Source organism: Oreochromis niloticus, linkage group LG15, assembly GCF_001858045.2.
Source record: "Oreochromis niloticus isolate F11D_XX linkage group LG15, O_niloticus_UMD_NMBU, whole genome shotgun sequence".
NCBI lineage: Eukaryota > Metazoa > Chordata > Actinopteri > Cichliformes > Cichlidae > Oreochromis > Oreochromis niloticus.
The window spans coordinates 8894515-9038693 of NC_031980.2; the positions used below are offsets into that span (position 1 = coordinate 8894515).

At 40.0% G+C, this 144179-nt stretch overlaps 4 protein-coding genes and 1 long non-coding RNA gene across 13 annotated transcripts; 3 read left to right on the forward strand and 2 right to left on the reverse strand.

Annotated features, from left to right (window-relative positions):
* Positions 1 to 3531: 3531 nt before the first annotated feature.
* Positions 3532 to 6666, reverse strand: LOC109194738 (uncharacterized). The gene is made up of 2 exons (XR_002056496.1): positions 6631 to 6666; positions 3532 to 3714 (listed from the first exon to the last, which is right to left on the reverse strand). It is a non-coding gene; the product is annotated as an uncharacterized LOC109194738 (long non-coding RNA).
* Positions 5186 to 15910, forward strand: si:ch211-142k18.1 (uncharacterized). Of its 2 annotated transcripts, none has more exons than XM_005460291.4 (3): positions 5186 to 5905; positions 13046 to 13593; positions 14752 to 15910. In XM_005460291.4, exons 2-3 carry the CDS (start codon positions 13052 to 13054, stop codon positions 14888 to 14890), a joined length of 681 nt encoding a protein of 226 aa, XP_005460348.1. In that variant the 5' UTR covers positions 5186 to 5905; positions 13046 to 13051; the 3' UTR covers positions 14891 to 15910. The 2 variants fall into 2 exon arrangements, with proteins under 2 accessions (XP_005460348.1, XP_005460347.1); XM_005460290.4 differs by lacking the exon at positions 5186 to 5905 and adding an exon at positions 8500 to 8783.
* Positions 15911 to 16112: 202 nt separating this feature from the next.
* On the forward strand, positions 16113 to 30420 carry chrna2b (cholinergic receptor, nicotinic, alpha 2b (neuronal)). Of its 2 annotated transcripts, XM_005460289.4 has the most exons (7): positions 16113 to 16587; positions 16727 to 16862; positions 22642 to 22793; positions 23994 to 24038; positions 24249 to 24358; positions 25527 to 26694; positions 28572 to 30420. In XM_005460289.4, the coding sequence occupies exons 2-7, from the start codon at positions 16796 to 16798 to the stop codon at positions 28695 to 28697; spliced, it is 1668 nt and encodes a 555-aa protein (XP_005460346.1). In that variant the 5' UTR covers positions 16113 to 16587; positions 16727 to 16795; the 3' UTR covers positions 28698 to 30420. The 2 variants fall into 2 exon arrangements, with proteins under 2 accessions (XP_005460346.1, XP_025754930.1); XM_025899145.1 differs by having other exon boundaries at positions 16113 to 16862; positions 25527 to 26554.
* A 1729-nt stretch (positions 30421 to 32149) lies between these two features.
* On the reverse strand, positions 32150 to 55242 carry ptk2bb (protein tyrosine kinase 2 beta, b). Of its 4 annotated transcripts, none has more exons than XM_019346239.2 (31): positions 55058 to 55242; positions 47152 to 47387; positions 46764 to 46942; positions 46562 to 46649; positions 46103 to 46182; positions 45809 to 45871; positions 45096 to 45150; positions 44810 to 44950; positions 44584 to 44658; positions 44384 to 44485; positions 43094 to 43211; positions 42895 to 42934; positions 42769 to 42800; positions 42610 to 42651; positions 42427 to 42524; positions 42226 to 42307; positions 42019 to 42119; positions 41753 to 41868; positions 41031 to 41131; positions 40602 to 40691; positions 38764 to 38968; positions 37201 to 37306; positions 37051 to 37110; positions 36834 to 36956; positions 36523 to 36675; positions 36247 to 36282; positions 34334 to 34352; positions 34174 to 34205; positions 33836 to 33970; positions 33632 to 33712; positions 32150 to 33119 (listed from the first exon to the last, which is right to left on the reverse strand). In XM_019346239.2, exons 2-31 carry the CDS (start codon positions 47347 to 47349, stop codon positions 32904 to 32906), a joined length of 2967 nt encoding a protein of 988 aa, XP_019201784.1. In that variant the 5' UTR covers positions 47350 to 47387; positions 55058 to 55242; the 3' UTR covers positions 32150 to 32903. The 4 variants fall into 4 exon arrangements, with proteins under 4 accessions (XP_019201784.1, XP_003455661.2, XP_005460344.1 ...); XM_003455613.5 differs by having other exon boundaries at positions 34174 to 34208; positions 55058 to 55239; XM_005460287.4 differs by lacking the exon at positions 55058 to 55242 and adding an exon at positions 51025 to 51216 and having other exon boundaries at positions 34174 to 34208.
* Positions 55243 to 83626: 28384 nt separating this feature from the next.
* Positions 83627 to 95372, forward strand: LOC100690873 (uncharacterized). Of its 4 annotated transcripts, none has more exons than XM_003455612.4 (4): positions 83627 to 83774; positions 86681 to 86920; positions 88263 to 88468; positions 91205 to 95372. In XM_003455612.4, exons 2-4 carry the CDS (start codon positions 86704 to 86706, stop codon positions 91319 to 91321), a joined length of 540 nt encoding a protein of 179 aa, XP_003455660.1. In that variant the 5' UTR covers positions 83627 to 83774; positions 86681 to 86703; the 3' UTR covers positions 91322 to 95372. The 4 variants fall into 4 exon arrangements, with proteins under 4 accessions (XP_003455660.1, XP_005460339.1, XP_005460340.1 ...); XM_005460282.4 differs by lacking the exon at positions 83627 to 83774 and adding an exon at positions 83808 to 84184; XM_005460283.4 differs by lacking the exon at positions 83627 to 83774 and adding an exon at positions 83810 to 84136.
* The last annotated feature ends 48807 nt before the right edge of the window (positions 95373 to 144179 follow it).

Consider the following 144179-nt stretch of genomic DNA (forward strand, 5'->3'; position numbering starts at 1 on the left):
TCTGGTTGTTCACTGGTTGTTCACGGCCCTCAAAGCGGCCCACATGCACAAAAGAAGACGTCACACACAACGTGCTCTGTTTACTGAAGTAAATATGGTGGCTACAGAGCTAGTAGGTGTTGTTGCAGCAGTCTATCAATTTCTCCCCATATGCTAATCAAGTCCAGATCCTCAGTTTCTGTCCATTGACTCGCTCCGTCTCCAGTTTCTGCCGCCATGCTTTCTCGTTTGTCTTCTCCGGCGCTGATAATTGGCGTCTGTCTTGTGTCAGTGACGTAAAAGATGGATTTAATGCGACATGACCATTCAAACAGCAGTCGCTTTCTAAAACATCAGAGATGGATCGGATTCAGTACCACATACAAAAGTGACCTAGGTCGGATTTGAAAATATCAGATTTGTGCTGTTGAAACTGTCATACCATGATCAGATATGGGTCGAATAGGGTCAAAAAAGTCTGATTTGATGCGCTTTTGCCTGCAGTGTGAATGTAGCCTAAGTAAAATCAAACACATGCTGTTACTAAGCTAGTCCCTTTAGGGGTCACTACAGTGGATCATCTGCCTCTGTCTCACCTATCCCCAGCATCTTCCCCTGTCACACCAACCCTTCATTCTTCACTTTGTCCACTACACTGTGGTCTTCCTCTTGTCCTCATGTCATACTCATCATTTGTCCAATATAACCACTCATTCTCCTGCACATGTCCCAGTCATCCAATCCTTTCCTCACTAACTTTATCTTCAAACCCTTCAACCTGAGTTGTCCCTCTGATATACTCATTTTTTAATCATGTACCTCCTGGTCACCCTCAGTTAGCATCTTCTTAACTGGGCTTGGGACAGGCAGTAGGAGTACACTGCCATATGACACCCCGGTATGGGTTTGGCAATTATCATATAATATATTGTTTTTAGGTCATATTGCATGGTGCACATTTTTTTATTGCATTGCATTATACTGTTAGAGTGCTGCAATATTTGTAATTTTCGTTGGTTCATGCACGCATCTTGCTTCCGGCAGTAGTGGCAGAAAGAAAATGAATATGCAACAAATGTGCAGGTGCAGAGCTGTGGGCCTGCATAGTCTTAGCAAGAAATTATTCACAATGTAGATATAATGTGTTTTGTTTCAAAGGTCATTTATTTTTCTCTAAAAGCAGATTGTAAGTTGGGCAGGAAGTCTCTTTCCTTGTAAAAGTTATTTTTTCAAATCTAATGAGCTAATCTCAAATTCATGGATATATTTTTTAAATGGGTCAGACTTTTAAATAATGCTGGACTAAACAAAAATGTGAGAAAAAAAGACTCAGTGAACACCTTCCCTTCTGTTGATCCTGAGGTAGATCAGCAAGCTTAAGGACTTAAGGATTCAGTGACATAAAAAACAAGTTGCTTTAAAATTTGTTAGCAGTAACATCTGACACCCCGTTTATTTAACACCTCCCAGTCTCGTGGAGGTGATCAAAGTGTCTTCTGGTTTCTCTCCAGCAGTGTACACCCCTCTGCTGGAACAACACGTCTCGCCTAAGCCACACAAATCAATAAAACGAACCACAGGAATATTGCGAGAGCAAGGAGTCAACAGTGCATTATCTCCCTTGAATTTAATTATCGTGAGCTACACTGTGGAAGATGCCCAAGCTCTTAAAGATACTGCAGTTAAACAGTCAACAGCATGTTAGAAAAAAGTTGTGCAAAGTTGTCCAGAATGAATGTTTCACATGTTTGTTTGTGCAAATGTGAACTTTACCTAATAGTAATAATAAAAATGGTAATAACAGTAATGTAAAACAGATTCAATACAAAAACAATATTTGTATAAATGTATGTATTTGTTATACCTTACTTTAATATACTATTTTTAGTGTCATTTAATTTCCATGTAATTTTGTTTCACAGGCTTTCCTGTAAATGGCAGCATAGCTGTAAGAGGATGGCATCAGCCAGTGATTTCCATTATGCAGTCATCCATTGTGTCCTCTCAGTCTCCAGGAAGCATACAAACTGGCTAATTATGTTTGTCTTATTACATTTTGGCTTTCCTTCTAACCATTTGTCATATATTTATCTGGGGACATTTAATTACATTAACTATAAGCTAAGAGAAAATGGGATGTTAAGCACACTGCCTCTGACATGTGCAGACACTTCCATTTCCATTGGTCCAAATCACTGTCAGCCTGATTGATCAGGATTCACAATATCCTTAGGCTGCCTCATTTCCTGCTGGTTGACTTTTATAATGAGGTCTGGATGAAGGCCTGGGTTTTCTTTTTCAAGGGTGGCATCTGTTGTGAAACACATAACGTAGCAAAGACAGCTTGTGCATAGTCAAATGTCTTTTCAGTGCACGCCACTGCACCTTACACCCTCTTAGTATCCACTTAAACACGGCTGAGGGTGTAGATTTCCATTTTTGTAAAATGAGGTGCAGCTTTAAGAAGCTATGATGGCACTTTGGATATCCTCAACCTGTGACCCTGTGGCATTAGGGACTTTGTCAGTCACAGCTGAAATGTTTCTGTAATGCAATGTCTGTGTCCTGGATATCCTTTGAAAACTATAAGTGTGTATAGTGTAATCAGAGAACAGGTCAAATATAATGCATAATATATGAATTGCAACAAACACGATCTGGCATTTCCTTAATTAAAATTCTCATTTTCCAACCTTATTCCCAAATATGGGCAATAAACCTACTGACTGATGGTTTTATCCAACAGTCAAGCTACTCAGTGATGGTGAAACTCAGGGATGTCACCATTTCCAACACGTGTTACTCTGCATAAACTGAGAGCCTGTGTGAACTGCAAAAAGCTCATTTTAGGTTGTTGTTTTAAAATATCCAGGTGTTGCCTGTGTCAGATTAATTGAAGGACAGCGAGCGGAACTCGGTGAAAATAATCTCATTTAAAAAAGAAACGTGTCGCACTCTAATAGGGATCTTTGTTCAATGCCTGCAAGGAGGCAGGCTTCTGAATGCCTTCATAAAGTCTACGAGCTGTAGTAGATAAAGGCCAACAACATGTACATGTACATTCAGTAAATGGATAAATCCAGTTCCCCCTTTCTCCTTCAGTTTGGAGTTAATAAGAAACAGTATATATATATATATATATTGCCTTTTATGGAGGCACACAGATATTGCATGACACGCCAGTATGTGCAAGCATATGTCAACATCACTCACTAATGAGCCTTCATTGCTGTTATTTAAGGTAAGTGTTGTGTCAGGGACCTCAAAAACTGCAACTGTTACAGAAAACAGCATTCATAAAACGAAAAAGCGAACATTATCACAAATCCCCGCCTGGTACTTCCAAAGCTTCCAATCTGCGCTGTAAAAGGAAACATGGACAAAGTGGCAGAGCATGCTGGGTCTGAGCACTAAGAAAAGCTTGAACTGCATCTGGGTCCCAGAGTGGATTAGCAGAGTTTATCAGCACCAGCACACAGTGGCACTCATTGGTTGCAAACTGCTGTGGATAAGTGGCTGCAGAGAGCGCCGAGTCCTTGGCCTTGGTCAACAACAGCCCTCGGGGCACACGGGGTGCTGGTCAATTAGGAAATGCTGAAACAGTTTCTTGGTCGATGTATTCACGGTCAGAGTCTAATCTACTATGTGTTTTGCAAACACTCCAGTGGATTCACGTTGTACTTTCACTTGAAATTAAATTCTTATTAGATGAGCTTAAGATGAGCGTGGGTTAAACTGGAGGGAGAAAAGCAAAAGGAGAATGAAGAGTGATTTAAAAAAGACCTATTTGTTTTTGTTAATGGGAATAATATTACAGCCCATGTTATCGAGTATCTGCTTACAGAGAAAAAGGAAGAATATTAAAAGACAGTGTTTAAAATTGTACTTTCTCCCCTAAAAATCCCAGTTATAGATGACTGGATTTTCTGCCTGCTATACAAATTTAAAAAAGCTATCTCTAAAACATTTTCCCGTGTAATGGAAGCTGCTTCACCTCACTGCCACACCATGTAACATTCATTGGAGGTGTCAAGGATTTAGACATAGTTTACATTTAAGAAGAAGAACACCTTCCATATGTTTCCTGCCTGACCTTTGTGGAAAATACAGATCATCCCTGACATGCTGCATGCATGTTTAAACATGGCTAAAGGCTTTTACGTTTAACAAAGACCATCTGCATTTGTGCAGTATCAGGGCTAACACGTGTGCTGTTGTTTTTCCAAACCTCTTCAAGGTTCTTTAAAGTGTTGTAAGGACTAGGTGGATAAAATAGTAAAAACAAGAATTTTTATGAAAGATTGTAGATTACACATTTTGGTGATGAGTGTACAGCTATATGAAGTCGTGATTTTTGAATACTTCTGCAGCATTACATATGATTTTGGTTTGTTTAAAATGCTTGGGTTGATTCAGCCAAATAAGTATTTGGACATGGGTTCAGAATAAACAGCTGGGATCTCTGAAAAGCACAGTACTGTGTGACACTACAGATGTAATTTAAGCACCTAAAGCCAAATGTTTAATTTCTTCTTTTGCCCAAATACTGATTCACCAAAAATGCTGAGGAAGAGATGTGAAGAAGGTTAGGGTTTTGTTTTGAAAAACCTTGAAATACAAGTTTTTAGATATCAGGAGATAATTAAAATAATAAATTAAAATTTCAAATGAACAACAAGACCTGAAATATTACACTGTGGAATATTTTAGCCGAGAAAATGTTCAGGATGGTTGTGAATCTTCCCATGAATGGACATGCCAGCAAATGCATCCCAAGGTCAGACTCTGCAGAGAAACTGCAAAAAACCCAGGAGCTACATCTCAGACTCTCCAGGCTTCAGTTAGCATGATAAATGTTATTGTTTATGACAGTGCAGTTAGAAAAGATGGAAGAAATATGGCTTTTTCAAAAAGGTTGCCAGGTGAAACCCTCTTCTTTCTAAAACAAACAAACAAACAAAAAAAAACCCCAAAACCCAAATAAACATGACAACATATATGCACAGCCCCATGCTTGGTGACAATTAAACACAGCATATCAGCACAATCACATCATACTAACTGTCAAGCAGGGAGGTGGAGGGGTGATGATAGCAATTTATGTGTGTTTATGCTATTAAAAAGGTCAAACATAATTACGTCCTTTCATCAAAACTGTGTTGAAACTGTGACATGACACAAACCAGGAGTAAATATCTGATTATCTATGACTAAAAATGTGTTTATCTTCTCCTGGAGGTGAGTTAAGATGTTAAGATCAGGGAGCTGTCAATGTAGTTACATCATGTTTGGAATTTAGATGTAGATAAAAATCAAAGATCTCTTTCTTGCCCTTTTAAATTCAGCCCTCGAGTCAAAATTTGTGCTGCAGCAGTTATCATGAATCACAGAAACCATAACTGATTGGGATTATTGGTCGCCATCAGCGGCTGTCACAGATTTAGTCGTACTTCCAAGATTGATATTTCTGTCAGCGAATCCACCTGCGCTTATTCACTTTTTAATCATTCCAGAAAGATTTTTCTTTTCTTTTTTTCTTTTCTTGCCTACTAACCTGCATTTAAGACACAAGAAGTTCAGTAAAAGTAGGGCGAGAGCACATAATCATTGATACCTGGTGTGAAAATGCACTCTGTCAGCATTGCCAGCATCAACAACCTGACACAAATGGTTTGATCATTAACTGTATCATTTTCAACTTGTGTTACTTTAAGAAGTAAAAATCTTTTATGACTCTTTTTGTGAGAGTGACCAGAAACTATGTCAGGTTTTCCAGCTGTACTGTGCAGCTATGAAACTCCTCAAACAAGGTCCGCAGATGATGGAAAGTTCATCAGCAGCAGGAACACAGGATCAGCAGCCCCGAGGGAGCAAGAGTAAGATGAGCTGACTGAACTAACACCAGCAGTCCAGAAGCTGTTGAAAGGTACGGGGGAGGTGGGGAGGCTGGAGGTTCAGTGTTTTGATGCTTATCCTTTGACACGTGAAAGAAGTCAAGTACTATGACCAGAATCCAATTGTTTATGTATTTGGCTTCGATATCTGTTGATTGGCCTATTCATTCACTATATAATAGATTTTTTACAGTAGTTTTTACCAGACATAAATTCCCTTAAACTACAAAAAGTGACTAACTATTAAAAATTTCCCAGGAACCAACATCGTCACACGAAAGAGCATCAAGGCAGTACTGGATGCCAAGGGATCGTCTTTTAAAGAGTAATAAAGTCTGCATTTGGAGGTTCAGGAGTTGTCTGTTGATTGTAACACAAATTTGTAGAGCGGGGGACTCTGTTTGTGACCTTACTTTAGCAGCTTTCTGTTTTCCACTTGTTCACTCACTCACTAGATCTGGGCATTAAAAACTACTTGGTTAAGGAACTTAACCAAGTAGTAGCGATGCGTTTGATACATCCACTGACAATATTAACCCTGCAATTTATCCTTAGCCAGTGTATTTTATAGCGACCCTTTACAAGCATCCGTGAGTGACAAGCCGGGAGTGAGTATCCATTTCATTATTGCAGTAACCTTATAACTGTCATGATCCTGGGTCTATGACCCAGCGTTTTGAGTTTATTGTTATTATTTTCCAGTTTCTGCTGTTTTGTATTTGTTCTTAGGGTTTGAGTTGTGTTCTATCATCCCTACCTGTGTCTCTCCTCTGTGTTCTGTTCGTGTCCCCAGTTGGTTGTGTAAAGCAGTCTGTGTGTTTCCTGTTTTACTTTGTAGGTTTGTGTCTCGTTATGTCCATTAGTTCCAGCTGTTTCCCCTCCTGTGTGCTATTTCCTGATTACCTGATGTGTGTATTTATACTGCGTCTCTGCTTGTGCTCCTCGTCGCGTCGTCTGTGTTTCTCTGTGAATCTCTGTGTACTCCGCATTATCCCGTGTTTCTCCATGTCTCTCTGTGCTCCTCGCTCCGTGTCCTCCTTTTTGTATTAATTTTCCCAGTTTAGGTTTATGTTCGGTTCTGCTCCACACCTTGGTTTTGTGCACTGTAAATAAAACCCACTTGCACCTTCGCCACTGTCTGCTATTGGATCCTCCTTTCTCACCTTCATACGACTGCGGCCCCAGTCATGACAATAACAAACCCAGCAGACGACTGTAACTTTACAATCACAAGAAGACTTTTATTTATGCAACTCTCTCAACCTACATACTAATTAGCTGTATGCATCCCTTGGTTTAAATAATTTCCCTTATTTAAACCAGGGGACAGTCTCACCAAATGTCCATGAGTGTCTAAAAATGAACGTCCATCTTCGCTCCAGCTCATTTAAAGACACATTTCAGTGTCCAGTGTAAGCGTTAGTATTGTCTGTGATGTAGCAAGAGCACAAAAAAGGGAAAAAGCTGACTTTATGAAACATCACTTTATTCAAAATTTTCAAACAGGGCCTTGAAAGACGATGACTCTGTTTATAATTTTATGACATATCAGATTCACATTTAGCTGATTTAGGTGCTCGGCAGCTGTACCAACCCTTTGCACCTCTCTGTTATCACTTTTTTAATTGCATTATAGATAGCTGGAGACTTTAGATTGTGTTACAGCTGTTGCAACTGATGTTAAACACCCATGATTAACACTACCTCTCACTTTTAACAACACAAAAACTAAATATGCAAATCCTAATAGTCCTGTTTATTGAATACCCTTTCATGAGGTCATAAAAACTGATTTCTTTAGTAGCTTGTCACTTTTACCTTTGGTACAAAGAAGTTTTTACATTTAATTTAAATAACAGTGACAATACAACTACGGTTTTATTCAATTAAAGGTTTCATTACCTTTGTTTGGATACATTTAATTTTGCTTCTTCGGGGACAGATCATTCCCATCTAAAACATCCAAACCACCATGTGCTTCAGTCTTGTACCCACACTGTTCTAATTAAAATAATCATAGACTTTCTTTGAACTAATGAGCTGCATAACCATAAAATATTCATGTCTGTCTGGAATCCATTTGTTTGTCGTTTATAAAGCAGAAAGCTTGCAATATGAGTTAAATATTTGCCTTTTGAATGCATATGTTTCATTTAAAAGCCAGTATATTTCTTTCACAATTAATTAAAATACATGTTTTTTTGCTCCGTTATTTGATGCTAGGGACTCCTTGAGGCACTGCTTCTATGCTGAAGATATAATTTTAAAGTAATGATTTATTATATTTTGATTTTAATTGTTTTCCCCTAAAAATACAATAAACTTGTCTCTGTGTTTTCAACCCTCTATCCTTCGATGCTGCTTCTTTTGCATTGTAAACTACAATAACGTCACAGCAGTGCAAGACCTGGCTTTATTACATATTAAAAGTATAGTGTGTACTTTGTACTTTAATAAATAAGAAATGTGCATCTAGCATGGTCGTAAAAAACATTTCCCCCACACCGAGGAACCCTCATGCAGAGCCCCCAGATGTGAAGTAGATCACACTCCTTTCACTTCCTCTCCTTCTGCCAGCCCCTCTTTCCACTGCGAAGAAAGAAATCATTCAGTTTTGGCCTTTTTTGAAAACATACCCCGCAGCCCCCCTACCACTCTTCCCTTCCCCTACCAACCCCTCCCAACAGCAGGCAGGGGCACACAGACGACCACACTCTCCAGCCAAACCCTAATTGTGTGTGCGTGTGTCTGCATTTTTTTCCACTGACATGAAGAAGGGGAGCAGAGCGAGTATTTACGCGCTCCACTTGGAAATTGTAGTCCTGGAGCTTTTGAGTTGATTTGCGTGACTGAAAGAGTGGAAGTGGCAGAATCTAGCGTTTCTCTATCCGAAAAAATTCCCGGACGCAGGTAAGTTTGGTGATTGGATTTATGAGAGTCTGAGTTTAGTGTACAGTATTAATGGGAAAGTGGCTGCTTTCTCACTGTGTACTCCCCCTGGTAGAAGTAGATAAATTTGAATTTCACAGCCTTTTGTTCATTTTTATGGCACTTGTATAAAGTTTTGTGTGAAAGAGCTGCTGTTGGTGTGGACGGCTGCTTTTGAGTTGAACAGAAATTTAAAGGGATGGTGTTTTTTGTTTGTTTTTTTTCACTGTCAGAAAAAAGCATATGCATATAAAAAGGTCACATTATAGTGTTCATATATTGCGTAGTTGTGTGCATGCAAAAATGTCTCCACTTTTTATCACTATGCTAACAAGGACGTTTCTAACTTCCAGGCTTTAACACTACGGTCTCTGCTCTGCTACCTCACTGTTACGACTCCTTGTCCCACTAACACTGTAGCAAGTCTGTGTGTTGTGACATTTGTGAAGCCCACCTGTTCAGGCTTTAAGAAGAGGGGTGGGGGGGCAACAAGACACCACAAACACTCAGGTTCACTTAACCCACAGACATGGGAAAGAGCATGGCCACATTTAGAGATTTGATTGGAAATGCATTTCTGCAAGTGACATCATTTTCACTTTGATTCCAGTAATTAAGATTTCAATAATCTGTCCTTTTTTCCTTCTATTTCATGTAGATTTGCTACATTTTATTCCATTAAAAGACAGTTTAAAGATGCTGACATGCACTTCAGAAAAGAGTGATGACCAGTTGATTATGAGGGTAACTGAAAGAGTTTACTGAATTAAAATTATTCTTAAATCAGCAGAACAGCATAACAAAAACTCTGCTTAATGCATAGAACAAACGGCTAAAGTGTCCTAATGCTGGTGTGTGAGCTTATGGCTGCTTTCCCTCTGCAGACAAGCTTCTTCTATTTTAAGCCAAAAGAAAAGTCAGCCTATAAAAACAGATCCTTCCTCTGAAGCCAAAAAAAGGTCACTATGGGCCACGGAGAGTCAAACACAAACCCTGTTTCAAAACCATAAGACGCCAGCGTGGAAACTGTTCAGACATTTTCCAAAGACAAAGGCAACTGCTGCCGCCACTCTGTGATGTAGACAGGAGCACATGTGCCTCTGGTCAGCGGCGTTTTTAATAGAATGAAATAATGCCACTAAACGTCCTTTGAGTCGCACCCGCGACTGCTGCGGCGGGAGCTGAACACAGAGACAATAACATTTTTCAAGATTAATTGCGTTTCCATTTGGCTGTATTATGTCATTAGGCTGAAAGTTGTCACTCCTGGCCATAAGGTTTGGATTTATTAACATCCAAACGAGTGCAGTGGAAGTTCACGGTGATAAAAAGTTTTGGATATGCTGCATCTCCACACTTGCAGGGCATTAAATGTCTGCTCTCCGCTTATCACAGGTTTCACATTGAACTCACCTACTAGTTTCTCTGACTTGTTAATCTAATCTGCTGGAGTGAGTCAGCTTACTAAGAAGTTAAACACAAATTGTAGACTTATATAGGGCTTTTTCTAATATACAACCAATTAGTTTGAGGACAACACTGGAGGATATCTACATTATCGCACAGCTGTCTGCAAGGACTCAAATAGTCAAAATAATAAACCCCATTCATACAGTATGAGATTTTTATTGATCAAAATTCTGTTACAATGTGCATGTCAGTCAAAAGAAAGCATTCTTCTTACTCTAACATAATGACGTCAGGCTCCTGGACTGTGTCTGTGCCTCAAGGTTTCTGTTGGCTACTTGTCTTACAGCAGCCACAGCAAGCAGTGTGTGAGGTCACCATTTAAACTAATCACAAACAGAAGGAGACAACAGTTGGTCGTTTGATGGGCTTTTGCCCTGCAACAGCTCATCTTTTAAAAAAAAGAAAAAAAAAGGAGACAGTGTTTACAGTGTGCAGCTGGCAGGAGTGGACATTTGTATTTCTCAACAAGACAGAGTAATAGGTGAAAGTCAAGCAACTCTGATTTCTAGTTCAGCTGTTGGGAGCTAAAATACTTTCAAGGCTGCTGTGAAAGTAAACCAAATGTGCTCTGACAGCAGAAAAAGGTCTGCAATGCTTCAACCTCAGACCAGACTCAGTTTGAAAAAACAACCATATATATATTTCCAGATGGAGAAGACAGAAGCTTAAAATGGAAATCGTCGACATGATAAAGTGACAATGCAGCTGTTTCATTGAGAACTGCAACACATGGGAAGGAAGAGCCTCTCATGTGTTGAGCTTGGGATAACAATCCCTCACTGTTGTGTTTACAAGGTGAATAGATGTCATGAAAGATCCCAAGACAACCGCTGGTTACCAGAAACCACACACACCCTGCTGCAAGGGTACTATTGTCAGCTCTTACAACCCTAGCGTGGCACAACTCATGGATCTGCTGAGCCATGGCTCAACCACAGAATGTAAAGCATGCTGTAGTAAATAACCACAACCCAAGCCACATAAAATGTTCCCCTATTTATACTTTTTACAGCATTTACAGAGCATGGAAAGGGTTTGTTTGGTTTAACCAATCACATTTGAATTGAACGTTTTCCCTTTAAAGGCACAGGCAAAGCTGAAATAATCAAAAAACATTTGAGGGACTAAAAGTATTTATTATTTATTTATTCGTTACAAAAAGTAAACAAACAATAAAAAAATTGTTGTGCAATCTGAGCATTAAAATTAAAAACTTGAACATCTGAGAGGATGCATCTAGTTTCAGACTGAGTGTGACAGAAAGAATCACAACAAATGTCGGCCACACATAACAACACGATGAACGAGGCCACACACGCCTTTGCCCAAAAAAATGGATGTACAGTTAAAGGAGCATCCAAAGAAGCTGAGTCTTCCAGAAGGAAAGATGAGGATGGCTTTTCCCATTCTGTGAAAAATCGTGTGGGCAAATAGATGATCAGTATCAGAAATGGTGGGATCATCTACAGCTAATCTCTGTGTGTAAGAGACGAGGCTGTAAACCAATAGCTGGAGACACTGCTGGAGTAGAAATCACTGCACAAGCTTGGGAACACTTCCCCAAACCATCGTCATCACTGCATCCACATATTCAAGTCAAAACTATGCCATGCAAAGCACACTCATACATGGCCAAGATCCACAAACTATATGCTTGTTTAAGGACTGAGGTAACGTGGAAAACTGTTCAAACTGTTTCTGGGGTCTGAAAGCAAAATTCTGTTTGGAAATCATCCTCTGGGCTACAGATAAAAGGGATTATCCAGCTTGATCAGCATCAGTAATCGGGGGACATGAGTGCACATGGCAAGACCCAGCAAACATTTCGATGTTGAATAACCACCTGGCTTTTCTCGCTGTAACTCTAAGTTAGAAAAACAGTTCCAACTTGTTAAACTCGTTATCTGCTGGAGATAATTTTTCAGCATCACCTGGATGTCCTTTTTTGGCCCTCTCGCAAAGGAAGACATCATTTTACATGATCTTTTTTATCCACTAACAAAATGAAACAAAACATTCTCACTTCAGACGAGGGTGAGAACGCAGCGAACCTGAGCTGTTGACCTGTAGCTTAACCGAGTTAGCTGTTAGCTGCCGACGTGTCAAGGTACAGAGTGTACAACATTGTGGGGCAGAGGCGTTGCATCTGAGACAGCCCAGGCACGTTTAACAGCAACAACAAATGAGACCAAATTTACATTTAGAAAAAATACCAAACAGCGCTGTTTATTTATTTATTTTAAAAAGAAAGAAAAAAAAAACAGCCTCCAGTTATACTAGTCCACGTATGCAGTGTGGCTGCCTGTTCACAACGGTTGATTGACCAAATTAGTGCGGTCTTTCACACAATGAAAACATCTGGCACACTGTGAAATTAAAAATACAACAGAGCAGGCGCTGCACGTTTAAAATGAAGTCTTCAGCTTCCAGATTCCTGCAGAGTGTTGCTTAAGAACTCATTTTTGCTTATCACAGCTGCATATTTAGAAATGTTTCTGCCAAACATGAGACCATAAAAATATCTTAAATGTAAATAAGATGTAAATAAGCTCAGCTTCAGCACTGAATACATGGTGTTTGTGCCATTTATACAAATTACATGCATGCATTGTGTTTTATGAATTCTAATTTACAACATGAAGAGTATCCCAGCTTTTTTACTAATTAAGTATGTAAGTGAAGTAACCCAGCCCACCTTCATATTTATCTCACTCAGTTTTATTATCTTCACCAGTTGGCCAAGTTCGCAGTCACTCACTTCTACCTCTTTTCAGGTTACCATGCGATATTGTTGGACAAACGTCATCTTGGCTTTGGTATCCATGGCAACCCTAGCACAGTGCCAAAGTGGAGATGGGGACTGGGGTTCAGGCTTTGACATCTACTCTGTGATAATGGCCACCAATAACACATTGCAGGCTGTTGGTGATGAGCCTGCGAAGGTAAAAAACAGCCACGACTGGACCACAATGGCAGCATCCTCACCATCACCTACACCTGAGCTCCACCACGAGCCCCAGTCGGACAGGTGCTCGGTCCACTTCAGCACCAACACTGCTTCAGCTCGAAGACTGAAGGCCCAGAGAGAGGAGCTGGCCTACCTGCAGGCCATACAGCATGGGAACAAGGCAGTGATGGAGAACTTAGTGCAATTTGTAGGGGATGAGCTGGGAGATCAGCGCTATGAAGATGTGATCAAGGAAAATGTCATTGGCATTCAAGAGGACCAGAAGAGCTGCCACGAGGTGGTAGAAAAAGCAGAAGAGGATCTAAAAAAGCAGCTGGAGGGAGACGTGCCGGACTCCTTCTCTGGGATCCACAAGTGAGTGCAGTAAATCAAATGTGTTTGTGCCAAACGTCATAAAGTTAACAGCTGAAATGTAAAGACGACAGCTAAAAAGAAAAAGAAAAAAACTGCTGTTTGTTTCTGTAGCGAAGATTAATTAACTGTCGTAGCACATATATTGAAGATACTGTGGGGAAAGGCGACGTAAAAAAGAGAAGATATAGGTTGAATTAAATCTATCACCAGCCCACATAGCAGACAGGTCTGGGCCAGATCTGGTGTCAGGCCGGCACTGCTGAAGTTGACTTCTGGCATGGTAAGTGGTATGTCATCCAGATATGGGCCAGGCCTGGTGTAGATGGCACTGTCTGTGTGATAGCATGCCATATCTGGCCCGATCATGGTTTGGTTTGTGTGGTCCGGGCTCACAGAAAACAGGTCTGGCCCGGATCCGGCATCAAGCTGGCACTTCTGACTGACTGATGTCATGGCAGAGTGTATGTCAACCAGATGTGGGCCAGGTCTGGCAATGATGGCACTGTTTGGGATTTGGACTTTTTAATTGGAAAACACAAGCTTTGGAAAAATCTGATAACCATTATTCAACTATTCCAGAATCATAAATTAAAACACTACCAAAAAAAAAAATAGATTAAACTAGATTAATCATTAATAATAAAATAATAATTGGTTACCAAACTGAGACTTATTTTAGCTATCTGAAGCTGACACACTGTGTAAAAACCAATTTCTGATATAAAAGGCAAAGAGACTAAAAGGTGGTTAAAAAAAGGGAACTTTAATCTTGTTTTTTTGGAAGTACCTAAACACCTCGCAATTAGAAGAAATAAATCTCTGGATAATCAGCAGGTGACACAGGGAAAAATGTGCTGAAATGAAAAAGATTGAGGACTAAATACACACCAGGGAACTATGGTAACAAGGCAAAGATGAACTCAATGAGACAATAACAAGGGCAGGAGAAGAACAAAGATAGGCAACAAAAAGTATCACAAAGAGACCCCGTGGCATATAAGTGGTAGTTTCTTGAACACGTGATCCCCCCCATTATATTATCGTGTCCTCACATTTTCTTTTTATTACCCTCTGCTGTTGTTTCTTCTTGTGTCCGGTGCTTTCTCCTTGTCATCACTCACTCGGCCGGCCACCTGGACTGTTGGTCCTGCGGAGCAGAATCAGAGAGGAGTCCTTGGCCTTTGAAGACATGCTTCGTGCTGCCGCGGACATCGCCAGCAGGCTGGAGAGCTCAGCACAGGCCCTGCACACTTCATTCACCAAGCAAATGAAAGACATTGTGAAAATCCATCGCTGAGAAAGCATTGAAAAGTGTTTTGAAAAGTGTTTACGCATCATCCTTGAACTTGTGAATGATGGTTGGCATTCCGTGAGGTCTCAAATTCAGGAAATATACCCTCTCGCCATTTTATAATTGTATTTTTATGTACATGTGCTGAGCATTGCTGGGATGCAACAGTATGTTAAGGTTAGACTTCACATCAACTGAAGCAGTCAACGAAGATGGATTGTTGACACCTCCCTTTCACAGAATATCCCCAGGACGGATGACATATGATTTTCCATCCACGCATTATTCATGGAATTTTTGTGAGGTCAAATATGGGAACAGCATGCAGTGCAGCTTTGAGCTAAGCTCGGTGTTTATGGATCAAAATAGATGGGCCTTCAGAGAACAAAACATAATGACTCTGTTACTCTTCTCCAGGGGAAGCTATGGGTTGGCCATCTGGTTCCAGGGTAAGGATGGAGTCTGGGATATACTTATAATGACTATGTGGTAATAGAGATTTTATTTCTGCAACAATAAGTGAAGGACAGGACTGGAACAACCAATAAAGGGTTTGTTTTCTTAAGAGAAATATCCATGGGGATAAGTTTCTATATGAATATTAAGACAGATCCTATGATTAGAGAAAAAAAAAGGATAAACTGTCTATGCAAGATATGTTTGCAGTTTCCCGGCTTAAGAAACCTATTTAAACAAGGTTTCTCTTTAATCCCGGTAGGACTTCCTGAAGGGGGCTGCCTTTTCATTTTTTAAAATAAAATATGTAGCATTATATTTTGGAAAATAGATTTATGTTCAATCTTGTAAACGGCAAAAATATATATAAATAAAGCACCTTGTTGTTTGATGTTTTTTACACTTACATTGTTTTTAAACAAAAATATTCATTATGGTGTTTTCACAGCTCCTGTGCTCATCAGTAGTTTGGGGTACAAACTTCACTCACCCGGTCTGCCCTCTAGCTGTTTTCCAAATATATATCGCACCATGTTGTGCCGTGTTCAGCTTCACGTCACTCGTCAGAGTCGTCACTCATTCTTTGGATGTTTCAAAGAATAAATACTGTATTAAAGTCGAGGCTCATAACTTTTTAATGCATTTTTAACTTGGTTTCTTGAATAGCTGCTCAGCATTTAAACACACTGGTTCTGTGTATGTGTGTCTCTTAAACACACACACACGGAGGGAGCGAGAGGGAGAGAGAGAGAGAGAGAGACAGAGCGAGTCGCTTTAGGTGCCAGATAAAGAGGCAAATGCTCAGAAGTGCCCTGCATCTCCTCCTGTTGTTTCGGCAACCTTACATATTACGCTTATTACACTGTCCAGCTGCCAGTCATGGAAAACAACTACTTTGAATTTTAAAACAGAAGGCACTCACAGGGCTCATCGCATTGGACGCAAAATTCTTGGCACCCTGCGTAACAGGCGCATTTGTTTGGATACTCTCTGCACAGAAAAAAATCGGACTACTTTCCGTGAATTGATTTCCTGAAAACAGATTTATAGAGCTACTTTTATGAGCTGGTATGAGCAATTACAGCAAAGCTGGGACACACAGTGTTATAGTGCCGCTCCCTGATTCAGCACCCAGTGATGGATAGCGCTCATTGCTCGGAAACTAATGGCACAGTACTCGCTCTCCTCCGGTCCAAACAGCGCTGACAGTGAGCAGAGACGGAGACTTATGGATGCTGAGATCTAAAGTAAGTCAGTCAGAGCGCTGTCACTGTCATTCCCCGCCCACAGACTTGAAAGCGGTTATCGTGACAGTAGCTGTGATGTGGTCCTAACGTGCTTCTCAGCTGCGAAGATGACAGATGTTGCTCACACTTTTCCACATAGCGTTTCGACAGTGGATGGAAGCTGCTCCGTGCTTTCTTGTGAAGTTTTCTTTGCTGTCAAGAGGACGAAATGGGATCCAACCACCTGTTCTCCGCCGGGACGGCTTTTATTTGGGCGCTACTCTTGAGTCCGGCCGGTAAGTACTTTTACAACTGTGTTTTCTAGTGGGCTATTGTTTATGACAGCAATAATAGCAGGTGTGTTTGAACCATGGGGGTTCTGAGAGATGAGCAACTGAGCAAGTGCAAAGAAGTAAGTCACAGACTGGAAAAATATATTCTAACCTTACTGTTAAGTTATGCTCGGCACTTTTCAAAATTAAAGGTGAGCGGATCGATCCAAACAGGGATAGTATTGATGTCACTGCTAGTATCGGTATTGGATCGATTCTAGCGCGATACGTTCGATAGTTTGTTTCCTTCCTTTAAGTTTAGTGTGTAGCCCACTGAATTGTGTTAAATAAATTATATATCTGTTTTTAATGGAAAAATATACCTCAAACATGCATTATAAAAAAGGAGAAAAAAGGCAGTTCTTAAATACATACCTTTATATGTTAAAAATATTGGTATCAATATCTGCAATATTAGCCCTGTATTTGCTTGGTATCAGAAATTTGCAGTCTCACACATGACTACTTAAAAAGCTCACGATCCTATTTTCACATTTAGTTGGATGTCTGTTTCATGCATTGGGAACTACCTCTTCATTTAGCACGTTCACCTCCAGAGAAGCAGCCATTTAGCTCATGAGAAAAGAAGTTGTTGTTAGGAAGATAAATAGAAGAAATGTAAGAGATAAATGAAGGCGTTTGCTTCTTTCTGTACAAAAGCAGGACAGCGGACAACATAACAGTGTGACAAATGAGCCACACAAATTGGTGCAACAGCTGATAGTCATGCTGCTGCATTTTCAGAGGAAGTTAATCTTGTTTCAAAAGCTACAAAGGGACCAGAGGAAGAAACATCTTTAAAGGAATAAACTGAGAGAAGACTCGATCAGTCGATGCCAGATCATGTCTCAATTTTTTGCTTTTGTTATGAAATGATTTAAGCTACAATTTCTTACGGTCTAGTGCATACTTTTGTGGAAACAGTGTTTGATTCATTCAAGCTTGACACTGAAGCCCAGTTAGCTACTCTGGAAGTCCAGTTTTACATGGATGTCAAAATTTATCAGTTGCAATCACAACTTATGTGCACACAAAAAGCATTCCCATACAGAGATTGAAGACAAAATGAGTTCTTGTTGAAAAGGGTTTCAAAGCACCAAATTTACTCTGTCTCTGTATGCTTCAGTTATCAAATGTGTAGGTAGACTACATAACCATATGCTTATTGGTATGACACAGATAGATTTCAGCTTTCTGACTTAAACCCTGCAGTTTTTCACACACACACACAAAGAAAAGATCTGTGGCATTCTTTTAGTGAACTTTTTACTGTAATTATTTGACAGCCCAATTTCATGAAAAGCACCTCTGGCCAGAGAAGCTGCTGACTCGATGATCCAAACTGGTCAGTGTTTTAAACACCTTGCCAAGTGACTTGGCTAAGGTCCAAATATACTGGGCCAAGTGTGCCGGATGTTGAAGGTGTCACCTCATTTCAACTCTCCCCTGGCATGAGGTTTGATATGTGGCACCCAAGAGGCTTTTTTCCAGCGCCACATCTGGTCTTTCCCAGATGCACGGACAGATGAATGCGCGCTGCCCCGACTGTCAAGACAGCAGATAGGAATTCTCTAGTGCCTGCTTGTTTGCCAGATTGAAATTAGTTCATGATAACAAGACATGAGCCCAGGTGTACCTTAGGCAAATTGAAAGTGACTTCACATATTGATTACCATGTCTAATGTATATTTACTGCATCAACAAGATAAGAAGGACCTTGCCAAATTTTCCATCCTTTGCAGCCTTTTGTTGGTAAAGCCAAACCAAACCAAGCCATTCAGTTAGCACAGGCAATAAATCACTGAAGCAGATTTGCATGTATTGCTTGGATTAGCTCTGTGCAACATGTAAGTCCATCAAGTGGTCATCGTCTAGTGGCCTGTCCTACAGTTACAGGTTGTAAATACATGGTAATGCTGTCAACAGGGCCACAACTCACCCATGGACAGATAGTGATGTGTCCTTGGCTAAGCAACCATGGCTGCTGCCAGATGAAGGTGGTCCAAGGTTTCATTTGAAGGTCCCTTGATGGAAGCACACTTGAATGGATCCTATTATAACCTCTGCTAAGAAGCAGAGCTCCAGAAACATTGGTGTAATAGTGACATGTAAATGTAATCACATGTTAATGGAGTTTTTTTTTTTTTAATTTTGATGCAATTAATTTTTTTTCTGCTTTGAGTAATTGAACAAGTAGGCAATATATCAGTAAACAAAAATGCCACATGATTAAATATGTTGACATTATTGAACGCGTATTTTCTTTGTAGCTGAAATCTAAACGAGAACAAAAACCATCTAAAAGTTATAATCTGCCATTTTGCAAAGACTTTATAGTGGGTGGTTTAGCATGAACAAAACAATATATTTTTAAGCCGTTAGTTAGCATTACAATTGGAGTGCAGGTACATCTATATGTTATGTAAAGCTAATCTCTTCATGGATGTAGACTTCACTTTACAGATATGTGTGTTAGGGCTGGGCCATATCATACCGTTCACGGTAATACCGGTATAATGTTAGGCAATGATAAGAAAATTAAATATTGCGATAGAATATGGGTAAAACGCGCATGTGCAGTGTCTTTGTTTTCATAGCACATGGCAGAAAAAGCATGGCAGCCACAGAGAATGAGAAGGGGGAAAGTGGATCATTGAATGACAGATGAACCAGAATTGGTTTGTAAAAATGCTGCAACTCCAGTGGTGTGGAACTGGTTTGGCTTTCATACGTCAGATACACACCAAAGCACAATTTTTGGTAGAGCATGCAAGTGGGCCGTCGTTATTAATACCGTGTTTTTCGGAAAATAAATCGCTCTTAAAATACTTTGATTTTCTAAAAAATCGACAGTGCCCCTTATAAACCAGTGCGCCTTATGTATCAATTCTGGTTGTGACTTCTAACCGATTTTATGTGGTACACGGCGCTCGAAAATCTGTCAAAAAATGTTTAAGTACGACCTCGTAAGCTACGAAGCCGCACCGCTTGATGGAATGAGCATTACGGCTACCGTAGTCAGGAGCCTTGCGGAGTGATACGTACTGTGCTTCAACATAATATTACCGTATTGTGTGTGTATAACCTCTTTTTAAGTTTTGTGGATATTATACATGGTTATGCTCAGGATCTGTGAATGGTACTCATGGCCATTGATCAGTGGTCTTTGATCAGTGGGTTTTGGTCAGTGGTTGTTGATCAATGGTCATGAGAATTTGCATAATTAAGATTAAGGAACTGACCTCCCAGCCCATTGTTCCTTCAGTGGGCTGGTTTCAGTCATTATGCAAATGCACTGTTTATAAGATTGGGGAAACCTGCTGAGACTGAAGAAGTCACATGGATGAGCGACAAAACGTTTCTCCCACAAAACGCTACGTCCAGATGAACAGAATCAACTTTTGGAGATTTACTTTCCTGGATGATTGAGAATGCATCAAGACGTTTTGGTTAAACTGTCAGCAAGGAATTTGCATTAAAAAAACAGCTGCTTGTTTAAGTGAAAATACTTTGTTTTAAAAAAAAAAAAAATTTGCACTAATAAAGTTGCGGAGTTGTAAAGTATTTTGTCTCCCATCAATTATATTGTCAATTATATTGTCAGTTATATCGTTATCGCAAATTTTCAAATATATATCGTGATAAATATTTTTGGCCATATTGCCCTGCCCTAATGTGTGTTCATTTATAAGAAGTATATCGATGTAACATGTGATATTCTTAGACTGTCAAATTTATCAGGAACCCTTCACACAAACAATAAAGTGACAGTTTAAGAGGTGCATTGTGCCAGTACCTAGGCAGATAGATGTACAGTAATAGCAAATATAAAACACATTCAAGGTACTCAATACAAGTTAGATGCAAGTTATCGGAAAACCAGTCCTATTGACCAATATTAGCTATTTGCAGATTTATTGGTATTGACATTTACACAGGCTGATAAGTTTAAATTTAAGAAGTAGAGGTGAGAATAGCAACTTCGAACCATATTATGAGTGTTGATGTTGAATACTTTGTCCACCGGAGGGCGTGCTACAACTTCCCTGTTAGCAACAGACGTTTGGCATGCCATAAACACAACAACCAACTGATCCGAGCGCAGTCACATGAATCATAAATGACTAAATAAACAACCACACATAATAAATATAAGGGAAATTTAACTGCACGGTGGCGCGGTGCATTAGCACTGTTGCCTTAAAGCAAGAAGGTCCTGAGTTCAAATCAACCGACTGGCCCTGATTCAAGTGGTTGTGTCTTTGTGGGTTCTCTCCAGTTTTGTCCCACAGTCCAAAGACATGCAATTAGTGTTGCCAGGATGATTGACGATTCTAAATTGCCCATGGGTGTGAATGTAAGTGAGACTGGTTGTCTGTCTCTCTGTGTTAGCCTTGCAAAAACTGGCGACCTGTCCAGGGTGTACCGTGCCTCTCGCACTATGACAGCTGGGAAAGGCTCCAGCCCCTGCTACCCTGATAAGGATAAGTGGAAGAGATTGGACAGAAATCTGTTTGTGTTTCTAAAAGAAAGAAAATTGTGTTTTTCAAAAATAACCAAGTAGTGGTGTCGATATCAGTCTTAAATGCAATAATATAATCATGAATATATGTATATCTATCTATCTATCTATCTATCTATCTATGTATCTATCTATGTATATATATATGCCTAAGCTCCCAGCATCAGTATGTGAAAACAAATAAAAAATTAGACAAACACACACAACCGTTAGCCTCCACTCCAAATCAGGAGCATCAGTTAATTGTTTCATGCATCAGACGTAACACAGAGTGACAGACAGCTCAACAATAAACACCCTTCACTGGTGAGAAATTAGCTCACCTCCACTTAACAGTAGCGAGTAATGATGTGTGTAATTGACTCTGACTACACTGATGAAGGTGGAAGCAGTAATCCCCAAGGGACGGGATTCCTGTCTATTTCCATGCTTTTCATTCTGCAGAAACACAATACGGTGACTCAGTCCCAGCTTGTACACAAATCTGTCTAGAGTGCATATTCAGAATCAATTTAATCAAGCCACCTCTCACTGCGAGGCCTTACATACATAATAATAAGACTTTAGAGACTGTATAGCTGAAGTGGTGTTACCGTCGAGGGGAGGAGAGACGCTTCCTTTGTCTCCACCTTCTCAGCTTGAGAGATTCTAGCAGGCAGCCCTCAAGGGGAGCCGAGATCAAGAGATCAAAAGATTTGCTAAGATGTGAAAAGTCGATAAGACTTTACAAAGAAAAGTCTTAGATGTTTAGAGTAGGCTTCTGTGATGAAGCACGACATGTTCGCAGTTCTCTCTTGCTCCCAAAAGCAACCCAGATGCCAGCCAGATTTACTAGTATTTGTTAAGTGAAGATTAGGAGAGAACCAGATGACAGAACATGGATGTCATCCCAACATATACCATTCAGCTTCCTCTTCTTTCATCCCGTTTCAGTCTTAGAATGCCATACCATTAAATATTAACCAATAATATTAATGCATTAAAAAAGTGCAAATGTATTTAGTGTCAAGATACAGGCGAGGTTTTTATCACAAACACCTTTAGTTTTAACAGCCCCATGTTAGGTTATTTAAATGTTAACAAACTCTATGATGCAGATCCAAGAGAGATGAATAAATATATTAACCGACAAGAGAATAGAAATATTACAAATTCCTAAATTACCCACTTATTGCATTTGTCTTCTATAAATGGCTAACTACAACAGTAATGTATCCACAGCCCTCTGTGATGAGAAGACCCACTCACATGCTGAAGATGACCTTTTCAAGACCCTGTTCGCTGGGTACAACAAGTGGTCGAGACCTGTGCCAAACATCTCCGACGTCGTCATTGTCAAGTTTGGACTCTCCATAGCCCAGCTTATTGATGTGGTGAGTGTTTGCCTTGCGTTTGCCACAAAGAGCTGGTGATGTGGCAACCGATGCCTCTAGTGCAGGGCTAGGCAACTCCAGGCCTCGAGTGCCAGTGTCCTGCAGGTTTTAGATCTCACCCTGGGTAAACACATCTGAATCAAATGATTAGTTCATTACCAGGCTTCTGGAGAACTTCAAGACATGTTGAGGAGTTAGCCATTTAAATCAGCTGTGTTGGATCAAGGACACATCTAAAACCTGCAGGACACCGGCGCTCGAGGCCTGGAGTTGCCTAACCCTGCTTTAGTGTTATTCAGAAAAAATAAATGAATGTTCCATTCGATTCAATTCAATTTTATTTATACAGCACCAAATCACAACAACAGTTGCCTCAAGGCGCTTTATATTGTAAGGTAGACCCTACAATAATAAATACAGAGAAAAACCCAACAATCATATGACCCCCTATGAGCAATCACTTTGGCGACAGTGGGAAGGAAAAACTCCCTTTTAACAGGAAGAAACCTCCAGCAGAACCAGGCTCAGGGAGGGGCGGCCAAAGACATGCTGTGGAAGCGAGAGTTAGGGATTAATAACAAGTATGATTCAGTGCAGAGAGGTCTCTTAACACAGTGACTGAGAAAGGTGATTGAAGAAGTAACACTCAGTGCATCATGGGAATCCCCCAGCAGCCTACGCCTATTGCAGCATAACTAAGGGAGGATTCAGGGTCACCTGATTAAGCCCCAACTATATGCTTTAGCAAAAAGGAAAGTTTGAAGCCTTATCTTAAAAGTAGAGATAGTGTCTGTCTCTCGAATCCAAACTGGAAGCTGGTTCCACAGAAGAGGGGCCTGAAAACTGAAGGCTCTGCCTCCCATTCTACTTTTAAATACTCTAGAAACCCATATGATCGGTGATGATAGGGTTATGATATTTCTGTGCATTGACTAAATACAGTGATGCCTGTACAGTATATACTCAAACTTGGGTTTCAAGGTTAGTATAGGCCTGTTCATGGGTACTCTACATCCCGCAGCTATGAAGGAAGCTGTGTATATGATTTCCATAAAGTCATTAAAGTTGCAGAAAGTTATATTTCAGTTTTCCTTTGACAAAACACCAAGAAACACAGACATATTTCTGTGGTCTGAACCCCCGGTTGACAATTTGAACAATATTTCCATCATTCTCGCTCTCTATCTGTCTGTCTTTCAGGATGAAAAGAACCAAATGATGACAACCAACGTGTGGCTTAAACAGGTTAGGAAATCTAGTGTCAGTGTTGATTTATTATTAAGGTTTTATTTTATTTTTTTTTATATTCAGGAGGGGGATATGCTGACATGAAATGTTAGGAATGCAAAAAAAGCATTCGCATTGTTGAAGTTTTGACGAAGTGAATGACTCATATGATGAATACAAATGGGGCCACGGCCCTCCAGACTGATTCGTGTTGTTTGTGTCTCGCAGGAGTGGAATGACTACAAGCTTCGCTGGAGACCGTCTGACTATGACAACGTGACATCCATAAGAGTGCCGTCAGAGCTCATATGGGTACCAGATATCGTCCTCTATAACAAGTGAGTCTGAGATAAAATGTAAGGGTTACTGCATTTCTTTTCTTGGCTATCTAATGAACTCTTTATTAAAATAAATATAAAATACACTCAGACCTACAGTAAAGCTCAGTTGTGCAAATGAGCGTATGAGAGTAAAATAACTATGATTGTTCAAGAAATGAATATCTAATATTCAGTTAAACAGCTTTACTCTGATATTTGTTGCATTTTGTTTAACAAACTCACTAATCTTTTATCCTGATTAATATACAATTGATTATTAGTCTGTTCAGTTCTGAACTACATAACCAATCACAGTTATTTCTCTCTACCGTACAGAGACGCTGCTGAACACTTTAAGGTTTGCCAAAATGCTTCAGAGGATTGTAATGGCAGATTTAGGGCTGTCTAACAGCTATGCTCTTATTGTAGTATGACAAAGGAGTCCAAACTCACGCCTGTTGCCTTAATGGTATGTGTAAGAAGATGGCACCATCTAGTGGTCTTTGAAAACAATGGTTTGCTCCTCTTTCTCATGTTTCTTCCAGTCCTGATTGGGTGGCTGGTTTTATTTGTACCTTCTGAGATATATGCGGTACAGTTTACACGCTGATGTAAACACAGCTCTTTATTATCTGTTTCATTTAGCAAAATGAAAAAGATACTGCATTTTATATTTTGCATGTCTGTTAGTAAAAGTCGGTGGAGTGCATATCATTTCATCGAAATGAAGGCAGCCTTTACATGTCTATCGCTTCAGTGGGAAACTGATTGCAAAAACTACTTTTGAGAAACCTCTCCCATCACCTAAATTCACCTCCTGGAGATTAAACCGAGCACGCTGATGATAGGTTTCTGCTCCAGCGCGCTTGTGTAATCACAGTCTGTATGTGAAATTAAAAGAGGTGAGACTGATTAAATGATAAGGACGTATGATTACGTCTTCTGCTGAAGCTAGTGTTGCCATTAAAGTGGTGAATGGACGGGAGATTACAGTCAGTTTTTCACTACATAGTTTCCAAAATGAAAAAAAAAAAAAAGGAAAACGAAATAAAATCTCAGGAAAGAAGAAGGGGAATAGAACTGATCATATTGAAGGTTATGATTTCTTATCTGATGTAGCCTTTGCTCTCAGATGAGGTCTATTGTGTGTTTCCATGACTTATATGACAAACTTCTCCTTCTGCAGTGCTGATGGCGAATTTGCTGTGACCCACATGACAAAAGCTCACCTATTCTACACGGGCAAAATTCGCTGGGTGCCTCCTGCCATTTACAAGAGCTCTTGCAGCATTGATGTCACCTTCTTCCCCTTCGATCAACAAAACTGTAAAATGAAATTTGGCTCCTGGACTTATGACAAGGCCAAAATTGACTTGGAGCAGATTGAAAATACTGTGGATCTCAGCAACTACTGGGAGAGCGGCGAATGGGCCATCATCAATGCCGTGGGAACGTATAATACAAAGAAATATGACTGCTGCCATGAGATTTACCCAGACATCACCTACTTCTTCATCATCCGACGTCTTCCCTTATTTTACACAATCAACCTCATCATCCCCTGTCTGCTGATCTCATGCCTCACGGTTTTGGTTTTCTATCTACCGTCAGACTGCGGTGAGAAGATCACCCTGTGTATCTCCGTGTTGTTATCCCTCACTGTCTTCCTGCTACTCATCACAGAGATCATACCGTCCACATCCCTTGTTATCCCTCTCATCGGCGAGTACCTCCTCTTCACCATGATTTTTGTCACCCTGTCCATCGTTATCACTGTCTTTGTCCTCAACGTCCACCACCGCTCTCCCAGCACTCACAAGATGCCCCACTGGGTCCACTCTGTGTTCCTGGACTTGATTCCACGTTGGTTGTTCATGAGGCGGCCCGCACCGGATGGCCGCCGTCGCAGGCTGCTGCTCCTTCAACAGGAAGCGGCGGCAGAGCGGCGGCAGCTCCGAATAGCTGGGTATAAATCGGGCAACTACATCAGCACCTCAGCTAACTGGCTAAGAGATGGGACCACACTGGAAGACCCCGAGAGAAGCTGTTATGAGGACTTGGAGCTGGGAACACTGACATCCTATTTCTCCTTCCGTCCTCCTTCGCCCAGGCCTCCAGGGTCAACTCCTCCGCCACAACAAAAAACCCCACAGAACAGCCAGAGCCGACAAGAGGTGGTGGCAGGGGGGAACAGGCACTTAACTGGAACCAGAGGTAATTCCACTCCTCGGCCGGCTAAAGTTGACAATAAAGTGTCACAGTCAGCTTTCCTGCTTTCACCAAGTGTCATGCGTGCATTAGAAGGGGTGCACTACATTGCAGACCACCTGAGGGCTGAGGATGCTGACTTCAGTGTGAGTATCAATATCTAATATAAAAGCAGAATGGCATTTTGTTCATTTGTATTACTGATGGTATTCCAATTTACATTTATCTCAGTTATGATACAAAATCATACTCTGGGCATGTTGATTAGATAATACCTGTGCAAAGTGCAATCAAAACGTCCTACTACTCTATATAAATTAAAAATCATACATGAGTTAAATTTGGCTGCCATACACTTCAAGATTGTCTTCAAGCCACAGACGACTCTCAGTGTTCCTCCTATGTTTGAAATGCACCCTGGAAGTTTTGTTCTGACCGCCTGCTGTTCAGTGAGTGCTGAATATTGTCCATGCATTTATGCATTTATATAAATACATAACTGTACATAGTTCTTTCAAACGCAATTTCTTTTAATACTAAGGCCTGCAATACCTTCACAGCCCACAGGGGGACCCATCCTACACTTTGGGAGTCACTGCAGTAGAGCCTGTAGTGCTGAAGATAAAACTGAATGACTCACAAACAAGCAGCTACTGAAGGTGGCTGCAGTACAGGCCTAACAGAGAATCTCCAGATGAGAATCATCCAAGAATGAAAATAATCTTTATATTTTTAATTATGAGTTTGTCCATTTATTTTTGAGCCATTCCAAATGGGGGATTGTGAATAAAAATGTATATAATTCCTAAAAAAAAAGTTAGGGCAATATTTTTGTAAAACCCCATGAGTTGAAGTGTGCACCTAAATCTCATCTTGATTGTTTGATTTAAAATCCACGGAGATGGTTTGCAAAAGCAAAGCTGCATTTGTGTCGTCTGACCTAACTGTATACTGATACCCAGAACATGTAAAAAAAAAATAAATCTTAAGCTCTCAGTTTACCATGACACCTGACAAAAAGAACCAAAATAAGCAGTATATACTGAAGTTTGATAACTCAGTCTTTTAGTGTCTCAGTCCGTAGTCTCTCAGTAAGACTTTGTCCTGCCAAAACAACTTGAACATCTTCCCTTTGGTTGTTAAAAAATATTATTCAGATTTTTATCAATATTGCGCCTCTTACTGGATTTGAAAAACCAGACAGGAAGGCAGAAAGCCTGCAGAGTATTCATGGACAAAATAGCAAGCATAAGAAATTTAGCATAGGCTTCTCTTTGTTATCCTTAGAACTTATCCCAGCTAGTATAGTGCAAGAGGATATGTTACCATCTGACACAGGGATAAGATATTCGCACTTCTGGGCAAATTTGAATAACAGAGTGAACATAATCCCACTAACTGCATATCTTTGGACTGTGGGAGGAAACTATACCCGGAGAGAACCCACACAAACAGAGCTAGAACATGCAAACTCCACACAGAAGGCCCTCAGCCTCAAACTCGGGATCTTCTTGCTGTGAGGCACCATTCTGCCCTAGAAAAGTAACTTTTAAATTAAAAAAAATACAATTTTCTTTTGTGTCATATATAGGAAGTTACTGAAGAGGTATAAAGACTGGCTTTGGCAGCTGAGTGACTGAAGAGAGCTTTTCTGCAGACAGATATTAAACTTCAAGGGCAGATACATGGAGCAGTAATGCATGGAGCTAAATCCCATTATATGCATAACATCACACTGAAATTACTGTTGGGAGCAGCTAAGAAAGAACTGTTTAAAAGTTTGATTGGTTACAGACAGGTTGTAGCAAATCGCATTGACAGAAGAAAATAGAAGAAACCGGTCAGCAAAAGTGAGCAGAAATGCGCATGAATATATGACATAGCTTGTGTGATGAGTATTTTTTCTTATGAAACATATTTTTCATAGCAAACAATACCACCCATGATGTGAATTATTATTTAAATTCATAATCTTTTTTCTGTTCTTGTTCTCCCCCCTTCTCTGTTACTTCTTTCTGCACAGGTGAAAGAGGACTGGAAGTATGTCGCCATGGTGATTGACCGTATCTTCCTGTGGATGTTCATTATTGTCTGCCTGCTTGGGACAATTGGCCTCTTCTTGCCCCCGTGGCTAGCCGGCATGATTTAAGGCTTCTGGGAAAGGGTTGAATTCACAGTCACCTCCTCTTGAAAGATACTTTAAAGTGTAGCTGAACTCTTCTTTAATCTGACTCAACTTTGTGTAACTCGGTGCAACCCAGGTGTCCTCAAAAGGCCGTTGTGCTCTTTACACTTCACCAAATATAACTTATGAATAGTGGAGACAACTCGGCTATTTTCATATTCTTATTCCCAGTTGGGTAAAAATCAACTACAATCTACATTTTTAAGGGAAGATCAGACTCAGCTACCTACTGTTAGCTATAAAGTCTTGGCTCAAGTTTCATCTCAGACGCACTTTGTCAGCCTCAGGTTTACTCCTTAAGCATCATCTGTAACATTTCTCAGGTTGTTTTTGACCTGAATGCAAACATTTGCATGTTAACATTCACTAAAGTTAACATGGCTGTTGAAAACTGTGCTAATGTTGGTATTTTAATGTGCAAATGTTAATCCCTTTTTAGCATGTTAGCATAACATGCTAGTTAAATATGTAGTGCCAACGGCTGTGTTAGTAGGGTGTCACAGTGATCACATCTTTTCTTTCCTATAGTTTCAGGGATTGCAGCTTAAAACTCAACAACTTAATAACATTGCATTCACTGATAGCAGAGGGATCAGTGGAAGCTGTTTGTCATCTTGCTGTCTTAGCAGAAGTCAAACTCTGAATCAGACTCAGTTTATCATCCCAATGTTAGCTTGTTGTAAAAGGCTCAAGGATGGAGATTAAAACATTAAGAAAACAAGCTTGTTTTAAATTCGTCTCATTTTCATGCTCTTTACTTCATAGTTTTCTGTCTGTCTTTTTGATATGTCCAGAAAATGATGAAAGCGGCTATATGTGCCGGCGGGGCCATGCGCGTGTCATCACATGTCATCTGCCTTAAAGGCGTGAATAAAGGTTTCTTCAGCCAGGACACGCGAAGGCTTGATATTCCATACTTATGTGTGGTACCGAGTGAATCGACTGAAAGGGAACTAACTATAGAGTCTATTCTACATTTGAGTCGTATTTTAATAATATTTGTCATGAATCTGTTCTCTTGGATTCTAAGCAAAGTTTTCTTTGACCACATATTCTGGATGGTGGTGAATAATCCTTCAAGAAATGGGCATTCAAATGTGATATACTCCTCAGTGCATCCCTAGTCTGATTTTAGTAGGGGTAACTGGACTGGCTGCTCCAAAGGGGATCTTGGATAAATGACTAAATATAATAATTTTCCATTTAATTTGCCACCGTTGGTCAGTGGTATTGCTCAAAACTGCTTCATGAAGTTTTGAATTCATTTGGTACTTTTAAAGGTTTCCAGTCATGAGCTAAAATATGAAGAGCTTAGTCTGTGTTGCAAGATTTATTAGGATTCATCCGCTGGAGCCATCAAATGCATGGAAATTCATCACAATCTGTTCAAGTTGCCATGATACTGGTAAACCAGTGAACGTTTAAAAAATAGGGAGAATTAAATATGTAAACAATACCATCTGGGTTACTTTTTATCAGATTAAAAGTTGTTGATGACACTGTTCTCTTTGTGTATGGTGGGATGAACACCCATTATTGTAGACTATATTGGATGATTTGGGGTGATTTGGTTTGGACAGAAAAATGCATCAACACAGGTTTTTCATTCTGGCGATGCTGCAACAATTCCAAGTATTTTTGATTGAGCATACTATACAATAAAAACCCATGAAACAAATTTGAAAATTTGTCTGCACATTTTTAAAAAATATATATTTTTCTTGTACAGTATTTTTTGTATTCTTTTATACAAGAACTGACTCTGAAACTACACTTAATGATCATCAGTAAAGACTTATATCTGTAAATGTTCCTATCGCCTTGTGCTTTCAGATGACCTCATTATGTAGATAATTATACAGTGGCATTTAGAGGTTTATATACAGTCATCGTGGGCATGAATTTCAAGGTAATGCTGGCTTCTAATGATTTATTTAAATTGTTCTTCTTCCAGGAGGGCGGGGTTATACAGCATACATCTTTCATGACTTTAAAAACAAGAATTGGTTGCAGATCTTTCAATTTATTTCATGTTTTCTCTAATCCACATAGTCAAAAATATACATACAGGTTTAAATATATATGCACTTCCACTAATATTTGGTGAAATGTCCTCAACCAGACACTTTTGATAGCCGTCAACAAGTTTCTGGCATAATTGTGACTGAATACTTGAACACTCTTCTTTGCAGAACTGACAGAAGTCATTTGAATTGGTTGGGTTCCTTGCATAGACGTGGCTTCTAAGCATAATCCACAAATTTTCAATTTATGAGGTTGAGGCCTTGGGAAAGCTATTCCAGAAGCTCAGTGTTAGCTTGCATTACCTATTCCACAACCACTGTCTTGTTGAAACACTCAACTGTGTCCAAGTTTAACCGTCTAGTGGATTAATTAATTTTGAGGTAGTCCCTCTTCATTAGTCTATCCATTTTGTGCAACTCACCAGTACCACTGGCAACAAAACAGCTGCAGAGCATGATACTACCACCACCATGCTTGACAGTTGATACAGTGTTGTTAGGTTTGAAAAGCCTCACCTTGATGCCTCCAAAAATACCTCTTGGTTTTGTGGCCAAATATTTTAATCTTTGTCTTGAAATATTTTTTGAAAAACTTCTCTCTAGGAGACATTTGATTTGTCCATATGGGCAGCTGCAAATTTCAGTCAAACTTGAAGCTGTTGATTCTTTCTTGGTCAGCAACCTCTCAGTCTGTGGCGATGTAAAACTGGACAGTGACGCCTCTCGAATGCTGGTAGGTGCTTTGAACTTTCACCTTCCTCCTTAAAACCTGGCCCTCCTCCACTTCATCCCCAGACAGCTATGCGTCTGAGACCCTGTCTACAATTCTGGGTAAAATTCTTTTCGTCTCACTTACAAATGGGAGTTGGTAAGTCCTGCTGTCCACTACAAAGGACTAGGAATAAAAGTTTTGTTTTGAAAGTGTTAAAATTATGAAATCCAACTAAATCAAAGAATTATATGTGTGTATATATCGTATCATTTAATCTCCCTTAAATAAATCTGGAGCTGCAATGCTCATCATTTTGAAAAGAAAGTCCATGCGCTCTGTTAACCCAACCCCGACATAAGTGCCATCAATAGAAATCCCAATATGTCCTCTTGGCACTACAGTATGACTCAGATACATTGCATAAATTGTGGTAGATGCAGAGGTCTTAGACTCATGTCCCTAACAGAGGACAACAATGAATTGCTGGGTCTTTGCGAGGATAATACTGTGCGCTTTAGTTCATTGTTTTAGTGCGAGTCATGCCACTTAATTGGCCAACTAACCTTTTTATATGGTCATTTTTATCTCATCCAGCCAGACGACCAGTGAGCTCATGCCATGGCAAGGCAAACATCCACCCCTCCCTTTACAGTTCACTAGAATCACTCAACCTTCTAGAGTATGGCTCAGAATTTGCTGTAATTTGATCACCTAATGACTCTTCAGCCAAACTGTGCTTAAGCTCCACATTTGTCATTTTGCAGGCAGTTTTCAGAGTTCACAAAATTCGCGACTTATCCTGCAATCTTGGTTGGATTTAAGTGAAACCAGATTAATCTGTCGTGGATATGATTGTTTGGGATCTTCCTTCACTGCTTGGTGGATTTTAATTCCCAAGACTTTGTGCGATACAGCCAACCAAAGACGACAACAAAACGCCATTGATGCTATATTTACAATCCACTACTGACAAAAGTAAACTGTTCGCATGTGTTTTCTTTTTTGCATGAAACATTTCCCATGCAACACATTTTATATTTACAAATACAATTTTCAAAGCAAATATCTGAGACAACACTTCACCAATCACACACAGGTACAGTTATCATTTAAAATTGAGCATAACTGACATCCTAAACATGATGCAAGGGGACCACAAAAGGAAAAATGACATATTTCTGTATTATTGCATTACCTAAGAACACACATGCATCCATATGTAGCATCACATTTAAACTAAACTCTCATTAACGTGACAGGGGCTATCCAAAGACCCAGTGATGCTGCAGGATTCATTTCACTGATTGATCGATGTGATCCAACTAAAAATGCATGCTTTACAATGCACAAATGTTAGTTTTGACTTTCACATGTTAAAAAACAAGGAGTCCCTATTTAGTTTGATGTGAAACTGAAAAAAAAATCTAATGTCCTTTAGGGGGCAGCAGGCTTTGCTAAATTGGCCCTGACTCTTGCTTGATCCACAGCGTCCAACATGTTCTTGCTGTCCATAGCCAGAGTGTGTGCGGCAGCCAGCATCTGTTTCTTACACTCCTCCTTCAGAGAGGTTATGGCATTCTGCTGAGCCAGCCGCATTTTGCTGATCAGCTCCCCCATGTCGTGGTTCAGCAGCTTCTGGGTGCCTTCGATCTGCGGTATTACAGAAGACCAATGGATCAGTCGTTTAGATTGGCACTTTGATGACTGAGTTTTACGTTTTGCCAGCTCTCGGGCTGAGGAAGAGCTGGCGTTGCGTATATTGGCTCACTAACACTGCTTTTATGATGCAGAAATATGGATTCTGGGTGTCCCCCACCGAAAATGTAAACTTTAAAGGCAAGTGTATCATATTTGATGAGTTTTTGAGACTTCTCCATCAGTGTGATTTTTTTTAACTAAAAGGTTTTTAGAAATAAACTGAAGAAAATGTGATGTAGCAAATGTTATACAAATTAAAATGAAAATATTTAATATTCTTTATTATGTCAGGAGGATCACCAAACACTATTTTTAAAAAGAAAATGCAACGTTCTGGCAATTATTTCATGGTTCATGATTTAAAGGGATAAAATAGTTGTATAGTTTTTGCTTTGCTTGTGTTTAAAGGGATAAAAATGCACAGAAAGGAAATTAAATAATAGAATAATGCTGTCATACTGTACCTCAGTCCTCACAGACTCATGTAAGGTGGGCAGTATCTCATCCACACTTCTAATTAAATCTCTTAATGTCATCCCAACAGACTGTGGGCAGAAATCAATACAGAAATGACTCAGGAGCTTTGTCTTTGCGTTTCAAAATTTGGCATTAAAGCAGCAACAAACTGTATCACTGAAGTGGAAAGCAGATCATTTGTCTCAGTGTACCTTGATATGGGTAATGTATTGTTCTGGCTGCAGCCCAGCGATGTCATTCTTGAGCTCGACGACTACTTTGACCAAGTCCATGACGCAGTGATATACTTTGTCATCTGTGCGGTCCAGCTCAGCTGTGGGCGCAGGCTGAAAAAGGAGTAAATAGGTTTTAAGAACTGAAATATTAAACAACATCACAAGACACTTACTCAGATAAAACAGTAGCATCGATGCCCTTTCAAAAAAAGGAGAAATTATGAATAATTTTTCATTCAAAAATCAAAGCTATTAAATTAAATTATCTTTTTCTGTGGCCTAAGAATAATTTTAAGAAAACTAAATCTACTTACCTTTGCTGTGAGTCGTGGCGGCTTCTCAGGCACTGCTGTATGGCAGAAAGATGAAAAATATGACAGATGAGGAGAAAGAGCGAGATCAAATACAAAAGGAGTGACGGAACATCTTTAGATCATTTTAGATGTGAATCTGTGAATTGCTTTGAGTGCTTACCAGTCTCGATGTCAGTCGGCTAAAAGAACAAAAGAAGGATCTCATGAGGACAAGATGAGGAATCTTTACAATTCTTTCTAATCAACAGCTCACATTATGTATTGACAACAACGCACAAACGTAATCATAATAATCGATGCTGCTGATAGTTATATGAGACCGATCAGCTGGTCAGTTTAAGCAAAAAAAAAAAAAAAAAAAAACGCTTAAAAAACCCAGTATTAGGTCTATGCCCCTGCTGCCCTAAATTAACAGTATTGGTAATTACCAAAATCATTTTTTGTGTTTCTGTATTGATTATTACACCAGTGTGAACAAGGTGTCTAATCAAACTGATATTTTAATGCTAAAATTAAATGACTGTTGTTATCCATTAATCTTTAAATGTACTGTTTCATAAAAAGCAGGGAGGTGCTCGTTTCTAAAAGAACATTATTATTTTTTGATTAAAATGTCAGTTATTCATGAACAGGAAAATTCATTTTAGTGGTTGAATGTTATGTCTGATTCATTTCTCACTCCTCTGGGAAGTCCAGTATGCTGCCTCAAACTTCCACATAAAATGTCACTTTCAGTTTTAAACAAGTTTTTGACAGATTTCTAAAATATTTGCATTTTTTTCTTTATAACAGGTCATCTAATTAATTTGTTAAACACTGCACATCATCTAGACTTGATAAATTAGCCTTTTAATACTTTTTTAAACTTTAAATGCTTAATTAAGGTGAGAATACTCTTAAATAACACACTTCCTGTCATAAATGTATATTTCAAATTAAGAAAAAGGGGATAAGCTTTGCAGGATATATCATGTGGATGCCTCATCAAAGAAACTGACAGTCAAATGACACAAACATACATTATTTCTAGGGTTATAATAACACTTTATATATAAATATTCTATTAATATTAAATATATAATAATTAAAAATGTAATAACGTATTTCATGTGTTTATTTTATGCAGCTCTGGACATTTATAGTAATTTTGGTGATACAAACACGTAGTAAAGCTTTAGTTTTGCCATCAGTACGGTGGCCCTGAGAGGCCAAACGGACTGCGACTTAAGAAAACACCAGCAATAAGAAAACTCTGAAAAAGCACACAAAACACAACGGAAATAGGAAAAAAGAAAACAGGAATAGAAAAAACGAAAACAGAAATAGGCGAAAACAGATTTCCAAAAGCACAAGGGAAGTGTTTCTGGGGAGACAATAACCCGACGGACCAGTTGCAGAAACCAAAATATGCTAAGAATTGTGCTGGGAGACACTTAAAAGAAGTGGAGGATCTATCGCAAAAAAAGATGAGCGGTAAGTGTGTTAGCCTAACTATTAGCCTAAAAATCCATAATCAGTATTATATGAATCATGAGATTAAAACACACTTACCTAGCATATTTTGGTTTCTGCAACTGGTCCGTCAGGTTATTGTCTCCCCAGCAATACTTCCCTTGTGTTTTTGGAAATCTGTTTTTTTTTGTTTTTCCTATTTCCGTTTTTCCTATTTCCATTGTCTTTTGTGTGCTTTTGTGTTGCTGGTGTTTTCTTATGTTGCAGTCCGTTTGGCCTCTCAGGGCCACCATACATCAGACATGGCAATTATAATAAATTTGTCATGATAGATAGACTTCAGGTGCATAAGTTTCTATTTAATAAAATATCTAATAAAAGAGTTCAACTAAGTTGACTAATAGTGGTCTGTACTGATCCCTGCAGGAAATGTGGCCTATGACGAAGCTCATTTTTCAGTGATCACAAACAGTCACAACTGGACTGACAACAATGTAAAAAAAACCCCAAACATTTACTTTGTTTGTATATTAGCTATCTGAAAACATGTATGTCTCCATTGTAACTAATTCACTAAACTGCCTGTAATTAAAATTACACTCTGTACAGGAGCACACCTACCTCTGGATTGGCAGTATCTTCTAGTCCCATGGGGTCCTGCAAAGAAACAGGCAGGTTCATTTTATACAACAGAGATATAGACCCTCTCTTTGGAACTGTTATCAGGGGCACATTCAATTTAAGACCAGTGGGGCGTTTTGGGTGAACAAGTAGGCTGATATTATTCAATGGTGCCTCGTTCCATGTAGCCTTCACAGCTACACTACACTCGGAACCAGAGGGGGACAGAGACACAGAGAGGGGTTTGACAAAAGTAAAGGATGCTCTGTTCCCCACCAGCAGTCTCTCCTCCTGTTTCAGCCACTTTTTATCCTCCATCATCTGCTCTTTCTGCTTGCGGAGCGTTTCATGTATCTGGTGTTTCTCCCTCTGCCACAGGAGCTGGGAGTCTTCCCCGGTGTTCCGTTCCACTCTGAAAAACTCGTTCTCCTACAAGTACAGCGATGGGGAAGTGTAATTACAATGTAACTAAAACAAAGAATCGCATGAGTATCCTCTCTCCTTCCAGTTCTTGATTACTCGATATATACAATGCTTTAGTAGGTTGTGCAGATAAACCTTTAAAGGAAGTGCTTAGTGTCTCTTACCCCCATGCTGCGGCGCCGGGGCGACTTGACTGGTAGTGCAAGAGTGTTGCTGGAGTCAACAGGAGACTGATAGTCACATGGGCTGGCTAGGTCAGGTGAGCTGGCACAAAGAGCCTCATTGAGCTGAAAAGATACAAACAGACACACACACACACTTATATATAGAAAAAAATTAAAGCTACCTCAAAGGATGTGTCTAGAGGTTGCTTAAAAGTACCTGAATGTGCAGACCAATACTGAGTGTGTTCCCAAACCGGGCTGGTTTCATTCTTGAAGGCTTCAGGAAATGTAAAACATTATAAAAATGTAATTCGTTACATCCAAACTTTAAGACTGAGCAGTAGGTAAACTTAAAAGTAATTTATACCTTAGGCGGGGGGTCAATGTTGAACTTGGTCTCCAAAAATTTGGTGGAACGCACTCTGTCTCTCTCTCTCTCTGCTTCCTGTTCTTTCTCCATCTTGTGGACATCACTGTTAAATTTGAGACACATTTTACATCATGCCTTTGTAATACATTCACAAAAACCTAACATGTAATTTCAGTTAGTCAGTAACCAATGTAGTAACTTTGTGTCAAGCCAGCTCTGAAAAGCCAGTGGATTAACACAGCTAGGTCCATAATTTGCTGGACAAAGGCACTTTTTTTTTTTTTTAATTTTCCTTCCATGCACCACCCCAGTTATTGTTTTAAATCTAACAATCAAGGTGGCATTTAAGTGCAGACTTTTATCTTTAACGCAAAGAGTGTTACATACATTTTTCATGGCCTTTTTGAGACTTACAGCCATTTTTATACAGTGTCCTCTTTTTTCAGAGATTAAAAAATAATTGGACAAACTAACAATTTTAAAGGATTTTTTTAAGGGTTGTGTAAAAATCCTTTGCAGTCAGTGCCTGAAGTTTAGAGCCCATGGACATCAAAAAATGCAGTTTTTTCTACTTTGAGATGCTATGTATTCACTTGTATCTCCAGTAACTGAAAATATGGTCTTGTTTGGTTAAAATCAGGTGACTGACTTGGCCACTGAAAAATATATCCAATCTTTCTGTCTTGAGAAATTCTTGGGTTGCTTTTGCAGTATGCTTTGCATCATAATCCATTAACGAGGTGCCTACTGATTAGTTTTGCAGCATTTGGCCGAATCTGAGGCCTGTACACTTCACAATTCATGCTGCTTCTTCTATCGCCAGTCAGATCATCAATAAACATATGATCTAATCATGGAAACAGATGTGTGTAACCAGTGGTTTGCACCTTGTCTGTATTTCCATTGAGGTCTACGTCTCTTGATTGTGACAGTGATACACCCATGTCCCTAAGAGTGTTCTTGACTTGGTCAGATGATGTAATGTTGTTTTTCTTACCCATGGAAATAATTATGTCTGATTTCAAATCCAACAACTTTGGATTTTAACAGTTTTACTGTTGTTGAAAATCCAGAAGTATGATGGCGTCTTTGTCTAACAAATTATGAACCTAACTACTCAGTAAAGGGTTGATGGTTTTCCTTATTTTCCATCACATGTATATAGACAGGATACTTCCAGAGTGGTTGATTCTCATATTAATCATGATATAATTATCATATAATCCCTATGAGCCAATAGCTCAAGATTCAGACTACTACAAACTCGCAGCCAATCAGAAGCCAATCATTGTTTCAGTCAATGGCTAAAGTGACGGGCTACAAGAAGATAAATTTTTTAAAAAAAACTTCTCTAGTAGAGTCAAGAATAAAAATATGAAACTAGAAACGAGTAAAATAAACCTTTTTTAACATAGCACTATGAGGCCAATATCTGCTTATGCAGATAATCACAAACTCCAATTGAAAAAGATTGGGCCCACTAACCAAGCCTTAATTAAAGGATCTCAATCCATTTGTATTCTTTATAATCACTTCTTTTAATAACCCATAAAGAATTACCTGATCTTCATAACCAACTCGGTGAAACTGGGTCTCTCACTGGGGTCGTAGGACCAGCAGCGGGTCATGAGTGAGTAGAGGGCAGGAGGGCAGTTATCTGGTTTGGGCAGTCTGATGCCTTGCTCCAGCTGGTTGATCACATCTCTGTTCTCAAGCCAGTAAAACGGTTGCTGTCCACCAATCATTATCTCCCACATACACACAGCTAGAAAACAACACAGAAACAAAAAACAAGCTTGAAAATGGTCACCCTCCAGTTCATTATTCATTTTCAGATTGTGTAATAGACTACAAATAAAAAATATCAGGTAATAAGGATGAAATCAATGCATTAAGAATAGCAAACAAAGACACACAAATGGCACCTGAAGCAGTCATTGTGGTGCTTGGTAATGGAGCAAGTAATAATTATATCCATTCATTATTCCTGTTTTTGATTATTTTCATTAATTGCAGCTTTATTTTGCTTTATTTTACAATAAGCTGTGTAAAATAGAATTTTTCATTCTTGTACTTAAAAACAATCCATGACTCTCTGACAGGAAGCAGCTGTTGGGTCAGAATCTACTTAATATAGTGCTATAATAAAGTGCTATATAAATAGCACTTCTATGGTATGGTAATATATCTCATATTTTTAATGCATATCCTATAGCTTTATTTTAGCTATATCAGCCTTCAGTCCACTTTATGACAACAGTTGTATCAGTCACTGTTGCAAAAAGAAATACAGGAACTAAATAAAATGCATTTTGTGAGAAAATATTACAGATCTGGGTCAATAATAGTGTTTAGTTCATGTTTAAAAATTTATAATGAAGACCATAAGTATGGTTGCATTCAGTGCATGAAAATATACAGTGCAGAACAAACTCATTTTACATTGTTGGCCACATACAGTCCAGTTTGATCTTAAGTGGGCCGGATGAGAGAAACTCCCTTTTCTGTCAGTGTAAAGATATTTAACTACATATTTAATCTCTAATATATTTTATCATGAAAAAGAAGTGCAATTTCAACAGTACATATCAGTTTTTAGTCATTATATGAAATAAATGTGTAAATTACAGATAACTGCACAGACAGGCCTGTAACTGAAACTAACTTTTTTATTAATTAACAGGATATATCTTTATTTATTTATTTATTTTACTGTGAGCAAGCTGTAAAAATCATAAATTTTATAGCATGTAATGAAAAAGCAGGAACTCTATTACTTATTTGCATTGGTTTAGTGTGAATGGTCTTTATCAGTAGGAAGGAAAAGTCTAAAATGTATCCCTTGCTTCACATTTTCCAAAGCCGTCCGGTGGGCCAGATTGGAGTCTTTGTCAGGTTAATTCTGGGCCCCGGGCCTTATGTTTGTTCATGTTTTAGAAAAGCTGATTTGCATTAGGGGAGGATATCAAATAGTCAGGCATCATAAAGGTAATTCCTCACTCTCTTAGGCCTCAAAGGTCAGAGGATGCCAGTATTTCAGTACTTTTGTAAAAGAACTAGGAGTAAATACACATGAAAGGCTGTTAGGTTGGGACTCTGAGCCTTCTGTGGCTTAAAATCCCCCATGTAAACCATCAGTGTGCAGCTATAAAAAACAAAACAAAGAAAAGAAGGATAACAGAGTCCACTGTTATGTATGTGTGCACGCTATCTGTAATGTAGAGCCATATCAGCTTAAATAATCCCTGCCTCGTCATAATATCTTGTAGCCCTTGTTTTCGGTTGATTATTAACCAGTAACCTGACCTTTTTCTATGTGCAATTGCTTCTTAGTCTCCTGTGCACCAAACCCTCGAAATGTCACCGTGCTGTTGTAGGTAAATGCGTAACAAGCTCACCGAACATCCACACATCACTAGCTGAGGTAAAACGCCTGAAATTAATGGATTCTGGGGCCATCCACTTGATTGGTAATCGGGTCACAGATGCTGCAAAGAAATTAGCACACTGTATTATAGTCAAGATAGCCAAAGTCATGGTTTTTAAAGATTTTTCCAAATAAGTTAATTAATTTGTGTATTTTTTTTTCATATTATTTCATTTTTGTATTGACAAGGAGACATAACAGACTGTGGTTTAACTATAGATCCTTTAATCTAAAATTCTGATCAAAATTATTACATGACTTCAAACAGTAACGTGAACAAGATCAAAATGTAGGAAAAACATAACAGAAGCGTTTGCAGTTAAAGTACTTTATAAATCTAGCTGATATTTTATGTTTATTGCATGAAACTTTTGTGTTAGTTCATGAGTGTCTCTTTTACCTTTGTAGTATTCTTCATCCTCTATGTACCTTGATAGACCAAAGTCTCCAAGCTTCACACAGTCCGGACTGGCAACTAATACATTCCGAACTGCTATGTCTCTGTGAGTGGACAGGATTGGAAGAAAGGAAAAAAGGCGGCATTTTATTTTTTAGCTGGTGGAGACCAATTGCAACTAGTTGCAAACCAACTGTGGTGTGTGCGTGGCGCCCACTTTCAATCAAAAGGCGACTGAGCAGGATGCCTTGTGGGAGAAAGCCCAACAATTCAAATCCAACTTTTTGAATCAACTTCAGATATTATGTCTGCTTCGTTTGTCATGAATTAACAAAGAAGCATGCCTCATCTGGCCATCAAACTGCTTGTCACTACTTGAACCTCTGGAAATGGAGGGCTGTGTGTAAAATGGCTGTAATTCTTAAGCTGAAAGTGTGGATTACATTTTAGGAGAAGACCCTCGGGTAGACCCAGAAGCCACGGGAGGGATTATATATCTCGGCTGGCCTGGGAACTCCTCGGGATTCCCCAGGAGGAACTGGAAAGTGATACTGGGGACAAGGATATCTGAAATACCCTCCTAAGCTGGTATGACTTTTATGTCAGACAGTGATCATTTAGGCTGAAAGGGGGCAGAGCTTATAACACTGTAACCTTTCTGTTGAATAAAAGCATTAATTTTTTAATTAAGAAGAGATTTAAAAAAAAGGATTAAAAAAATGTACCTGTGTACCATGTTAACCCCTCCGAGGTAGACGAGAGCTTTGCAGATCTGCAGGCTGAACAGCACTAGGGTTGTATTTGTCAGCTTTTCTTTGTTTTGAACCAGGTAGTTTCCCAACTGCAAGAAAATCAATAATGGGTTTAATCAGTCAGGAATTCACATGTGCAACATCTGCTGTGGCATCCAGAAGCTACACTAGTTTAAAAAGAAAAAAGAACATATATTAAATGCATATTTTCTATAAACAATCAGGAAACGCGGACTAACCTCCCCATACTTATATAGCTCCATAACAATCCACACGGGATTCTCCTCTATGATTCCAATCAGTCTGACGATGTGGGGATGGTCGAGGTTCTTCATGATTACTGACAAACACATACATCACAACTTATCAGGACAACTCTGTCAGTTACTGTTGACACAGTTGTGGTGAACATAGCAGCTGTTTTAGAACTCTTTTTCTCTGTGTACCTGCTTCACTCATGAATTTTTCCATCACGTCAGGTGAACAGTCTTTGCAGGTTTTCACTGCCACATTAACTCTTTCACCATTCTGTCCAATTAAACACATGTTATCGCACATTCACTTTGCGTGCTGCCATTTATTTCTAATGCAATCGTGTATTTTCTAGATGCTCTGTAAGACACTGTGCTTAAACCCTTTAGACTTACAGCTTTTTTGTATACTCCGTCGTAGACTTCCCCAAAAAAACCCTCGCCCAGGATTCGTCCGAGAACAATGTCATTTCGGTCGATGCCATATTTCACAACTGCAGAGCAACAGTAACATTTGTGAACATCAAAAGGTGAGTTTTCACAGGTATGATCCTGTAACAGAATTGAATAAAGACTAACCTGATTTTGGCCTTTCATCAATCTCACAGTAGATATCTGAACCTAAAAATGCAAAAGATCTCATTTTTATTGTCTTCATAATAACATCACTATTAAAAGGAATTTGGCTTTTAACTATTAAAAAGTGTACAGTATACGTTGTTAAAATTCTGAGCTCACCCATACTGTGTCTGAGCGAGCTTGTCTCTCTGCTGCTCCAAGGAAAAGTCAAAATGGGGGAAAGCCTAAGTCAGAAATGTTCAAGTTGGAGCACTGACTGCATGAGTCAATAAAACAGCCACTTACCCAGTAGGAATTTCAGGTAGGGAGGTTCTTGCATTGGCATCTAGGATAGAAAGTAGTTATGAGAATCCAGATTGACTTTTAAGAATCTATTTCAAACAGCTTTTAAGACAATGGTCAATCCTTAAACACAATATGTTGCCCTTTATTGCAAGTTTTAACTCCAATGATGTCAAGAAAACAATAGATGAATCTTACACACCTCTATTTGGTCGGTGGATAACACTTTCATCTGTGTTGTTTTCCAAGCGGCAGTACCCGTCAATAAGATCAATCATGTTCTCAGCCGTAGCGACCGTGGCCACATTGATGGTCAGACGCTATCAATGAGGACACAATGGCATGTCACAAAAATACATAGACTGAATGGCCAGTTTAAGAAATGCCAATATCTCATCAGCCAATCACATGGCAGCAATGCATTTAATCATGTAGACCTGCAAAAGCTCAAACTGAGCATTAAAATAGGGTGAGGTAGGTAAGAAATGTGAGTTAACTAATTTTTAACCTGACATGGTTGTAAGTGCTAGGCGTGCTGGTCTGAGTATTTCACTCATTGAAGTTTAAAGAGAGTGGTCCAAACAGAGAAAGTATCCAATGAGCAGCAGTTCTCTGGATGAAAATGCCTGGTTAATGCCAGAGGTCAGAAGGAAATCACCAGAATTCGGGTCGATAGAAAGGCAAGAGTAGCCACATTAACCTCTTGTTACAACCAAGGTAAGCTGAAGAGCTTCTGTGAATGCCCAAACACATCAAACCTTAAAGCAAATAGGCTACAACAACAGGAGACCGCACTATTTGCCACACCGGTCAGCTAACAACTAGGAACTGAGGCTACAATTCACACAAGCTCACCAAAACTGGACAACATAAGATAGGAAAAATTGCCTGTTTAATGAATCTTTAATTTTGCTGCAACATTTGGTTAGTGGGGGTCAGAATTGGGTCTAAAACACATAAAAGCATAAATGTATCCTGCCTTGTTCATGCTGCTGGCGATGCTGTAATTGTGTGGGGGAAACTTTTCTTGGTACACGTTGACCTAGCACCAACTGAACATAGTTTCAACACCCAACAGTTTTGCTAATCATGCCCATGCCTTTCTGACCACAGTGTACCCATCTTCTGATGAAACACAACATGTCACATAGCTCACTGCTTTCTTAAACATAGCAATGAGTTCACTGTACTAAATGGCCTCAGATCTTAATCCACTAGAGCGGTGAAATGCGAGATTCACATCATGAAAGTGCACCCGACAAATCTGCATTAACTTTGTGATGCTGTCATGTTAATATGGATCAAAATCTCTGAGCAATGTTTCCAGCACCTTCACAAATCTGTGCCACAAAGAATCGAGGGAGTGCTGAAGAGAAAAGACAGTCCAATCGAATACCAACGAGGTGTACCGAACAAAAGGAAGCTATTGAATGTCATCCCCTAATATTTCAAACTGTAGGGAGGAATATTTTTAAAGTTTTGATACACTTACTTGCTTCGCGCCCTCTATGTCAAGATTTAGGAGAGCCTTGCCATCATTCTGCGATATGCATTGTACTTTCTTAATTTGTTTGAAGTCAGCTAAAAACACAGCCTGCCACACAAAAGGAATGAATGCAAGGATTAAATTATGATTGGTGGCAGGTAAGTTAAAGCTGTGTGCAAGATTACCAAAATCCTAATCACGCTTACAGCTGAATCCTTCTGTGTGCGTTGGCGAATTCCTCTCCCACCGACGACCAGCTCCACCGACAGACTCCAGCCTTGCTATTCACAGATAAATACATTTGAAACATTAATACCTCAAACAGTAAATCTACAGATCTTGGAGTTCTAGACAAGCTTAACGAGGTCTATTTTTTTATTTATGAATAAGACATGATTCATTGCTCCAGATGAACAGAATGTTCCTGCTCACCACTAGTTCACAGGGGAAGGCCTCTTCATCGTAGCTGACAAAATCCTTAAGAGTCTCAAAAAACTTGATCATGCAGTGATCTTCCTTGAGTGTTGCAAATTGCTGAAATGTTTGCTGAATCATCTTCCGCAGCTGCCTAGGCTGGATCACAGCCACAGAGATTTGAAAATGGTAAAACTTGCACTTTTGCACAATAGTGACGCAATATTAATTTGCAAAGGAAGTATCATAGTTTGTGGGTGCCTGTTTAGGTAGGACACACTAAGTCACGTTTAGAGAAAATTACCTTCATGCTGTTAATCAGCTGCTGTGGAAAGAAAAGGTCCAGGCCAACTTCTTTTCTAAATTGGTAAAACATACAAAAAACCTTAGAAGAATATTCAGAATTAAAAACATGCTGTAAATATTACTAGAGCTTGAAAGCCAATCTATTGCCGATGTTAGCTGTTTGCCAAACTATTGGTACTGGCATTTATAAATTTTTATAAATGTAAAAATTTCAGTTAAAGTTTTTTGGTAAGGAACAATACATAGCTACACATAAACACTGGGGAAATCTGTTTTTATTTAGGGTGTCTCAAAGAAAAAAAATGTATAATATATAATATACAAATATATATCGGCTTTTTAAATCATCATCAAGTCATTTAAATTTTATATTGAGCTTGCATCAACCGGTATGCAGCCTGTTTGAGTTGCTCCTGATTTTTCTCCATGCTGTGACTTTTCTTCCTTTTTTTCTCTGTCTTTTACTTAGTATTACATAATTTCCCTAGGAATTAATAAAGTATTCTGATTCTGATATAATATTTAAAAAATGGTCCTTTTAGTTTAATTCAAGGCATTTTTAACCATTTTTAGAAGCTGAGGGCTCACAACCCATGAAGTGTCACTTTTAGGGTAATATAATTAAACAACACCAGTAAAACTGGATTTAAAAGCCTTTAATGTAATATTAGAGCGATAACTATTTGTACTGTACAGAAAGTAAAAACTTACTCTAGCAGCTCAAAGTTAGATTTCTTTTCAAGACCTTTTGCATTCATGTCTTTGTAGAAGCGCCTGTGAAAACAGAGTGACAATAAAGGTATAAAATGAATAATAAATGTAAAGGCAAATGTAAGCAATTTAACTATTCTATAGCTTTTGATCATTCTATTAAATACAAAGCACAGCAACACGGGTTAGGTTATGAAAGAGCCTGCAAGAGCGGGACAATTGGAAAGTGTACAGTAAATACACCCAGTTCAGTCACCTCACATTCACAGCGAGGTAAGGAATGCAGTGACTCACCTGATCTCCAAACAACCAAGCTGCAATGCCATCCCGTCACTGACTTTACTGGCATGATACTGCATGTAATCACTACGCACCTATAATAAAATGTTAAAAATTTGAATTTCATGCGAATACCAACAAAACAATTCTAAATAGAACTTCAAATACAGTCAGTCAGGACTCTTTAAATCAAAAGAAAACTATTTCCATCTAGAGTGATTTTTACTTGACTTTACTGGACTCCTGAAAGCAGCAGCACCAACCCAGTCTGTCATCAATGACAACAGGCTTCTTTAGCAGAGTTGGGCTGCAAAGTGGCTTGCAGAGGCAGCAGCAAATTTAGCTAGGCTTCAGCAACTAAAGTAACACACTACACGAGATTTGCTAAAATGATGCACAGGATATCAGTTAAACAACAACAACAAGTACAATAGAAGCAGGAAGCTTTTATGACAGGATAACAAATACAGTTACCTGTTGGTAAAAATACAAAAAGGTCGATCTGTCATCTTTGAATTTTTCCACAAAATTCACAGGAATGTATCTGATACGAAGGTCATATCTGTGCTCGAAAGGAAAATATAGATATCAGCTTACAAATAAAACTCAATACAATAAAGCTTACAAAGAGTACATATGGAAATTACAGATTAATATCCTAATAGTCCATCAGTACCTCCACTCAGCTTCCAGATGATTGCTCTCATAGCGCTTCTCCACCTCTCCGACAGTCAGGTCTGGATGGAGCCAGTGAAGTTCTTCTGACTTCAGGTGCTTTAGCATGAGGCCATAGCATCCTGCGTGTTGAATGTTTGGCCCTAAACGCCCGCTGACCAGAATCGAACGAATGATAGCCTGAAGGAGAAAAAAAGAAGATTAAAAAATACTTTTTGAAAAGATTTGTGGTCATCTTTCAGTTTATTGAAATTTGTGGTTTAAACTCGTTTAAATATGTAATGGCTATAAAATTATAACATCAAGCGGTGGTGGTGGCACTTCCCTTTTCCTCTTATTTTTTCAACAATGAAATTTACTTCCTCATACTTTCTGGGTTACACTCTCACCCTAATTTGCCAGGAGTTGTCACATTTGACCAGCTTGAAATTCTTGCCCAGGTTGTTGTTGGTGCAGAAGCACACTTTAAGGATTTTGACAGGTCCACCATCCCCAGAGAATTGTGCTTCAGGGCCAGCCTCTGTTTCATTTTGTCGTGGACTGGGCACCTTCCAGGACAGGGTGTCACCAGACATCACCTCATACATTGTCAAACCTGGGTTGGCATCATCACATCAAAATCATCCTTTAAACAGAGAAAAGAAAAACAATACTTTATGTACATGGTGCTTTTTTTTTATGGACATCTGGGTAAACAAAGGTTTAACTGGAAGAACTGAGTGATAATAATTTCTTCAAAAGAAAAGGACACACTGTTCTGTGAGTTGCTTCATTATACTACTACAGTCATGCAATGCTTCACTTTGAAGCTGTGATCTTTTGCCATGTGGCGGCTATGATTCATATCATATTTTCTGAGACATCCAGATTACATTCTTTCTCAATCAGATTTCAAGTGAGGACCTGCGAGGTTTTGGAGTAAAACTAAAACCATTTTGAGAGCAGCCATTCACAAACATGCAACCAAAAGTACAATGAAATATTAAATTCTTTGCATTTTCATCTCCATAATTTTTTGCTACTAAACGTTGTTTCCTTTTCCTTTTGCCACCTGTTAACTACCAGTTCATTTTCACTCTTTCCCTGCAAATGATTTGTTATAAAATGTGTTGTCTAAATAGCTTGGGAAGAAAGTGACTGGACCTCTTCGACTTTGTGGAGACATTTCACCTTTCATCCAAGAGGCTGCCTCAGTTCAATTCAATTCAATTCAATTCAATTCAATTCAATTCAATTCAATTCAATTCCATTCATACAGCACCAAATCACAACAACAGTCGCCTCAATGCGCTTTATATTCTAAAGTAGACCCTACAATAACACATACAGAGAAAAATCCAACAATCATATGACCCCCTATGAGCAAGCACTTTGGCAACAGTGGGAAGGAAGAACTCCCTTTTAACAGGAAGAAACCTCCGGCAGAACCAGGCTCAGGGAGGAGTGGCCATCTGACGCGACCGGTTGGGGAGAGAGAAGGAAGACAGGATAACAGACATGCTGTAGAAGTTCTAAAACCAAAATGGTGGAGAGTCCCTTAAGAGGACATTTTTAGAAGTAAAAACTTAGTTAGCAGTATAAACTCAACCACCTACAACATTTCCAAGCTCCTTGCCACCATCCTAGCTCCCTTTGTGGGGAACACACCACAACCCACCATGAACGACCATGACTGAAAAGAGGAGGTTGCTTACGACACCTCTTAGCCACCTACAACGCAGTTTTAAACTGACTTCCCAGAAGCTTAAAACCCCAACTCACATCTTGTGTCAGGTGACCTCAGTAGGTCACGTGATAGAGTAAGGCGAGGTCTCAGAGCGATTTCATGTGAAACCTCTGGTGGTAATAACCCACATGTTTTTTTCATACTTTGCCTCATGTAATGACACACATGATTCATAGTGGGTCGGACCTTGGACCCTCTTTAGGCTTTAAATACCTGGAACTCCTGACCATTTGGTTTCAGAACTGAATGAGCGGTCTTTTGGATGAGAGTTCAAAGAGTATACCAAAGTACGACAGGTGAAACATTGTCACGAAAGTTAGAGGTCCTGTTGCTTTCTTTCCAAGGTCCTTAGACTAACCATGACCTGGATCACTGAGAACCTACACAGAAAACCTGTCAGGCAAAAGAATAACATATAATTCATGTTGCTTTGTTCAAAAATACATTTTTAATGACGTGTTTAGGGTCATTTTAAACTTTGTAGTTAAACTTTCTATTAATTTGGTGTAAAATGCCATTTGCGGTCCACCTGCAGAGACTACTAGCTCACCGGGGGAATGTACCAATGTTTTTAACACAACTGTTGGTATGAATACCAAGGTTATGCATAAACTTGGTATGCATACATTGGTATACTCTTTAAATTAAAAAAACAAACAAACATTGAACATTGAACATTAAAACTCCTGATAAGGACACTGAGACTACAACTTGCACAGGCTCACCAAAACTGGACAACAAAAGACTGGAAACATATTATCTGCTGTGTGATGCTATTCTGTCAACATGGACCAAAATCAATGAAGAACATTTCCAGAATTTTGCTGAATCTATGCCATAAAGAATTAAGGCAGTTCTGAAGGCAACCAGAGAACATAGTACTTAATTAATGGAGTGACTGGTGAGTGCAAGTTTCCTTAAATCCATAAGTAATTGCGCTTACAGTATGCAGTATGAAAGTGACGGCCTAACCTCCGTGTGCAATGATTGGAAACTGACAGTAAAAGTGTGTAAACCAACGCAACACTGAAATCCACTAGAAACCAAAAATCAGTGAGTTACTGACTAGCAACTATAACATCACTGTGTTGCGCATTTTCCATCCTGTTTTTAATTATAAGAAATTGGCTACTTTGAGTTTTATTACAGGATAATTCGATGATTTGAAATTCTAGGAATTCTGTTTCTTCTCATTTATGTCCAGTATGCTATAGCTAACAGGCAGTTAGCTTAGCTATATATTGGCCTGTCACAAAACTATCAGTTTTGCCGTATAAGTTGTCTTTTGATTTTAGATGTAAAACCCTTTTACATCACAAATACTTGTAGTAATTTGGAAAAATTGCAGTTGTCTGACACAGAAGGCCAGACTCTACAGTGTGGATTTTGTGCAGCATTTTTACCATAGTACACATCTCAGCTGAATAGATGGTGGCACAGACTCAAAGGTGTCAGAGTCAGACCCAAAAATCCAGCACCAGTGATGCTCTGTTTAGTACAATGAGTGGAATAACTATCTAAGCCTGAAGGTGTCAAAATCTGCCTACCACCAGAAGTGGTAAGATATGCTAACTGCCTCCTGGTCCAGCATTACGTTTAGCTTACAGACCTGACATTCTAAATTCAAAATACTAAAAAGCAATAAAGACCCCTCCTTCTATAATAATTGTTAATGTTTTATATATTGAAGTTATTACTTCAAGTATTCTTTTTTTTTTAATCTAGTAAGGTTTTTAGGTCTCGTACTACGATTTGCTCATGAGATTGGCATAGACTATATACATAACATTTAACTAAATCACAATTCATTCATCAGTGTTTTTTCTTAAACCAATTTTAATGGTTTTGAAGCCACTGGAGCTTTTTTCAGCTGTGACATGACTAACACAGCAAGACAGATAACTAGTCATGCTCATATTCCCCCCTAATCTAGGATCGCCAATTGACCTAACAAGCATTTTGGGACTGTGGAAGGAATCCACAGTGTACCTTGAGAGAGCAAGAAGAACAGGTAAACTGCACACAGGAAAGTACCAGCCGGTCGGCGGATTCAAATCTGAGACCTTCTTGCTGTGAGGCATCAGTCCCAAACACTGCACCGCTGTGCTGTCCTGAATTATAATTATGGCTTGTTAAAACAACATGCAATGATTTTAAAAAATCCTTTCTTTTTCATGTAGGAATATTTATCTATCCTCCAAGAACAGATAGGAATATTTTCAAATGCATTCGAGCAACAGGAGATTCTGCACCATTTGGTGATCTGAGATGTAACAGTTTTTATGGCTGTGATAAAATAACAGCTATAAAAACACTTTTGGAATTAGACGATAATTTGTTCGCTGTTCTGAAAAGCAAGAGTGCTGTACACACTTTTACCAAACAGGTTATGTGACACAGATAAAGGCAGGAATTACCGTGTGAACCAAAAATAAATAAATAAATGCACAGAAGCTCTTACCTTCTTATTCTGCCTGACCAATCAAAAACTGAAGGCTCAGCAAACAGCAAAAGAAACTAGCTGCAACATGCGTACCTCACAATACTGTCGATCGGAAAAGTGTCTTCTGTCTGTCATGAGGTGTTTCCGTACAACTGAAACTCCACGCTGTTAGTCCGTGAGGGAGCTGAGCAGCGTTAATTCTTTCAGGGCTTTCTGCTGCTTTTCGACTGTGTTTGTTAGCCTGAGGCCATGAATTCCCCAGCAGGGCTGAGTGGGTGTGTTTGTGTGTAAGTGTGTGCGTGTGCGTGTGGAAAAGAAAAAGAGAAGATGAGTGTGAAGCAAAGGCGGCATGTTACACCATCACCTGGGTGTGGGCGGCCTGAAAGAGGGGTTCCAGGAGACAGAGTGAAGTTTAAAATTACTTCCAAGAAAAAGCATCCATGGACTGAACATGTGGATTCCACTAATGTAAACCTATACATTACATACTGCTACAAATGGCCAAACACCATTGCAAAATCCTTTGTGACAAAATATTTGCATAAGGCTTATTACACAGTATACCATGAAGGGTTTGACGTCACATGGTCAACAACAACCGCAACAACAGCAACAACAGGACAGAAAAAAAGACAATCGAAACAAGACCACTGATTGTCGTAAGGTCTTAAACACGCTGTTGGGCAAGCGTGTGAGACTAGATTTAGTTTTTAACACTTCAACACACAAATCAGGAACAACGAGGCACAGACATGGACAGGTCCCTGTTTAAACTGGGCTTCTTACCAAGTATAAAGACTGGCTTTAAAAGCCAAGCAAACTATTTCTGGAAAGAGGCAAGCGTTAACAAAAACTTTTTGTTTGTTGGCGGTGAGTCACAATTAATAAAAAGAAACAAAAAATAGACAACACACAAATATAGTCAACTGAGCACTTGTGTCACTCAGACCAATTTATAGCTTTTTAATGATTTCAGTTCCTCTTATGTAACTGCAGATTACTTCCTTCTGACTTTCAGACTGATGGTAAAATCAGTCTGAAAGTCTGAAACCTAAAAAAAAACTAGGCTTTTTTTTAGGTTTTTGAATTATTGTGATGAAAGGAATTTGCCACATTTTTTTTTTTACAATTAATGAAGAAAACAAGTCTCAATTCAATCATTAAGAAAAATAATCTCCCACAAAATGACAGGTATTTTACAATCAGATAGATTAGATTAATATATCAATTATGAATTAATAAATTTAGAATTAATGTTCAGATACCTCAAAATAAGGTCTTGTGTTTTAATGGCAGTAAGCTCTTTTGAATATAGGAAAAGAGCCGTCCAATTCTAGACAACACACACACAAACACACACTTTTTAAAAATCCCCAAGTAAAATCACAGACAACCATGAAGTCTTTTCTTCTGATTGTTTGTAAAAACACTGATTTTTTTTAGTTTTTTTGGTTCATAAGTGAACAAAAGCGACACTTGCCAGGCACACGCGTTGTTGCCACTCACACACTGTCATGCTGGCACTTGAGTTGTTATGGTAACGACTGTTCTCTCAAGGGAGATTTTTTTTAACACAAACTGAGAGCGAGGTGGAGTGAACTAACTCTTTCAACACTCATCCACAACAGAGGCCTCAGCGGGACAATAAGTGGAAATATTCATTACCGCAGACAATTATCTAGAGGAGTTACTGCTGTATGTCTCCGCTATTATTCTGCTGGGATCTAATGAAAACAGCATCAACTGAGGAGGGCGTATGGACGCTGATAAATGAGAAGGAAATTCCACAAGAAAATGAGTGGCAAGGCAGAAACTTTAAACAAGGCTGCACTTAGAGGACAGTGGAGGGTATACAGAAATGCTAAACTGATTCTGCAATGCAGTGGGTCTCAGAGAAATAATGGCCACCACCACGCAGGTGGGGAATGTCTAACACACTGTAAGGTTCTTTTGATTATTTTTTATCATTTATTTATGTGAAAACTTATTTTTTGCACGACTTGGCTATTTGCAAAGTTGAAGCCTCTTTTAAATGATGGAAGTTAAGATGAAGCTTGCATATAAAACTTTACTCCTGTTTACATTCAGTCAATTTGGAAAGCATCAGAGTGAGGCCAGTAACACTTAAGCTGCAACTCCAAGTTCATTAATCAGTTAGTTGCTTGAAATAAAAACAGTCTGTCTTCATTGTTTTAAGGATTAAACACTTATTTGTTCAAGCTTGTGAAGTGATCTGTTTTATATAATTGTGAAAAAATAACGGTAGGTTTTTTTGTCCTTAATTAATTGATCATTAGTAAGTATTATATCAGTAGTTGCCATTCAATTCAGTGTTATTTATTTTGCACCAAATCACAACGACAGTTAACTCAAGGCACTTTATACTGCAAAGTAAAGACCCTGAAATAACAGGGGGGAGCAGTTAGTGACAGTGGGAAGGAAAAACTCCCTTTTAACAGGAAAAACCTTCCAGCAGAACCAGGCTCAGGGAGGCGGAGCCATCTGCTGCAACCGGAGTCACAGATACCAATCCCCATATGAAATATTTGATGCTTTTATTTCACCATCTTGAGTTTAGGCACTGCCTTTCTTGAACAAAGTTCAAGTTTTCAAGTTTATAATTTGCAGTAATTTAAAGTTTGTTCACTACACTCAACCTCTCCTTTTAGCTGTAAACTTTCCTATTCAGCAAGCATCTAAATGACTCCTTTTAAAAGATAGTGACCATATGTTTTAAATTACTGCTGAGAGATGCATGTCATCTTTTCTTTTAATAAATGAAAAGCATGCTCGGTTGACTGACTTGGCCATTGCAGAATATCCCATTTCACTGCCTTGAATAACTTGTCGGTTTGCACCTTGTTGTAAACTCTCTGTATTTACATTCATGCAGACGCCTCCATGGTAGATACTGACAATGATACACCTATCTCCCTGAGTGTGTTCTTGACTTCTTTAGATGTTGTGAAGTTGTTTGTCTTAACAATGGAAATAATCCTGTCATCACACACATTAGTCATCTTCTGTGGTCTTGTAGGCCTTTTGGTATTGCTGAGGTGGCCAGTGAATTCATTGTTTTTTAAGAATGTACCAGACCGTTGATTTGCCCTCTCCTGAAGTTTCTGCAACTCTCTGACAGGGTTATTTTGTTTTTCAGTCAAACGACTGAATCCTTAACTTTTACCGACATTTATTTGGGCCCAAGTGAAAAGTTATAAAATTAAAAACATCTAGTATTGATATTAGTTAGGCTTTCTATTTTGCCCATCCTCTGACAGCCTCTCAGGTTTCTTTCTAAAGCAACAGCAGCAGCCAGACAGCTGTGTATATGGAAGACAGTGTTTGCCAAAATCTGTCATGACATGCACACCTGACAGGAACATCCATTCCTTGGACAAGTCTCATCACATGGTGTTTCTGAGAATTGATATCGGAAAAACTCCCACCGGTCATTATCTTACCTATCTTACCTACATTTTTTTTTTTACTATGCGTGTGTATATATATTAGAAAAAAATCTTACTCTTGATATCTGACATTAAATTAAAAAAGATCATTCTTCTCCTGTAGAGATGATAAAACCACAGCAGTTATTGTGTAACCTCTGTTCCTGGTGGAAACACAGCGCAGGCAGGCACTCAGGCAGGCTTACTCTCTAAACACATTTGTGCTGAGGGTCTGCATATTGCAACGTCATGACCCCAGGCACTGGAATGCGGCGGGCTGCCTCCTCACCTGCACAGACATGCTTTCATAATGAACAAAGTTTTCTTTCTATGTGAAAAAACAGCAGCTAGCACTCCACAATCTGCCGTTACACTCAGCTGCTTATCCTGAAAACACACTTGCACAAGCCTCACATTTTTTTCTCTTCCCTATCAGTTAAAGAAAATATCTAAAAACTCACGTTTGTGGATAGTTGAAAGAATGAAAATGAATAAAACTAATTCTGGATTTGCAAGCTTGTGCAATCATATAAATGTTGGCCAATCAGTCTTTTAATAACTTGTATAGTAAATTTGGGCCTATGGCAAACACTCGGATTAATCATAATGGTTTGTTCAGTAGTATCTGGAAACCCCTGTGCTCACAGAAACATAAACACGAGTTAATCTTTGAGTCTTACCTGATTCTGATTGAACTCCCCTGAGAATAAAAGCTTTATGGAAAGTACAATTCCTCCCGGAGAGCCCTGGGCCCGTCAGTTCGCCTCTCGCACTGTTAGTCGAGCAGAAGGGGCAGGTAGCCACTCCCTCACCTCTAGAGTGCTGATCTAAGGTGAGCCCACTTCCTTATTTCAAGAGTCTTTTGTGATCCGGGCTAAATAAACTGTCTCCCCAACAGTTTTGAACTGTTTACGACCCAGGAATGATTTTTGAAATATAATACAAAAGGGCAAAGAGAAACAGAGTTCTTTAAAATCAAATCTGCACAAACCGTGCTGAAATATTCTTATATTTATTCTCTCCCGTGTAACAAACTTTGTCCTCTACATTAAGTCGCCTTCCCTGGCGTTATGTTGTAACTACATCTTCTGAACACCAGAGGGCGCTGTACGCTCAAAAATATCGGGCTTAAGCTCCAACCTGGTTTTAACTATGTGTATAAGCAGCTATAACTCAAGTCCTGAATGCAGATGTCTCATGCGACCTTAGATCAGCTATTATTTTTTCCTTATAGAGATCATGTTATAAAAAAGTGGACTCGCCTACACTGAAGTTTCCTGTCGAGGTTTTTGATTTTGCTGATTATAAGGAGAAGGACAGTCTTTAGGATAATACAGGTTTGAAGGATGTTTATCTCCTTTAAACCCTTTTTTTAGTTAACACATACATACAGTCCAAAGCATCACTTTTCTTAGCAGGATAGCGGTGGGTTTGGAGCCCATCCCAGCCCCTATCCAGGGTACACAGGGCTAATTTAGAATCACCACTTAACTAATTTCCTCCCAGTTGGACTGCTGGAGGAAACCAGAGCACGTGCAAGCTCCACATAGAGGTTCCAGCCAACCAGCAGCAATGAGGCAAATGAGCCAACAGTGTTTACCACTTACCTATAATTTTCTTTACAAAGGTAATTCAATCTAGGGACAGGCGTTGTAAGGTTGCTCGATCTATAAATGGTTACATTGTTCCATCCCTGTACAAATTAGTGCAAATACAATTTATATTTAAACAAATATACTCACCGGCCATTTTACTTTTGCACTTGGATACATTGTGGTCATAAAGGGGTGGACATGGTCGGCAATTATATTCAGGTAGGCTGTGGTTAAATATGCCCCACACTATTACACAACCAGCACACTGTACCGTTGAAAAAAAGGCAGTTTAAAACTGTGCTTTCATGTTTTTTATACCACTTTCTGACCCTTCTATCTGAATGTTAACACAGAAATAAAGACTCTTCAGGCCAGGCAATGTTTTTCCATCTTTGTCCAGATATGATGTAGCCTCAGTTTGACAGGAGTCCCACCTGATGTGGTCTTCTGCTGCTGTAGCGCATTTCCTTCAAAGTTCAATGCTTTGTGTGTCTTCTGCATGGCTTGGCTAGTGATCACACCATTGTTGTAGCTAAAGGCAATTGCACTAAACTAAACTAAACTTCTGTAGAAGCAGTCTGGCCATTCTCCTCTGGCCTTTTGACATCAGCAAGGCATTTTCTCTCGGAGAACTTCCTCTCACTGGATATTTTCTCTTGTTCAGACCATCCTCTGTAAACTGTAGAGATGGTTGTGTGGAAAAATCCCAGGAGATCAGCAGTTTCTGAAATACTCAGACCAGCCCACCTGGCACCAACAACCACTTCACCTTCAAAGTCACTTAAATCACCTTTCTTCCTCATTGTGATGCTCCGTTTGAACTTCACCAAGTTGCCTCAATCGTTTCTACATGCCTCAAGGCATTGATTTGCTTTAAATACAATTGGCTGAGTGGATATTTGAGTTAATGAACAGTTGATCTGTTGTGTCTAATGAAATGGCCAGTTAGCTTAGATACATGAGTGATGTGTTTTTGAAAGTAACTTCCTGCTTCTTGACTCTGCATAAAAAATATGTACGCATACATGTTATATATATAATGAAAGTTAACTTCCTATTCAGTTGTCATTACGGTATAACAAAATACAGCTTTTTAATACATAATAAAAAATACCAGAAGGATTGTAATTCTAATATCTCATTACATGCTTACAGAGAAACACTGACTAGGACAGGGAATTATATTATTAGCTCCTTTGCTGCACGCTGTCAAAACATATATGATACTCTCCCTCGCACACCTCTGACTCCCAAGGGAGTTGTGCAAAAGCTATTCTGCATGAGCATGTCAGAAAGCCAGCTGTGTGCTCTCTGTTTCCAAATACTGGCATAGCTCCATGCAGAGAGGTGGCAACCCAGCAAGGGCACAAATAAAGGAAGCGGGAGCTTTGATGGTAATGATTTCATGGCAGGAGTGGTGGGATCTTAAAAAGTCAGAGTTAATGATGGCAAACCATTGTAACTGCTGACTCTTACCACTGCCCCTCTGCCCACCGGTGGCTGCTACTGTCTGAATGCATACAAATCTGAGCTTAATGGGCACCTGTTGGAGATTCTTGCCCTTGACTCTGCTCCAGTCTGCTGGATAGTGGGTGTGGTTTGGTCCCGTTCTGCCCCAGACTTGAACTCCCTTACAGCTGTCACTGCTCCACACAGCTATTCCAAACCCTCAGGCACAGAAAAACAGGACTGGATGCTATGGCAAAGAAGAAAAAAGGGGGAGGGCTGTGTGAATAAAAGATGTCACTGGCAAGTGATAAAATGTATATGTTTGATAAATATGCAGCAGTGAGGATGAGCGTTGTGTCAAATATAATGAAACCTAAAGAAAGTTCATTCAGAGTTCACGCTGGTAAAAATGTGTTTGAGAAGCAACTTTTTGAGCCAGTTTTACTCACAGCCAGCTTTCAGAATACTGGATGGGGAACAAAAGCATTGCCAAAAGAGGGGACATCAGCAATGCTCACTGAAATGTTTTATAGAGTTTTTGGACAACACTGGAGGTCTACACAAGGAAAGCACGGCAGTCTCAGTTTTGTTATTTTTTACGTACAGTTCCTTTTCCATCCACACGGGGTTTCATAACACACATTACACGATTCCTGAACTACGGGCAGTTATATTTAAAAGCGTTCACAGTTTTCCCCAGAACATCTGACTGCCCGGAGAGCAAATATTTCTTCACAGGCTGAACTTGTTTGACTTGCCCCTATTTTTAGCGCCTGCTCTTTTATGAGAGATGAACTGTTATAAATGCTCTAATGACTCCCACTCCTGTTCAAGCATCCCACTCTAATGACCACCGACCCCACCCTAAATGCTTGCTGTGCATATGGTTGAGAAAGAATGCTTTGATGTTACAGGTCTCCTCCTTTCTGGCCCTTTGCAGAAACACTAAATCTACCTTCTGTCTGCTTAATAACGTCTGAGATATTTATCTTTCCCTTGATGGTCATCAAGCCCATATTCCACCACTTGTGACCCCTGAGGTCACCGCTCTGAGTAATGGTCAGCTTTGGCTTGTCCCTATTTCTCTATTTGCTCACCTTTTGACTCATGGAGTGAACATCTGCAAGACAAAGAGAACAGCAGAGGAGAAAAAGAAAAAGGGGGTGTTATTTGATTTGGGTAGCAGGTGTGTAGGTCCTGGGTGTTTATGTGTGTGTGGGAGTGTGTGTGCCCTGTACAAAACCGGTCATTGAATCCCATCCAAACTCAGCATGGGGTCACAGTTCTCACTGAGGTGTGAAGTGGCCTGGGCCAGGATTGGATTATAAAGCTGGCCCCGCATTACAATATAGGTGAGAAGCAACGGGTGGCCCCCTCCATAACAGCTTTAGCAAACAAGTTAAAATGCACAAGAACACCCCATGCATGGCCTTAAAGTAGTGTGCTGAATGGAGACCTGTTGTTTAAAAATGATATACAATTAAGAGCCCACAGGGGAGGAGAGTAAGGGTCATAATGGTGATTAAATAGGTTAAATAGGTATAGGTTCCCCATAATAAAAACATCCAAAAACAGCAGGGTGTTAAAGATAGGCTAGGCTGAAAAGAAATATGGCTTAGAATGGGCTGATAACACACAAAAAAGACTATTTTTATTTTCACACAGACCCATATATAAGGATTAGTTGGATTTTATGTGGTTTGTTCTACAAAAAAATTATTTTAAAAAAAGTATTTCAAGGGAACAAGCCACAAACATAAGTGTTTTTGGTAAGTCTGGCAGTGTGACCAAGAAGTCGTGCTAAAATGCAAAAGTGTTGCACTTTACTTCTTAAATGAACTCTGAAAAGAAAAAAAAAACATTGACACATTAATGCTGTTAACACATCCAGCAGACACGGAGCAACATTAGCATTCATTTGGAAGTCATGTTTCAGTCCATCTATTGAATGCAATTAGCCGCTCTCTTTTTTATTCTGTTTTTAACCCCTGACCAACTGGCGTAGCTGCCCTACTGCAGAGTGTTTAAGGAGTCATTGATTCCATTTTTAATGTAAATCTGTGCATTAGCACAAAGTTTCCAACAAGTGTGTATTAATCACTGCTTTCATTGAGCTATAAAACCCAGAACTGCTCCGAGTCCAGCCAGAGTGAATGGGGCACTGATTTTGTGACTCATAATATGTTAGTGGGATGACTCACTGCTATAATTCCAGGTTACACACGTGTTAGAAGTGATTAAATATTAAATTATTCTGGGTGTAAAAAAACCTTTGGTTGCATGTCAAATCACCACCCTCCTCCACCTTTCTTCTGTGCCAGATAACAGGGCTGTAAAGAGCAATGACACAGACGGATTCAACTGCACATGAGAACCGACTTGACATATTTACCTGTCACCTCGCAGTAGTTTTGACGAGGTCTAAAGGCATTTGTGGGATGTCATCCAGAGGGGGCATATTCAGGGAGTGTTGGGACATTTATAAAGGGGAGTGATGGCGTGGCTGGCATGCTTTCGTGGGTTTTAGTAGCGGCAGCTGCCGAGGGCATCGAATGGTGTAATACCATGACAGAGGTCAATCCTTGCACTGGTAAACCAAGAGATATGACCAAGGCAGGTCCTGCATCCTAATGGGTGGGAGAAATATAGTTATAGAGATAAATATATAAGTTAAGTTCAAGTTTGATTCAATTGTATTTATTTAGCAACAAATCACAACAACAGTTGCCTCAAAGCGCTTTTTATGGGAAGGAAGTGGGAAGGAAAAAATTCTCTTTTAACAGGAAGAAACCTCCAGATGAACCAGCCTCGAGTTGGGGTGAGGGGAGGGAAACAGATTCAAATGAATCTCAATAGTCTTTAGGAGTCTTGTTAGTGAACACTCAGCTAATCTTTTCTCAACTTAAAAATGAATATGCCCTCTCGGGCAGTTCATTAGGTCCACATTAGGTAAAACTACTCATTATCGCAAATGTATAATCAGCCAGCAATGTGGAAGCAAGTCGGTGTATTTAGGCATGTAGACAGACTCTCTTGTCAAGAGAACTGCTTTAGTTCAAACTGAACATGACAATGGAGAGAAAAGGTAACTCTGAATGTTTTTGGTTGTTGGTGCCAGATGGACTGGTCTGACTATTTTAGAAACTGATCATCTGCTGGGATTTTCCCACACAAACATCTCTATGGTTTACAGAGAATGGTCTCTGAGTGAGCTTGGTACCAACTGATGCCACAGCCTACCTGAGTATCATTGGTGTCCATGCCTACCTCCACAGTCACCAGATTTCACTGAGCGCCTATGAGATGTGGTGGAAGAGGAGATTCACATCATGGACGTGTAGCTGACAAATCTGCAGTAACTGTACAATGCTATCATGCCAATGTGAACCAAAATCTCGGGGAATGTTTCCAGCACCTTGTTGAATCTGTGCCATGAAGAACTGAGGCAGTTCTGAAGGCAAAAGGGGTCCAACCCACTTTCAGCAATGTGTACCCAATAAAGTGTCTGGTGAGTCCATTGTCTAGTTTTCTTAAAGTCAAGGTGAAGCAATTTCAAAAATATAATAACAGATTTTTCAGACCACCTTTGCACTTAAATTCTTTCAACTTGATAACCTTCTGACTGCTTGAACTCAACATGTTAAATTAAATTTCTTAAAATCATCCTTCCCAGCAGAACTACCAGAGATAGTTTGAAGAAAATACTCATTAGCTTCCTGGAATATGCACGGGTAAGGTTGTTTCTTCTCTTAACAGTAAAATCAAAGCAAGCCACAATGATGGCTAAGTCACTGTCCTTGTGCATTTGATACCAAATTCAGTCACTCCCCTTGTATACTTGTACTGAGTAACTGAGTCCCTTCACATGTTGTCTTTGTACTGATCTGGTCCTCTAAGAGGTGTAAGCATGCCGAATCAAGAAAAAACTTGAAATTAAGGAGGAAAAAAAGGACTTTATACAAAGGAAACCATCCCTGTGATTTTTTAATTTCGCTTCTCAAGTTTTTAAATCAGTATTTCTATTGTGCTGCGACTGCAGTCCAAGTAAACAGCTTGGTAAACACCAGCACATTTAATCAGCTATTTAAAAAAATGTCTAATTTAAATGTCAACTACTGTGTTTCAAAACCTATAAATGACCCAAAACAACTAACAAAGCTTTACAACTGTGTCTTTCACTTTTTTCAGCATTATTTTATTATATTGTTTTTGCATTATATGTACAGTAAAAGCAACATATCTCCTGAAACGGAACTCTTTTTTTTTCAAGCATGAGTAAGTGTGATATTATCAACAGCAGACGAGGAAAAGAGTCATTAAAGTGTCAGCGATGAGGGTTTTTACTTTTTTGTCGGTATGAAGCGTGAAAGACGGAGCACAGACAAACATCCTCTCATGTTTGCCTCTCTCTCTCTCTCTCGACAGTGCTTTCCTGCACACCCTCACTCACGCCTTCGTGGACATGCACGCAAATGAACACACTCCCTCCCCACACGGCTATGGAGAGAACAGAGGGGGGAGGGGCACCAATAGGATGATGTCACCTCTGTAGACAGCTAAAGCTGAGGCTTGAGATAATGGTGACATTTCAGGAAAGGTGATGTCATTCTTCCACTGCCGCCTCCTCCTCCTCCTGCTTTCCTTCCACTCCTGGCCTCCTCCCTTTCCCCCCTTCCCTCCCCTCCTCATCCTCGGTGCAGGTGGCTGGCCAGGCTCTTTGAATCCCAGTGCAGGAGAATTAGCTTTTGAATAGGCACAGAGCAAAACAGGCAATGTGAACCCAGCCCCCCATGCTGTGCTTGTAGCTGTGATGTGTGAGACTCTTAATGTGTGTGGGTGTCATGTGTTTGAACGTGGGTGTCATGTGTTTTAATATGTGGGAGTGTGTGTGTGTGGATTTTGATATGGACATGCCTGTCTTTTTTTTTCCTTTCCCCACTCTTTGGGATTTTTTTTTTTAGGATGCCAGATTGTATATGAGTGGTGGTTTATGTTGTTAAAGCCTACACATCACTTTTAATGTGTGCATCTGCCAGCATGTGTACGGACTCGCATGTCTATGCCGACTGTGTGCATGCATGTGCATGAAGATGGGATTTCTGCCCTCGCTCTATCCCGGTTTCCCACCGAGACCAATCAAGCACAGAGCTGCCAGGCTGCAGGGCTGGTTGGCAATGGGTCCTTCACTGAGCTCCTCACCCTTAGGATCTGCTCATTTAAGGTTTCCCTGGCTTCACACAACCCTCATTTCTCTCCAGAAATGTAATATACTGTGTATTCTAGTGAGCAGTTATGGCTTAAGTGGTTTTATCCTCTCCAAAGCCTTGTGCTGGTTGCAAACAAAAAGAAAAAAAAAGAAGAAAAATAAAGTGCACTGTGGGAGAGTTTGTTTCTAAAACAAGATGCCCGTGAAAAACAAAGCATCAATATCTATCATCCGCTGTAACACGTGATCGTTGTATTCAGTGTTATAAAAAAAACAAAAAACCTCAACTTTACTTCTAGAAAGTTTAATCTGAAGACTTACAGGCAATTTGCATTTTTATGGAGATTTGGTGAACCTGCCTCAGCACACTGGGCCGATTGCCACAGATAAGTGATGCTTCAAAGCCCAGAGGCTGCTGCACCTCTAGTCTTACCGCTGAGCTCGAGGCTGCTCACCAGCAGTATTTTTATCCCTGAAAACTCACCGCTAGTGCGCTGCACTTTCACTCTGCCAAGTTCTGCTACGCCGTCTTTCTTCCCCTGTCGAGAGGACTCTAAGCAGCGTGTGTGAGCTGTAAACAAGTTCCCACCCCCCACCTACACTGCCACACACACACACACACACACACACACTCAGGCTGTATCTGGGCAAAAAGAGCTTTCTGAAACCATAAGCGTCTGTCTTATCATATGATTGCTTTTTGTATGTCACACACTTGAATCACGGGGCACAGAAGGCTTCCCTTAACACCTAGAGGAAGTCGACCAGAAACAGGAGCACATGTTACAAACTGCAGAAAGACAAAAACTGTCCACGGATGAGAGTGGAATATGAACATGAGCGATAACAAGGCAGCATGGCAGCTAAACACTGCTGAAGTCTAACACACTGCCACTTTGTTTCTCACACTGTATAGCTGTGGAAATTCATGATGTGTTTCTCAATTCTGAAGCTTTTAGTCCCACTTCCTTTTTAGATGTTCACATTTAAGGCTGTGTACTCTAAATGCCATGTGAGCAGGTTTTTGTGTGTAAATAACAACACAATAAGGATGACTTACCTTATAGCTGCATGACCATTACAGCTGTGACTTTTTATGTAACATTTATTGTAAAATTTGTTACATCATCAACACTGACATCATCATATGACATGATAATGACATGGTAATTAATGTGTAATAGCAGGTTTGCAGGCTTCACTTCCTATGCAGCAAAAAGTTGATGATTATGTTTCCAAAGAGCTTAAGCATGCTTCGTTAAATCCAGTTTGCCAAATCAAACACAACCACCCACTCTTGCACATACTCTTTCTCACCTCTTTTGACCTCGTTTTGCTTTTTTTTTCCACCTCTAGAAAGAGAAGTGCACCTGTACATAGTGGGAGATAAAAGTAAATTACCGAACGGCGATGCGCAAAGCGTTCTTTATGTGGCTGCCGTTGTTTCAGCTGATGAAAAGCTTTCCATCTTCAGACTTGGCGGGGGATTTATAGCAAAGGAGACACTGTGAAAATATTTACCGTACTCAGAGCGAAAGGAAATTGCTTTTTCCGAGTGTTGACGGAATCTAAAGTGCTAAAACCTTTCAGCATTAAGTGAAATGAAGAGGTTTTCGATGTGTGGTGTGCAACAGCCTTTTATATTATATGAGTGGTTCCACATCAATGTGTCTCCCCAGGGATCCTGTTTCAATTCTGACATATACATCATTTTCAGTATGATTGCCTCATGCTATGTGTGAAAATTGTGCTGATGACTAACAGCATGCAGATACTTTTTTTTTTAAACTAATGTACAGCATGTGCTCCTGAGGTAAAACTGGTTAATCATTCATAGTCTGGTGGCTTGTGACATTTATGCACTCCTTTGGGTCTATTAAATACCAGCATTTGACTTCTGGAGAATATAGAGGAAATGAGAGTGGTGCGACATGTGACGGGAGGTTGTTTTAATTTGCCCAAACAACAAACAGGTGCACTTGCACATGAATTACCTCGCGCCCCTGTTTGGTAAACATAGTCAGATGTAATGACAGATGGCATTTTCAATCTAGGAACATTGGTATGTGACACAGTGGTAATCATGAACGGAGGGTCCCCCGGGATGCAGCACTGTCAGGCTGATGGACTCATTAGACACGCATCAATGTCTGTAAGAAGTGGGCTTGTTTCTATCACCCCTGAGCTGTTTGCGGCAGAGTTTCCCCCCACTGGATGGATAGCAGGAGCGCTGATTAAGATGCATAGATATTTTGGAGCACCTGAGGAGTCACATAAGCACGCTCAGGTTTCCTGTACCTTATGCTAATAAGTCACAGCACAGTCACAGCGCTTCTGGGGGAACTTTCTAGGTAATCAGTTCAAGTAAGTGGAGACAGAAAATTTGTGCCACTGTCTAATAAGGCTACTGGCTTTAGTTAATCAGTTACTGATGTGCACAGCTTCAAACGGCGTAGCTTTTAAATTCTCTTCCTCTTTTGTTCTTCTTTTTTTTTTGGCTTTTTGATTCCCCTTGATGACCCTTTAGAAACTAAGCAACATACTATTACTTTTTCATTATCTCAGAACATTGCTGACTGGACACATGATGTAATCATATCATCAGTTGGAAATAAATATACTTCTAATAAATAAATATAGAATTGAAACACTGCTCCTAACTTGAACACATATAAAAACAGAGCTCAAAGATGGCAGAAACATGGATGGTACCGGAGGAAGTACACGTGCCAGTTGATTTTCCAATAAATTCTTCCCAGTGAGTTTTGGTTGTACTTCCAGATATTTTTTTAAAATTTGTAACTTTAACAAGATGACAGGATTCGATGGGAAAACTGAGGAACATGGAGCAAAGGTTTCAGGGACATTTTGATTACATAACCAGTCTCCTGCATATCCCTGTAGCAGCTATGGTTTGGTAAAGTGTTTGTTACTCATCTGAAAAATTAATAAATGGTTAAAAAACAAAGAATCAAGACATATATGCATATTATGATAAAAAACACCACATCACCTTTAAAGTGACATGGCAGCGTTCAGGGCTAAAAAATACACCCAGCACCCAAGTACCAAAAACAGCTTTTCCGAATGTCATCTTAGCTAATTTACATAAACTGGATCCATTTTGTATGGATCCGTAACTTATTTCCACCACAGATTTATTTATTTATTTATTACTCAAGATTTTGGGTTACTATCCTAAAACTTTAAATTATGACTTAGTCAGAAGTTTCTGCAAAACAGTTAACATTTTGAGATAATAACTCTAAATTTTGCCTTTGTTCTGCCTGGTGATTTTTTTAAAAAATCTCCGGTGGCAGAAACAAGCTTCCATACCTGATGGTGTTTGTAGTGTTATAGCTCATGTTCCTACAGCCTGTCCATGAAGTCTGTGCTTTGGTTTTGGTAAGTTCTAGTAAATTTTAGCAATTTTATTTGTATTAACTTAGCACTAATTAGCATACCGTATAATGACAGATACTTATCTGTCATTATACAGAGTTGCAATATGCTAGCTAGCTAGTTTGACTTAGCACTTTACCCACTTGTCCCTAAATACCCCTTTCTGGTTTCATAAAGGTATAATAAAAACTTTAAAAGTTGCAAACCAGTGGGTGATAGCCATCTCTTACCCCTGTGAGATAAAAAGCCAAGCTGTCATGTTGTGCTGTCTAAAACTTATAACTACTTATTTAGCAACTTTAGCATGCGCCAAAGGAGAAATTATAAGTGCTTTAAATGTTTTCCTACCTAATAAAAATTTTCAAGAAAGTCCTCAAAAAGGAACTTTGAGTGATGTTTTGGTCTTTTACTTTCTTGTACTCCTATTTAAGCCTCATCATGTACACTGATAAGAATAAGAGAAAAACAAACAGAACGAAAAAAGGAACGAGAATAAAAAAATAGGAAATGCTTTATTTATCTCCAAAGTTGAGAAATGACTGTGTTGCAGTCATTTTAAAAGTTACACTAAAGAAGAAACTCAGTCAAACAGCAAACATATAAAGGTGGGGGTGGGGGGAAAGAATGTATAAATCTAAATCTAAAATGAATTTAGGTATTGTGACACGAGGTGGTGAAAAGCCTTGTGTTAGATAAATTGTAACAGTTGCTTGTTAAAGTGGCAAATATCTGGTAAGTCCAGTTAGTGTTGACAAGATTCATTAATTATCCATAGCCACAGTCATAGTCAAAAAGATGACTATTGATTGACTGATCGACATACAAATACACTCATTTTTGCAGCCTTGTGCAACAGTCATAACAGAGATATGAAAAAGACTTTGACTTTAGTCGTGTAAACTGTAGATAGCTCTAAAATGGACTAAAACATGGGAATCTGAAGGTTAAGCTTTATTGAAAACAGCAAAGCAAAATAATTTTACAAACAAGCAATTATCTACACGCAAGGAAGCAATGCAGAGAGAAAATGATGAGGCTTAAATAGGAGTACAAGAAAGTAAAAGACCAAAACAACCAAAGCAAATATGCAGGCAGCTACAAAAGATTTGTTCTTCGAGGTTCTGGAGGTTTTCATCAGTAGTGCTGTGAGCTGTAGTCTGCCAGAGGAAGCCTGTGTCTAAGCTTAGTGTGCCTTTGTATAAAAAGAGCACATAAATGGGTGCTTTCAACCCCATAGCCTGAAGTCATACATCTCCTTTCCAGCTCTGTTGTTATCATGCAACCTATGACACAGCAAAAACTCAGGTCTAATCACAATGTCCTCAGACTTATTGTAGTGTTTCTGCCGGCAAAGTGAAAAACAGCCCCTAATGTCCCATGGGGTTATCAGAGGGAACCAGTCTTTCCATGAAACTCTTGGCAAGAAAGCAAAGAAGTGAGTTTCCTAACATGCCTTTGGTGTATATGTGTATTTGTGTGTATAAGTACAGATTTTGGTCCATATTTTATAAGTTATAAAATAGCAGGTTATTAATAGCAGTTCAAAACAGTATCGGTTTGGGCAAAAACAATTGTAAGGCTGTCATCATGTTAAAAGGTCTCAAACTCATTGACAAAGTTTTTTTTAGCCACTAAGGTCACCGACATTCCTGAAGTGGAGTTCCCCTGAAAACTCTGACTACATGCAAAAGGAATGCTGTGATGCACTGGTCTGGGCCCTTTCCATCCATGATGCCACCCAACATTAACATCTGAGTTGTGGCATTTTCTGTGAAACTTCCCCTTGATATATGTGTGGGTGTTTATGAACCGCAGGTGTGGGTGCTCCTGGAGAGTCCCAGAGGGGTCCCAGAGGGACACAACGAAAGAGCGGCTTAGGGGGTGACATCATTTTAGGTGGCCATGTCCCATTCATCACAGAAGCCGAGGCTGACTGCTGGGAAGTGTGTGGGTGGTGGTGGTGGTGGTGGGGTGGGGGGAGGTGTGGGGTGTTATCCTGATGTCATTGTTTTTCTTTGCGGTGACCCTAAAGTCTTATCCACCCACCTAAAAACGGGTGAAAGTGTTTGAAGCTATTTCTGCCAACCCACATGCCTCTCCCTTCACTTAATCCCGAGCAAACATGAACTTCCTCGTCTAAATCAGGTGAGAACTTCAAAGCGATGGCTCTAAAAACATCCAGTCTGGTGACCTGTAGGGTTTCTCAGGAAAATTAAGTCAGCATGGGAATGTTATGGCAGTAATTTAGTCTGGAAAGAAAACAAGGTACACTTCTGGAAAAAGAAACCCTAAAATCTCAAGGACTGAAAACATTCAAGCATTAATGAAAAAAAGTGCTATGAATGAAAAACAACAGAAATAATGTCAAAGGTCATGCATTACATGGGACCTACTGCTCCCATCCACATTTTTTTCATGTATTTTTTTTGCATATTTCTAGCACTTACATGTTTCAAATCTTCAAACAAATATTAGACAGAAAATAAACTGATTAAATACAGAATGCAGTATTTTTTTTTATCATATTATAATAAAAATAAAATCAAAATCAGGAAGGAGGCAAATACTGTATAGGTTCACAATATTTAAGTTTGAGCCACTCATGTGACACAAGTTAAATGGCTTATGAGTAGCGAAGGACACTAGCTGGATGTGAGAACTGTCGCAGCCCTCCCTGAGCCTGGTTCTGCCGGAGGTTTCTTCCTGTTAAAAGGGAGTTTTTCCTTCCCACTGTCGCCAAAGTGCTTGCTCATAGGGGGTCATTTGATTGTTGGGTTTTTTCTCTGTGTGTTTTATTGTAGGCTCTACCTTACAATATAAAGCGCCTGGAGGTGACTGTTGTTGTGATTTGGCGCTATATAAATAAAATTGAATGGAATTGATTTATATTGAGGCAGAGTAATACAATTACAAAAATACAAACAGCAGCTTACTACTTGGGTAAAACTGCTTTTTTTTTTAGTTCTGTTTGAAACAGTGTTATTGGGTTCACTGTTAAATAAACTGGATCCCAGTAAAAGCAGGTATCATCTGGAGCCATGGCTGTATATCGAAGGAAGTTACAAGCAAGATCTGCTTTGTATAAAAGACACTGTAATTAAGTGATGGTGTCATGCGTAACATAACCCTTTTCATGGGTTGTTTACATGAGTCTTTTGATCCTGCACCAGTTGTGCTACCAGGGTGGGGCACGCGCTTATTCATAGACAATAACAAGAATCATTCAAGGAAGAGTTCAGTGTGAATGCTTCTGTGGAAAATTGCTGTGAACTATGCAACTAAGTGTTTGAGTGTGCGGTGCTTATCGAACAAAAAGGCTTTTAGGCAAATGTATTCGTAACATGTATCAATGTCACAGCTTTGATGCACCCATATCTGTAATTTTCAGACCTTTTATATGCTGAAATAGGGTCTGCTTTAAAGAAACATTCAATCTCATAGAAAACTGACATAAATCTCGCTATTTTGGGATCTAATTTTAATCTTAATAACAACTTTAAGGCAAAATGGAAAAAGTCCCCAAAACTCCCTTTTTACTGCAGCCACACAGGAAATGAGGTCATCTCCTCTGCCGAGTCATTTTAGCAATCGCCGAGCACATGGCATCACTGAAGGTTTCTTCACGCTTGGTTCCCCCCACTTCACTACTTATACAGCTACTGTACTCAAATATTAGCATTTATAATGTGACTTCTTAAAAATATTTTAAATATATTCCTGCTAATTGCGTCTACTCTGATAGTTCAGTGTAAAACATCAGCAGTCACAGTCGCAATTTTGTTTTTCTTGTTATGTTTCTGGGGGAAAAAAACTGCATATTCCTTAACAGTTTTTTGCCTTAGTGACAGCCCGACCTATCCCTTTTTTTACACTGTGCATAGAGATGTATTTCCACAGCTGTACACTCTGTCCTCATCCCACCCAGATCTGCACTTCCTTTCTGCACTGCTACAAAGCAGAAGCAATTATGCTGACAGTTGCCTCTCTTCAAAGTCTCTTTAACGGCACGTCAGTTCCTGCTTCCCTTGGGATGGTTACTGGGGGAAGATGAGGAGACTGACTGTGACTGCCGGCTATGTATGGACCAGCGAGCTGCAGCTCTTATTCACTATGCCAAAATCTGCACATCCTCTCTCAAGTCAGCAGAGACACATTCGCCTTTGTGAACTCCTCAGTTTAATGCATGACTGTCACAGCTCTGGATGGTGGCTGTATGATCCGTATGAAAATGCTCTAAGCAGAAAGACATTATCTCCAGCCGTCGCTGCTATTCACATGACTACCTAGTAACTCTATTATTAACTAGACAGAACAGAATTCTCTCACAATTAAAAACCCCTGCCATTGAAACATCTTTAAATATTTCATATAGCTTGCTGCTCTGCTCATTAAGTTGTCATATTTTATGCTCCAAGCATTACATCTTCTCTTAATTTTTAGGCACTGATCTTAAACTTTTATAAGTGTGTACCAAGGGTGGATTGCTGTGAAATTTCTCAGGGGAGAAATCCAGTTGGATAACCGTATATTTTCTCTGGTGCCACTATTTGAGGCAGGTTTTCTTGAATCCATCCATCTTCTTCAGCTCAGGGAGGGAAGTACTGCAACTCACCCAAGGTGTCATAGAGTGAGAAGGTCACTAATCTGTTCACAAATAGTGACAGATAAGTGTTCACACGTATACACAGTTTTGAATGTGCAGTTAACCTAACACTGTTCATTTTCTTGCTGAGCTAACTACTTTTACACTCAAGTAGTGACATCCCCAGGCTTATGATGCGGACATCAGTGACAGGGGTGATTCTTATAACAGTTTAAAATGTTAAGTTCACCATGCAACAAATGAGACTGAATTTAGGTGTGGATAAACCTAAATGGCTCTAAAGTGATTTCAAAGTGCTTTAATTCGTCAGCCATTCACTGGTGATGATTGGATTGCGTACTGTTAGAAAGAGGGAATTAATGAGTTTTACATGGTTGCTGATCGGTAACAACAGCAGTGGCTGCAGTAACTCCAGATATGCTCGCAAAAGTGTTGGACGAGTGTAACTATTGTATAGAGATATGATTTGCATTCTTTTTGGTACAACCTTATATTATATGCATGTGGAGAGGAGAACTGTGGTCTAAATAGATCTTTATTCCAAATAGAAACGTCAACAGAACTCCATCATTTCTGCAATTCTATTGCGTCCAGTTTTGACCAGGGAGATGACGTCAGGTCAACCATGTTTGCTGGGTAGTCTTGCAAATTATTGCCTTTATCTCATCCCACCCCCATTCCCCGACACATGTGGATGCACTCAGTGAATTAAAAACAGCCCCATTATTCTTCACTGGTTGCGAGCAACAGGAATGTGGTGGTCATTGAATGCATATGGTCCTTGGCCACAGGTGTGTTCCCAAAACTGTCTGTCTGAAATAGAGCCTCGTGTGCTGGCATGACGCAAGTGCTATAATGATATCAATACAAACCTGGTACAAATGTAACATCTGCTGCCCATGTGCTGTGTGTAGCAGGTTCAGTCACCCAAAGCCTTTGGGAAATGAGGAAGGAAGCCAGTGCAAAGACAGTAAAATTAATTCGCAGCTCAGTCATGCAGCCTCCTCCTAAATTGACCAGAAAATAGAATTTTGTGAGCATAAAATTCCTTCGTGGTAACTGGATCATTTCTTAACACTGACTGGCAAATTTCAGCAAAGCTGCTGCTGAGGGGTACAAAATGGCATTCAGTGTATTCTAACATTTGAGGTGTGAAGCATGGTGGGTGTTAGTTAAAATGTTTTGCGCTGCGGCTCTACTGTGCACTGACTGAGCCATTGGATAATGAATGTCTAATTAAGACAAGCTTAAAATTATTCAAAACATGTTTGGGACTGCCTCATTTCCTTTGGAGGTATTCCCTGGCTCTTTATTTTCAGGAAGATGGTGGAAATCGCTGGCGTGCTGTGTGTCTGTGTGGCTTGTTTAAGTGCTGCAACTTAATGTGAGGGGCGCAAAGACTGTCGTTAGATCTTCAGAGGCGCTGACAGATCAGAGGGCGGCTGTCACACCTCCAGGCAGTCTTTAGCAGCACAGTGGAGATCCTTCAGTGCTGCTGACCCCCCTGAGATACACCACGGCTGCCCAGGACGCTGCACAAGTGTGATAGATTTCAAAGTAAGGAGCGGCTGCTTCATTGATTTCACTTGCTGTAACTCTGAAAGTCTAGCGGGTCTTTTATGTCTCCTGATCCGAGACGTGATAATTGATTTGGTTGATAAATGATCTTTGGGAAAGTTTCTATGTAGGTCAGAGCTGAATAAATAAATGAGAAGCAATTAAAGTTACAAAGTTCCCAACATTTGTATAATTAAAAATTCTCTTCCAGCATGCTCAGCTTTTAATTATACCATAATAATAACCGTGGAGTTAGAGTCTCAAGATGATAGGAAGAAGTACTAACAGTGTTTGAAAGAATTATATGGCCAAACATCACAGAATTATTTTAATATGAATAGACATATTTATCCCTTTCTTTGCATTTCCTCCTAAAGTAATTATTTGCATGAAAATACTACATCCTGTGGAATCCAGTGCATTTGTGTGGCTGTGTTTAGAAGAAAAAAGAACGAATTTCACTGTCTATTCACAGACCTGTCCGACATCTTTCATTTTTTCCGGCTCTCTCTGCCAGTCCTTTCCGGAGACAGTGATGTGCTTAAAATGCTGAATGCACACTGCTTTCAAGGAGACAATACCTTTATGTTTTATTTCCTGGACTGATTCCCCCTGGCTGTGAAACATGGCTTGGTGCTCTGCTGTATCCAATTAGCTTCACAGAGACAGCAGAGAAGATCCTCTACAGGCCAAACAAAAAAGTTGAATAGGTCATTTCACGGATGAGCATGGCGTACCGCTGATCCCTGGCAGAAACTGAAGGATATGTAAATCCCTGTAGCTCTGAGGGGTGACGTAATGCCAAACATAAAATCTAAAAATTATGACACCTATTTGCCTATAAGGAGTGCCTGAGTTGAAGATGGAGCTTATTATTGACAGGGAGGATTTATGGTTCTTTAAAATGAAAGCTTTTAAACTGGGTGAGTCATCAATGAGCAAGACCATTTGGAAAGACCCTATAAGAATGATTTGTTTTGAAGTCATTCCCTCTGACATTAACAAGGCCTTTGCAAAAACTGAGAAAACTAAGATTGCCAACTTTTAGAACTTAAAAATTACGTTTCTAAAGTAATGACTTTAACAATCTTAATACAACAATGTCAAGTTTATTTTACATTTCAATATGTTGCATTCTAATGTCTGGTTTGTTTTGCTAGGTTTCCTTTAATCTCCATTTTACACTTCTTAAAGACTCAGCTAAGCTTTCAGGTACATGCATGACCTCACATTTAAGATTTCACAAAGGAATATTCCCCTATGAAACACTCTCTGATTGCTAAGCACCATAAGATCTTATATTTCCTCGGGATAGCAAGAACTCTGGGGACTCACATTAGCAATTCATTTGGGGAACATAGTCAGCTTATATCATACAGGACAGAAAGTATGCTAGCTTAAATGAATTTGTAAAAACAATGCAAAGAGCAGGAGAGGTGGTGCAACATAATCCTAGTTTATCAGGAAACTCTTCAAACTTTTCTCTGACTTAATATCATGCAGAATAAAAAAATAATTCAGTTCAATTATTTATATAGCACAGTAACAATCACAATAGTGGTCACCTCAAGGTGCTTTATATTGGAAGTGAAGCCCAACAATTACATAAGGCTCTGTGAGCAAACACTTGGCAATATTGGGACAGAAAAATTCCCTTTTAATAGGAAGAAACCTTTAGCAGACCCAGGTTCGGGGAGGGATAGCCCTCTGCTGTGACTGGTTGGGGGTGAGGGCAGTGAGATAAGGGCAGAGAGAGACAGGACAAAAGACACGCTATTGGAGAGCACCCGGATCCGTCAAATCTGTCTTCGTAATCCAAACTGGGAACTGGTTAGCAGAAGGGCCTGTTAGCTGAAAGCTCTGCTCCCATTTGAAAACTAGAAACCACAAGTAAGCCAGCAGTCTGAGAGTGATGTGCTCTGTTAGGATAATAAGGTACTCTGAGAATTTTAAGATCTGATAGACCTGATTACTGCATGTGAGAAGGATTTTAAATTCAATTTTGAATTAACCAGGAGCCAATAAAGAGAAGCTAATATGGGATAAACTGGTCTTTCTTGTACCTGTCTGTACTCTACCCTTTTAGAGGAACCTGATATTTATGAATTACCATAGTCCAGCCTAGAACTACTAAATGCATTTACTACTTTTCAGCGCCAATTTAGAGATATTGCACTAATGCTAGGCTGCAGTCCTATACATTTGTTCAATATTCCCACTGAAGGACATATCCTGATCAAAAATGACTCCAAAGTTACTCGTGGTGTTACTGGAGGCCAGATTAATGTCATCTACAGTAAATATCTGGTTAGACACTGTGTTTCAATTACAATGATCTATTTTTTTTTCTGAATTTAGAAGTTGGAATTTGGAGGTCATCCAGGACTTTGTGTCTTTAAGAAAGACACTGTATAATGTAAAAATTATTGGTCCCTGAACATAACCCTGTGGAACTCAGAGACTTACTTTTGTGTGTGAGGAAGAATCCATGTTTATATACATAAACTGGAATCTATCTGACAGTGCCAGTTCATTTAATACCAACAGTGTGTTCTACTATCTGTAGTAAAATACTGTGGTCAGCAATATCAAATGCTGTGCTAAGATCTGACAGGTACAGGACACAAGTACAGAGATGAGTCCACTTTCAGTAGCCATAAGAGGACCATTAGTAACCTTTAGTAGTGCTGTTTTGTGCTATGATACACTGTATCCTGATTGAAACTCTTCAAATAAAACATTCTTTTGCAAATTATCATTTAACTGTTTGAAACTACTCTTTAAAGAATTTTTGAAATAAATGGAAGGTTTAGATATCGGTCTATAATTAGCTAAGACAGCTGGAGCTAGTAAGGGTTTTTAAAGTAATGGTTTATCGGTCTAAAAGAAACCAAATCCATTTCTAAAGCTGGCTAATCGAAATGTTCTACATAGGGGAAACTTTACCAGGGAGGATGGAGGGATTTTCCTCCTGTGATCTACATCTTTCCACCTCTGCAAAATTGGTAGGCTGGTGGTAGGCTTGTAACAGTCTACAGTGGAAACAACAATAAAATAAGAAGCTGATTTGATTCCAATAGAGGTAGAGATACAATAGAGATGAAACTGTGTAGAGGGGACCTGGATTATGTTCTGTTTCAACTTTTCATTAAGCTGAAAGACAGTTGTTTCATAGTGAAAACTACTGCTAACTAAATAAAAGAGAAATGGAAAGGATGTCATATTTTAGCGGAGTCTCACAAAAAACACTAGAAATACTCCTGCATGTTGTCAACAACATGCCTGATTGTGTACATCAGAATTTCCCACAGTGCAAAGTTCTGCAACTCATCTCTTCTTGCTGAAAAGTAGTTGCACTGGGGCTGCCCTGACCCCCAGCCCCAGCCTTTGTTTTTATCACAAATCACACCCTAGTTATATCTATTGGTTTTATCTGTACAAAAGCTGGAGTGGAAAAAACAGTGACTTCCCCAGTTGTTTCTGAAATCACTTCCTATTTTCTACACAGCGCATTACATTTCTGCCACCATTTCATTTAGCGCTAGAATTTTCAGCGTGTGATTTTATTCACTATACATGACCTTCAAAAATCCCCCCCCCCCCCCCCCCCCCTCGCAAATAAATAAATAAATAAATGAATGAATGAATGAATGAACACATAACTTTATAGCCATAGCCATAGCAAGAGTTGCTATTAGACAAACAAGATGAAACATCTTATTTAATCTGCTCTATGGCAGTTTCAAACAGCACAAAACTTATGTCCAATTAAAATGTAACCATGTTAGATTACATGACTGTAGAGGTACATAAACTTACTAATATGTATATTTAGGTGCAACTTTCTAGGGTTTGGAACCCATTTTGCCTTTAGAGCTTCCTTAGTTCTTAATGGCATTAATTCAACAAGGTGCTCAAAACATCCTCAGAGTTTTGTTCATATTGACATCATAGAATCACACAGCTGCTGCACATGTGTCAGCTGCACATCCATGATGTGCGTCCACACTCCCACTACATCCCAAAGATGTTCTTGGACTGAGATCTGGTGACTATGGAGGCCATTTGAATACAATGATTTTCTGGCTATTCTTCTCTGACCTCTGATATCAACAAAGCATTTCTGCAAGAGAACTACAGTTATTTGGTATTTTCTCTTTTCTGACCATCCTCTCCTCTCCTCTCCCCCTCCTCTTCCTCTTTTTCTCCTAGTTCGTCAGCATTTTATGAAGTTCTGCTGGCTCATCTGTCACCAACAACCATGTCACTTAAGTCACTTAAGTCAGTTTTCTTTCCCATTCTGATGCTTGGTTTGAACTTCAGCAAGTGATCTTAACCATACATGCCAAAATTGATTGGGTTCCCAGCATTAGATTAGATATTTGTGTTAATGATCAACTGATTATTAGGTGTACCTAACAAAGTATATAATTATGACTGACCATACATTGGCCACTGGTGGTTTGGGCTTCTAATGGTATCAAGTACACCATAACTTAGCCAAAAGGAAGGTAAAATAAATTTCTGACACGCTTCATCGAAATGCCATAAAAAACTTCCAAATTGTCGCAGGTTGCAGTAAACTACTTAAAACTCATGAAACAGAACATACAACTCAGTCCTGACAACCTAGTGTTCTCTTGCAGGGTTCAGTTCATATCACAGTACTACATGAATAATGCTTCGTCTTTCTCACCTTACTTTCTGCAAGTTCAAAAATACTGATATTTCCACCACTGCTTTCAAGTCCTATTTATGCCCATTTTTTTAAATGTCTCAAAACTGTTAACACTGTGCACCAGCTGCACAGTGACACGTGTAAGATGTAAGCTCCTGCATTTCTTGCAGGAGTTTGTCTTTGTGTTAAGCTTAGTTTTTCACTAATCTCAGAATGTTTATTTCCCTTAAGTGTGAAGAAAGCTTTTATAACAGGGCTTTTGTGTTGACACAGTTTAAACTATAGCTTCACAAAACATTTAGTTGCACTAAAAATTTGACCTTCACCTCTAAGTAGAGACGCAGGCTGGTGACCAGTAGCGGTTTACCTCACCTCTTACCCTGTGATAGCTAGGATAGGTTTTATCCCCACCCTCCCACAACTGCGAATTTATAAGCGATGGATGGGTGGATGGATCTTGACTTCTAAAACTTATGTAGGCAGTGATACTTTACATTGTTATGAACTGAAAACTTTCTTTCTGGTAGGTTCAGTGCATTGTGCCATTGGTAAAGAACATTTTAGCTCTGAACAGCAATTTAAGTGAAACATTCACTGTAGAATAAGTAACACAGTGAAGCATTTATTGTTGCAAGCAAAGAACAATTTTTCAATTATATATTTAGTTTATCTTCCAACCCCAGTCAACTAATTTGTTATGGAGCTATGAGCTATTTCGGAGCTGGATGGTAATGTTGTTTTTACTAATCATGGTGGTATAATGTTGCTGCCTGAGTGAATTTTTGCCTGCAGTTATGTTAAATTAGGCTGTATGCATGGCATGCTCAATTCGCAGAACTATTTGAATTGTGCTCTCCCCCAACTCATTAACTATTCAATGTGAACTCCTGATCCTGCAGGGTATTGACATTAATTCCCCACACCATTGGAACAAGCAGTTTGGAATGTTTAAAAAGATTTTCGTAGTCCTCGTCCAGAATGCCTTCAAAAGCTTCGTTTTTCAAAACAAACTAACCACTTGCTAATTTGTGTCTTGCTACTTGCCTGGAGAACAGCCCTGTCAAATTCTGCATTATTAAGTGAAAAGCTAATTATGCCTTTCACTGGCCCATGTCCATTACAAGCAAGACAATAACAAGCTCATCAGCGGCGGCAACAGCAAGAGCACTTGTGTTGTTTAACAAGTTGTTGATCACAAGCTTTAATCTGGCACTGACATGATGAGGTAGACTTGTTACTAGGATGTCATTCTGCTCCTGCCTGTCTGAACCAATCCCATTTGAGCAGCACAGTCTTTGCATTGACCTTCGGCAGTGGATTTCCTTGAGGGCAGGGTGGCCACTCTGGAAGTTGAACGAACTGGCTGAGGGCGGAGGGAAAAGGGGTGCTAATGCTGAGGCAGGCAGAGAAAATGTATGAATGACTGCAAAGAGGAGAGCAGCAAACCAATCAGAGCAGAGAGGAAATCTATGAGCCAATCGCAGAGAGCTTTTCTTCTCTCCCTCCAGCGTCTCCCTGACTTCTTCTCCTGACTGTTACCAGGTCACTGTGCCTGCCCCGCGCCTCTGAATAATCTGTTTCATTGGGTCAGTGTGCCTCTCACAATGCGCCTGACTGGCTGGTTAGACATACGCGGTTGCTAGGGAGCTCAGCCAATCAGGGCAAGGCGGAAGTTTCCCCTCGGTTTCTAGGCAGGTTTCACGTGCTGTAGATGTTTTGGCGGGAGAGTGGGAGAGAAGTAGCGGGAGGGGCAGCTGCAGGGTGAAGTGGAGCATGTGATTGTGTGTGAGAGCAAAGTGTGTGTGCGTGTACAAGTTGAGCGCGCATGTTTGCGAGAGTGTGTTCATTTTTTTGCCCTGCCTCTTGCTTTTCTGATGCAACATCGAACTGTGTCTCCTGGGCTACTAGGGGACCTTGTTATGTTTTTTTTCTTCCTGTCCTCGCAGGAAACGCGAACCAATTGCTGTGCTGTTGCCATCGGAGCGGGGAGGTTTGTTTTCTCTCCACTTTCATCCCTGGTACCTCCCCGTCGACAGTTACCGTAGAAACAAGACCAACTCCAACTCTATTTCCATCCATGTCTCCTTCCTTCAATGATTTATCGTTGCTTTCTTTTTTTAATCCGCTGCACAGCACCTACCTACCAGCACTTTAGCAGCCAGCGAAGTATTTAGAAAACTGTGGGACATCTCTGAAGAGGATCCATATAAAAGCAGGGATGAAGAGCTGCAGAAGCACATGCCGCTGTACAGCTTGTACAGTGACACCTGAACTTTTGTCAAACATGCCAATGAGGTAACAAGATTAATGCCTTGCAGAAAAGCTCGGAGTGCCCCACCTTATAAAAAAAACAGCTCACACATATCTTTCACCACTTTGTTATCTCCCCCACCCCCTGAACTCCTCTGCGCAGGGGGCTGCGGGAAGCAGCTCATCACATCTGACATGGACTTCCCAAAATCCCATTATTGCCACTTGAGTGAGCACAGAGTTCCAAGAATTAAAGCAGAGAGCAGCAAGCGAATGCACTTCATTCTCCTGCAAAATACAACAAGTTATCTTTTCAAGGTTCAAAAATAGGTTACATACTTCCTACATTTCTGTACATCACCCAGGAACACTTTAAAGTCACATGTAAATCAAAACTCAGTTAGCAGCTTTTTACTGCTAAAGAAACCTCACACCCCAGCTGGTGTAGTTTTATAACAGTTTTGTGGGTCATGTGGATAGAAAGATGATGTCTATATCTAGACATCTAGTTCACAGCTAGACCTACACTTGATTGGTCAAGACATAACAAGTCCAGTTTCTTTTGACTTCTTACATCTAATGTCTTGATGCATGCTCAATCATCCATGTAAGGAAATCAGAAAAACTTGATTCTGTTGATCTGGATGTAGTGTTTTCAGTGGGAGAAACGTTGAGGTTTTTGACGTCACAGAAACTAACCTCACAGCCCTTTGTTTGTCAGTTTCAGTCAAAAGGCAAATGTGTGGTTTATAAGGTTGGTGAAACCTGCAGTCAGCTGAGAATGAAGAAGTCACTTGGCTGAGTGACGAAATGTTTCTTTCACTGAAAACGCTACGTCCAGCTGAACAGAATCAACTTTTTGGGGGTACCTACTTCTAGGTGTTTTGACGGATGTCATAGTTTGTTCACGATTAAATTAAAACATAAAAAAAAATTGTGGGTAGCAATAAGTACACCACACAACAATAGCGTGACAGCAATAATCTGCTACTGAGCACTAGTGCAGGGACACCTGCAAATTGGATGTAAGAATTGTTTTGGATGTTGCACAGGTGTCATCGCTCTGCCACTCTGCCTGACAAATGGTTTGTTTACCACCTGAGCTGCGACTGCTGCCGCTGCTGCCACTCAGTAATCATTAAGTGTTCATTAACTGCAAACTTGCCATCGCAGCTGGAGTACGTGACGACAAATTGAAAGACACAATGCAACAGTTCATTTTCACCCTCAAGCCTTCCCAGGTATTCCTTATGTATAGGATTACATTTACTCCAGGACATGAAAGTCATGTCAAAATCCACATAATCGTCAGGGAAGTGTTTCCCTCGGGCGGTTCTGGGCTTCAAATGTGTTACCTTTGGATGAACCCTGAGAGAGCAGCATTCATTCACTGGGCCCCTGCTGTACCTGCGGTTAAAATCAAGAGGTGTTGACAGAATAGGCGGAGGGAATATGAGGGCGGAGTGTGAGGGGGTGAAGCTTTCCAATAACATGCAAAAAAAAGCTTGGCATCTCTTTCGCTTGTTTCACAATCAATTTATGTGAAAAACAGTCTCTTAAAACAGGGGTTTAAGCAGATAATTGAATAGCAAGGGGATCGAAAGCGTGAAATTGGGATGTGAAAGTGCATACTGGTACAAGCACAAACAATGATGGAGTTGTTTGGGCGCAGAAAGGATTGAAGATCGAAGACAAAGTGTCTGGATGCCAGGTACCATTAGCGAAAAAGCCACAAAGCAAATTGTATCATTATGCAGCGGACTTTGAAAAATTTCAACATTCGGGGGTCTTATCACCTCAGCTGGCAGCACGTAGTCAGAAATAACTCACTGTGGAGAATTTTGACTGCCTCGCAGGGAGAAATTGCTCCGACAAAAATGGGCTGGGACACGTCGTCTGCCACCGCAGCTGACACATTAGAGGCAGTAGAAGTTTGAGTTTAGATGACAAGTTCTGAGTTCAGCTCAGACACAAAGGCTGTTTTCCCTCTTCAAAAGGGTCTGATGCGGAGCACTTGAAAGCAAAAGAGAAGCAAATGACTTAAAACAGTAGATGAGATTGCACAATACACAAGGTTTGTGTTTCTGAATCTGTCGTACTGACGGCGCGTCATGTTACGTTCTCTGCCAAAACAGAGGGAGAGAGAAAAAAAATCTGATTTGCAAAACAAATGTGGTTAACAGCTCTGTGTTCAAAAGAACAACAAGACTCCACCAAACCACAGTTTAACTGATGAAAAGCTGTTGTATACCCAAGAGTCCTCTGGCAGAAAGATTTGACTGTGACTGAAATGCACAGATCTTGGAGCTATTGTTTGGAAACACTAATTAGTTGTTGATAACGTGAGGGTAAAATTTTTTTTTAAGTGATGAAGTGCTTATGGGCGATTGGATTTCTTTGTTTTTCAAATACAGCATTCTGTGGACTAAATTTTTACACCCACATCAAACTCTAAAAAACAACAAAAAAAGAGAGATGTGACTTTTTTACTTTTCAGTGCCCTAATTAAGCATTCATAAGTAATTATTTTCATACATGACCTTGTTGTGTCATTGAATTCATAAAGACTATTCTGTATAGCTGAAATAAACTTTAACGTAATTTAAATTGTACAACTCAATGCGGTTGGTATTGTAAGAGCTTGTACAGATTTAATTCACAACTGTCAGGAGGTGGGATTTGGAGAGAAATGGTTCAGATGTCATCATCATCTATGCCATTGCAGTCTGCTTGAATGTTCACTGATTGACAACTGATGGGATTTACTGAGGGGAAAAAACATGGACTCATAGAGACAGGGAGAGAGAGAGAGCAAAAACAACCACCATCTGATCTCGCTCTTTTTTTTTTTCTTTAAATTTTGGGTGGGGTCCCTTTCACTGCAAGGATTTGTGAAAGGGGGTTGGAGTGGGTGGGGGGTTGGGAGTTGTCAAACTGCAGCTTAAACAAGGCGGAGGCGCGGTTGTTTGCTAGTTCTGCTCAGCAAGTCTGCATGGGAATTTTGTGAATACTTGAGAAATTCACACGTTAGCAGCTGCACAACAAAGGGGCAGGACAGTGTGAAAACATAACATTGTGCACAGGCTGACCAGGACTGTACGCAAAAGCCACAGCATCTGTTGTCATCCAGAAATGGTCTCTTGGGGGGAAATCTGACTCACAAGATGATCAAAAAGTCTCAATTTTCTTGCTTAGCTGTTTTGCACTCAGCAACCCCTTTTAGCAGACTAGTTTTCACTGTACTTTTTTTCTCTCTCCCCTCTTCATCTTTTGAATGATGCCATGCGTAGGCATGCCCCCACCCTGCAATGGGGGTCAACAGTCCTTGTTGCTGTTTATACCAGTGTCACTGTGCATTCATCAGTGGAGGACACTATGGGTGCCTTCAGGGGATGGACTGAAAAGGGCTCTATGGTTATTTCAATGCATTGTTGTCAAGGAAGGAAGGCATTAGAGACATTTGAATCCTGTTGTGAAAAGTACAAAAGAAGTCATCATGCAGACTGGCATATGTGTTTGGTAAACGTCATTTCTATTTTACAAACTATTCTGTAAAATCAACATGTTAAAAGTAACTATGATATATGCAGAAGGTATAAAGCAGACACTTGTGTCTCTTTAAAAATGACACATTTCAATACAAAACTACTCCAATGTGCTAGATCATATGAGGCTGGCATACATTTGATACTACAGTATTTTTGTATTTCACTGAGATCCATACGTGCCATCTGCGAGTCTGTTTGTTGCCTTGACAGTACACAGCTCATCGTCATATGGACCCCAGCAATTGGGTGGGTACATCCACTCTATAGCAGCAGCTCCCAATCAGCTGAGCAGAGCGCTGAAAGCAGTCACATGTCGGATTTCGGTTTGCGGTTTTTTTTTTTCTTTTTTTGCCCTCCACGTGTCAAGATACACGGAGGAGAAGGCGGGACCAAAACAAACCCGCTGATTGGTTTGCAGCTAGTCACCAGCTTGTGTTCAGCAAGAGGGCTGTTCTCTTAAAGGGCCAGCCACCTTTTATTATGGTTATTATTATGTTATTATTATTATTATTATTCATTTCGACAAATCATGCAACAAAAGCAAAAAAACCCAACTAAATGTAAAGTAGCTTTGCACCTAAATAGCTTTTTTATAATTACTGAAGTAACTCGAAAGGCTTCATTCATGTGCCTTTTCCTCCGGAGATTTTGCGTATAGCTTATGTCAGAAATGCACTAATCTGTATCAAGTATAACGTCGAAAACCAAACAACAAAAAATAAATAAATAATTTACTTGAATATTTTTAAAGGCTGCCGTTACTACTTTGACTTGATTAAAATTTAATGCTTCTTTACCACTACTCACACGCTAAAAAGTGATAACTAAAGCATATTCTCTCGATGTATTATGTTTGCATAAACAGGCTGACTCTGGTCCTTTCACATTATTAAGAAGGGGCGGGTCCGGGGGGCGGATCCGCCCCCTTTCCCCGTCTTTTTTTTTTTTTGATCCAGAAAAAAACAACCCCTCACTCTAGTCAGCAAACATTCATGACTTGTTGTAATGCGAGGAAGGTACCGAGGCTCATCACCGCAATCTGTAGGAAACACGATAACAGCAAGTTGTCAAGATACCACCGATCACAACGGAAAACGCGTATATTGGCGGTGAGTGTAATGCCCGGTTGTTCTGATTTGGAGAACGAGTCTATCTGCGCGCGCTGAGCTGTCGCGTGCCGCCCGTTTGTGGGAGTTTATCAACAAATGTGCGGGCAGCTCGGGCATGCCCGGGCAGGGACGGGAGGAGCGGACCTGTCAGGTGGCTGGCGTGTGGCAGAGAGCGCTTCTACATGTGTTTCTGACCGTCTCTCTATGCTAGCCAGACTTCCTTGTCTTGTTTTCTTTAACGGACTCGGTGAAGAGGGGACAGAGACGGGTTGAATTCGTCACCTCTCGCGCGTGCTTTCCCCACGTCCCGGGCTCCTGGTTGCTCCCGGTGTTTGACAAGCGTTATTGGTCGCATATTACAGGTAATTTAGCGCGGATTTATCACCGGCTAATGACTTCGGACGCTAAAAGTAAGTGGTTTTGTGTGTAAGGCACCGTGACTGGTGTCTTTTTAGACGCTTTTCAAGTTTGTTTTGAAGGTTTTATTTCTCGGGAGGACGTGTCAGCGCCGGATAATTGGAGCCATAGTAGGAATACAAATAAACGCGGTCCTGGTTTATTCTTTAATACAACTAGTTAGCTGTCATGTGTTTTCGGTTTTCTTTTCTTTTTCTTTTTTTAAGATTAAAGTAAAGTAAGATTAAAGACTAAAGTAAGTTGTCGCTAACTGATTTACATAACAAAAATGCATTGATTTAAAGTCAACTTTATCTGCGTTTTGTGCCTGATGTTTTGACAAGCTTCTTATGGTCGGAGATGAGATGGTTGCGAGTTTCTAGATGCGTAAACACGCAAGCGCTCGAGCTCGGCGTGTTTACGCTCTGAGCTGCCCGGAATATGGTCCTTCTGATGTGGATAAATCGCAGTAGATCGCCGGGGGTCCTCTGTCGAGTCCTTGCGGTCGATCTGAACCTCCTTGACGTAAATGTCTGTTAAAGTCGATTATTTTAGTGCAGTTTTATCACACTTGCACCCCAGGTGTTAACTTCCACATGACAAAACCAAACGTAGAACACCAGAAAAACTGCAAAAAATGAAAAAAGTAGATCATTAAATAAATAAAAAATAAACACCATACTACTCTTTTCCAATTTTTTTTCCATTGAAATAGGTTTTATTTTAACTGGACCATGCATCCAGCACTCCTAGTTGCATGAAAGCAGCAGGTCGCATATCACTCGAGTTCAGTGTGCCTGCTCCCCAAGTCCCAGCTTTGCATTGAGCAGAGCCCGTGCACAGATGGTGCAGCAGAGGGAGCCACTTTCTACTGGAGCTTTGAGACTTTTGACCAGCACTGTGGTGGCTGCCAGGCCTCCCTGCAGCCCCCAGGCAGTGTGTGTTTGTGTCGGTCTGCCTGTAGTCTGTGTATTTCCCTGTCTATGTTTGGGGTTTTGTTTTTATTTTTTTTATGTGTCTGACAGTATGGTAATGCTGCCAGCCCTCATGATGACTGCCAGTGGAAATTCAAGACAGGGCTTGCAATGCAGTTGACACACAAGCGCACATTTGAGCTCAGTGAAACTTGCTGCTTGCATAACATTAATTAATATACTGCTTAACTGGCTCAGAGGAGATGTTGGCACAGATTTGAGCAGTTTTTAACTGTATTAAAGCACAAGTGACTTTACTAATTTCACAGTTAAATGTTTTTTTTTTCTTTTTTTGGGGGGGGGTTGTCAATAATTCTGTTTTCCTCTGCCAGCAAACAATCAGATTCAAAGGATGAGACAAAGTGACGGTGTTTTTCCACAGCAGTTAAAGATGCAGTTTCCTTGTTTGACTCCATGTGATATGACATCATGCAAAGAGAGATATATGACTGCGGCCGCCTCGCTCGGTAAACACAATACCAGTGTATCCAGTTTCAACTTTTTGCATACGACAACTCAGCCTGTTTGTCTCCACTTACACAACAAAGGGAAAAGACAGCCACCCTTGACAAAATGATATAACAGTAGTTCAGACTGGCGTGTGGCCAACAAGGAAGAGAGCGTGAGCGTATGTGTTCAGGAGGCACGTTTGAGGATGGAGTGAAACTCGTTATCTCACTCACTGTATGTGGCGCAAAACAGTCTACCCTGAACAGCGGTTTCACTGTGGTCGCCCTCACGCTCTGCCCACTGTGCAGCGCAGGTTAACGGTGTGGACAGACGGCTATCCAGTGGTTGAGCGAGCTGGAACATGGAGTAAAGGTCTTAATGTGGAGGAGTAGAATTGAATTCCCTGGCAGTGCTCTTCTGTGAGGCACACTCTTCAGATTAAAGTCATTCTGAGGGAGAGGGGTGGGGGGAAAAGCCTCTCCTGTGGATCTTTTGGCACTCAATTACAATTTGGCATATTGTGAGGAGCAGCTTGGCAAAATGTGCTGCAGGAGGGTAGCAGCTCTGGTGTAATGTTTTTAGCCGCCCACTGGGTCCCCCTATATAGGGTGTTTCCATACATTTGTTTCCTCTTATTAATCATCACTGCAATAAAAACAAGGTTATACAGTTGGCGGTTGTATGTTTATTTTTCTTTTACACATACATTTACAGATCGGTCTTTTCTTCTGACCGAGCCATCTCTGCTTGTTTGTTTTCAGTATTACCACGTGCAACATAAGCCTCTTAATGCAGATTATAAGGACTAATGATTTATTTCCATTTAATACAGGTAGGGTGCAATGCATGCCCATCTGCCAGAGGGCAAAGTTGCCACTGACAGCAGTGGGATATTTGGCAATTTTTGTTGTTGTTTTAAAACAAATCACACCCAAATTACCTGGACGTCATAGCTCGTAAACATAGCCAACAGTCGAACCTAATCCTGAAGAAACATTTTGTATTTACACTAGCAAAACACTTGTGCACACAAATGCCGGTGATCTCATTCGAAAAGTTTGATGTTCCTTTCTTCTTTCTCTGCAGGGAGTTTACCGCTGAGGCGTCGGATGGATGATGAGGAGGAGGATATGTCACAGCCCATCTCGCAACTGTGGGGAACTCCCTTTAGGGGTGTCAGACACGAAGACCGAGTCGCACAGATCGCAGCCGGACAGGCCCTCGCCGCCGTCACTGCCGCCATGTCCACGTCGCAGAGCCACAGCAACAACAGCGTCAACGCGTTGCCCTGCAGCTTACAACGGCAGCCTTGCCTACCGTTTCATGGTAAGGAGGGGGTGAGCCTGCTGAAGGTTATGTGGGCTTGTAGTTTTAGAAACATGCGGTTTAACTTCTGACTACAAGCAGTTTATTTCATCTCTTGGGTTTCTCGTCGGGGGTGCTGTATGAGGAGATCCAAACCTTGGAGCATGAGACAAACAAAATGCCATTTAAAAATACCACAGCAAAACAGATAAGCCTAGAAATCAGTTCTGTGAGATCCCTTTGTGCTATAATATTCATAAGAGGAACTCTCTATGTGACTGTCTTCAGTGCAGTATTAGGCATATGCTTCTGACATAATGCGAAGAAAAAATTAATCTGAATTTGATCAGTGGTTATTACAGAAGATCCATTTTTGTTTTACTTTGGATTTTAAAAGATCATTTCTTTAAAAGATAAAAATAGACAACAATAATTGTAAAGCATGTAAAGCGACATACCAGTGTTAATATGTGCCTCAGTTTTAATCCAATAGTGTTTTCCAATGTCTAATCAAATCAGTATGACATCATGATAAATGAATTAAATAGACGCTGAAGTAGAATGTTGTTTGCTTGTTGACTCGGTATCAGTGCTTGAGAGGTGCCTATTGTTCCGTCTTAAAGTCATCAATGCATAAACACCACTGACTGTTATTACCTTGTCATTCAATGTAATGGATGTCATGCACTTGGCTTTATGCCATCTCTCCACACAGCGTTTTTTAAAGATATTGCGTTGTTCTGTGAGGCGAAATTTCAGAGCGTTCTGCACACATGATAACATTAAAAATTGTTTTTCTTCAAGTGGCACGACTGTAGGAAAACATGCTGTCAGGCAGTGAGTAAACTCAGTGACACGGCCCAGAAAGAGGCGGCGGATCGCTGAGGATCTTGTTGATTTAATAAGGTGTTTTCCACCTGCCGTCACTCATGCTCACTTTTCTTGATTGTGAACTCTTCACTTGTACTTCATGTACTTTGTAATTTTTCCAGTCACGAGAAGATCTGATATAATCTTCCCGTGACCTGTTTCAGTTTTACAAACTATTATAGCACCATATTTATATTGTATATTTGCGTAGGCGAGTCAGACACAACTGTGTTTGAGGCCACTAATAGTAAACAAGATAGTAAGCCTCGGTTTCAAACAGTTTTTTTTTTTCCTTTTTTTTAACTGCCTAGTTTAACTTCATAAGCAAAACATTAGCAGTTTTACTGAACTGAAACTACTACCTACTCAAATCAAACACTGCTTATATTACTTATGTAGGGATCTTGGCAATAACACTGACCACAACTTCTCACCATTTTTAAAAAATCGAGCAACAACTCAAGTGTTAAGAAGCTTGATGTTTTCCTTTTAGGCTACGCCAGATTGCGCTTGCATTTTCCCGTTCACTTTGATCCCATGGAAGACCGGGGAGATATTGAAGAGGAGGAGGAGGAAGAGGACAGAGGGGAAGACATTGACAGCGTGGCAGAGAGACCCGAGGAGCTGAGTGTTGAGGTGCAAATTGGTCGTAAACTACGGGAAATTGGAGACAAGTTCCAACAGGATCACGTTGAACTGGTAAGCCTCGCTCCAGAGTGGCGAAGCAGATCCACAGCAACCCTTACCTTCAAACACCAGGCACTCAAATCCATATCCAGGCATAACTTGTAGAGACACTGAACATCTTTTAACTTACATTACACAAAAGAAGAAGTGGATAATATCTAAATGCTCAATTAGGTTGTTGAATCACAGTTTGTACGTGCCAGTGAGATCTAGCAGCAGCAGGGAACAGCGGTTCTAAACAGCTGCTAGAACTCAGACTATATTGTGTTACCTTTTTTTGTTTTTTTTATTTTATACATGTGTCCTTGATTAGAGACACTAATTACAGCTAAGCTGTGCCAATTTGTGGCTCGCTCTTTGGGTAAAAGGGAGAAGTTTTGCCAGCTTAAATTACTGCAGCCCACATTGGCTAAAAATAGCCCGAACAGTCATTCAGACACTTTCTCGAAGAAAACGAAAACTCTTAAATCATTATTAAGCCGTGATTTAGCAACTTCACGAAAAGAACAAAACCAAGAAGGAGATTATAAATAGATATCTATATAAACAACCCATTTCAGTGTTTTGGTTTATTGTCAGTTTATGGTCAGAGGCATCTCTGTCTTCTGAAACACTGAAACCTCATGTGGGAGTGACTAAATTTCTTTATTGTCTATAAAAAAAATCATCTTTGTTACTTGTAAGGTTACCTGAAAGTAGGACTTTTTAGGGTTTATTTCCTAATAAGTTCCCAAACACAAGGCTCAAGTTGGAAAGCTCGTCCGTGAACACATGTCGTGTAGTTCAAGATAAATGTTGATGCACTTAATTGTGCATCAATATTTGCAAAGCAGTTACTGGACTTCTCATGGGCTTAGTTAATAAGTACAAATAAACTGGGACAGGCAAGTTTCTTATCTGCTGCCATGAGGAATTGCTCTGCCAGCAAGGTGTGGCTAATGCATTTGGAGACGCATTCAGATGAAAAAGAAAAGCTGTATACAGTTTTGAGTTTGGTGTAAGGTTTGAGAAAGGACAGGTGAGACCGTCACGAACGGGAGTTAGCAGCGAGTCTGTGTCTGGGTAGACTCGGTCGGCTGTTTATATGCTCATCTAAAAATAGAGTCTGACTCACACACTTATAGACACAGCCAGTAACATGACGGCTACCCACAATACCTCAGTTGTCCCGCTGCCTGCCTCAGCGTGTGTGTTTTCTCGGTGTGTTTTGGTTTGCGTGTGTAACTCTGTGACACAGAGATAAGAGACTTTTTTTTTTTTTTTTTTCTGTCTGCTGTCTGCGCAGAAGATGGTTTCATCATACAGGATCAGATATTGCTGTTGTAGGAATATTCCAAAGGGGGAATAATCACAAGTGCTCCTGTATGATATCCAATCACTTGTCTGTACCGTCTCTGCTGCTATTGTTAGACTTTTTCACTTGCTTCTCCAAGCAGAAGTTGCCAGTGTGGGCCAATGTGTGGGTTTTTTGTTAGTGTGAGGCACGCTGTGTTTGTGGTTTGAGTCTTGTCCATCAATTTTGACTACTTTGGTGGCTGGCTGCTTAAATGCTCAGGCATTACTCAGGGGGTAAAAATTAACCCTTTGTTACACTGAAGAAAAGGGGAGGTGAGCGTGGATATTGTCCCTAAAAGTGGCGAACAAAACACACAATATTCCTCACTACCAACAAGAGTGAATGCATAAAGATGAGCTTCATGTGAAACACAAGAGTAGTGTTTAAATAAGCTCGGCAGTGTAAAATTAAGGCAATTAAAGACAATTAGGGTTACATTTAGCAGTGCTGGTTCAGCTCGGTCTGCTAGTTCTGCATCAAATAGCCTGTGGCCGGCTCTGATTGCTAGCCTGGTAGAGACCTTGGTGAAGAGAGCGCAGGGGGGAGGGGGGGTTTGCCTAACAAGAATGCTTATGCAACAGGCTGCAATGTCTGAACGCGCCTGTTCAGGATGCCAGAGGGAGCGGTGCAGGATTAGAGATGAGGAGGTGGAGACAGGAGATTTCAGGATGCAGCAAGAACCCCTTCATCTGTCTGTAGCCCACAAGGCACGAGCACCCCAATGGAAAATGAGGGTGGAAATGAGACGGTAGCTTAATATGAGGGAACGGTTTCATTTTTGCTTTGCTTTGTTTTGATAATTTGCTTCTATTTTTTTTTTTTTTTTTTTTTGCTGACTGCGCTATTAAAGGAGAGCTGTGCTGAGCTGCAGCCACGCTTTCTTTGAAAGCATTTCACTTAGAGCTCCTTGTATTGAAGTCAGCAGTGCAATATTTAATTAGAGGGACAACTAAAACCTTTGAGAGGCAGATGAAGTAATGCTGCTGGGATGATTGTCAGATCCTGGGAGCTAAAACCTTTTAATATTTTGATCAACTTTTTAGCTTGAAACCAAGTAAATCATTATAAATATTTTCTGTGAGGAGAATGAGACTTCCTGGGGAGGGGGTGGGGATTGAAGGCACTTTGGTGTGCGTGTGACAGACAGGTTTTCTCGACACAAGCTAATGTTGTGGAAACATCCAGTCTAGTTGGTCATATGGTTTCATCTCACAGGGTTTACCACAGTTCACAATGCTTTACCTCAGAAACCTTTTCAATCAAAATCAGTGTGTGTGTGTGTGTGTGTGTGTGTATTGACTTTCAGAACTGACAAGTGTTGTGATTCTGATATGACAGGAAGCTTTTATACGTCCCGCTCTTGTTGAGGCTGACAACATGTCTTTTCTTTTCTTTTGTCTGTCCCCTTGCAGTTTATGAGGCACCACAGACAAAACCTGCCTTTCTGGATGCGCCTTACCATGGCTCTGTTTGGGTTTTTGTTTCCAAGAGAGGCTGTCATCCCCCATCTGAGAGGGGAGCACAGATGAAGGGACTTCTTCCTGGCCCTCGCCTCAGCCCCTTGCTTCCCCAACAGGAAACGAGGGACTGGACTGGACGGCACTGTAAGATGGAACACGGGTTTGGATTTTTGTTTTCTAGTAGAAAACGATGAGATGAAGAAGACACTGGTCACCGCTGGACGGAGACTGATCAACTTTTTTCTTGCTTTTGTTTGTTTGTTTGTTTTTTGCCTCTCCGAGAAGAAGCCATTCTGTTTGAAGAGATATTTTCGAAATATTTGTAAGATTACCTATTTTGTACAGTAAACTGCTCTTTTATTTGGTGTTTAAAGTCTTGAAGGACCTCCATCAGTCCAGGGAATGCCTTATTCTCTCCTGCCACAGCACATAGTCTTTTGCATCAAGTAAATCATTATAAAAAAGATTACATTTAAGATTAGGCCACTATGATGGTGACAGACTGTGGACGTGGACATTTCTGTGTGCTAAAGATACTGACTTTCAACCTTGAGGACTCAAGGCACATTTTTGTTTATCCTCCCAAAATAACTTCTCATCCTTTTAGTGTTCCACATCGGCTAATTTAAAAAAAAAAAAGAAAAAAAAAAAGGTTGTTGTGACATTGTGGCAATTTATCACTGCGATGTCGGTCAGCTCAGATTCGTATTTTACCAGCTTCCACTGTAGATATAGGATGCTATAAAAACCTGTGTCTTTCACTGACATCATCTGCATCTCGAGTACCACGAGGGGCGTAACGGTACACAGAAACCTGGTGTTTGAGACATGGATTGATTGATCATCATTCATTTAAACAAATCATGAAAGGCAACAGTGCAATTTCATTTGACAGAGCTATTGAATTTGAGAAAACACCAGTTGATTGGCTGTGCAAGACAAACTCAACATGTAGTGAGAGTTAACACAACATTAAACATGCATAATAATATTGCCACAGTGCTTGGCCACATTTCAAGGCTAACTGTGTTAGCATGCTGCAGCTACTGGACTAAACCCAGTGCAGTGTTTGGTGCAGCTTGCTTGAAAAGTGTGCAGACAAACATAGGCTTCACATCAGAGAGCACACCAAACCGAAGAACTTTCATGCTGAAGGAACACGTGCAGAACGGTATCGTTACACGCCTGGGTACCACTCAAGCTGGAGGTGACGACAAAAACTGTGCAGATTCAGACACTGTTTTTGTAACGCATGTATACTTGAATTTAGGTGTACTAGAAAATATTTCAAGAGCTGACATAGTGACAGTGGTTACGATTTCTGTTTGTGATGCGTGTTGAAACCAAATGAGCACAAACAAAGTCAAACAAATCTCACTCGTGGGATTACGATCAGGGAAACGGAAACAATCAGACAGCTGAGAAGCTTTGGGGAAAAAATCATCATCCCCCCCCCCAAAAAAAAAAAGAAGAATTCCAGGTTGTATTTCTCTGGCTGGGTTGACAATCTGAGTTTTTACCCTTTGCTCCATCGCTTTGGGAGTATTTTAAAGGGTGAGCAATATTCAAGCCAGTGGACACAGTAACCATCTTTAAGTTTTCAGCTGTCAATAATGAGCAGTATTTGCAGGCAGACTTCCCCTGAATACGCCGCTTTGCAAACTTACAGAAACATTTTGGAGTTACGTTAAAGAGATGCATTTTTATTTTATTTCACTCCAGGTGCACCAGATGTGCTAATACGCATTATATCTCTGTCAGTGGTACATTCAGCTTCGCTTAGTAGGAACAACTTCTGTACAGTTTAAGAACCATTTTTAGTAGCGCGAGAGACGCGTCTGAGGGCAGGGCAAGCGCTACACATCCTCACGTGACACCTGCTACTTTAGTGACACATTTTACAGCAATGCAACCACTGTTCCGTCAATGAAGTCTTTAAGGACTTTAAATATGAAGTTAAAAGGACTCATTTGCTGTATTTTCTCAGTCTGTTGCAGATTCATGTTATGGATTTTTGAAGACACTGTCAGATTTTTTTTTTCTTTCATTTTTTTTTTCTTCGGGGAGTAGTTAATTCTGTGACACTTGCGTTGTGCTAAAAACTTTTTGAGTGAGGACACGATGCCAAGAACTCACTCACTTGATGCCAGTTAATCTTGATTGATGTCATACTCAACACCGAACAAGCAAACATGGTTTTCTTTAAACATTCTCCAAAGCAGTTTTAACTCAACATCAGCTTGTAAGTGTGTTTCAGATTGTCAGGTTTTTGTCTTTGAATTAAACGTTTCCTGCAAACACTGAACGCTGAGCCAATTCAGATAGCCATGACACTTTTTTTTTTTTGGTCTTCAGTCCAAAGCTTCTTGCTGTCTTTCATTAACTACTCCCTGTCCTTAACAAGAAAAGTTTCCTTTAGTTTTTTTTTTGAGAGAGAGATAATTTATTCTAATTTATTTTATGTATATTTGCCCAGTGCTACTGTATAAATGCTATCTCAGTGTGTACAGTCCTTTTCTTCTCATTGTTGAGGTGCATTCAGTTGCGTGTTTGATGCCTGTGTGTGGGGAGGTTGGACTAAAGCCATGTGCCTCGTGCGTCCTCACACCAGCGGTGTGAGTCTTTACAAATCATGCGAAAACCAGACAATCAAATGTACAAAATGTGCCTTGTGAGTAACCGACCTGCCACATCTTCACCATCGACACTTGGCATATCTCTCAAAGTCACTGGTCACAGCTCCTGTTTCACTTGGGCTCTGTGAGATCAACTTCCAGAAAAATAAAATAAAAAAATCAGTTTGACTTCTCACAACAGCTTGCGAGGCACAGGCTCAACCTTTGACATCTCTCAGCACGAACGGCGAGTTTCACCATGCAAACCTTCTCAATATCAGAAACGACTGTTTGCAATCAATGTGCACTGTAAAAAAAACTTTTTATCGGTATACTGTATTTCGCGCCTCTCTCTTTCTACTCCTGCGCTGATCTTCCCCTCTAGATGCTTGAAACTTTCTAAGATCAGTAAAATGCTGGATCGGCCTAGCTTGTCTGGGTTTTTGTGCTTTTTTTAAAAAAACAAAACAAAAACAAATCTGCAGTCTAGTAGGGGTTTACGTTTATAGGAGGAATGAGCCACCATGGTGCCCAGAATTCTTTTGTGAGATGGGTAGAGCATCCACTCAGTCGGTGTGATGTTTATCTGAGCCTGTCGTTACCAACCACTGTTGCAACCTTGACTCACGTGAAACATTTGTTTTATATGTTTGACCTTCAGTGTCTTTAATATCAAAATTTTTCAATTTATAAAAAAAAAAAATGTATATCCAAGAAAGAGTACATCTTTACTGTCAAGTGCTGTGATTTGGTGTTTTTTATACATTAGACATGAATTTGACTGAGCTATTGTTGCTATCTTTATAAAAGTCTAAATTTTACCACACTTTTTTTTTTGTAAGAACTAGAACAAGACGACTTTTGCTTTTCTACAAATGCTTTTTTTTTTTTCAATGTTGAGGCATTTTTGATTTTGGATATTGCCAAGTCTGCTCTGTCACTTTCAGTTCAAGGGCTTTTTTCGATAATATGTAAATGGAGTAAAAATGCATGTCCAACATTCCTGGAAAAAAAAATCTGTATCCTAAGGGTTTGAATGTAATTTAATGGAGTGAAAAACCACAGTATCGCTTTTAATACATGAACTGAACAGTGGGACTTAATTCAGACTCCTGTGCTCGGTTTGGTGCACAGAGTTTGTGTTGTCTTTACATTGCTTTCTTTATGTTCAGAGTGGTCTCAAGGATTTCACATTCATGTGTCCTATGAAGTGAGACCCAGTCCAGATGTAGCAGTTTTTGATAAAGCATTGGCTGTGTTATCTTTGGGACTGCTCTGTTTCTCCTGAACAGTTTTCAAACAGTGCAGGACATTGGTGTGATGGAGGGACTGAAGGAGGATGGGGGATGTTTTGTTTTGTTTTTTTTCCTTTTTCTAGTGCAATATGCTGTACATAAGAGCTTGGCTCACAAGATCTTACGATTTCTCTCCATTTCTTTTGTTGTTAAATGGGTACATTGCCATTTTGTTTTTGTTTTTTTCATTAAAATTTTATGGATAATTGACATGACTTGTGTTTGCTTTCTTTTATTAAGCATCCCAAAGTTGTCTTTCTTTGTCTGGTCATTATTTGATAGAAAAGACCAATGTACACACATCCAAACTAGGTGGAGGTATGACTGGGAAGATGCTACATATCATACAGAAGTTACTAGGTGCCCTTCCTGAGACTACCCTCTCATTTATCTGAGCTAGGAATTGGGAGTACACTAGATTTTGGCCACCTTATGCTTTGTTGTCAACCTTAAAGTAGGACTCTTTTGGATGTGAGGCAAACATGTTAACCACTATGAGGAGCCATTATAGTGCCAACATATCAATAAAATGAATTTCTTTCACCCAAAAAAAACTAAGCATGTACTTCTTGGATGGGCTGCAGTACAATAAACTGCATGGCAAGCCATCTACACGTAGTACAATGAGTATAAAGAGTTCTTTGTGTTTTCAGGGTAACACTGAGAAAAAAAAGAACCTGAGAAAATTCTCAGAAATACTGCGTTTTTTAAAAGAAGGGTATCTTTAGTACAGCCACCCTGCTCTAGAGTGGGCACAAGTTAGTAAACTAAACTAAAAATGAAACTGTTTCCAGAGTTGGAGTTAATAGTAGTTTTAAAAATAAGTATGTCATTTGGGGCACCATCTGCTTCAGTTTTAAGCATTCCTTTAAAATGTTAATTTATGACAAGTGGCAGCCAAAGTTTCTTGTGTTGGTTGTGTATCACCCCAAGATGGTTATTCTGGACAGTTAAGTTAATGTGAGCTGTCCTGATGACCCCAGATAGATCATTTTGCAATAATTAATAGTGCCTAGCTGATATTTTCAACTTCAGGGAGATCACCACAGCCATTGGCATCAAAGGCACATTGCAAGACACCCTCACATCTGCTTAGTATGATTTTGAGATTAAAAATTATTGGTTAACTTCCCAGTGTATTAAAAGTACTCAAAGCCACTGTTATGTCTTTATTTTAGGCTAACCTGTAAAATGCTCATGGGTCAAAACATGTCTATGTAGACAGGTGGCACAGCTGGTGTGATCCTGCTGCAAGACTGTTTACACTTTATGGACACAATGAGTTTTTGATATGATGATAAAAAGTCAAGCAAGTTTATTTTATGTTATCATATTACATCTTGAATTAAGCAGTTACTGCTGTGGGGTATTTTTCTGCTTTTGCATTAGTGTTGTGAACAGCTTCTGGTCTGCGTGTGTGAGATGACACAAAGACACATGCAGTTAAGTCCATCAGATTTGGGTGGATTTTAAATCAAGATTGACTGATCAGACTAACATAATTATAAAGGTAAGGACTGTTTTTAAGATTTTAACATTTGTAGTCAGTCATGATCTACAGTCTTGAACCATTGAAAAATATCCCATTTCCTTGCTTGGAGAAATTCTTGGGTTCCTTTTGCAGTATGCTTTGAGTCATTATCTATTTGGACTGTGAAGAGCTGTCTGTTTGGTTTTGCAGCATTTGGCTGAATCTGAGCAAAGAGTATAGCCCTGTACACTTCACAACTTCTATCAGAAGACACATCATCAATAACCACTAGTGACCCAGTTCCACTGGCATCCATGCATGCCCGTGCCATAACATTGCTTCCACTGCATATCACAGATGATGTGATATGCTTCAGATCGTGACCTGTTTATCTTCCTTTCCATACATGTCACTTTCCATCATTCTGGTACAACTTAATCTTGGTCTTTCTCTACCCAAAATGTTTTGGGTTTTTTTCCAGAATTGTGCAACATTTTCAGATGTTTTTTGGCCAAATCTAACCTGGTCGTCTTGTTCTTGAGGGTAATCAGTGGTTTGCTCATCGTAAACCTTCTGTATTTCCATTTAAAAAGGCTTCTTTTGATCATGATAATGATCTCCCTGAGAGTGTTCTTGACTTGGTTAGATGCTGTGAAATTACTGTTCTTGGCCATGGAAATAATTCTGTCATCATGCTCCTTAGTTGTCTTAGTGGTCTTTTGGGACTTTTGGTGTTGCTAAGCTGCCCAGTGGATTCATCTTTTTTTAAGAGCGTAAATATCTATAAGACTGACTATTGATTTGGCCACTCCTAAAGTTTTTGGTTTATATATAAAATGTTGTTTTTTGTTGTTTTTTTTTTTTTTGGTTTTCATCGTGGGGATGGCCTCCTTCACTAACCTCAAGGAACTCTAGGGTTGCTTTAGCAGTATGCTTTGGTCATTATCCATTTGGACTTTGAAGCGCTGTCTGCTCAGTTTTGGTGAATCTGAGAAAACAGTATAGCCTTGTACTTTTCACAATTCTTCCTGCTACTTCTATCATCAGTCACACTAGTTACAGTCATATAAGCACTAGTGGAAGCATAGTTTGTTTTTATCCAGAGAGGGGATTTTTTGCTATCTCTCTGATAGGTTTAATTTGGGTCTTGAGCCTAATGATGACCTCCTTCACTTATATATAAAAAAAAAAATTTTATGCTAGCATGGTGATGTCTGTTTACAGTGGTGACAATGGACCACAACCAACACAAATGTGTTCCTGTGCAGTTTTTTTTTCAGAATCCTAGGTTTGACAGTGATGCTTTACGTCAGTAGAATGCTGACTGGTTAACAAGTGGGCTGGAACAAGAACACAAGTGACAGTGGGGAGAAGCCTCAAGACATCAAAAAGTACACACAGTGCCTGCAGTGGACACTTTTCTTTGTTTTTAACACTCTTTGTATGTTATAACTTCCTTCTTTTCTGCGTTGGCTAATGGGCTGACAACAGCACAAGCAAGAGTAGCCCACAGACATGTCGCACTGCATGTTTTTGCCACTGCCTATATCAGTCGACAAATGCTCTCTGCATGTAGAGGGGCAGTGAATGGACTGCCAACAGACTACCAATGTGCAGAACCATAATTTCCCCATTAGACCTCATACTGAGAGTTGCAGTGAAAAGCTACCAAACCAAGTTCAACACAGAGAGTCAACTTCAGATTTCTGCCTAATTTGTCATAAAATAACAGAGGAACCTGGTCACGAAACTGCTAAACAGTCAGTTCTTCAGTTACTTTTAAACTTCTGCAAATGGGTGCCTGTGTATAAGACTGTCTGTAATTACTAAACAGTTAATGCAATGGTCAGTAGTGTCAATAAATACATATCACAGCAATCCATTCAATTCAATCAAGTCACTACACCACCAGTATCCATAGGAGTCAATATCCTGTGAACATGAATATATGTGGTGTGTCATTTTGTTAACTAAAGCTTTTTTTAGAGAGAAAAGAGAAAACTTGGACTGTTGTGTGGTTTTGTCTAAAAGGTCTGGGAATGACTAAAGTTATTAGAGTTAATCGTCGGGGACTAAGAATGTCTGCAGCAATTCTCAGTCTGTCCTGCAGTTCTTCAGATAATTTAATTCAGTGCTGGATCAAAGTGCTGGATTAGCCAGTAGACCTGAATTGGCATCCCTAAAGATACAATGGTTGCATTTATAAAAAACACATTGTAAGCTGTGTAATTAGTCATGTGTGCATCACTTCACAAGCTTCTGCTACCACAATTAGTAGCAACTGTGAAAAAACTTGTATCCCTGGATAAAAACATCTTCTGTGAATACCCCCCCCCCCCCCACCCCCCCGACCCCACTGAAAGTCCCTAAGTCACTTACTAATTTAGCATGAAAAATAGAAGCATTTCTTTCATAAGACCTGAAGGCACTGATGGAGCTCACCACTACTATTTTTTTCCAATATAAATGCTTTTCCCTTGGGGAAGGGAAGGTTCAACCTTATATAAACTGTGATTCACTTTTATGTCACCAGGTTTCTAAAGCAATCTCCCCCAGGCAGGTGCTTTGTGTAGACAGGGGCACCACAGAAGGTTAGAGGTGTGCATGGCTATGTGTGTGGGGTTGGGTGTTGCTGAAACAGATGGCCTCAGGAAAACTGAGAGAATTCCCATTTCCTCATATTAACTCTTTGCAGCGTTGTGCCGTGGGGTGAGCTGACATGAGCTGATGTTCTAAGGTAATAAAAAAAAAGCAGATATAGGTTTGGGGAATTTCTCTGTACTTCTCAGACAGACAACTTCTTCTTTTTGCAAACAGGGTTTTGAGGTAAATGAGAGTGAGCGTGCGTTTGAACACAAGCACGCAACACAAATCACTCACAGGCACACTGTTCGTCCTCAGTTCGCACAGAGCGAGACATCTGAGAACATTATGAGACAAAAAAGAAAATTACGCCACGCTGGTTATGATTCTCAAAGGACACCAAATTGTTCCATAGGCCTGCTGACGTGTTTTCGTTCTCATTTCAGAGTAATTTGATTTCATGATTCGGTGAAACATTTTCATCTTGTCTTAACAGTAAACAACCTCAAAGGCATCTTTGGGCAGATTTTCACTGTGGCAACTGCAAACAAAGCAGCAAACATGTAATTTGTTATGTACAAAAAGTATTTTAATCCTTATAAATCATTTAGAGATCACAAGAAGGTTTTTTTTCCTTAATGGGATGGCAAAGTCCTTCAGAGCTGGTTCAGCTGCAAACAAAGACTTTTTAAAACTCTGCAGCAGGTTCTCCTAAAGTCTAAAAATGCATGGAAGAACTCACTACTGACATAGTGTTGGGTTCTTTAGGACAAAACAGACCTTGTACTCTGCTCCTCAACCTCTCACCAGCTGGAGTGGAAGCCTTGTCTCCTGGGACTGCTGGTAAATACAGACAAGTGTGTGTATGACTTCTGGGAGAAGGAGTTAAAAAAAATGGAGGTAGGATGGGAGGGGTAGATATGTGCAGAGGGTGGTGGTGAAGGGGGGAGGGGGGTCTGCTTGGCTCAGCAGTTCTTTTTTTTTTTTTTTTACAAACAGCCCTGACAAAGACTTCTCTGTTCTCCTGGCCACTCACTTTTGGAGACGCCCTCATGATAACTCGGTGCCTATCTCAAGGGTCACGCCTCAACTTCAGCAGCAAGAGAAGCTCCAGTGCCTGGCTCTGGTTCTTTTTGTTTACTTCTGGCTTTCTGCCTGGGAGCACTAGACATTAACCCTTTGGTGTCTATCTGTAGCCTGAGAAACACGAGATTGCTTCCACAGGAAGATTTGGGGTTTGCTCGTGGACTTTCTTTCGCATTAATCTTATCTATATTTAGTGTTGTGTAAAAGTATTGAGCCACTTCTCATTTCTTTATATTTTGCTGCCAATGAACCAGACTTTCTTGTAATTTTTTGTGGTCTTGAGCAACAGTTCTCCAGCCTTTATGCAAGGCTTTCCAAGTTTTTCTTTAAACACTGGCTGCTTTTTCACTTATTTTCAGTCCAGTCCTTGTACCTGGCCATTTTCAGATGAATGCTTTTGTTTGTTTGTTTGTTAAACCAGTTTAATCTGACCTAAAAATCATTTATCCACAAAAAAGGCACCTAGTTATGAACCTATGTTGTGTCTATAACAGACAACTTAGCAAAGAAAGAATCTTAAATGGTATCTTTAGGCACTTTGTTACAATCAGCCTGTTGCAAAAACACAGTTTGTTCCCATTTCTTTAGTTGGATCCAAAGACAGTAACGTTTGGCAGGCATAAAACAGCATTTTTTGCAGTAACAAGGTGATTATGAAAGTGCCATTAGCCAAAAACTAAAAAAGTTCAAGTTTTGAGGAAGAAATTGAGGAAAATGATGAACAGTATATGAAAGTCATGTGCTTAAGAATTGGAGACAGCCAATACCTGACATAGAACCTGAGATTCAGTGAGGGAAGAAGCCATTCCTAAGGCTGAGGTAAGCCAAATTGCACAAGAACCAGACTGAAAAAAGTGGCAAAAGGTCCTAAGGAGTGATAATACAAATATAACAATTTTTGGTTCAAATCTTTGTAAGTATGGAGTCAGGAGAGAGGTAGCCCTTTGTAAAACACGGGGGAGGTTCTGTTATGGTTTGGGGCTGCTTTTCAGCCAGTTGTGTTGGGGATCTTCTCAAAACTGATTGGATTTTGATCCACAATGCAATACCATATGTCTTTAGGAATGTCTGGAGAAGCCTGGAGAACTATTCCTGAAGACTACTTAAAGAAATTATAGAAAAGCTTGTCTAAGAAAGTTCAGGCTTTTATGCCACGTTTCCATTCAAGTTTGCACATTTCAATAAATCGCTGCACTCATTTCCCATTTTCCTGGCAAAACATAAAGAAAAGAGAGGTGGCTGAAGACTTTTACACCGTACTTTATAATTTGCACTCATTTTACATAAACACATAAATTCCATTTTATAATAAAACCATGTTTCCATCACTTTTCTTCAGTCGTTTAATGCTTTGTTGTGCTGATGTGAACCAAGAGAAATTGAGGACAGAGCTTTTTATAACTTTCCAGTTGAAATGAATCCACAGAGCATTCTCTTGACATGTATCACAGAGTGATGACACTTCAATTATCACCTTTTGAGTACTTTCTGTGTCTTGCAGTTGCGTCAGGGAAACAGTTCAATGCACCGCGGGTATTAACAACATTCATCTTAATTCATGCATTGAATTTTCTATAATAAGAAATGGTCGAACTTCAGTGTTTGTCGCTGCCTATTAAAGTGTACTAAGTGTATTGATATTGCTGTCAACAGAAATGAAAAGATTTCTCAAATTCAGAAAGTGTAACGAGTATGAGAGTGAGTGAGAGCTACTTTCAGCTGCTGAGGTCACCACAGTGGGTAGCTCTCCATTTTCAGTTTGGCAGATTTTTAAAAATCTCTATCTTTTTTTTAAATGGCAAAGAAAAGCACAAAGAAAGTGATTTATGTGGGAAAAATACAAACATGAAAGTAGAAACTCAAAGTAGAAACTCAATCAAAAATGCAGCTACTCCACATTTTAGGGCAAAACGGATCAGAAAGTAATTTACTGGCACCAGATTTGTTCACACGCATCTAAGATCCAAATCACACCATAGTCCCCACTCTCTGGCTTGCTAATCCATTGCAGATGGGACAATGCTGGTGCAGTAGGGTGTGGGAAAATGGGGGAAAATGACTCACCTCAGAATAAGAGAATCAGCTGATCTGTGCTGCTATCATGGCTTTTTGGGGTGGGGTGGCTTCTCTAAGATTTACTGCTTTTTGTGGATTGAGCCAACTGTCGACAACTGTCTACAAAATAGCAGCACATTTTGTATGTGCTACCATACTGTCATTAATGCTTTCCAACACCTACCCATAACACCAACCTGCTTCTTGGCAAACGACGCTATTGAGGCATGCTGGTCTACTGGTATTGGTTGTTAACTATGATACTGATTCACAAAGTAGCTGTTTTGATTTATGTCATTGCACATTTTATACCATATGCAGCTCTTTATTTTCACTCTTGCAAGACCATATCTTTTATCTTGTGTTCATTCATCCGTCCCTCTCCTACCGCTTATCCAGGTCTGGGTTATGTCACAATGTGTTTGAGATGCATTTAAATTTGTAGTAAATTAAGTGATTTTTCTTGATAATTAACTGCTTGAACACACAAGATAAATACCTTGTATGCCAGATTATGGGATTTTAGGGGCTCTGTATATTTTCCTTTAAACCCTTTCACCTTGCAGCTTTGTCTGAAACTAGGCCAAAAAAAAAGAAAGAAAGAAAGAAAAAGAAAATCTTAAACAACAAAATAAGGCATGAGTCATGATGTGTACTTGAGTGTACTTCACACTGGAGCACTGCTCAGTTACCTGGCTCCGCTCTGACTGAGCCATGCTGCCTTTACTTTAAAACCGCAACCCTTCGTATACACACACCACACTCCCAAATAAGGGTGGAGAGCAGCCAATTCATCTCCTTGGGTAATAAAAGTTAAATGCAGTCCTCGAGTCGTGACATGCCCCCAGGGGGACTTGGTGTATTGGGCGTCCGTTGTTGTCTCTGTCATCTCAGGGCTGTATCGGGGGAGGCTAAACTACTTCATGATAACAGGGTATTTATATTGTGGTGACTGCTGTCTAATTTAAAACAGATGAGAAGAGCTGCAGCACGGCCAAACGCTTTCTGTCAGCTTAAGAGTCTCGTTCTTGCTTGTTTTCCCTGTATCTCTTGGACAAAAGGATGGCAATATGCAATAAAAATGATCATTCAGTATTATATAGTCACACTCAAAATCACAGAGTAGCCTGTGAGTAGAATCACAGAGTAGAATCTGATTCGGAATTGGGGAAGGAAGAGGGTGAGCCACAGCAAGATATGCTTTCCAACTTAAAATTGATGCTAGTATCTAACAAAAACTATTTGCGTGCTAAGGCTAAATCTCTAAATGCTCATTCAATTCTCCAAAGCAAACACACTGAGACACCAGAGGAGATTTAAAATGTTATAAACGCTTTTAAACGTGATCAGTATAGCTCCTCTTCTAGGTAGTATAATCAATTAGAGTTCAGGCATCTATAACAAAGAGGATTTATGAGGTTGAGGGCAGTTGGGGGTTAGCATTAAGATATATTAATGGACCCAATAGTGTTTTTTTCTAGTCTTAATGAGCACACACAGTGCTTTAGACTACAAGCCACTTTTAACCATTCAATACCTTGTTTCTATAATACACACAGTCAATCCAGTACTGTTCAAAGTGTGCTTTATTAGCGTGACAGTTTCTTAGAAGAATATTCCAGAAAAATATAATTTATTATAGAATATTCAGTCACACAATACAGCACAGACCAAGGATGGCAAATAGGCTGGTTCTCATATAGTGCTTTTCTACTCTGCCTGAGCAGTCAAAGCACTTTATACAACTTGCCTCATTCACCCATTCATACGGGCACCTTTTTCTATACTTAAGTGCTTTCTATCTAACAGAGAAACTCAGGGTTAGTATCCTCCCCAAGGATATTTGGCCTGCAGACTTGAGCAGCCAGGCATCAAACCACCAACCTTCCAATTAGTAGCTGACCTGCTCTACCTTCTTAGCACCAACAACCCTAACACCCAACCACTACCACCAACGATACATCGCAGACAGTTTTGTAGTTCAAGCACACTTGAACTGTCAGACAGAACAAACCGGGATTCAAACCTGCTGAATTTGTACATTTGCTCACTTAGAAAGAAATGAGCAGCCCTCATTTTTGTCACCCAAGAGTCGCCCTCTGGTGGACATTAAATAGAGGACAGGCTTAATTCCATTCAGCTTTGGCGCCATGTTTCAGGCCCAGATGCCAAGACCCAAGTGGAACCGATAAGCAGGATCCATTGGCAAGCAGGCTAACAGTTCCAAGGAACTGGACTACGGTGAACTGGTTCTCTACAAGAACCTATGTCCATCTTTTATACTGAACCGCCATGCCAAGGCTAGCTACACTGGTATTGTTAGACTAATATAAACACACCAGCATTGGAAATATCTGTTAGAAATTTTTAGGGAGAACACATTGTTTTCAATTTACAAAAAAACAAGTAAAAATGGAAGCTAACAGTTAGCCTGAAAGTAACAAAGTATAATACCCACCACAACACAGTTTCGGTAATAAATAGAACCTGCTGTTAAAAAATCATATTCCTGAGGTTAATTGTCCTCACAGATACACCTATTCTTAAGACTAACTCCATTGTTTTATGTGTGCCAGGGACTGCAGTGTACACTGGGAGCTTGTCTTAATGGTGTGCGATAAATGACCTCATAAAAGCTTTTATTTATTTATTTAGAATTAAGCTCTATTAAAACAAGAACATCTGTGTTGAAAAGAAAAGCGCGTCAGCTAACACAGTAGAGGGTGGACCTGCAAACAATGTTCTTGGAAAGCAGATAGTGATACAGAAAAATATGTATTTTCTCCCCGTTAAACTTGTATAAGTCTTCATTACATTACATCATAAATCTGCATTACAACGTTATAACAAATCCAATAAGAAAAAGACACACAAGAGAGCCTTGTGATGCTGTCACAAACTTCACCTGATCTCAGCCTAACTACCATTACAAAGCCTTCATTGTGAAGGAAAGCAAATTAGGATTATTTTGAGTTTTGCTTACTATGAAATCGCACTGGACGTCAGCATCTTTTTCTAAGAATATTCAAATCATACTTTACATGATCACTACTTATCAAATGTACTTGGGGGTTGTTGGGTTTGTTCCCCCTGTTTTGTTGTCTGATGATTACATTTGCATAATTGGTCTCCACTCTCTGATGTTATCTAAACCCCTGGTTGTCCCTTTCCAGAAAGTTTTGCTTATCGCGGTCTGACTGCTGGCTCAGTGTCAAGCTCTTATAATCGTGTTTATTGACTCGGCAAACAACCAGGAATACTTCCAGAGAAGCAGTATCAGTTTGCACAGTGGCATACTGACTTAGTAACTGATTGCAAAGCGCGTTATGTTACTAACTGTGTACGAAGAGTGTACTGAATGGTAACAATAGCTAACATTCAGTCAACCTTTGAATTACAGGTGTGATAAAGTCGCTTTTGTAAAAGACCAAACCAGTTATGTATGTGTTCCCATAGACATGAAGCAGGGACTTTTATGTTAACTTTCAAGCTCTGCATGGAGATATTTGTAGCAATAAGCTTTGTGGAAATGATGGAGTATGGGGTAAGAACAAAAGAACTGACTAAGTGACTTATTGCTGGGTAAACAAAAGCCACAAATTGCTTTTCTTGAATTTATAGTGTAGTGCTTTGGCCCGTACTCCAAATATACCAAGCCTATATGTGTTTAAGGTTAGTGTATTTAAAAAATATTATCTCTTCATTTTCTATAAGTTTTTTTTTTTACACATTTAGATCTGTTTCCTTCACATTGTCAATACTATTTAGCCAGTGAAGATTGTTGTAAAATGTCATATTTTGTCACTTCTGAAAAAACGCAGTAGCTCATTGGGATGTCATCAGGATCAACTTAGTTCGAGCTTAGAGACCAGAAATGTTCTCTTCTCTTTACCCTCATCCCCAGCCTGTTGCAGCAGCTGGCTGCCCTTCCCCCAGCCTGTTTCTTCCTGTTAAAATTGAGCTTTTCCTCCCCACTATTTCCAAGTTCTTGCTCATAGAGGGCTGTGTGATTTTAGGGAGTCATTTCTAATATTGCAGGGTCTTTACCTTACAGTATAAACCACCTTGGGCAATTTAACTGAATTACAGTTCTCCTGTAAAGGTGTGCTTCATGCAGCAAGGAACAAATGCTTCTTGATGCATATATACATACATGCAGTGCAAACTGTAACAGAGGAAAAGAAAAACAATTATTGTAGCTTCTGTATTTATAGAATAATGATTTTTTACAGCTGTAATATACAAATGTGTTTGATATGAAATAATACAGTAAAAACACAATAAAATATGACACAGTAGAATATAATGCAAAGCGATAAAATACAATGCAATACATCCAATATATATTGCATCAGTAATAGGTGACCAAACAGTAATGACAAGCATTATCAAATGTCATGAGAAACTCCACAACAATCAGGCAATAAATATGTCACCAAAATGGGATGGATGAATCCAGCTGAACTAGTTCAGTACTTGCAACATTCATTTATTAAGGGTGTTTTCACAGCTTCACTGTCTGTTCTGTTTAATCTGAACTCTGTTTAATTTCACCCAATTGGTTTGTGCAAATCTGAACAAAGTAATAGCACTAAAGTGTGGAGGAAAACAATCGTACAACACCTTTTTGGATGCACTGGTATCCAAACGTATTCCAGAGGAGCCTTTTTAGGATCACAATGTGATTCAACCCCACCAACTAACAAGTGTACGCTGCAAGTTTGAGCTCAACGCCTTCGCATACCCAGCAGAGGTGGAAATCCCCAGACACCCCATGATATGATATTGTCACAATATTTCACTCATGATACGATTTTTAACATATTGCAGTAAGCTGCTATCAGTCTGAATGGGGTCGAGTTGGTAATTCCATGCAATATGTTTCTGATAATACAGCAACTAACTGTGGGAAATTGTCAAAAATCACATATCTATTGCTGTCTTGACAAAGAAAAAGTCACATGTAATAGAAATTCATATTTGTAATCAGTAACCTTCTGTTTTACAGGAATATAACCAGAATACAACAGACTGGCTGCCAGTTAAGTCAAGTCCCCTTGACCTGTACTGATAAAGCCTCATTCAAACTGATGGAAACATGGTAGCAGTCAGTCTGCATTTATAAATTACACAGCAGCTATTTGACACCTTCAACAATCTCACCTAGAGCAATTGCAGTCCAAGTCACACTGCAACTATTTGCACAAAAGTTTCCTGCCACCTTATTCATAGTATTCCCAGATTATTTTCATTTATCTAATAAAATATCGATATTTGGTGTCACTGTATTTATATTATAGCAATTTGTTCCCCCACCTCTATTACCCAGGTATGCTTTACACTCTGTAATGCTGCAGAATACCGTATACGTGCAGAGGATACAAGCTGTTGCCCTGATAAATACGAATGTTAGTAAATTCTCCATGTTATCCACTAGTCCAGAAAACAGCACCTTCTTCCTGTATTTACTTTTGTGTTTCCTGCCCCAGATACAGCTGGCCAGTGAGCAGACTGGATGTCTTCACGTGGTTTGGTAGTGACGTTTTGGTTTGCTTGGAGTTTTGAGTTTCCCTTCGCAGGAAGCAGCTACATGTTTACAAACTCTCTGAATGAACCACAGGTGTCCATGCAAACATGAAGGTGTGAAAACGCCCTCAAAAGCCACAACTAAGGGATGACTTTTTTTTTAATCAGTTTTTACCCAGATCAGGTCAGTCATGTTTGAGATACTGCATTTGAATAAAAGAGACATTAACACCCATAAAGATGTTAAACTGAAAACACTAATCTGTAAGTCTCTGAAACACAGATAGCATTTTAAGATTGTGCCTGACCTCACCTTTACCATCATGAATATCTTTGTGTTTAGTTTTCCTTTTTTCCCCCCTTGACTTAATTGTTATTTTTGTACTCTGTAGCTTTCCTCCATTGCCGTCTGGACCAGAAGAGATCTATTAATACTGGAATATGATGTGAAGGACAAACGAGTCGTTATATCCTCCAGTTAAAACACAGATCCTTCCTATTCCAGTGTTTTCATTTCAATTACTTAGCCCAAGAATAATTTCCTCTGAGTGCCCCGAAACATCTAAGGTCTCTGCATTAAGTGGGGCCTTAAGGAGTCCACTGTAATCCCAAAAAGAAATTGAGTCAGACACTCATTGTTTAGTGCCTAATGGGAAGTGTCTGAAAGAATTAACTGGGCAACTCTCTTCAAACCAACGCATGGTACTTATAAATAATAAGCCTCATTTTTGATGGAAGTCATTTGCTAGAGGGGTGCTTATCCTGTCATAAGTTAAAGAAAATTATGTATTCATGTGTACATTTCGATTATTGTCCTTACTTGAACCTCAGCTGCTCATGGACACGTTTCACTGCCAATGTAGGTTATTCAGTTTCGAGTTAAACAAGACACTGAGTCAGTTCCGAACCCCCTCCCCCTGCGCCGTTACTCTGCTTTCTTTTTTACAAAGAAAGTGCCCGAAAACTCGGTGAGCGCAAGTCAAAGCCAGAGAGAGTAGAAGGAGGTTAAAAGGTCACGCATACTGTTATTAATACCCACTCGCCACCTGAGCATGTGCTCGCACTCTCCAGCAGTTGCTGCCCTGCTCTGCAGCTGGAAGACTGAGAGGGAGAGAAGCATTGTTTTGTATGTTAACACAGTCGATCCCGCTGAGGTAAAAATAGTTCACTGCTCTATTCTCTCGTAGCAGAGGCAGCGAGCGGCTCAGCCAAAAACAATATTTGGACATGGCAGCAGATGTCCCCAAACAAGCCCAGTAAGAATGGGCCTGCGAGGGGAACTTTTGGCATTGCCCAACTCTGAGAAGAGGGGAGGGGATCAGCTGGAAACAATGTGCTTTAAGAGAACACTTACAAGAGAGAGCACACGTGTGTGCTGGTATTCCAACTGGAGGCACTTAATGGGAAGATTTACCGATGATGAGGAACCTGTCTCTTTAAATTAGCAGGAGGTAGTTCACTGAGTTCACCAACTCAGAGATTTGGCTGTATGGATGTGCACTCAGTCAGAGGGGCTCTTTGATTTGGAAGCCGAGAGTAAGGGCTCTCTTTCTGTTTTGCAATTTCTTTGCTTTTATACGGCGTGATAGCTGCTCACCGAAACAGAAAATTACAGGAAATGAGCACTAATGTTTTGCCTTCATGACACAGATAGTGTGATCACTGTCTTTGTTTTCCTGGCAGGGGAAAAGGCATGCACTGGCTCTTGTTGCTGCTTATTTGTCTGCTGTCTTAAAAATCATATTTGCTTGTGTTTACCCACCTGATTATTACTGAACAGTGTAATATTCTCCACAGATTTTGTGGCCTGGAAAAAAAGCATAGCCAAGATAATACATATGGGAAGCATCAAACAGGACACACAACACTACTCCAGCTGTACGGATCACTATTGCAGCGGAAAACCCCAAAGAAGTGTCCTAATATTTAAAAATGTATCTTCACAGTGTCGGAGAGAGGACAGAAATCTGTCTCGCTGACTTCCCTGTTTCATTTAATACAGTGTCACTGCTGATCTATATGTATTTCCTAAGATATGCAAGCCTGGGAGTACACAGTGCCAGCAAGGAGTAATGAACAGACCTTCAATCTCACAATGACTATTCCAGATTTAACAAATAGTCTGGGAAGAAATAAGCACATCATAAAAATGATCTGGTCTTTAGCAGGTCGTAGAAAAGCTAAATACACCCTACTCCTATATGGAGTTGCTGTGGGTCAGGAGGTAGAGCAAGTCATCTACTGTTTGGAAGGTTTTTGGTTCAATCCCTAGTTGTTCAAGTCTGTGTGCCAAAGTATCCTTTAGCTAAACCCTGATGTGTGAATGTTTGACAGAGAGCATTTAAACATACATACAAAAGCCACACTTGTTCAGTCTTCTTCTAATTGTCCTGTCATGATCTTTAACGCTTAACATGCTAGCTGAGCCTGTAGAGTCTGAGATGTAGCTCTTGGATTTTTTTCAGGTTTTCTGAGCATTGCACACCTTATGGGTGAGAAAACAGATGTTTTTATAGAGACTATTTTAGAGGTGCTCACACTTGCTGATGATCACTTAGTCAAGTGCTTCTACCTACCCTCTTAATTCCTATGGAAACAACTAGGGTACACTTAGTTTTTCACACACTGCTTCTGCTTTTTGCCTAGTTTCTCTTAAATAAATAATGACACGGTGTAATATGGCATGCATTGTTGTTCATCTAAGGTTGTATGTACCTAATTTGAAGACTTGCTAAGGGCCAGATTATTTTTATTACATAAAAGCAAAAAGTAGCAGAGCAATACCTTCTCCAGAAATTCCAGAATAAGTGTTCATCTAATGCCTATTGCGCACAAATTAGGTGCTGATCTTGGTTAGTTTCCATTACAAATAACACTGTAACCTTGAAGAACATAAACCGTGGTTAGAAAGAGAAACAATCGTATCTGATCTGATTATTACACGTTTATTCCTTGGAAAGCTCTCCCGGTCTTTTTGTGAAAAATGCAAAGCTGTAACATATGTTAGTCAGCATTTATGTAAACATCTACACCCAAAAGCCGTGCTTTGTGTACACGAAACCAACTCACCAGTAATTTATTCATTTAATTCAATGCAAACATAAACTTTCTTGTTTGCACCTTAAGTTGGCTTCAAGTTGAGCAGACAGATTCTTTTTTTTCTTCTTCTCTGTAACACTTGTCACATCTGTTCTCTTGACATTTCAACACCCCCAAAGAGCAGCAGTGCTGATTTTCCATTTCAGTCAGCAGCATCGGTGAGAGAGAAACCTACACCGTCTCCAGAGGCTCTCATCAGACAATGGTCTTTGCATCAGTTTTTTTTTTTTTTTACTCCCCTTCCTGAACCATTATATGACCTGAACCTGGCACTCTGACATGAACGGACAAGCTAAGAGACACAAGTGTAACATTATCTCGATAAACTCTCACAAGACACTGGAATTTTTTTTTTTTTTTTAGTTCTTAAATGCATACTAAAAATTATACAATGCCTTTATGACTTTACAGAGTGCACGTGGAAAATACCTATGAGGCTACACATGAAGAGGCTCTGGCTAACATTACACAAGACAGTACAATGAGCTCAAGATCAAGTCAAACAAGCATAGCATTACATCACGTCACTATGGCAACATTTAATTATGTATCATTAAAGGCACAACAGGTCCAAGCACCCTGTAGTAGCTGTGATAGGTGGCGGCTATGATCTAATGCCCTCAGAAGACAGGGTGAAAGCAGAGGGAAGGAAAGGAGTTGATAGAGTCACCATGCTGGTTTATTGTTCACGCTTGTTTACACGCAGCGCTCTGCCTGACGCTTTCTATCATGTTGTGCATGCGGCCTACCGCTGAGGGGGCCTTTCTCTATCTGACGGAAAGGACGCCGTGCGGCTGCACTGAGTGAAGGTGAGGAAGGAAACAGTGACAGAACAGTTGTGTGTTTGACTTCCTCAGATAAAGTCGAGCCAATGCTGTGACATTTAAAGAGAAATGAAGGCTGTAAGATGTTATATGGAAACCTCAAAAATAGGGAAACGATGCACCATCGTGATGTGCTGTGCTGATAGCAAGAGTGACTATTATTTTGAAAATTGCCATATAAATCGCCACCAGATCCTTGCCTGTCTGTAAGACGCCTCCTAAAATACAAGCAGAAGTTCAGCATGCACTTGTCGGGCTCCTTAAAGTTCTTCTCTAGATCAAATCTTATCATGTCATCATGTTGCCTAGCAACCAGGCTAAAATGACCCATTTTTAGCATTTATGCACCTATAAGCCCTTTTGAAAGCGTCATATCATTTTTAGTTTCCTGACAGTTACATCTGGTTTATATCGCCAAAAGTTTGATATGATGTCATCATATTGCCTGGCAACCTAGCAAAGAGCTAAAATGACCCATTTTTGAACCTGTATCCACTTTGAATGTCTGACAAAAGCAATGGACCTCTTTTAGTTTCACAGCCAGTAGATACTGAAGCACGTACTTTTAAAAACTAAAATACAATTTTCAAAAAGCAGGGACAAAATTCAAATTAAAAAGCTGAAGATTTGGCAGATTTTTACCCTGGACTCCTTTCTTGGTGCAACCCTCCCAGGAAATTGTCACCTCCTGGCTTCAAGATGTTTTGAAAATGTGTTCACCACTACACTTAGGTGCCACACCCGATCTATATGCTTATATCTTTTAATTTCCTCTTAAGTCATGTCTTTGCACACTACAGAGAGTGAGAGTCAGGTTCTATTTATATCGTGGAACTATGGTAGAATTGAAAGTAAGTTTGACTTTGGGATTTAAACCCCAGTTGAAAATTGAATAAAGACAAAATATCATATTTTAGAACTTTTATGCCAGTTTTTTTTATGTTTATAAAAGTAAATGCTAATTTTGAACTTAAGGAAAGGAGAAAAGAAGCTTTAATGTGCCTTCAGTCATGTGCAAATTACACCAGCATATCTCAAAGATGCTGGTTTTTGAACTGAAAACTATTTTTTTTTCAAGCTGGAAGATCTCTTGTATAAGCTTAGGAACAGACAGAACACATGAAGAGGTCTCTGATGTGTCCTCAGGCTTATTTTCAAAACCTCATCGGGGGTGTTGACATTGTCTGTATTTACTTACTAGGTGTAAATTTTTTACTCTAAAGGCGTTATGTTGGTGCATACTTAAAAAGCATTTTCAAACATGTTTTCAGTTTGAGTTCCTTCATTTCAAAGTTGGTTTACATAGTCGATGTGACCTTTGGGAACAACTTACTAAGTCAAACTGCATGTTTCTGGCAACAGCTTATGTAACAATGGAAGCACCCCGCATTTAAAACAAAGCTGATTCAGGTTTCCACATTAATACATTGATAAAGACATAGTCAAGGAATGTTTAGTTTTAAGCCTGCCCAACTGCAGACTTAAATGCGACACACAAGCACTATACTGTAGCTACAGTCTCTTTACATAAGGGGCAACTGGCATATCTCTCCATGCAAGACTTGTCTATAAGAGCTTCCTGGAAAAAACAGCTTTGTTATGATCTCCAAATGAAAGAGCCGTTTTACTGTAACCTACCAGACAACATCAGAATGGTCCAACCACTGGCCCTGATGTTGACAGTCATATAACACATCATAGGCTCTGGTTTGTGTCAGAGGAGACACAGTAGTTTGGCCTTTCTCCAGAGGAAACAACATCTGGGTTTTTGCTCAGTGGTGAAAGGACTGCGCTTGATGGACTGTGTCACACTGTGACTAATTCTCAAGCAAATGGGGCAGATGATAATAATAATAATAATAAAACTAGTGATTGAGGGTTTTACATTCTTTTTAGTGTGAAAGTCTTTCAAATGTTCGTGTTACTTTTTCAACTCTGCTGTGAATATTTTATCCACTGTGTAAATATTGGGCACATTTTCTGTATAACCACACAGGTGTTTAGTGTCTTTCTTTGTGTACTGAAAGGCCACCATAATGTGTATCACAATGTGAGAACGAGAAACCCATTAGGAATGTGGCTTTAATGCTTTGCTTGATACACTGTTTAATAGTTAAGATGATAAACTGGCTAAACACGTATCACCTCTCCTCGACTTTCTGTTTCGGTGCTCAGTTGAGTTTGTATGCACTGTTTCTTTGGGCAGCTGTGTTTGCTCTGCTGTGCAAGCCCAATTTTAGTCTGTTGCAGAGATGACTCCCGCTGCTTTTGTGTTTGTCGGCAGTGCCAGGACATTGTAAACATTCAGGCCTTAACACAAACCGAGGGTGTCCTGGGGCATGGTCCCATGGAGAGATTGCAAAGATGGCTGGGTAATGCGGTTTTAAAAAGCCATATCTCAATGCGTTTAAGATAAAAAGGTGATACTATACAATACCATTCAAACTTTTATGACCTTTAAAGTTAAAATAGTGGTATTTGTTTGTAATTGCGAAATCACTGCTTAAATAGAGTCTAGATCAAAATCAAGTTATCAAAAAAAAAAGCTCATAATACAGGAAAAGACGCAAACTGAGCGCAGGCGTGGCGACAGAGGCGTGTGATATCAGTAGTGGTTTCCCCTTTATGAATATTGCACTGTGAGCCCTTGTTGTGGGAAATGAACAACTTTCTTTTTCTGTTGTGTGTGAGAAACAAAGTTACCAGCATAAAGCCACAACCACTGTTAAGTGCAGTACGACGGCGGGACTCAAGTTGCTGAACAGCCATGATGTTAGTGGCCCAGTTTCCAGGGTAACAGTCATCCAACGTGTTTATTACACCAGAAATACAAATAAAGGCAGCTTCATGCTACCTTATGAAGGTTTCCCTCTGCAACCCGCTCACCTCACCCAACTCTATGCAGCTACTCTGTAGATATTTTGGATTAATTTCTCAGAAAACCAAGCCAAACCATGAGAATTGGGGGTTACTAGTACACTGTAGCAGGCTGATGGAAGCTGGATTTTAATTCATCTCATTCATAAAAATGGAAACTTGACCATAACTACATAAAGGACTAAGTGTTAGTGATATCGAAGAACCTTAAAATGAAGATTTGCACACTCATATTGAATATCTATCAGAGTTTTGTGTACCATTGCCATAACATTGCAAAACATATGCTGTTCTCACGGTGGCTTCTGTTAGTATCACCTTGTATGAGATGTTGCCTTTTTCACACTGAGGATGTGTTGTCACATGCATAACTAGAGTGTAAATAGCTGTTTCCATCAGACACTTTCCCACAGCCTAGACAGACATGGAAACCTCGTGTCAGACATTGACTGCTGTTGATAAAGTTGTGGTTTTAGACCATAGCAATAAAAAGGGATATGTACAGATATGAGAGAGAAATAAACCCACGTGCCATGCACATGTTTGTGCTCAAATTGCTGTGTCTGTCTTTTTCACACATTGTGAGATAAAAAACCTAGTCACGCAAACTCTGGTTTCACTCCCTCTTTTAGCACCTATAAGTCACAACTAGCCCTCACTGGCCCTGCCCACATGGTTAGTATAAAGGAAATTATAATAGTGTGACCTGAACTTTAAAAATATTTCTGTGGTTTGTTGTTTGAGGGCTTAATTTAAATGAACAAAACAATGTTATACTGTAAAACTGAATTGCTAAAATCTTAACTCTTGCTAGCTGATATTGAAAGTGTCAAATCATACATGATCCCCAGGTAATGAATCCCAATTACTTTGATAATCCAGAACGAAGGTTTAGGAGTGTGTTTATGGGAATTTTTGAACATTTCTTCCAGAAAAGCATCTGTGATGTCAGACACTGATGTTGGACAGGAAAGGCTGGCTCACTGTCTCAGCTCATGTTGAGGTCAGGACTCTGTGCAGGCCAGTCAAGTTTTTCCACACCAAACTCCCTCATCCATGTCTGTATGGCCCTTGCTTTGTACACTGGTGCGCAGTCATGTTGGAACAGGAAGGGACCATCCTCAAACTGTTCTCAAAAAGCTGAGAGCATGAAGTTGTCCGAAACGTCTTGGTTCCTTTTACTGGAGGGCTGAGCCCATCTCCTGAAAAACAACCCCACACCATAATTCCCCCTCCACCATGCTTTACACTTGTCACAAGGCAGTCAGGGAGGTACCGTTCACCTGGCAACTGCCAAACCCAGATTTGTCCATCGAATTTCCGGACAGAGAAGCATGATTTGTCACTCCTGAGAACACGTCCACTGCGCTAGTGTCCAGTGACAGCGTGCCGTACAACATTGCATCCAATGCTTTTTATTGTGCCTGGTGCAGCTACTCAACCATGGAAACCCACTCCATGAAGTTTTCTATGCACTGTTTGGAAGTCTGTAGTATTTGACTTTGCAGAAACGTCTTGATGCATGCTCAATCATCCAGGTAAGTAAATCCCCAAAAGTTGATTCTGTTCATGTGGACGTAATGCTTTCAGTGGGAGAAAACGCTACGTCCAGATGAACAGAATCAACTTTTTGGGACTTTGCAGAAAGTTAGCAACGTCTGTGCGTTTTCCATCTTAGCATCCGCTGACCCCACTGTGTGCACTCTGCATTCCTGGGGTCTTGGTTTTATACACCTGTGACCATGGAAGTGATCGGAGCACCTGGATGGGTGACTGGATACTTTTGGAAATATAGCGTAGCTCTCAAATAACATCTGAAATTCTTGAAATAAGAATTCATTTACATTAACCTTACATTTCAGTCTTTTTCTGTAGTGTTTGTTTCTGTGTAGTTGTGGCTCAGAAGATAGAGTGAGTTGTCTACCCATCAAAAGGGTGATGGTTTGACCCCTTAGGAGCCAGGAGGAGCTTGGGGAAGGCATCGCCCCAGATGTATCATGACTGTGTGAATGTTAGTTTATTGTGCACAGAAAAAAAAGCAATTGTATGAAAGTGAGTGATGCTAATTTTGAGTAGAAAAGCGTTACATAAGCAGCAGTCTGTTTACCATATGTTTAAAGACTCAATTATTTGTATATCACCTTCCCAGGGTCGTAAACAATGTGGTCAGTAAGTGAAAATCTCTCTCATAAAATTAGCATTTTATACGCCATGTGTAACCTTTCTGACAGCTGACTAACTTGACCTTCATGATGTCTAAATGACACCAAAGCTAACCTTCCCCAGTGTGATTAGTCCTGAAAAACTGCACTGACTGTCACTAGAGTGAATAATGGGGAGCTTGTCCATTTTGGCACAGGACTAATTTTGCGTGGTTAACTGCTGGTTGAGCAGCGGTGCACAGGGAATCAACTTTTGGCACCACAAACACTTACAAAAGGCCAAAAGGGGAGCTGAGAAGAACACGCACAAGCATTACTAGTAATGACATCCAGCTGCTGGCGCACAGACACTCTGAAACAACACACCTCGGTAGTCTGAAAAAAACATTATTGCAGCTCTGGAGATTTAAACCAGATAATTTCTTATGTGACAATACTTTTTTTTCCTAATGTTATGAGTCTTTCACATACACAGAGCACTCTTGCACTCTCTTGCAAGCTTTGTGCATAGACAGATATTTGCAAATGTCACATCTGATGCAAAGTTGTTAGCAATGACATTTTGTGCAGAAACATGTCTGTTTAGTTCACGCCGCACTCACATTCATATCTTGAATGAGGAAGGGGGGGGGGTATTTTGTTGTTGCTTTGGTGACTCAAATTTCACATCTGTTTACACACACATTTGTATTTCTTCTAAGGAAGCAGTAAGCAGCGTAATTACTTATTTCGGAACATGTCTGTGTACTGTGCACAGCTAAAAGACGACAACAAGTGAGAGCGTGGATACTTTTTTGATGAGAGACCTCACCCATCCAGTTTCTTAAATGACCTTTGACGGTCACACAGATGGGACTTTCCAGGTTGCTCTTATCTAACGGCAGAGAGATGACATCATTGTCCTTGGAGACGCTCTCTTGATGACAGGGCATGGTAGGAGTTTCGGTCCTTGCTAGGAGATTGTCATGATGACCATGGTTCAGTTGTCACCCTCACAACTGAGGTTTTATGGTTGGGTAAACTAGTGCTCTTAGATTTTTAAAAAAGTGCAAAACAGACAAATTAGGGTGATATTTATGAGAAAACTCTCTGGCCTGTAGTTGGTTTGAGGTGTTTGTGCTGATATGCTGTGTTTGGTTATAACCAAAAACTGAGCTGTGCATTCTGCCAGGCATCTTCACTTTGGTCTCATCTGTTCAAGATATTATTCCAGAAATCTTGTGGTTTGTTCAGATGCAATTTTCAAAACGCCATGCTCTTTTTATTGAAAAAAGGCTTTCTCCTGGTAGCTTTTCCAAACAAACTAGAATTGTTCAGTCTTTTTCTAACTGTACTGTCATGAACTTTACATTTAACATGCTAACTGCAGCCTGTAGAGTCTGAGGTGTAGCTCTTCGCTTTGACTTTATAATGAATTTTCTGAATAATCTTTCTCATTGGAGAGCTATGGACTTCAAACTACTTGGAAATGACCTTATAACCCTTCCCAGATTGATGGATGGTGACAATCGCTTATTTAAAGTCACTGCTCATGTCTTTCCTCCTTGGTATTGTGTAAACACACACCCGAATGCTCCAAACAGCCAAAACATCTATTCTGTATATAGGTGCTCACACATCCTGATGACCAACTGTTATGCATTATGGCTAAGTTTTTGTTAAATAAACAATGACACAGTCACATGTTGTTTTTCATCTGTGATTAGATTTTTTTTTTTTAATTATGTCATATCTAAAAGCTTAGAAGTGAGTAATAATTTCGCTTTTATTTTGCTCTTTGACTTTCAAATATGTAAGCCCAACTGTTTTTTCTCTCCTTTGTTTAAGTTGTGAGACTTTCCTCAATCGTGGTCACACAAAACAACTTTACAACGTTAAGACAGCATAAAAATGAGGAAGATAAAGGTTAGCTCCTTTTTGTGTTAAACTGTAAAGATCCTTTTTTTTTTCAAATCTTTACATTAAAGATGGAAAGTAAAACAACAAAAAGGCTTACATTGCAAAATTGTGAGAATAACACATTGGGAAATAATAGAATATCAGTGGCAGAAAGGACTCGATTTAAGAGTATACTTATTTAGAGGTCAGCAGTTTATCACAACACACCAATTTATTGGACATAATTCAACTTTAAGGGCCAGTGACCACACCCACATCATCATATATCATTAGTTTATTGTCTTTGTTTCTCTGTTCTCTGATTTCATGAAGTATTTATAGCATTTAAACCATAGCTACACATATACTTAGAATATATGTGTAGCTATATGTATACATGTATGTGTGTGTGTAATGGTGAAGGTCTGAAAGTTATAGGAGCTTACACTGTCACCAATATGTGTTCATGAGTCACTTTCATATGAAAAGCACTCAAATGAAGAGACTGTGACAGGTTATAATTTCAGTGTCAGGCGAGAGAAGCTGGGGAAACTGTTTGTGGGCACCAGCTGTGTCTCACTGTCCAGGCCAAACTCTCAGCTGGGATTTCTTTCCTTCTTTTTTTTCCTTTTTTTTTTTTTAAACAAAGCTGACAGTAAAACATTCACAGTAACTTGAGATCAGAAGATGAAGGGAGTGGGATGGGGCGGGGGGGATGCAGAAAAACAAATCCTTCCAGCGCTGCCAGTGTGTATTAAACAGAGTGGGATGGATTAGTTCAGGGAGGGTTTTGTGAGCATCCATCCCCCACCCCTTAACAGATAACTACAGAGGAAAACAGAGAAAAGGAGCAAGGAGCTATAGAGAGAAAAACAAATTATAGAGTCACGATGATAATAAAAGGGGGAAAAGAGAAGAAATGTATTCTTATTGTTATTGAATGTCTGGCATGTCTTCAATATTGTACAAAAGCCTCAAGCTGCCCCATTTTGCCAGGAAAATGAGAAATAGATGGAAACATCTAAAGTCATACATGGAAATACAGTACATAAGACAAAAAAAATCAATATCTTTGGTATTACGACCTTTATTCTTCAGCACACCCCAACTCTCTCTCTTTCTTATAAATTCTTTAAATACTCATCAGAATTGGTTCTCCACACTTCTTGAAGACATTCAAACTTTTGTTCTGTTCTCCATCGTGATGATGTCACACTGCTTCAGTAATGTTGAAGTGACGCATTGTGTGGTTTTTCCACCCAGGTGTTCTTTTACTGCATCGGTAGTGTGTTTGGAATAAATTATTTTTCTGAGTTTATAGTTCTATCAGTTTTGGAGCACAGTTTTGAGCGGCTGTAGCTCAGGAGGTAGAGCATGTAATCTACTAATCGGAAGCCTATTTATTTTATCCCTGGGTGCTCCAGTCTGGATGTCAAATGTTCTTGGGCAAGGTATTATCTCCAAGTTGCTCTCCAATGCATCTACCGTGTGAATGTTAGACAAAAAACCACTTTAACATAGGGGGGGGGGAACGTGCTTGTATGAATGTATAAACCCCTTTAAGTGCTCAGGTTGAGTAGAGAAGCATTGGAACACAACAATGCAAAACCCCTAAGAACTGTACTGAAAATGATTGAAGAAGCAATAGTAGCCAAAGAAAAGCTTTGAATGCCTGGAGAACTATTGCTCAAGACCGCTTTAAAAAAATTCAAAGAATGTCTGACTCCTTGAAAACAGAGTATAAAGAAACGAGATGTGACCCAAGTACTGCACATTGTGGAAAAAAACTGAATCATCAAAGGTGGTTTTAAAATTTGCTTATGTGCATAAGTGGTGGTAGACATTAAGCCCACCAGCTGTAACCCTACGTTTGACCCCTCCAACACTACGATCCACTTTCCAACCAGCAGAAGCTCTTGAGTATTTAATGGCTAGCATAATTGTTAAAAACACAAATTAGATAAAAAAATAGAAGATTAAAATTTTTGTTTTGCGTGCACGCATGCTCTAACCATCACTAACATCAACCAAAACAAAGGGGGATTTCCTGTTTTTCCAGAGCCCACTCCTCCCAGAATAGCACCGCATGGCAGAGCGGCTGTTATCGCTGTTATCAGAGCCAGCTTTATAATGGTTTGTGTGGCAAGGAAACTTTGCGCATTGTTTTCTTTCAGGCTTCCTTTCAGATTCAGATTCAGGGGTGAAGAGGTTTAAGAGGGGGCCTTGTACTTACTTCCTGGTATCACCGCCGTTCTCCCCCTGCCCTCGCCTGCCTCATTAAGACGCTGTATCTCCATTTTCAGCTAGTGTTACACACACCGCGCCTGCAACCTTATCTTTAGTGGCCCGGGCATGTGGAGGAGGTGTATTGTACAAACATGCAGCCTCCAGACACACACCAACAACACAATCTCATCAACTCTTTGACTGCTGCAGCCGCATGTGCACGACGATATTTGCTGAAGAGCCTCTGAACTCCTGATAAACACTTGAGATGTGTCAGATGTTATTAATAGCAGAATGCACAAACTAACATGCGCCTTGTGCACACGCATGCCATAACTTAGTAGCAATCCCGTGCACTCATATACGCAACACCATGCACACACGAGACACGTTCACACATCAGTTACACCCATATCTGTGTCACTCCCCTGAGCGTGCCACTTCTCATATCCACGCTCACTGATGGTTTGGTATGCAGAAGTATCACAGTCTCATAACGGGCAGCTTTACACAGCAGCTGCAACTCTGCTTATGTGCATGCTGCTGGCATGCCTCGCTTCATAAGTAAACCCTCGCTCTGATTATTCGTGGCATGGCATGCTACCCGATCTGAGCAAGAGTCATTGTGCACTTGTGCAAGACTCAAGGCAAGCTTCAGCTGAGGTCAAAAAGTCACCGGTTTTAACAGCAAGGTCATAACTTTCAGATGTAGGGCAGGATGGTGCTGCAGCTTCATTCCTTCATCCCTGGTGGAGAAGCCTCACTTGTTCTAAAGAGTTTTCTCAGTGCCATCTTTATTCTTGCGGAACAATAGATGCTCTGTTCTCGGCTCCGATTGCGTCAGGTTACCGTTTATTTTGCTGCTCTATCAGCTTTCTAGTTGAGTAGACTCTGATATGAAATTGTAGCATGGAGCCCTGTTATGAAGCCACATGAATGGCAGTTTGTCACCATCTTGGGGTTTTTTATGTTTGTTTCTTGGCCAAATGTGACAACTGAGAATAAAAACCACACACTCATATACTACTGTCAGCCGCAATAATTCATACCAGGAGTGATTTACAGAAAGACTAGAAATGAGTAATAAACAAGGCCGTGGGAACTGAGGTTACAGTTTCCAGGTAATAGAGGTCATTTTTTTTTACATTTTTTTTAATCAGACCTTTTTTCCCAAGTATGCCAGTTTAACACTTTTTAACCAATTTAAATATTTTCCTATTCAGACCGTTGTAGGTGAAAGCGTGAGCTATCATTTGGATGTTGTGTGCTGATGGCATAGCTACATTTCTACAACACAAACAACGCAGAGAAACAGCAGGCAGACATGAAATCATAACTTATAGAAAGCTAAGCGTAACCTCATTCTTTTGCGGTGTTCAGCTAGTCAAAGACTTTATAACACTTGACTCAAGGTTATGACGGCAGGGCGGGGATGACCTTGAATGCACTACATAGTGAAAGATGTGCACCTGTCTCGCTAACTGTAGGGGCCAACTGTCGTGGACAGACGGCCGTGGGAAAACTCGGGGTGTGCAATGCTGTGATGTTTTGTTAGTCTGCGTCAGCTGAGCGAAGAGGTGCTTTGCCAGCTGTGGGATACGGGCTGAATTTGCAGTGGAGTCCATCTCACGAGCTATAAAGCGTCATAGCTTTGCATGTCAGAGACCAGCCAGGACTGCGTTTTAATAGAATTGATTTAACCTAACCTGGGTTCACATTTACACACAGAGATATCTGTGAAGAAGAGGAACATGTCTATAGTGCGGTCATGCCTGTCACCTTTTGAAAGATAAAAAAGAGGAAAAGGAAAAAGCTTATCTTGAATTGTATGAATATAGAAACAACACAACTGTATGGGAAAAAAAAGTTCCTGTAGCTTTTAAACCCTTCAAAAGAAATTAGACTATAAATGATGATAAATAACAATAAATGAAGTCATGCAGAAACTATAAACAGCTGTACATTGTTGGGCTTATATATGTGTTATTTGGTATTATTATGCGGTCCATGAGTGAACAGCTGAAATGCTTTGGCATAGCATGTCTCACACATCACCCACACTGTCTGCCTGTAGACGGGGGAGAAGACATGTTTCACTTTGACTGCATGTGATGACCCACCCTCTTCAAGTGAATTCTGCACATCTCATTTTAAGAACTCCAGGAAATGTTTAGAGGCATCATGTACCCAGCAGCACAATGTGATTGATATCTCTGTTGCTCTAAAAGTGTCTCACTGTGAGATCACTCAGCAAGTTTACGTGATTGATTTACATGAGTTACTTTATTTCCTTCAACAGATTGCGTTACTACAGAGCAGTCTAGTTGGTAAGCCCCCTTACTGTTAATTTACGTGTCAGTTTTCCATTTAATTTAAATTCCCCTCCACCTCGGAAGTCCACAAATGATATAAAAAAACAACTGGTGCTAGCTTTCAAATGTGGCACTTTAAGTGGACACTGCCTAGTACTGATATGACTGAAGTGAATAAGTATGTTTGCACCATTTTGCATTTTACTTTCTGTTTCAAACATGTCATGACACCAATAAAGACATCCGGTTACATGACAACATTTTCAGTTTTTATGTACAAAAAATGTTAAGGAATTGTGTCTCTTATATGTCATAATCCTGAGTCTGTGCCCTTGTGTTTTGACTTCTACAAGTTCTCTCTAAGTTCTTGTCTTCAACACGTTCTCACTCCCAAAGCGTAACATTTTACGCCAGGTGACAAATCGTCAACATATTATGCTTCCGGTTCCCAACACATCCCTAAATGATGAGATTGGAAAAACAAGGGAACATGAGAACCGTTTGGAATCAACCCTGTTTTATTTTCCGTGATATTATTCTCTGCTTTTCTTAGTTTTAGTTTCACCATCTTTTACACCTTTGTTTATGGTTATTGTCTGTTGTTTCATACCTGGAGTTTCAGTTTATTCTTTTCCCCATGGTTAAATCCTTGGTGTTGTTATTTCCTGTTTTATTTTGTAAGTCTGTCTTATGTTCAAGGCATAGTTTTGCCTCATCTGTCTTTGATTATTTTTGATTATTATCTTGTTACCCAGACATTTCCCCATCTCCCCATATTCTTCATGTGTGTATTTAAACACTCAGTTTTCTGGTTGCACTGTTGTAAGATAGTCTTCCACTACTCTCACTACTCTCTCTATTGTTCACCCTGGGGTTGCCCTCCCCCAGGCTTGTACCTGTGGCTTTCTGTCCTGGGGGTGGGGGTTGGCTGTTCTCCCGTCCTGCACCCCAGTTCTTTGTTCCAGTTCCAGGAATCTCCTCTATTTGTATTATTACACCCATTAATCGCCATATTGCAATATTACAAGCAATCCCAAACTATAGTCTCTTTAATGTATATTCATGAATCTGTTTTGAATAACAGATTCATGAATATACATTAGATAGATAGATAGATAGCCCAACCAGATTACCAGTCCAGCCTTGCCCGTTGCTCATAGACAGCAGACTTACTTGCAGTTCCTACAGAATAAAAAAAGTACAAAGCAATCGGGCGTCAGAAATAATCTACTTTTAAGATTGGGTTTAACACTTCTTCTTTTGGATAAAGTATATAGTTAGGGCTGCATCGTGTGATCCTGAATCCACCCTTACTTATACCGGTAATAAGCTTGGGCTGCTTAGGCAGGTGTAAACACTCTCTGCATGTTTATACACCACTAGCAATTATTAAACTCTTGCTCTCTCTCCTATAGTTTGCCCTCTCTTTCCTTTCCCCTTACCCCCACCCAATCACAGTAAATAGCTAACCCCTGCCACTTGTTCTGTTGGAAGTTTCTTCCTATTAAAAGGCAGTCTTTCCTTCCCTCCATAGCAAGAGTGTGATAGATAAGGGGTCATAAGAGGTCATCTGATTGTTGGGGTTTCTTTCTAATAATGTAGTTTAATAATGATGTTTTCTTCATGATATCAACCACTTTACTAGGTGACTGTTGTTGTGCCACAGTTTAAACTTGCTAATATTTGCAGCATATATTAAAACAGGATGCACACCTTTTAATTCAAACTGTCAACCGGCAAAACTGTTTGTGATCACACTCCTGCCTATGTCAGTGTAATCCCTCAGTGCTGGGGGGAGAGAATATGTTTTTCCTTTTTGTTCTATCACGTGTATTCATAAATCAGGATGAGTCAAGAAGTCAGCTTTGGAAGGAAAAGGGTGAGAGTCTAAATCTAAATGGATTCATAAACAGCTTTCTGCAAAGCTCTGAACCAAACCAAGGAATAACACAGAATTTAAACCACAGGTTATGACTCTGAAGTGACTGTAGATTTTTCTGACAGCATCTCTTAATTGGTCAGAGTGCTGTGCCAAGTTGCTATGTGAGAATGAAGTTGTAAAGCGGTGCCAGCAGAATAGCCAGGCCACAAGAGGAAGGAGTATTGTTCTTGGCATGGACTTTAGCGACCAAATCCAAACACCCAGATGGGCTCCAACAGGCTCCAGCAATAATACACACACTGAGGGAGAATGGAGGTCACCTCAGGATATGCACACAATAAATCAATTGCGACTGGCTGTCTCTTTTCAAAGACAATCCACTGCTAGCAGACCTTATCTACCTCAGCACACTGAGAAGAACTACTCTGCGAACAATTAGCCTCAAACAACAGAGACCAGGTCCTCAAAAAACAGCATAAGTGGAAATTTAAAAGCACACAGTGAGCTGAATGTGTTGATGAGAGGAGCTGAGATACAGTCACTGTTACCCTCTTAAGCTTGGCATCAGTGCCTCTCACCAGCCCTGTTCTGTTTGCTTTGAAAGATACGTGCTATTAAAGGGAACTGCTCCATTAAAGTGTCTTTACAAAAGAGGAAACCAAAAAAAAAGCTGCAGCTTCAGCTCATTGATGGTTGATTTGCTTATTCTCTGCAGAGGATTAAATAATTTGAGCTTATTTAACATGTTGATCTAAATGCTCGATCTAAAAACTGCAGCAACAAAAAAAAAAAAGTCTGTCACTTGCTGGCACGAGATTGTGCAAACTCGAACAGGGTGTGCTTTCAACCACTTGTATGCCATACTATTGTCATATTTACTGTATCTCTTTGTGGTACTAATGTCTAGACAAATGAACAGAAGCAGACATTCACATAAATCCAAATCGAAAAAAAAAGTATGCTTGTGGAAACCACACATAAGAAAGGTGCAAACTCAGTAGAAATGTGCCACCCACAGAACATCACACATTTATCCACAAGACATCCTCAGCTGCAGGTTTTGCACGCAAACAAGCTCATCCAAAACCATCTACCTGTGCATGTGTGTACTGAAAGTGTTTATGATGAGTACAGGACTTCTGCTCTGTCACAGAAACCTCTCTCTCTCTCTCTCTTCCTCCGTCCACAGGTTTTTCACTCAGGAAAACAAAAACGAAAAAAAAAAAAACCACAGCAGCCATAGCGACAGAGAGCAAAGGAAGACCTGGCCCGGGCCTGTCACCTTTACAGCATCCTGATTGGTCGAGGCCCGCTGTGTGTGCTTTGTTGCCGTGTGGACGGCGAGGCAGACAGTTCTTTAAGCGTTGCTGTGGACGCAGAGCTATCTCAGCAGTCCTGTCAGGGTGAATTTGCACAGCACGCTCAAGGCTGACTCTTTTTTTTCCCCCCACTGTGACACATTTTGTGACCAGATAAAAGGAAAGTGGGTGCTTTATAGTTTAACTATAACTTCAGTAACAGGGACAGAAGATCTGCTGTCTTATTGATAGTTTATTGATACATTAAACCTTTTTCAGATTCACAAGATGACTTCAGCTTCTTCCTTTGTTTACAGCTGTAGCTCAACATTACTACCTACAGTTTGCCAGAGGATGTGCAGCTAATGCATTCAAATAAGACATAAAAGGTAACACATAGAATGTTTAGTACTAAGACTAAGTCCAAATCAACGTTCACGTTTTTGTTGGACTTCACATTGAGATTATACAAGAAAACTGAAGATCTTTACATGACATACCCATGTCCTGTCACAGTGTTGCTTCGGCACTTAAAGCAAAACCTTTCATTGTAACCCAAAGCATTTTTATCAGTCATTACTGAAGGAATTAAATTGTTCCGATTAAAAGCTACCAAATCATTCAGTCATGTCCTTTTCTAGAATAGGTTGCTAAAGATAGAGTTGCCAGATAAAGAGGAAGAGAATAAAAAAGACTGGAGGAGGAGGGTTGCTGTGATAGAAGAGGATGAGAGCAAGGCAAATGAGTTGCTGTGTTGAGCAACTCAAGGAAGAAGAAGATGTGATTATCTTGACTCAGCATGCAGAGAAAGTAGTCCAAGCAAAGTAGCTCAGGTGTTCCAGTTCCTACCTCTTTTCAACAAGCTCTTTTGGGAGGACAGCATAATCCTACGCACCTGGAATACCTCCCTGGTGAGATTTTCAGATCCCAAATCTAATTCTTTTGTTCATGATCCAGAGCTCATAGCCTTTGGTGACGATACTAACAATGATTGACTTGTAAATTTGCTGCTCCTTCTTCACTCGGACAGACAGTTACACCAAGCAAATCACCGCATATGCAATTAACCTTTTGCACTCCCTGAGATATCTGAAGTCCTTCACCTGGGACGGCATCTTTTTCCCAACTTGTAGCAGACAGCCCTCTATTTTCCAGCACAGAACCAGGGCCTCAGATTTTAAGGACCTGATGTTCAACTGACCCACACTCACGCTCAGCCGCAAACCACTCTATTACATGCTGAAGGCCACAGCCAAGATGCAGGATTGGCACGATGTTTATTTCTTGATAAGTATGGTAAAGAAATAACAATAATGATATGATGTCAATCTGGAGGAATCATTTGGAAGACTAAAACATGATTTATTTATTAAATCTTTTTGGCAATTAGACTCCGATGACCCATCATGGCGGAAGAAAATACAAGTGGAAATTTACGACAGCATTTAGAACAGGGCTTCCAGAGTCTAGACACTGGCGGTGGTGAAGATGAAGATGGAGGCTTGGGAGGGACGGAAATGGGGACAAGGTGGAATGCACAAATAAGAGTCTGAAAGAAAGAATGACAGAAGAGAGGAGGTTAATTTGATCAAAGGAGGTGGGCAAGAGGATGACTGGATTAGTGTAATGACGTCTGTATTGAGTTTGACAGTGTGGGAAAGCGGAAGTGGCGAAGAGAGCAGACTAGCAGCCGAACACCTGTGAAAGTGGGCTGGTGAGTGACTACAGACCTTCCTTATCGAACTAACACACAAGCTTTGTTTAGTACACGAAGGTGGCAAACAGGTCTGTAACCATAACAGTACAACAAGGAATACTCAACTATATTGATTATTATTGATTATCATGACACCTCTAGGGCCACATCATCCAGCAAAAAGCAGTGACGTAATGCTGATGTCATCAAAGGGAACATGCTCAGTCCCTCAGTTCTAGTTTGGGATCATGTCCATGGAACAGAACATGTTCTAATTTTGAAACATACAAAAAACAACTTGATTTATTATGAACATGAGGCCACATGTCCTGCTCTGATTATACAGAGCATGAACAGAATTTAAGACTCCAGCAGGCACAACAAAGTATGATGCAAATTTTATTAACATTCTTTGGGTTTTGCCTTAGCTTTTAATCAGTAGTTGTAGTACATCTTTCTGTGTCGACAGAATACTGGACTGTATCAGTTCCTGTCTATAAATGCCCTTTGTAGAAGTGCAAAAGTTCAGTTTTTCTTCCTTTTTTTTCCTATTTACTTTCTATCCATCCATCTTTCACACTGTGATTCTCATGTTCGGGGTCACAGGTGGTGTTGACACCAGTGCAGCGAGTCATACGCTCATCCCCCTCCTGTCTTTAAACTTACTCTGAAGTTCAGCTAGGAAATAGAGCAGATGTGAATCTGCCTTTGGTGCCATTGTTAGTCATCTTACACTCGTTTGTTATTGGCCCCGTGGCATGATGTTGATAGATGAGGTTAAAATACTGTGAATAACCACTGACAGTTGTTTCCTCTGTAGGAAGGACGTATACAATGAGTTCTCTGATTGTGCTGTTCCCAGGGAGGGTCCACATCACGGTGATGACTTCCTAAGACTCCTCTGACTCACATTTTGTGTGCATCATAGATCGACTGTATGTTGATCCAACCCCCATGTGACTGAGGTGATTACATAAAAAAAACCAAGAGAAAAATCATAATGCAACAATGTGAGTCAAAAGAGAACACACAGCTGTTAGTCTTCTTGCAAATGAACATTGCACGCTTTATTCTGGTTTTTCTTTTTAAAGTAAGGTTGAAGATGCAGGTAAAGAAAATCCGCCTGGCACATAGAAAAATGGTCACATGAGTAAGTAATGAGTAATTCCACTCTGTGTTGGCAGGCAAAACCACACACGATGAGAACTGAGTGGGCAACCTGAGGGCAATATCAAACAACACCTCTCCCTTTTACCTTTCTTATCCACAACCATAATTACATGAGCCCTGAGAAAGACGTTAATCTAATTCCAACAAGAGAAATATCTACAAATAATGTTTGTGCACTTTTATGTGACACAAAGGGCACATTTTGGTATTTTTGAAATGAACTGCAATGCATAATACTCTTCACATCCAGTGTGAAGAATACACTTATAATTGTGTGTTTGTGTCTGCATGCACAGACATGTTTCATACAGCTGAGCTGTGTGTGCTCTGTAATTACCTGCTAATGTGTCACAGCGTGAGACAAAGCAGTGACCCCTGAAGGTTGTTAAAGTCCCCAGAGAATAGCCTAAGGCTTTCTCACGCTGCATTCAAGATAACTTTCAACTCACATCTGTCACAAAGAGTATAATGGCTACATACACAAGGTTACGCAGGCACACAATTTCATACTCTGCATTAAGACTAAACCTAAAGGTGTAGCATCACAAATTTTCTGATGCCATTACTGACGCTTTAATAGATATATGACTACATGTCCAAGGAGACGTTCAAATTTTGCATTTCGTCCACTTAACACAGTGCCTGGCAAAAAATGGCCACAAACTCAATTGCACACATTTTGTTGGACTGTCTTTACCTTTGGTGATAGATAAATTTGCTGTGCCATCATTTACTTCTTCCTAAGATCTTGTATTGATGTTGGGGATGTCTGACCACTGTGTAAAGTCTTCTCCAGGACAATGGAGTTAAGGCCTGATAGCTAGTCCCTGTGTGCAAATGTTGTGTCATGCTTTTTTTTTTTAACCATTCTTTCACAAGTTGAGTCTGGTGAATTCTGGCATTGTCATGCTGGAAGATTAGGATTAGGATTCAACTTTATTGTTATTACACATGTATAAATACAGGATAACGAATACAGTTTGCATCTAATCAGAAGATCAAGAGCAGTAAGTGCAATAGGAGCAGATTATATACAGATAAGGGTAGCATAAAAGGTGGGAATAGTTATGTGCAAATAAGTTAAGTATACAGACGTTTATATTGCTATACAGAGACCAAATATACAGATGAACTACAGACAAATGTGCAGATGTACTGTGGTATACATATATACAGATATACAGATGAACTGTACAGCATACAGATGTTCTATATTGCTAGACGGGCAGATATACAGATGAACTATGAATAAAAATACAGGTGTGCTACATATATACAGATGTTAAATGCTTAGTATTTAGGTATAAACAGAAAGCCGACAGCACAAAGCAAAGATGCAAACCAGCACAAAGAGACTTCAAAAGCAATCGCCGCAGTGATTCTACTTTAGAAACATGAACAGGTAGAAAAGAAGGCTTCAACCTGACTGCACAGCCATTTGTTACCTGTTGAAGTTCAGAGTCTGGCTACTGGGTTGGGGTCAAACAACACTTAGTTTTAACAATACTCTGGGTTCTTGGCAAGCTCAGCATTAATATCTTGTCTGTGCAGATGCTTGCAAAGACACAAATACTTCTTGTGACAGTATAATGCGGTTGTTGCTGTTTCTGTCAGTAAAATCAAAAGCGAGGCAGTCTAACAATGCCAAGGTCAGTGGAAGTGGTGGTTTAGTATTTAGGAGGTGGTAGAATTATCATACAATCCTCACAAAAATGTATGTAAGTCAATTAGCCAATGACCTCATTAGCTCAAAGACCTTTCTGACAATAGATAACCTTTGTTTATTGGCTTCAAACAAACAAATAAACAACCTTTATTTGTCACATACACAATTATACAGAGTACAACATGTAGTGAAATGCTTGTGTCCGAGCTGCCGACAGGCTGCAGACATAGACATTCCAGGCCTTGGTTTTTAGCATGGGGTGTCTAGTCAGGACCCTTACTGTGACTCCCGCTCCAAAGGTGTATAGTCTTACCACTACACTATCCAGCTGCAATGACCCTGAAGTTAATGAGTTTCAGACTGCAACTGTGCATCATGTAACATGTTCAGTGTGAAAAAACTGAACTGAGGGCAACAACAATCTTTAACACAGGATTTTACCACATTACAACTACCAGTCATAAAATAGTTTTTACTGCACAGTGACAACAACTGGCCATAGGTCCAAGGTGACTCTGCTAAATTTAACACTCAAAGGAATTTAAGATAGAGGCATGTTAACAGTATTGATATTAACCCACATTCAAAATATCATTCAAATTTCAAATGAAAAAAACAACCTTCCAGTCCTAGTTCATAGCGGTCACATATTTGACAAACAAAAGAGTATTATTAACTTTAATGAGACCTTGAATGGCATGTATGCATATTCACGTGTAAAACATGAATACTTCTAAGAGTCAAGCCTGGTAAGGAAAAATAAGTCATGTGTGAAAAAGGGTTTCCTTTTTTTGCCCCTTTGTTCCTCTGAATGTCTGGCTGGGCGATTTCCAATTTTATTACTCATAAACATTCATGGTACCACAGGCACCAAAAACAGTGATTGATGTTAACTTTTTACAAAGCACATCAATTGCAAATTATGACTTTAGTATAATAATGTGCTTTTAATTGACTTTTCATCTATGCAGTTGCAGCAGGTACTCAGCGGTGATTTATTCTGGGAAAACTTGGAACGAGATAATGAAGAAATTCCCCTTTGAAGTCCCATGAAATCGATTAGGCAAAGACTTTGCTGGGGCTGTCCCTGAAGGCTTTTCTATCAGAGCGAAAGACCAGGATAAAGGAATGAGGACAATATTAGGGACCTATGGCCTTAGTTGTCAGCTCTTGCTGCTTAGACGAAACCCTCTGCGAAAAAATGTTTGACATCAAAATTGGGTCAGCAAGAGCCCAAAAGTTGCATTTGCAAAGGATAATATTCACAGTTGGTTTTATGAGGACGTGCTGAGCAGCTAATAAAATATGTAATCAAAAGAGAAGGTCCAGAGCAAAGAGCTGTTATTCTGTGATTAGAAGTTATTTAAAGCCCGGCCGGATTTGATGTTGTGTCCATTAATTTGCCTGCATAAAAAATGACTTTCCTGTGAAATGAGATTTTGGTCTGTTCACAACTATCTATTTAAATAATCACCCATTATCACTGCCATGTTTAAAGCCTGACGTTCATCAGAAAGCCAGACTCAATTAGAATTATTAAAGGAACTCTCCCTTTTTTGTCTATTTGGCAATGTGGAAAAAGCACAAAGTTATATTACTATTTAGCACTACCCACAAAGTCTAGTTTAAGTATCTAGCTTCTCATTGTAAGCCTCTCCATCAGGTGCCATGCTAGAGATTTTTATTCATGAAGTGAAATTTACACAAAGGTAATTAATCTCGAAACCTAAGGTTACTCCCCATTCACGACAGACTAGATACATAATTATTGCTACAGGCTTTTTAGGTCTACAAGGGCATTGAATGCACTGAAAGACTGGATTAAATAAAAGGCTGAACATTTGTATTTAATTTTTTTGAACCCTCTAGGTTCAGCTTCTCTTCTCAGCTGCTCTTGTGAGAAAAGCATTTAACAAAAAAAGGCTTTCATCTGTATTTAGTTAGAACATTTTGTGAAAAATTGGATTTTTAGATCACAAATTTAAACAATTGCTTTCGTCTATATTTCTCATGACAAAGGTCAGGGCAGGAACTCAGGGGTGGGGCAGGTTTGGAGCAGTGCTGATGAGGGTGCTGATAGATGAGGTTGACAGCACAGGGGCGTAGTTCAAGCCTCGAGGCCGTGACCACAAAAATGGCCATTTTAAACAGATTTGTTGCTTGGGCAGTCCTCGAGATCTGTGGGATTACTTTATCAGCTCAAATCCATCAGCCAGACATTAAGATACTGAAAAGTCCAGGTGTCTTGTAAGTGCTGTTTGGATAAAGATAACTGCTTAAAAGACAGCTGTTGTAACACAACGAGTGCACAGGCATGTGGTATTATTGTGTGCCAGCAACTGATCTTAAACAGCATCCTAACCCATGGATCAGACTCTGTTTGCTCGTGAACAAGTCTGACATAAGGCAGCTGCTATTAAACCACTGCTGTGAGGCTTATTGGTTATGGATATGGATATTAAACTCATGTTTCTCTTCAAATGCTTCCTTTCCCCAGTTCTTTGTCTGTGTGATGCCCCCATACAGATCACGGATGAAGCTTAACTCCTGTCCTTCAAATATAGTCACTTGTGACACCAAGTGACATCCACATCAAGACTTCATAGCAAGTTATTCAAAAACCAATGAGTGACTTCATGGTGGCAAAGAACTTTTATTTTACAGTCTAGGATTGCACCACACCACATGATTCAAAATGAGTCATGTGGGTATGTTCCGCTACCAGTGTGTTTCCACTAGTGGCCAGGATGTTGCAGCAAAATGTGTGCATTATACTCCAGAACATACATGTGCACACACACATCACAAACTGTGCTTTGTCTCATCTCCCACTGCTCTTTTCTTTTTCCCATCATCCCCAACTGTTTACAGCAGGTAGCTGCCACGCTCTGACCCTGGTTCTGCTAAAGTTTTCTTCCTGTTAAAATGCACTTTTTCCTTCCCACTGTTGCCAAGTGCTTACTCACAAGGGGTCGTCCTTGGTCATGTTGGGGTTTCTCCTTAGGGACACTGTGAAATTTTTCTCTGACACAAAACCAACTCATTTCCCAGTGACTATTTACCATCCTTCATATGCTCTTATAAATGCTTGACAATATGCATTTTAAATATGACTCAGTGACTCACTTTCATATTCCATTCATCCACTTTCTTTTGCTTATCCGGTTCAATCAAAGCTATGAATGCCTTGGAGAAACAAGCAACCATTTACACTTGCGGTCAGTCTACAATTGCCAGTTAATCTAACCGTGCAAGCCAGAGTGACTAGACCTATACAAGCACAAGGAGAACATGCAAACTCCACACAGACATGCCGAACCTGAATGGCAGATTTGAACCTACTTTATGCTTTGGCTCAGCAATGCAAGCTTTTCTACAGTCTTTTAAGACAGATACACAATTTCACTCTGTAGTTAATTAGGCTGTTAGGTCATCAGCCTGCATGCAAAGCGAACATGTTTTTATAGGATAAAACTATGAAAAGCTTTTAAGGCTAATGCACTGAGAGCTGTTTGGGAAGTGTGAAGAAACTTTCTAATGCATTCACAGCGAGTGACTCACAGAGAGAAACTTCCCACCACCCGATCTGTCTAAATGAATGTTTCCTGTTGCAAGTCTTCCATGTGGGTGTAGGTAAATATCCAAGTAATGCAGTATTCACTAATATTTGTTTTAAGGAAAACAATAAACTTGTTAATCAATGCATCAGAGAGGAAAAACTGCATTCATAGTAGTCAGTCTTTTCCAAATCAGAGACAAAGGTCAAATTGAACGCGCAGCCAGCCAAGAGACCACATACCCTCAACCATAAATGAAAAATAATTATCTGTCCTGCAGCATAATAGCATCTCTAAATATAATCAAAAGCACTGTGTTAATTATTGTAATATTTTCAGTGAATAACATGTCTGAACTCCGCATGGTGTCTCCTTGTGAAACTTCTCTTCCTCCTTTGGTCCACTGATGAAAAGCACAGCTCGGCTTCCTGCTATTGCTCTAATTAAAGTCAAACAGGAGCACAGCGTGCTCCACCACATAATCAGTCACCCCGCCCTTCACTGAGATTCAATTTCACAATAACTTGTATTATCTCCCTTATTCGGTCTTTATAGGAAGATTGTAATTAAAACAGCCTGCACCAAATGTGCTTTATGATGTAGGAGAGGTGGGAGAAGATTTGTTTTAAAAAGCCAAAGAAAACCTTAGGCACAGTGTTAGCTTAAAAAAATCCTTATAGCTACACTCAGTGGTGATTTTACTGGACTACATATTCTTAAGTGTCATTTTAGACCCCTATTTTGTGTGGTTCTTTAAAATATTAAGAACCTCGGCACCTAATGTCAGCCCTCTTGGGGATTTAGCATCTTTGCAAACAAAGAGACTTCAGATATGCTGTCTGTTCAAATGGGAAAATGCACTTGTTGAAGCCAACCAGCTGCAAATGCAATGAGCTGAGGTTGTTACACGACTCGACGAGGCGTGCCAAGCTGTGAAGCTTTTTAACAGGCTTCACTGCAAGCTGAACCTCTCACTACCACTGATCCAACACATTCTCAACAAATGCTCTTGTAATTACACGCATGTCATGCATGCAGTCTTGTGAAAAAAAACAAGGTTAAAGCATGTCCCAGTGGAAAAGACAAATCATATTGAAAGTGAATGCAACATTTCAGAGGCGATCATCTGCACCTGAATCTTCAGCATGCACACTATTTGATAATTTTACGATGCAGTTAATCTCCTTTTTAAAATATAATGACAATGTTAAATCAGAAAAGAAAGGTTCTTCCCCCTAACTAAAGGAATGACAGCAATGCAATGCAAAGATCCAAATAGAGAGAGCAAAAAAAAGAACTGAGAAAACCACATGGTTGACTATTTAACATCTCGGTTAGAGATGTTAAACTTGTTGTGATTATTTTTGCATTACCAACCATTCCGTGCTGCTGTCATGGCTCAAATTACGTTTCATTTCAATAATTGTGTCACTGTAACATCTTTGGTAGGCAGGAGGATCCTGAGCAGTACAAATGGGTGGTGTCTCATTTAAATTTGTACTTAAAATTACCAGAATGAACACATCAGTGCATTTCCATGTAAACATGTCAGGTGGAGCTAATATTATCTTTTTATGGACTTCATGTGAGCTGTACCTGTAAACCACTAAATTTGTATGTGACAGGCATGATTGTGATATTCACTTCCTGTTGTGTATTCAGTGATGCTTTCTCTTTATGTAAATATTTCCTACGCTTTGGTGATATTTTAAACATTGCATTTCATTCTATTATTTTTCAGCTACATTCAGCTCTCAGCTTGTCCCTTCATTCATCTATCTCTTTCTGATGACTTGAGGCATGAGGCAGTTTGATTACACAAAGAACAAATGTCCACTGAGATTCATGGCAGACGTGTTCGTCTCTTTGGTGTTACGAAACACAAATTGGGGTGTAACTGTGTAGTTTCATTTAGAAACCATGAACATCACCATATGCTGCATTTTCTCCCTTCAGGTGCTCTGCTAGGTCACTAGAGCCACAATCAGTTGCTGCTTGTTTGGTGGTCTTTCTGAATTCATTTTTTTCTTTAATTTAATAACTAAAAGGTTGCTCTAATAGTAGGAAAACACGTGGCTGATCTCCCCCCACACCACCCCATTTTTTTGCCTTGAAAAACACTATAACCCAGTTTCGTAGGCAGCCGTAGATGCCCATGCCATAACACTGCCTCCACCATGTTTGACAGATGATGTGATACGTTTTAAATCATGAGCTGTTTTACTCCTTCTCCATAGTTTTTGCTTCTTATCATTCTGGTACAACTTAAGGCTATAACACACCGAGCACTTTGTGAAAAAAAACAAATTTATTCCAATTCCAAATTTATTGGATGCAAATGTGTCATCTAAGATATATACGCACCAAAAGCACTGCGGTTTTGCAAAGATCAAAGAGCCAATTGACCCAGTGTAGCGTCTAAGATAAACAAGTATTATAATGCTGCAAGAAATCTGATTTTTTTTTTTTTTTTTTTTTTTTTTTTAACCTGTCCCGTTTGGCTCTTTTGCCATCAGAATTATTGTCTAAAGGCGAAGAAAGATGCCCAACGGATTTACTTTACCAAATTGACCATCCCAGCCTTGCCGTAATGGTCCATTTGATTCACCTTTTATTGTTTATTTTATTTTCACTTGCTGAATACGGGACAGACTTAACTGGGGGAAAGAAAGGGGAGAAAGAAAGAGGGAAAGAAAAACAGCGGGGAAGAGGGACGGGGAAAAAGGGCAAAAAACCAAAAACCAACAAAATAAGCAGACAAAAAAATACATATATCGATCATCTGGATCACCTGTTGAGAAAGAAAGAGAAAGCAAGCAGAAGAAAACGAGAGTAATAAACAACATCACAATGATCTATGGGAATATGACAGTAAATACTAAATATTAAACATTATTGGGCAGCACGTAAGATCGACAGCGCACAGTGTGCTTTGAGGTAAGAGCCAAAAAGGGTGTAGTTTGTGTGTGTGATCACCCGTGTGTACACCTGTGAGCATGAACGCGCTTGTTTTTAAAAGGTTCCTTCATGTAATGATCTGCTAGAGGGTGTGGGGGGCCACTGCCCCGTCCTCCAGGGCATGAAGCAGGTATGGAGGAGATCAAAACTCCAGACATCCAGAGGCCCCCAGAACACAAGAGACCAAGGAAGACCAACAGAGGGGCAGCCGCGCCACTATCCCAGAAAGAGCTGAGGAGAGTCCCAGATGAGGGGTCACTCAGCAGCCGCGGAGCAGAAGCCGGGGGGTTGCAGTGACGTGCCCGTGAGCTCCGCCGGCAGCCAGCTGTGCCTGAGTGACCGAGCCCCGGGCCGAGAGGCCGAGGGCACCCCGCCTCCGAAGTGGCCCGAGCGAGCCCCAGGCTCCAGGCCCCGATAAGCAGCCGCCAAGGAGTGAGCCGGTGTGTACCTGGGCGCCCACCCCCGGACACAGAGAACCACCAACGCACCGATGTCTGAGGGCGTCCACCACCGGCAGGGGAAGTGGTGGGGGAGATAGGCCTCCAAACCTTGGAGGCCTATCTGATTTTTATTTTTAAATAACTAATTAATAATATTTGCATAATAATATTTTACACTCCTTAGTTTCAACTTTCCAAGACTTTTCCAGGACTTTGTAGGTTCTTTCAGGTCTAATCTGGCCTACATGTTCCTCAGTATAACCAGTGTTTTGCACCTTCTTATAGCCTCCCTGTATACTTTGACCGTAATGCAATTACCTCCTCAACAGTGTTCTTGTTCAACACGTTCTCACTCCCAAAGCATAACATTTTACTCTAGGTGACAAATCGTCAATATATTATGCTTCCGGGCACCCAACACATCCCTATATTACGAGATCAGAAAAATGAGGAAACATGAGAACCGTTTGGAATGAATCTACACATGTACGTTCGTTTTACTTAAATCGCTTTGGAAAACACTATCTAACGTCATTAAAGTGCTGGTTAAGGTTATAATATTAATGGATTGCATTTACATAGCGCTTTACAATTCCACTACTCATTCACACACTGTGAATGTGAGGGGCAGACTGACAGAAGCAACGCTGCTATATCGCGCCATCGGCCCCTCACCAGTAGGTGAAGTGTCGTGCCCAAGGACACAACGACCAAGACAGACAGAGCTGGGGATCGAACCGGCAACCTTCCGGTTATAAGATGAGCTTCCCAACCCCCTGAACCACGGTCGCCCGATGTCATGGTTAGAGATAGAATACATGGCTGGAACGTGTATTACCGCGGGAGCGTCATTCTACTGGATTTTGTCCATAACCCGCAGCGTAGCATAATAACGCGGAAGGTCACCTTTCGCGTTCCTCAGGAATGCCTTGGGCCTTGACAAATCGTCAGCATATTACGCCTCTGGAGTGAGAACGGGCTGTCTTGGTTGGATGTTGAAGTTGTTTTTCTTAACCACTGAAATTCTTCTGTCAGACTTATATTATATAGATATTGCTGAGCAGACTATAGATTGGGATGCTCCTAAAGTTTTTCTTTCTCAATGATATTTTTTTTCCACCCTAATGATGGCCTCTCAATTATAGTGCTTATATTTAATGCAATACCTTTGTTACACCTATTGAATTGAAGGCAAAAGTATGCACTTCAGTCTTGATTTTGGCCTTAACTTTAGATTGAAAAGGTCAAAGGTCAACTTTACCATAACGTCAGTCTGGACAGACATATGTATAGAGCGCAAAAGGATAGAACTGTGATGGGGCAATTTTCTAGTTTTAAACATGTGCTTGCATCTTCTGCAGGTAAAACTGTTGATGTTGAGGTTTACAGATCTCCCAAAAATTGTGTTGGTGTAACACATTTTACTGGGCCTGCAGCATCAACATGAAGAGAACAGAAAACCATAGATAAAGTCTGTGGGGACGTGAGTCAAATTAGAATCTAAATTTAATGCTTGGTAGCTTCATAAATAATGAGATCAGCTCAGCATTTCAGGGAATACATATTTGCTTTCTTGCCTAAAGGTAAAAGGGCTGATTCAAAATTCACACAGCCAACTTACAAAAAACGGCACATTTCATCCATTCAGTCATTTTAGATTTTTGTAAGCATTACACATGGGGGGGGGGGGGCTCTACATGCACTGGTTGCCGAGCTGTTTCCAGTCTTCTAATCAAGCTAAGCTAAGCTAACTGGCTGCTTGCTGCTGTTTCAGTTTGCACTCAAGCGTGAGGGTGATATCACTCTTTGCATCAGAGTCTTTGCAAGAATATAAATGTATCATGCAAACTATAACTATGAGCTTATTTGGTTTTACTATTAGTCAGTCGATTGAACCCATGCTCACATGCATGTATTTCTACTTGCATGTGAGTATATGCCCCGGCTACAGCAGCCCAGAGTTCACAAAGTTCTTTAAACTAAAGTTTGGTCAGGAGAACACTTTTTAGGGTGCATCATTCTCCAAGTTCAACACAAAGTCAAGTCTTTGACCCGCTCTCTTACACAACATAAAGATGGATATTAGAAAATGTTTCCAGCTGCGTAACCCTGACTCATCCAGGCATCAGTGACCCGCCAACTGCCTAAGCTGAACCTCCTGCAGCTTTGGCAGCAGTGATTAGAGCAGCTGTAAATATTAATGGGTTTGTTTCCTTGCCAGAGTGGTTGGTTGAATTTTTGTGAATCAAAAAATGGATTAACCGTTAAAACATCTGTGCATACTCTTGTGCTGTTTGTAGCAAAAGCTCTCTGGATTTGACGAGTTGCTGCAACACACAATAGAGTTTAAGGAAAGAGAGCCCGCACCGTTGCAGATGTGGTTGCAAAAACAGCTTAAACTGCAGTTTGTTTTTTGTTTTTCTGTCCTTGCAGCTAGCCACTAATTTCACTAGAACTCCTGTGACATTACCTCTGTCAGTATCTGTCTGAGAATATATCTCCTCATCTATTTGTGTGCATGTGCGCACAGTGCAGTTGTGCACTGACACCCAGATGCCTCAGCCTCATTCACACATGTGTCATCTCGTCTCGAGGAAAGGCAGTGTAGGGTTTCTGGACATTGTCAGAGCAGGTGCAATGAATTACTTCCCCTTTTTTGCTATAACCTTCCACCTTTGGCTTTACTTTTACTCCTTTTTCAGTCTCAATTCAAGCTCTTGACTTATCTTTTCAGAGTCGAGCAGCACTTTACTGTCAGGAAGAAGTAAGAGGTCTTGGCGGCAGTGCTATCGTCATCATCGCACTTGCGGTTTAAGAATTAGCGGAAGTTTATCAGCTGATTCATATCTGAATTGTCTTACTTTATGATAACATTTCAGAGAAAAGGGAAGTACAATTACCTCTGTGTAGGTGTGAGCCGGAGACCAATGACAGCCGCAGAATAGCAGATTTGTGGTCACGGGCATACTGCGTAGTGACTCGATGCAGCTGCAGTTGGAATTAACATAGAATTTTCTCAGAAATGCCTTTCACACTCTTATCTTGTGATTCATTAGCAAATGTTTCATGCAGATGTATATAGCTTATACCCTGGAAATTTTCATAACACCAAAAACTTAATTTAAGCAGAAGTACAAAAGAGAAAAAAGTTTCTCACACTCTTTCTGCTGCTCTTGGTATCCGTGCAACAGATCTGCTAATTGTTATTGCTTCAACTGATAATCATTCTAAACTTTTGCCAAGCCACATTATATAAAAGTATAGTACTTTTTTATGCATGCACCACAGACAGACAAGGACATTAACACAAGAGTGTGAAACACACAACACGCAGCAGACAGGTTATGTGTGGTGGTGCAAGACAAGAACTGTTATGGCTCTGCTGATGGATGTTATGGCGGGGCTGTTGTTACAGGGGTCACTGCGGAGGTCCTGCCTCTCCCTTGATCTAATTAAGCAACAGTGAAAGGAACAACAGTGAAATAGAGCACCTCTTTTTTTTTTCGCATTGAGTTGAATTTGTTGCAGACGTACTCCAGGGTTTCTGCTGAGCCCATTCAAGGTTCCCTTTCATTCCCATTGAAAATGGATAGAAAAGGCTGCCCTCACACCCTCAAACTCATCTACCTCTGTTTGCCCTTGAAGATGAATGGAATCTACACTCTGTTGTGATGTGTACGACAAACTAGTGAAGTGACTGGTGAGTATCACAGCAACTTGCTTGATTAGCATATAAATGCAAATCACCACAGGCATATTTTTATAGAAGAAACCGTAGGACAAAAGCAACAATATTAAACATGTGCGCATCAGCTTGATCAAGCCAGACTGCGTAAACAGAGCGCGCAGAAAAGAAACAGACAGTCGCGGCTGAGAGTGTGTTAGACGCTCGTCTAGACTGCAAGCGAGATCCTTCCCGTCATTGTTGGTTGGCATTGAGGGGCTGCAAAACAGGAAGCAATCTCTGAGGGAAAACATACAGCTAAGAACATTAGAAATTCAATGAGAAATGCAGTAAACAGCGCATTTGCGATATTTATTTTGAAATTAAATTGCATTTTTACTCTTTCTGAACATGCAAAGAGGTGCTTTTAACAATGCGGGGGTTGGTAATCTTTCTTCTTTTCTTTCTTTGTTTTGCTTCACTTGCACCCGCTGCATGAAAAACACCACACATTGTCCAAGATGAAGTGCAGCCATGAGACGGAAGGAAGACTGATAAAAAAAGGATCGTAACCCTATGCAGTTGTTCTCAGATGTTTACATTAATTCATCTTTGCCATGAATATCAGAATGATTTTTAATAATTTCTTTGAACTGCCCTTTTTCCAGGGTGGAATGATTGTACAGCATCTTTAATGACTTTAAAAACCAAGAATTAGGTGTACAAGTTTGAATTTATTTATATAAATACACTGACTTAAATATTCACCCTGGGGAGCCTCTGTCAACGCGCCCCAGGGTGGCTGTGGCTACAATGTAGCTTGCCATCACCAGTGTGTGAATGTGTGTGTGAATGGGTGGATGACTGGATGTGTAAAGCGCTTTGGGGTCCTTAGGGACTAGTAAAGCGCTATACAAATACAGGCCATTTTAATAAGTGGTGTTGAAGGTTCTGTTAACGTGACATGGCCAAGGTCTATTAACTTAGTGACGATCTAATGAAGAGAACTGTAGATTTACACAAACAACTGCAGATTCCAAGAACACAAGCTCAAACAGTTGTATGTAAGTGCAAATTATTCGGATGTGTCACCAATTTGCCAAGGTCTGGAAGAAGACCCAAACTGTCACCCTCAGATGAGAGGAAATTGGTTGTGAACATTGTTCTGTTTCAGTACCACTGGGAGCCAAACAGACCCAGAGCGTGATGCAACCACCACCATGCTGTGTTTTTAGGTTTGAAAGCTGACTTCCCCGTAGACAGCGACACTGCTGTTCCAGCAGTTTCCAGTTGACAGCAGGCTCTAGCCTTGGTGGTTCCGGGGTTATTCCTGAACATCTTTACCACACATCAAAACTGAGTTTGGAATGGATAAATCAGGCTAACACTACGCTTGTAAACTCTACCAGTTCTTCCAAGAGGAGTGGTCAAATATCCAGCCAGAATTATGTGAGAAGCTTGTTGATGGCTACCAAAAGTGCATGGAAAAATGTGAGGCTGTATGTATATTTTTGACACGTGTGGAATAGAGAAAATCCTAAAAGTTGTGCACCCAGTTCTTGCTTTTTGAACTCATCCACCCTGGAAAAAGAACACTTCAAAGAAATCATTAAAAGACCAAAGTGTACATGACGTTCATTCCCATGATGACTGTTCACAAGCTTCTGACCACAACTGTAGGCATTTACTTAGTTCAGTATTCAGTGTGTCAAACTGGTTGATTTTCCCTTCTCAGTGGGGTAGGTGTTTTGTTCTTAATGGTCTCTTGCGCCATCTTGTGGATACAGAGTTTTGTTGTTGTTGTTGTTGGGGTTTTTTTGTCTTAAGTGTTTGCCTTCCCTCCAGCATACAACAAAATTTACGGCTTCTTTATCTGATCTAGCCAGACCAACTACAGATCCAAATATAATTACATTTTATTGCATTATAAAAGCAAATAAGTAATGCCTGAATGTTATATTGTAAAGATTGTATAAAGCAGTGGTTCCCAAACTTTTTTTGCTAGCCCCCCTTTGTTTAACAAGAAAATCTCCCACCCATATTTTCTTTTCAAACTCCATTGCAGTTTATTTCACACCTCAAACATTTTGTAAACAATTAAACAAATAAAAGTAAGCTGCAATGAATTATAGGTTGCAATAACATAAAATACTACCTCTCTTAAATAACAGAAAAACAAATCATCTTTATGCTGTAATTATTTTACGTGTATGTCTTGATGCATTCTCAATCATCCAGGAAGGTAAATCTCCAAAAGTTGAATCTGTTCATCTGGACGTAGCGTTTTGTGGGAGAAACGTTTCGTCAGTGCAGTCAGCTGAGACTGAAGAAGTCACTTGGATGAGTGACGAAACGTTTCTCCCACAAAACGCTACGTCCAGATGAACAGATTCAACTTTTGGGTATTTTACGTGTAGTTGGGTTTTTTTATTGTGTAAGAATATAGCTGTGGCATGCTGTTTGTCCATGATTTGGACAGCCCAGCACGTGCTCCTGAAGCAGGGGAAATTCTGTCGGGGATTCCTACCTTGGCACCACCGTTGTGCAAGTGAAGCTAAAGGCGAGATATCATTCATCATTCATTCAT

What these genes read in the sequence shown, in the direction of transcription:
- si:ch211-142k18.1 (XM_005460291.4), top strand. Translation starts at nt 13,052, where the DNA reads ATGCGATATTGTTGGACAAACGTCATCTTGGCTTTGGTATCCATGGCA. An exon ending in TCCTTCTCTGGGATCCACAA is followed by an intron (nt 13,594 to 14,751) that starts GTGAGTGCAGTA and finishes CCTGCGGAGCAG; the next exon opens with AATCAGAGAGGAGTCCTTGG.
- chrna2b (XM_005460289.4), top strand. Translation starts at nt 16,796, where the DNA reads ATGGGATCCAACCACCTGTTCTCCGCCGGGACGGCTTTTATTTGGGCG. An exon ending in GCTACTCTTGAGTCCGGCCG is followed by an intron (nt 16,863 to 22,641) that starts GTAAGTACTTTT and finishes ATGTATCCACAG; the next exon opens with CCCTCTGTGATGAGAAGACC. An exon ending in CTGAGGATGCTGACTTCAGT is followed by an intron (nt 26,695 to 28,571) that starts GTGAGTATCAAT and finishes CTTTCTGCACAG; the next exon opens with GTGAAAGAGGACTGGAAGTA.
- ptk2bb (XM_003455613.5), bottom strand. Translation starts at nt 47,349, where the DNA reads ATGTATGAGGTGATGTCTGGTGACACCCTGTCCTGGAAGGTGCCCAGT. An exon ending in GGGGTTAACATGGTACACAG is followed by an intron (nt 41,132 to 41,752) that starts GTACATTTTTTT and finishes GTCCACTCACAG; the next exon opens with AGACATAGCAGTTCGGAATG. An exon ending in ATGAGTCTGTGAGGACTGAG is followed by an intron (nt 33,120 to 33,631) that starts GTACAGTATGAC and finishes GTAATACCGCAG; the next exon opens with ATCGAAGGCACCCAGAAGCT.
- LOC100690873 (XM_025899128.1), top strand. Translation starts at nt 85,497, where the DNA reads ATGAGACAAAGTGACGGTGTTTTTCCACAGCAGTTAAAGATGCAGTTT. An exon ending in GACTGCGGCCGCCTCGCTCG is followed by an intron (nt 85,612 to 86,680) that starts GTAAACACAATA and finishes CTTTCTCTGCAG; the next exon opens with GGAGTTTACCGCTGAGGCGT. An exon ending in AACAGGATCACGTTGAACTG is followed by an intron (nt 88,469 to 91,204) that starts GTAAGCCTCGCT and finishes GTCCCCTTGCAG; the next exon opens with TTTATGAGGCACCACAGACA.